A 110,547-nucleotide genomic window follows, 5' to 3' on the forward strand; every position below is an offset into this window, starting at 1 on the left:
TAGAGTTAGCTATCTAATTAAGTAAGACCTGCAGGAAGGTAGCTAACGCTGACTTCTGTAAGCACCTTGAATGTAGGATATAGAGATTTTAGAAACTTTTCTTACTGGCTTTTGGCCTTAGCAGAAATTCAACGAAAAAAAGAAAAATCACGCTTGACATCCTGTTATAAGAGTTTATCTTGTGACAAACATCTCTCCATCTTATTATATTCCATTCTTTGTCAATGAATGGGACTCCAGAATTTTATGGTAATAAAGTAAACTTTATACACTGATATTTAAATTCCCATTTTTATTTTCCCTTTATTTCCTAAGTATCAACCCGTCTATGACAATAGACATGTGCTATCGGAGAAAGGTCCTACCAAATCTGTTATTTCTAGCAGAGAGCTCCAATTCAAAGCTGTTTCATGAGTTTAAGTAACAGGCCATTTCATTTATTATCTTAACTCGCATTGAGCATCAGCGGTAAAAAAAATAAATAAATAAATAAAATAAAATAAAAAAGTTCTAATGAAATCAAATCAAAATAAATAAGAACGAAGCCGCTGGGCATGTGGCCTGAAAACAGCCCTCTTTGGGTGGCATGCCTCGGCTTAAGAAAATTGTCTCCCCCCAGGTTAGTTCTCCTTCCAAGGTCAGTCCACATCCAGTGATTAATCTATATGGGGTATAAAGTCCAGATTCCTTGCCCCAACTCAGGATAATCTGAATGACCACCACAGATCTGGAACTCCCCAAGTGTTGGCTGAGGACGTCACTGGGACCACATCGTAGCTCCACTTCTTTCTCTGCCCAGTCCTGCTTCCATCACCTCCCTTCTTCAGTGTTGATCCCAAGAGTGCTCCCTAATAAATATCCCACATATTAGTCTCTTTTGTGTTCCAGAGGAACCTACCTGAGATGTAGGCAGAGGTCAGAGTAATAAAATTCCACAGGCTTCATAGTTCTTTTGTTTAAATTCCTGAGAAAGTATAACTTAAAGAAATGTTTTAGAATATAAGTTAAGATGACAATTTTAGAAGTTCGTGTTAGGGTCTGAAGAATATTTGATGTAGATTTAAACTATCCCAAAAGGAATTATGGGAAATGGAACTATTAGATTATTTTAAATGATAGCATGCTGTATAATTTCTATAATCTGTTGTTTTTTTGTTTGTTTTTTCGGCTAAAAAGAGGGTTTATTTGGGAAAAGGAAAAAGCAAAATTGTAGCAGTGTGAGAACACCTACATCTGGCTGGCCACCCACGTGCAGCGCTCTGCTCTCCTGTTTTTTTGTTTTTTTGCTTTTTTTAATTAAAGCTTATTGGGGTGACAATTGTTAGTAAAGTTACACAGATTTCAGGTGTACAATTCTGTAACATATTATCTATATCTCACATTGTGTGTTCATCGCGCAGAGTCAGTTCTCTTTCTATCACCATATACCCCTCTGCTAGAGTCCCCCCTTACCCTCTGGTAACCCCTAAGCTATTGTCTATGTCTATGAGTTTTTGTTTCTTCATTTGTTTGTCTTGTTCTTTTGTTGTTTTCAGTTTTATATACCACATATCAGTGAAATCATATGGTTCCCTACTTTCTCTGTCTGCCTTATTTCGCTTAGAATAATCTGTTGTTTTTATAATATTATTTGTGTGGTTCTTATGAGGAAGATAGTATATGGATGTATTCTATCAAATAAATTACAGGATTATTTATTGATGGAAAAACCAGAAGAACATTTATGAGAGAAAAACCAGAAGAACATCTAACGCTGGCTCAGAGGAGAGCAGACTTGAAGCCAAGATCCGTAACACAAAACCACTGGAATACCACTATCTGTCTCTCTAATTTGATCAAACACACGATTAGGAAACCATGCAAATATATTGGAATGACTTCTTTTTCTAGCAACATTTTTCAGGAGATAGCTAGGAAGTAAGACATATTGTATTAACACTTTTCTATTTATCCATCAGAAGCTTTTGTTAACTCTGACCAAGTATGAGGTTGGTGCAAAAATAATTGCGGTTTAAAAGGTTGAAAATAATTGCAAAAACCGTAATTACTTTTGCACCAACTTAATAGATCTAACAAAGTTATTTCAATGGCACAATGAAAACAAATATTTCTAAGTAAAGCCACTGGTATAACAGTACATAGGTTGAATTTTTAAAGGATATATTACAAATTTGGCATTAATTCATGCAGCAATAATGCCCCGTAATTCAAAAAAGGCCTAGCTTATATGTTCATTTCTAGTCATTTGTAATTCTACAAATAGACATAAGTGTATAAACTTATAACTGTACATACTGCTTGGATTTATGTTTACTTGGAGTTATAAGAAAAACTGATAATTAAGCAACTTTAATATAATTTCCTGAAATAATTTAGGCTTGTTGTTTCATCCTAGAAGTTTGAACGGCCCTTAGTCAGATGCTATTTTCCTTAGGCACTTCATAGAGATACTTTCCTTGATAGAAATTGAATCTATTTACTAACTGTGTCATTTAAATTTATTTCTTGAGTTTTAGAAAGAGTTATCCAAATTTTCTTAAATGATGGTCACCTTCATAACTGCTAGAAATACATAAATAAATTTTCAGAAAATGTGAAATTCTGGCTGCAATACACATTTAAAAATGAAAAAAAAATTTACACATAAAATTATGACTGCATTATCAATTCAATGTTAATGTTAATTGCTAAATTTGCCTTCATTCTTCTAATTAAAATAATTTGATTGAAATGTCATGAAAAATATAATCTTATACTTTGGTTTAGAGCAGTTAAGCCATGGCTTTATTAAAATATGGTGAGCAGATTGAACTCTAGTTGTACTATTTACATATTTGTAATATTTGTGAATGACTAATTTCAAGTGAGATTGAAAGATTAGTTATTTAACTTAAAATATGAAAAAATACCAAAATGATAACAAAATGGCATCCACAATGGAGTTAAGTTTACCAAGTACTTTTAATTTTATTATAACCTCTAATATAACATCCCTTAAAAAAGAAGAGAGCTTGTGTGTCATGGAGAAAACAGTTCACTACCTAATAGCTCCCCAAATATGAGCAATTTACCTAAATTCTAAACTTCAGCTTCTTAAAATAGAGATAATAGCTGACAATGTGATGGTGAGATTAATCGAGGTGATCTAAGTAAAGCACTTAGCACATATAAAACCCCTGGCACACAGTTAAGATTGAGAAAATTGTAACTATCATTAATATTTGCAGTCAAAACACTTGGCTTCCTGTTTTTTTCATTGTTTACATTGTTTTTATTCATCTTTTCATTGATTCCTGAGCAAGTCATCTGACAATATAGTAAACAATATAATAAATGGATTAAATTCTCCAAACAAAAGACATAGGGTAGCTGAATGGATGAGAGAACAAGACCCTTACATATGCTGTCTACAAGAGACTCTCTTGAACTTTAAAGACATTCAAACGGAAAGTAAAACGATGGAAAAAGATATTTCATGAAAATAGAAACAAAAGAAAAAGCTAGGGTAACAATACTCTAGACAAATATACTTGAAAACAAATATAACAATAGACAAAGAAGGACCAGTAATCCCACTTTGGGTGTTTATTGTTAATTCTTTATAGCCCAAATCAAATTTCACATCCTCCCTGAGGCTTCCCATCATTCTAAAACCTTTTGTAGGCTATATCACATATTCCTTAAAAACAATGTCAATTTTTTTTTTTAATTTATATTCCCCCAAATCAGGTAATTTGCAGTAGAACTTAAGAAGGTCATCTAGCTTCGGAGTTTCCAAAAATTTTCCATGGCCGGTATTATTGATCTGGTACACAATGTCCTTCCCATAAATTCTGAACTGCTCCTTTTGAAACAGTAGGTCCCATTCCCCTCAAAGCCCACAGTCCTCAGTGTGAGGAGAACCCTTGAGCCCACTTCCTGACGCTCTCCCTGACCAGTCACCCCAACTGTAGCCAAAGGCATGGGGCAGTCATTGCTAGAATTTCTCAGATTTCTGAGAATATTTCAAATAAAATACAATTGATTTTTTTTCTAGTTTTACTTAACATTCCCAGGTAAAATAGAAATTTCTACTTTTAACTGTGAAAACAACATAGTATAGGAAAACACTGGATGAATAAACTCTACATAATAAAAATACAGATTCCCAAAGTGACAACTATTCAATAAAATAATTACATATAGAAATGCCATAAAATAAGCTTTTTATTGCAGATTTATGCATTTTAATAATATTTTACTGTGTGCGAGTATATGAATTTTTTTTTATATTCTTCTTATTGTGCAGTTGAGCCCTTCCTCCTTTCTTGCTGATTAAAATGACATTTGTTTTATTCAGTGATGGTGATAGTTGAATATAGTTGTTAATTTAATAGCTTTACTTACAAAATTAAAAAGTGTATAATTCAATAATTTTCCCCCTATACCCACCCTCACCAAAATCTTAAATGTAGACATATATTTACATATGCACATGTGTATATGTAGGCACAGTAAAGGGTTAACTCAGGCCTGGTTTGTTCAAACCCCACACATTCCAAAGGTCCTTAGGACTGGCCCTTAACTCCCCAGGGAGATAACCTCTAGGCCCTGGGAATAGCCTACTTAATCAAAGTGGCTCTGTATACCTGGGCCATGCCAGATATTTTCTGGTAGCAGTGTGATTTATGGTGAATGCTTATTTTTATTTGTCTGGGACCCTCTGTGATGCTGTATCAGTTTGACCTCTGGGAGAGACTGAAGACTGAGTAGCTAAGGTCAGTCACAGTAGCACTCTGTGACAATATGACTGACCCCCATACTAGGGCTAGACACCAAAGACCCAGTGTGCTACCTGGTTGTCACACATGTTGTCATTGCTGGGAGCGCCAAGCACTGCCTGCTGTCTGTGTGGCTCCAGCGGGAGTGGACAACTGAAAGCTTAAGTCTTGTCTTTCCCAGTCTCCACCCTATGCACCTTTTTCCACTGCTGATTTTAATCTGCCTCCTTTTATGTAATAAACCCTAACCATGGGGATAACAGCTTTTGTGAGTTCTATGAGTATGGGCCTTTTTAGTGACCCACCAAGTCACAGGGTCATCTTCGGGATTCCAATACAACAAACATGTGTATGTGTGTAGGTATATCTACGCATTCCACTGGTTGTGAAATCCAAAAGCTTCATGACCCAGGGGTCTCAGCTCCTCCCCTTCATCCCCACGTCCGCATCCCTGGAAACTAGTCTACCTCACCCACCTCATCTCTGCTTCCTTGTCTCCACTGATAAATGAGGAACTATGGGCCCAAGGAGATTAAGTAATCATTAATATACTATATTAAACATTATAATATTAAATATAATGTAATATAATTATTGTATATCATTATTTAAAATATAGTTAACATTTATTGTATCCATAGGAAGAGCTAGGCACTACTCTAAACACTTTTCTTAATATAACTCATTTATTCTTCACAAAAATCCTAAGAGATAGTAACTAAAATTCTCATTTATGGGTGAGCACTCCCTGAAGCGTTGAATAACAGACTTGCCAGAGGTCACCAGCTAGTAAAGGGAAGAGTGAGGATTTGAGTTCAGGTATTCTGACTCTAGACCCCAGTTCCTAACCATCACGTTACAGTATCTCAGTGAATGACTGAATTCCCTATTTCAATTTACCCTATCACACCTTTTGTTCACTTCTTTGGGATTACCAGTATACATTGTCTACATCAAGGCAAGCATGTATAATCAATGGCTTAGACCAAAGAATGTTGGCTTACACAGCAGGGCCAACGCACTTGACCATACAGGCTGTGCCATTTGTTGTGTGTGCTATGTGAGTGTCAACTCCTGGAGATGTTCAATTCACTGACTCTAATTGCTGGGCCGGTAGGCGATCTGACAAGTTCAATGCCTAATGCAGGGCAATACAAGGCTTATAACAAGGATCTAGTCATCTCTCTGCAAAAAAAGATTCCGTTCAGAGTGTAAACGGTTAAATGCTTATGGTGTGGTTTGCTAAGAAACGCAGTATACAAAAGTAGATCAGATAATGTTTCTGCCCTCACGTGTCTTACTATAATATCTAATGAGGGAGACAGACCCATGCTGCTGCACAAAAATCATAAAGCAAAGAACTCACTTTAAATACAGAATCACGCGGCCATCGTGTTTTTCTTACAATGATACAATAAACTCATCATCATTTGCTGAGATGCACACAACTAGGCTGTTAAGAACACAGCTTGGAGAGTTGGAATCCCAGCTCCATTGTTAGAGGTTTTGTGACGTTGGCCATGTTTCTCAACCTCTCAATGCCTACATTTTCTCATGTGTAAAATGTGGGTAATAATATTATCTACCTCCTAGGGGTGTTAGGAAATCCAAAATTAATTAACACTTAGAAATGTTTAGCACAGGGTCTGGCACGTGGGGAGTGCTAGGTAATTGTCTATTAAGTAAGTATCGTGATGCTTAGAGATATCTTTTTTTTTTTTTGTCGTTTTTTAATCCTGACTGGTTTATTGTTCTTAATATAGCTCGTATATTTAGAAGACTTTAGTCAGTTTATGTTGTTTGTATTCATTTGGGGATAGGATGAAAGGATAATAGAGGAGGGGAAATAATCTATATTTGTATCATTGCTTTTCCTCACCATCAATAGAATGAAAATTTCCTCAGGATGCAGTTTCTGGTTCCAGGGAAACTGTAAAGCACACTAGAGGGACTTCACTTCACAGAAACAGCCACATGCAAACAGGTTATGAACTCTTAACCAACAGCTGAGGAAATTAAAGCCAAATTTAAAGTCTAGGTGGGAAAAGGCTTGTATTACAATCCAAATTCAATTTGCTTCAACTGATTTAGATGACTTAAGACAAGCACTGGAAATTTCAGGCACTCACAAACAACATAAATTCAAGGTTTCAGTTTACCTCATAATTATCTTCTACAGTATAATAAACACATTGACAGAATGAATCAAAATTCTAACTTGCAGTGACATTTAGTTACTCTACTTCAATAGGTACAAATATTTTTATAAATTTGCCTAGAGTCTAATGGGGAAAAGCACTGGAACAGCAACAACAAAAAAGACTTATTTATTTGTTGCATTGTCCTTATACTGATTATTTAATAGAGAAAATAAGCACCAAGATATACAATAATTATGTGTTCACCTCTGAAGTATTTAAAGGAGCAATTGACCTTCACAGATTTCACTGGAAGGCACTAGAAAATGCTGTGATAAACAGTCCAAAATAGCTTCTCAGAAACTCTGAGCAAAATAGACAGCTTTATTTTTACATTGTCTACTTAAAAATCTAAGGACAAGTAAAAAGAGTTTCATGAAAATACACAAAGTACACAGAGAGTACAATTTCTCATTCTTTTGCTTCTTACACACTAAGATTCTAAAAAATGATAAAAATTACCTGAACAACCCTAAAGAAAGAAGGAAAGGAGAGAAAAATAAAAAGGAACTGCAAGAAAATAAATAAAAAATAGATTTAAGTTAAATATACCAATAATTATCGTAATGTAAACGAACTAAATACACCATAATTACAACTCAGAAATTATTAGAATGAATTAAATAATAATAATATACTTATAAGAGACAGATAAAAATACAAAGGTCCAAAAAAGTTTTGTTAAGTAGATAAAGATATGCTATGCAAATAATAACTATAAGAAAACAATATAGTTACAAAGCTACACTTATGCAGCTATATCAGACAGAATAAACTTTGAGGCAGACGCATTACTAGAAATAGAGAAATTTTATTATGGTAGAAATGTTAATCCACCAGAAAGATGTAAAATTCAAATTTGTATGCAGATAGTAATACTTGTATCGCTTCAAAGCATATAAAGCAAAATTTGATAAAAACTAAAAGGAGAAACAGACAAATTTGTAATCATAATGGAATATTTGAACACACTTCTCTCGGCAATTGATAGAACATAGACACACTCATACACAATGAGAGTATAGACAATTAAAATAACACAATTAACAAAATTGACCTAATTGATATACATAAAGCACCGCACCCCAAACTTCAGAATATATATTATTTTAAGTGCACATAAAACATTTACCAGAATTGACAATGTGCTAAGTAATAAAGCAAATCTCAACAAATTTAAAATGAATGGAGAGAAGTTCTATTACTATAGCAAGATTAAGCTAGAAATCAATGCTGAAAATTTCATTTTAAAAAGCTTAAATATTCTGAAAAATTAAGAATACACTTCTAAATAACTCAAGGGATAAATAATAAATATATAAATTTTAAAAAATCCTGAGCTGAATCATAATGAACATATGCTATCTCAAAACCTATGATGTGCAAGTAGAGCTGTGCTTAAGAGAAAATGTATGTCTTTAAATGCTTATATTAGAAAGAAATAATGGCTGAAAATAGATTATCTAAGTACCCATTTTATTAAGTTCAAAAAAGAATAACAAATTAAATCCAAAGGAAGCAGAAGACAGGAAAGAATAAAGATAAGGGAAGAAATCAATGAAATATAAAACAAACCTATAATAGAAAAAGATCAACTAAACCAATAGTATTCTTTGAAAAGACTAATAAAATTTATAAATCTGAAAATGTTGACAAAGAAAAAAGATAAAAAAAATACAAATTACCAATATCAGAAATGATTTATAATCCCTGCCAATATTTCAATACAGTAAAAAAAGACTGAAAATTTTATGCAAATTAATTCAAAATTTTAAATGAAATACATTTCTAGAAAAACACAACTTATCAACACTGACAGAAAAGAAATAGAAACTTTGAATAGTCCTATGTCTATAAACATATATTTCTATATTAAATAAATTGAATAATTTAAAAAAATCCCCCCACAAAGGAAAAAATCTAGTTACAGGTAGCTATTGGTTGATTTTACTAAACATTTAAGAAATAATATTAATCTTACTGAAATTCTTCCCCAAAATAGGAAATAGAAAACACTTCCCAACTGGATGAAATTTGATAAGGAAAAAGAATGATGCAAGTAGATTTTAAAAATCTACTTTTGCAGGGGAGTAAGCATCATCAATAAAGCAAGCATCACAAATGTAATTTTGTAACTTTAAGAAATTCTTTTTTACCTCCTCCTGATTTTGAACTTGAAATGGAATTCAAAGAATGGGCTTCTTGGTATAACTCCACTTGTACTAATAGGATAAAGGCATTCGTGTATTCAATAAATATTTATTGATCACCTCTGTTTTCCCTTGTTTTTTACCTTCTCTCCTGACCCAGGGCTTTCCCCTCCTATGTACACAAACTTGATTGCCTTTCTTTCTCAAAACTCCCCTAACTTAGCCCTATAATTTCCTCTGCCACCCTACTGCCTTCCTTAACCACTCACACTTGAAAAATTAACCTGATCTCTGTCTCTAATTTTTCTCGTCCCATTTTGTCTTTTAGCCTCAGCAATCTGATTTTCAACTGTACCATTCCATTTAAACTGCTTTCAGAAAGGTCACCACCGAAGTCCAAATTGCCAATTGCAACGTAATCTTTTCAGTCTGTTTCACTGGACATTTCTGCTGCATTAAAACTATTCACATGCACTGCTTCCCGAAACTTTGCTCTCTTGACAGCCTTGATAATAATCTCTTCTGACTTTCTTATCATGTTTTGGCCTTTTTGGAGCCTTCCTCCTCTAATTAATTCATATCTTTCCTTCATGACACCAGAAGTGTCCTAACTGTATAGAAGTAAAGTTTCAAAGCAGCTTTTCAGACTAATTTAAAGGAATGCAAACGTACTGTTTATGTGTATGAGGTGGAACTGCTTTAATATATTTCTAAATAGATGTTCAACTTTTAAACACACGCATTATTTTTATTTAGAAAAATAATTTGCATATCCATTATGGCTGTGCTAAAGATTTAAAGAAAAATTTTTTGAGCTGGTTGAATATCACCTATTTGACTGCAAATTGCCTTATAGCTAAAAATTTAAATAATCTAAAAAGTTAATATATACTAGCATATCAGAAATCCTAATTTAACGAATTTACCAGATAATGGATTTAGTATTGTTTCCAACTCCACTCTCCATCGAATTGAAATATTTTAAATGATTTTAAATGCATCGTGATGAGTTGTATTACTGTTCCTAAAATAAATGACAATAATCAAAAGAGGAAATATGTACAAGTTTAACCTTTATCTTTCTGTCTTGCTCATCTTTTGAAAATTTAGGATCATCCTTTTTGCTTGCAAGATAAATCAGAATGAAAATAAGTGACAAGACTAATAAGATATATATAACACTCTCTCAAACCCTTCAAGGCAAACCAGCTAATCACGAGGGCTTCAACCTCATACACAACGCAGAGACTGTGATAGATTCTTCCTAGAAGTACTTCACAATTGGTCCTTTCCACTCCTGAGTAAGAACGCAATTGTAATCTCCATCTAATATCCTAAAGCCTTTCCCTGGTAGTCACTTTGGCCCAAATTAAACTACACATAAACATACAAGTCAATAATTAAAGTGAGAAGACAGACTATGCAGCACTAGAGTGCTCACTGAGATGCTAGAAAATGACTTTTCTAAGTACCAGAAAAGTATTCCAATTAACTTGTCCTTTGGAGAAAAAAAAAGTTAGGAGCAGTTTTTGCATTTGCCAAACACCAGACTTGGATCAGAAGAGTAAGTGCTATCCAGCTCACAGTAAACTGCAAATACATTTAAGGTCCAAATGTGTCCTCAGATGAAGAAGCAAATGTTATATGCAAATCACCATCTGCAAACTTAATACACAAGTTTCTGATATATTCCCTGAAACCAGTATTTACAATCAAGCTGTGGAAATTCTCAAAATACTAAAATATATGCTGAATTCACCCAAACAAATAATTTCAGTTATTTGTCTACAGATTACAATTTCACATGGGTGGGCAGTCATTGACTCATCTCAATATTTATAGTCTACTAATGAATGATGTAGTCCACCACAAATTCAGAGACTACCAAACACCTCAATTTAGAATATTTATTTTAAATTTCCAAATCTTTCTATTAATAAAAACGTTTTGAATATATTATCTAACAAAAATTATATTTTTTATTTTTTAGCTTGACCTTATCTCTAGTTCTTATATAATCCACTTATCAAGTGACTATAAATCATTAAGGAAAGTAAATTTTCTAAGTAGGAAAGAACTCAATGAACAGGAAGAACTTGTGTGGGAAGGTATAGCTAAGGCTTTTAAATAAAGGTTCATGTTTTAAAGGACATTTAGTGATTAAATTGAAACAGAATCTGGAACTCCATTGTATTTCAGTTCAGGTAAAATTTCTTCACCAAACATGAGCCATTCTTATAAAGAAATCTCTCTTGCTATATAAGACGCCTCGCTTCCCTTTGAGTCACTATAAAGAATGGGCCTGTGAAAGGTAAATATATGCATTGGCAGGTAACCTGATCCTAAGAAGGAGCTCACTAATTTCAGTTCATATACGTCTTCCTGGAATGAAGCACGTTGTAAAACAGCGGATGCCTTCTTTGAAAGAGTCTGCATACTCATAGCATAAAGATAGAATAAAGGATATCATAATAGTGTCCCCAGTGCTTGATTCAGGTAGATTTGAGCATTTACAAGAGGTGTTTGGATTGTCTGTTTCCCATTAATGACAGAACAAAGCACAAGAGGCACTATTGCCTCTGCCTCCCTACCAACCTCCGTTCACCCCTGTCAATCTTAACTGCGACAGATTATTCTCTCAACTGATGAACAGAAATATTCCACCATGAAACCCTATCTTTCGACATCTTTCTGAAAATCTAGCGGAACCAGGATAAGATAAACGAGGCAAGAAAGAAAACTGAATCCGAGCATCATTTTGCTAACCCTTGTCTTTCCTTACTTCCATCCCACGTTTCTTGTCTGGCCCCTAGCATAGAAGAGAAGGGGCTAAATTTTCTAGGGTTCTTTTTCATACCCTTTCAACTCCCACACTCCTCTCTGCCCCCATCTTCCCAGTCACAGCACCACAACCCCCTTCAAAGCAAATTTCTGTTTCCTATTAAAATTGACTTTCTCAGTTTTCAACCGCCAAAAAACTCCAGTGCTTCCAAAATGGCTAAACTGAAGTAACAACAGTAATAAATTAATCCATTCTTACGGAGATGGGTAGAAAAGCCTGAAACTACCCTTCATTCCCCACCCTGAAATAAATACATTTTAGCAATAATTTGGAATAGTAAAAGTTATTTTTCTGGCAAAATTTAAGAGGTATAAATTGGGAGGATTATGTGAAACCTGAATATCTTTTCCTCCCTTTCCCTCCTTTTATAACAACTTATATGTTCTCTGTTAGCTCCTAAGGTGGGCATGCTGTCATAGAAAAAGTCAAGTACCAAAGTTTGAGGTCCTCTCTGGATCTCACTCGATGTATTTCTTAGGGTAAGTCATTAATTTTGTTAAGCCTTAGGCTCATCAATTGTAAACAGAGTTTATAAAAATATCTAACTCATAGAGTTGTTGTGTGGATCAGATTGGCTTTTATATAAACTTGAAAAGCATTATAAAAATAAAAATGTTTCTTTTGTTATTTAATAGCCTTGTCACAAACCCCAACAATTCCATTATCTGACTCTAATTTACCCTCAGGATAATATTTTTGTACTTTTACTCAGTAAGCAATCAGATTCTATGCTGTCAAAATATATTACAGTCTTAGCTCTTTACAACTGATAACACTTTCCTAATAAACTACATGTGATACATTCTTTATAATAACCAGGCAACAATAAGTAAAAGCAACACCTTGGCATGTGGCCAAGCTGTCATCATGGAAGCTGAGTTTTCAGGCTTGTGTGAAGAGAAGATGGTTGAATTTTTCAGACCGTCCAAGAGCAGAAATAAATTACCCATATGCCAGGCAGGCAACAAAGAAATGAAAGCTTAGTGACATAAATGCAACCTTTGGCATAGCTGTAGGAAACAAGAAAGAAGTGAAACGGATCCACAAATTTCCAGGCAAGCTATTACAAAAGAGGAGGTTAACATTAAAGAAAGGGTTGGAAAGTTATGAAGTGGAAAGGTAAAATCACAAATAGTGACCAAATGCCTAAGTATCCATTATAGTCACCCATAGTTAATCTTGACATGTAGCTGTTAAGACAGATGGTCACAGGTTGATTTACAGTAAGCAACACTTACTGCCGAAGTATAATTACACATTTTATTTTAAATCTTCCAAGAATCTTTTCCTGACTGATTATTAATCTGAATAATTTCTTTGGCAACAAGAAAGTACAATGGCTGGCTAGCTCAAGGTCACGCAGTCCTAGGAAAACCTAAAACACAGGTTTCTTACAACCACTTTTGATGTTGCTAAAAGAGAAAGATAACTTTATCTCTTTCAAACTTCTCTCTTCTTTGGAGCACATTCTTTACATTAATTTTAACATCTGTAATCATGCTACATTTAAGATGGTTGGGTTCTGTCTTAAATAAAATCTTTCATCAGAAAAATGTTATTCTATTCAAATGTCAAAACAGATGAAAATTTATTTTTGAAATAGGATCTCCTTCACTATTCCTTATTTTCATAATAAAATCACTTATCTTGAAGGGTCATGAACTCTTTTTATGAGACAATAGTACATGAGGATTCATGTCATCATCTGTGACCCATTATCTGTCCAAAAACATATTGTACATGAAATAATACACTGACAGCATTGCTTTAACTATGGAGCACCATTTCAACTGTTTTAAAAGGATATAAAGTATAGGGTTGGACTGATGGAAAATGTGTGTGTGTGTGAGTTTCTTATAGCCTTCTTACAAAAATGAGCTCATTGGTTAAATAACATAAATTTCATCTTTATGATATCTTTTATCAAATAACATCAATGCTACAAGTTATTAGTTTGATTTTCTTTCTATTTCACACTTCAGGTGGAACTTTCTTTCACCTGAAGCCCAAGGATCTCTTCTTGGGCTTTTATTTCTGATCTTTGAGCTATGAATATGATCTTACTTATGGAAAATGGTCAAGTGCTTTAACCACAGAATTTTAGATTAATGGTTCATGGTTCCATTAACAAACTAATGATTTACCAAAAATAGTGATTTTTCTCCCAATAAGTAAGAAATACCTCTCTTCAGATCTTGAAAATATATAATGAATTTGCAGATGTTCCAGGGAGAGAATAGAGCTGACTCGCAGGATGAAAAAAATAGATCATCTGTGAGATTTTGGATATGATGAGAGCATTTAAAAAAAAAAAAACAGGATTAAGGACAAAGAAAATCAATAATGATACCAAGTAGAGTGAATATGTATTATTCAAGAATTCCCAGGATATTAGGACAATGCAAATGTGGCCAGATAAAGTCTGTTAGGAGCCAGTAAGCCTTATGTCCTCTTAAGTACAAAATAAAAACATATCTAAGGCCAAAAAAAGAAAAGAAAAATCACAAATTAAAGTTACACTGTATGTTGTTAAAGAAAATCTAGCGTATTTGAGGTATGTTCTTACCTTTGCATATGATACTAAAAACTATCAAGAAAATGTGGCAGAGTGGATCATAGGCAGAAATTTCTAAAGAAATTTTAATAGTAGTTATGTCCCAATGATGATATTATAGGTAACTTGTTTCTCTGTTTACTTTTCCATGTTTTCTTTAAAGTGTCTATATGATTTTTCGTAACACATATACTTTTTAAGTATAAGAGTATAGATAGTCTGGAGCAAAATGTTGATAGAGTGCAATTTATTTTTTACAAGTCAGTTCCCTCTCTAAACTTGTTCTGCAATCGAAATGTGAGGGCTAACACAGCATTTTTCTGCAGCCATTCATTATACTAGTTTTAAATCTTGAAAATAAAAGTCTTGTAGATATATGGTCCAGAGCTGTGACATGTCAGAGATTTTATCCTGCTTAGTCTGTCACAGTTATAAATTAGTCTGTCACAGTTTCCTGGATGCTTGTAGAAGACACGAGTCTCCAGAGTCAGAGACAAAGGATTGTTTATTAGTCACAGCAACAGGAGCAGCCTGAGTGTCAGCTTTTGTGCTGTTTCCTTGAGTCCCAATTCCTATAATAGGGTGATGCACAGAGCCAGTGATATCTGCACACGTAGTAGGTTGCATTACAGGAGTAGAATTCTGAGCTTAGGGAACCTGAATCTTTTATAACGAGCCGTAAACCTGCCTAGCCTTGTACCAAAAATGACATATTTATTATACTGGGCACTAAACCTGCCTTTGCTCTGGAGGGAGATACCATTTCTTTCTTCTAAGAATATTTGCTATACCAGGGATCAGCAAATATTTTTGTAAAGAGAGAGACAGTAAATATGTGAGGCTTTGTGGCCCATATGATCTCTGCTGCAATTACCATGCATTGCTATTGTGTGAAAGCAGAAACAGGTAATATATAAATGAATGGATGTGGCAAGTTCCAATAAAGGTTTATTTACAACAACAGATGGCAAGCTGAATGACTAATGGGCCACCTGGGGCACTAAAACGTCCTCAAAAATATGATATGAAACAAAGGCGCTCAGTGTCTCTGCTCACAAGATATGTAGAAATATGAGAGACCCATAAGGAACTGTCTCCCAACATTATGCACAGTTTTCAGCTCTAATTAAAGGCTAGCTCTTTTAATGAAATTATGCATCTAGTGATACACACACACACACACACACACACACACAATAATATATCAGAGAAAGTATCACTTAAAATGATTGCATAAGCTGGCCAATTAAAAAAGTTAATTTAATAAATGTTTATTGAGCATCTACTATGTGCCAGATATTGTTCCATGTCCTGAGGATATAAAAGTGGACAAATAAGTAAAATTTATATTATAGTGGTAGGAAAGAGATCATGAACAAAGGAGCAACTTAAGTGTAGAAAAGTGCTAGGGAGAAAGGTAAATAGAATGACAACATAAAAAGTATTTTACAGTACAGAATAAAGTCACAATAATAAACAACCTTATGCATATAAACTAACTTGCTACATGACAAATAAGGCACATGGAGAAAGTAAGGAAAATTCAATAAATAACATTTAAAAATTGGTTACCAAAATGGAAAAAAATAAAATTATAACCTCACATAATACAACCAAAGTCCAGAGGAATTAATAATCTGAACAAAAACATAAACATCTGAGAACATAAAGTATAGGTCAGGTTGTGGGAAAGCTCTTTCATGCACTCTTTCAATAGCACATATCTGTAAAGAAGGATGCCTATACCAGCATATTGTTTATTACACCAAAAAATTAGAAATTCCTTAAACATCCATAAATAGGAGAATAGATCAAAAGTGGTAGATATTTAAGATGAAATGCTGTAATTTTTTAAAAAATAAAGTATATTTAAGCGAATCAATGCAACTTTATCCCAAAAACATTTTGAGTAAAAAGAAGCCAAGTTGCAAAACTACCAGTACAGCTTGTAAACATTTGTAGGCGGGGGGCTTACACACACACACACACACACACACACACACACACAACACACACACAAACTGTATTTTACATGGATATATACATAGAAAGAGGGAAAAGTTTCTTAAAAGTACTAGAAGGATAACAAAACAAACATGGAGGTGACATCTAAGGAATGTAGAGTGGGTCAGAATTTGGAGCAAGGGTCAAGTCTGTAACATTTTAAATTTGAAATTAAATAGACGATATATTTATATGTGTGGTAGGCTAAAAATACCCAAATACCCCCCCAAAAAAAAGATATCAGACTCTGATCCCAGAACCTATAAATGTTAGCTTATAAGAAAGACTATGCACCTGTGATTAAATTAAGGATTTTTCGATGAGGTTATCTTGGATTATCCAAATGCAATTACATGTATGCTTGTAACAGAGAGGTAGAGGGAGATTTGACAAACACAGAAGAGAAGGCAATGTGAAGATAAAACAGAGAGATTTGAAGATGCTGACCTTGAAGATCGGAGTGATGCAGTCGTAAACCAAGAAATGGCAGAAGCCAGCAGAAGCTGGCAAAGAGGCAAGGAACGGATTCTCCCCAAGAGCTCCTGAAGGGAGCACAGCCCTGCCGATACTTTCTAGTTCAGCCCAGTGAAATTGATTTCAGACTCAGGGACTCCAGAAGTATGAGAGAATAAATTTCTGTTGTTTAAAGTCACCCAGTTTGTAGTAATTTGTTATAGCAGCCTCAGGAAACAAAGACTGTGTGTTAACATATGTAATATTTTAAAAGAATACACATAGGGAAAAGATAAAACGACAAAGACAAAATGTTAACAGCTATAAGTTCTGGGCCATGGGATGTGGGTAATTATTAATTTCTTCCTTTTCTGAATTTTTCAAATAAAAAAAAATTGGAAAAGGTCAATGATAAATATCAGGACAAGGAGAATGCAAAGGAAAGTTACTCAGAGAATTAGAGCATCTAGACAGTTTTACTTTGGAAATAAATCTCTCAATTAGGGTATTAACTATAGAAAATTCGGTTAAAGGTTATATACTTCTCTAAAAAGTATTAATGTCATTAAAGCAAATGGCCAGTCTTTAAATTAATTTGGTTTACACACAATTCCAAGGCCTCTGCTGTACCATGAAGAAAATCTATATTCTATGGAATACTCTTGGTCTCTTGGTTATTTCTAGACACCTTGGAATGAACATTCCATAATGACCTTAGTTTGGCCTAGTGGGTTCTGTATTAAAGAAAGTCCGGAGCCTGTAATAGAGAACCTGAGGCTTGGACTAGGCTAATAGCCACAATGGAGTGACCTGTGACTTTATGCTTATTCCCAGATATAAACCATCTATTCTGATGACTGCTGCCATTCCTTGGCTTGTGGCTACCTCACTCCAATCTTCATAGATATTCTTAATCCAGCTAAAGTGTCCCAAGACTCTGACTGAGAAAGTCCCTTTGATAAAGAGGCAAGTTTTCCTTCACATCCCTTCACATCCCAAGTTCTCACATCCCTTTCATGATTTCCATTTTCCTTACAAGGAAGGACCTAATTCTCTTGTATCCTGAATCTTACTATGGTATATTGCCTCAGGAAATATTCCAGCATAAATAAACCTCCATGGATACACAAACTAATTAGAGGAAATAGCGCAATTTCCATCTCATTAAGAGCTGTATTACCAATAAAAGTTTATTTTTATATTTACCACTCATTTATCAAAATGCATAATATTCTTTTTTATCATTTTTATATTCATAGTATGTAATCATAATTATAACTTAATTCAGAAACTTTTTTACTTAAAGCCTTATAGTCACAGGAAATAAAAAATGAAATCCCAATTTATGTATATTTTTTCATGGCAAATGAATATGAGAGGGTGCTTATCTTAGTTTGGATCTGCAAACAAAAAACCTGAGGTAAAAGCTATGACTTTAATGAGGACGGCCAAGCCAAGTAATTAGGAGTAAGGGAAAAGTAAAGAGGGGCAGAGAAGGAGGGTGACAAATATACAGGAAGGCCAGTTTTCTTGTACCCAACACAAAGAAGACACAAGATGGGAAAGGAGAGTTATTTAGTCCAACCATCTTGATTACATCAAAGCAAAATCTGTGTAGTGGCAAGGGGGTGAGTCTTCCCAATGTCAAGGGGCTTTAGACTGGAGACTTTTTAGCCATTCACTTCAACTTTGTATTACTTAAAGATACAAATCTCTGTTTTGCCTTTTTTATTTAAAACATTTGCTATTCTAAAAAAAAATCTAGGAAAGGAAATGTAGATCTAATTTAAGTCTTACTCGTGCAAAACAATTCATTCTCCCACCTTTACATTTTGATACGACCAAACTTCTCTGTCTTTAAAAGAACAAACAAACCAAATTTATAGCCTTACAATTGTTTCATTTAAGGATTGTGGAATACCAGCTATTTCACTAATCATAAATTCTGCATTCAAGTATCCAAACCTCTTGAATTATGAAGGGCATTGTCAACAGGAAGACAAATAATTACATTACTTTTAGTCTGGGCATCTGATCAAGGAGTTTCCTGTCACCTTTGAGCAGGAATTTCTATTTAGATTACCAGTCAGATAGACGCCCTATCATCTTTTTAATCAAGCTAGCAACTCTTCAATCAAGTTTACAATGAAATCAAAATAAATACAGGAACATGCATTTTGTAGACAGGAAAGATGCAGGTCATGACGCAGTACAATTAACCGTTTGCTCATAATAAAAAGGCTCCCATTGTTGCTATACCAAAATAAAAAAAAAAAGTAAATTAAAAAACCACACTGAAATTCATTTCAGGTATGTCTTTCAGGCTACATGGTGCCAGTCTATAACTTAATTCACAACCTATATTAGAGTATAAAGCTCCTTAAATAGTTTTGCATGTTTATTACATGATATCCCCTACCCTTCTTTTGCTGCACCTAGGAAATGTGATGTTCTTTTTTACTGAAGTGCTACATTTAGGAAATTTTATGTTCAAAGTCAAATTACACGGCTCACGTCTCTCCAGCAGTTCCTAGTTAAAATGCAATTACTCTTTTAGCTCTTGCACTGCTAGACCAAGTCAATCACTGCAGGAAAGGGTCTTCCCCTCTTGAAGACCGTCCCTAGTGCCACAAAAGCTGACTAGGAATTTGAAACAGGAGTGGCATGCAGGTAGATGGGGGTTGGGGATGAGGCAAGTTTTCGTGTTTCTCTGAATGTTTCAACACTCTACTGTCAGGAGATAAGCCAAGAGTCTTTGTTTCCTTACCTCTTAACCCTTACCTAATTCTTCATGCCAAGGATCCTGTGGCCTGGTTTTTATTGAAAGGTTATTTAAAAATCCAGAGATGACATATTTTCTTTTCTAGATGAAATGCTTTAAATTGTTACTTAAACAAATATTGTTATTGTCCAAGTAAAATAAGCATTCAGGTAATTCTTAGCTTTGAAAAGAAATGTAATTATCAAAGACAAAACCTGCCTCTTTTTGTGGAAAAGCTGAACAATTTTCTACTGTGTTTCCTTTTAAGTGGAGGCCTCAGTAATGTTCAAGCCTCAGTAAGAAAACTGGGGTGGACCCATCAGCTCTGGGTACATCATTATTTTTCAGGATGATTGGTGATTAACAAATGCATTATATCATCAGCTTGCGTTTAGTCAGTGCCAAAATGAACATAATGCTATGCTGCATGCTGTATGAGGCAAGTTAAATAGACACAGTCTCTACCCTCAAGGAAGAAATTATTCATATTTATCAGATAGCAGCATGATGTAATCCATGCAGCACTGAATGAGAGCAGGTTTTATTCATGAGAGTATCATTAACTGACACAAATCCTTGAGAAATTCCCAAGAAAAGCAAAATCAAGAACTGGAGGAATTACTCTTTTCTTTTGCCTAGGTATTCTGATAAGAACCAAATCTCTGCTTCATGTCAGTCACTAAGGGATAACCCAACTACCAAAAAATAAATTTTAGGGAAATTTCTATTTCATCAGCAAATTATGCTGATTATATCAGAGAATCCCCAAGAGTAGTTAACTTATGATTACCTAAAAATTTTACGTGGTACATAAAAGAACATTTTATTAATAATATATTTAGAGTAATGCATATTAGAAGTAATTTATGCATTTGCTCCCTAAGTCTTTGACATAAAATTTCCTTTTAGAGAAATTTATTTAAATTTAAAAAGTGATTATATTTTTTAAAAACATATTAAATAGCATGCAGGTATGGCAAGAGTCATGAAGACAGAAAGAAAGATAATGAAATTTGGGAAACGTTGGGTTAGAGTATGAGTTTAACATGCAAGTAGCAAGAGAGTAATGCCAAAATAGTCTAGTTGGCTTTTCACATAAAATTGCCTTGTTTGAAGTTGTAATGTCATTTTTGTAATTATAACAGTTAAATGTAAGAGACAATGAGTACATCAACAATATCACCAAATAACTCAAAACTTACTAAGAAAACAAAAACCATTCCAGTTACAATAATATAAAAACTAATAAAGTACTTAGAAATAAATTTAACAAAGGAAGTATACGACTTGTGTATTTAAACACTATAAAAATAAAATATCATTGAGAAAAATCAAAGACATAAAAAAATAGAAATATATTCTTTGTTCATGGATTAGAAGACATACTTTTCTTAAGGTGCAGTACTCCCTCAATTAATCTACAGATTTAATGTGATTCTTAGGAAAATCCCATCTGGTTTTATTGCATAAGTGGACAAGCTGATTCTAACAGTCATATGAAAATTATTACTTTATAACTAAACTGTGTATATCAATAACCTATAAGTGTAAAGTACCAAGAAATTCTGTTTTTTAAGTAAAAGTACTTGCTTGCTAAACTGACAAAATTATTATGTAAATTCACACGCATAAACACACCCAACTTTGTATTTCCTAATCCAGTTTATGAGGAGCTCACAAAGTTATATGTGTGTTATAGTCATTAGATTTTATGGCATTTGGATTTCTATTTGAAGCATTTTATTTACACTGGATAATCAATATGTATAGGATGAATGGAAATAATTTAACAGGATTCTTTAAAATAAAAAAGTTCTTCATTAATCATTCCCTTTCCAGAAGATCTTATGATCCCTTGTCAGAGAGAAAACAAACAGGCAGTTTCTAGTTTCCAGCACATGGACTGAAACAGGCTCTGCAGGAATAGTCTGAAACCTGGGCCACACTTCCCAACTTTGGTTCTGTGATATGACAAATCCAGTGGTTAGCCCAAGAAAGTCCATCAAGTCAAAATGGGGGACCAGTTGAAGTGTAGCACAAATCAGTGGCAAAAACCCCACAAAGTACATCTGAAACAATACTGTGGAAGGACCAGAGGCAAAACAACCTTGAAGCTAAAGACACCTCAGGGCCTCACGCTTCCACAGGCTACCTCCAAGATTCCCGGCAGGACCCTATCAATGCGGCCACATGATCATTTGTTTTAAGTTTGCAAAGATATTCTGTATTCCGAATCTTAAAGAACACCCTCCCTCTGACATCAAATAAAACTCAGACCCCACATAACCTAAATCCACCCCCGGTCTTCACTCTTCTAATTACCCTTTTTATTTATATATTTCTTGGAAACTTTTCTCCGCTAAATGTAAAGGGAATGCATTCTCCTGGCTTTGCCAGCACCTCATCACTCTTGGATATCTGCATCCTGTCACCCTAGTAAGCCAAAGGAAAGAAGAAGAGAAGGATAAATAACTTTCAACTCATTTAAACTTCTAATTGAAAAGAAAAAAGAATAACTTGGGGAGAAGCTTAATTTATTGCACAAAATGTTGATGGCCAACAGATAACATTTTTATACTACAAAACACGTTATCGACAGCATAAATTCCTGGCTATAGCAGAGGAAAAGACCAAGAAAGCCCTCTTTGTATTATCATCCCCTCTTGTTCTAAACCACAGCTGCTTCCAGAGGCAAAGGAAAGGAGTGGGCAGTAGATACCTCAATCTCTTCCCAAAGTTTTATTTCGGTTACATTTTCATAGCAGGACCAATGAGAAAAATGCTAAGATTAATGAAGAAACATAACTATTTAATAAATGACATCTGTTTGAAAGTAACCTTAGAGAATTCAATCTTTTCAAGTGTAACAGCACACACACACACACACACACACACACACACACACAACCAAAAAACAAAAACCTGTAAGCTTCCCTTAACAAAGTAAAGTAGTATAAATTGAGCAGAGCTCTTCCAGGGATTGGGGGTTAGAGGGAGCCCAGAATATTTTTCATACCTTGCAAACGTAGATGCAAAAGAAAGAAAATTGTACAAAACAAGTGATATACACAATGAAGTAACAGATCACCAAAGTTGAAACATTCTTGAATTAATATTCACTTTAAACTTACATAGGACATAAGTTGCTGGCCATTTCCTCCTTCTTTTAAAATTTATTCATTCACAACATGCAAATATCACAGAAATGTAAAAATCGAATATTGTTACATTCAGTATTTATTTCAAAGATTTGTTCTGCAATGGTTATGTCTTCCGAATTCTCTTTGATGCTAGCCCAACTAGCCCCAACCTTCTGTTAAATGATGCTCATCAAGCTTTTTAGTTCATTTGATTTGGTTTGATCAAGTGCCCTAGTCTCCTTTTGTTTTGTGTTTTGCTTTTTTGCTCTCAAAACAATGACTTTGGAAACATAAAATTACTGAAATGCTACTTTCCTAAGGAGCTTTATTTTAATTCCAGATAATTGTGAGCAAGTCACATTCTTTATACTTGACCTGGTTTGATAACTAGAAAATTAAAAGTTATGACTAATGTTTTACTTTTATTATTTACTTATTTTTTCTATGCCTTATTCCAAGTATATTCTAATTAGGAAGTTGACAAGATACGTATAGTAGGATATGATAGGTAAATATATTGTGATTTTTATATTAAAAATATATAATGACTATCTTATAACATTCTCCAAAGACTCATCAAAATAATTAAATATTTCAATCTTTGTTTTCAGAGCATCATTAACCTAAAGTAGCTCACATATGGTGGCAAATGATCCTTATTGCCTCTCAAGACTCCTTCTGCTTTTCTTCCATAATTAAAGAACATCTGACAGTTTCTTTGGACACATAGATGCCCAGAATATGAACTGCATTTCCTGGTCTCTCTGGTAGCTCAATATGGCATATGATTGAATTCTAGCTAGTAACATGTAAGCAAACCTTTCTTTAAAAATAGATGGCCCACACCTTTTGCTTCTTTCTTAGCTGTTTCCTTCCTGTCTTTTAGAATGTGGGTGGAGCTGCCAATATGAACCATAGTAGATGTTGGGAATAGAAATCTATGAATTGCAGAGCAAGACGGGAGGAATCTGGTTCCCGAGTACTTTGTGGAACAGATCTCCCTACAGCTTTTCAGTGCCCGATTTGGAATTTTACTTCAGAGTAAATAAATGGCTTTCTTATTTAAACCATTGTCATTTTCTGATACTGGCAACTGAACATTACCATATCCAATATATGACATTGCACCAGCTAATTTCCTTGAACACCAGTGCCAAATACTAAGCCTTGTCAAACATGCATGTCCTATTAAAACTCTCAGTATAGATAAATATTTTTTGTATACGATTTACAAGGTTTATAATGGCAACACATTGATATTTATACCTGATAGTAAATAATGCATACCTGAATTTACTACGACTAGATACAGAAAGAAAAACAACAAACATATTCAATGGGAAAACTTCCTAGGACCTGTTCTGGGAAGTTAAACTCTGCACATGAATTCCAACCAAGTATGAGTTTTTAAAATCATATTGTTATCAATTGGCCAATACTTCAGCTCCGTCATAACTTTTGAGAGAAAAAGAACAAATATCTATAAAGAAATAAAATAATCAGATCCCAAAACTTGTGATGAAAAATAAATAGTATAGTTAGTTAAATCATTTATTCAATGAACATTTATTAACTTTCTCTGTGTCATTTCCTATGCTGATTTATTCACATATATATAAATAAGATAAGTCTCTGCCAGGGAATTGCATTTTTATATTTAAAGAGAAACAATTGCTTCATTTTTGTACTGGAAATTATTATCACTTACCCTTTTTAACTTAGAACTAAAAATAAATCAGCTTTAGCAAGATCTGCTTAAAGTGTGAGTTAATAGTATAGTGAGGGTATTTAAACCATTCTGATTCATTTATTGAATTAAATAATTGTGTTACAATTTCATAATTGTAGATAATTTAATGTATTAATTCATTTAATAAGTGTGTTGACATGTGAGCATTCATCATTCTTTGGATTTACAAAGTTATATTGTAAATCCAATATACAATATACAATATTGGATTTACAAATATAACACTGGGTGTTATATTTGATTAAATTACAAAGGCTGTGCATTGAAAAAGACAATATTCTTTTCCTTACACACAATGTGCAAGTTGTAGAATGACTAACCAGGGTATTTAACCAGAGCTTAGTTTGAAACAAAAAACAGATGGAGGCTACAGGGACAGAACTAGAATGTGGTTACACCGTGTTTCCCCAAAAATAAGATCTAGCCAGACCATCAGGTCTAATGCATCTTTTGGAGCAAAAATTCATGTAAGACCTGGTCTTATTTTAATATAATATAAAATCAGGTCTTTATCATACAATATAATATAATACCGGGTCTTATATGAATTTTTGCTACAAAAGACGCATTAGAGCTGATGGTCCAGCTAGGTCTTATTTTCGGGGAAACACGGTAAAAGAGTAAATGTTAAGGCTGTGACTAAAAAAGATTCAGCCAGGCAAAGATCCAAGTCAAGAAAATTAACAAAGGCAGACTAGAGTTGGCAAGTACCTTGGACTTTGATTACAAATCAGGTAGATCTGGCATTTAGGACGATTTCAAGCCATACTAGAAGACTGAGACCAAAGGTCAGAGATACTGGGCAATACAAGATCAGAAACTCAAGCAAATGAGCTTAGCAGCAAGGGCTTAGGCTCCCATTAAAAAGCTTTGAGCAACAGGCATGGGTAATCAACGGTAAAAATGGGGGTTCTTATTGAGCTGAGGAGTCTGTGATCCTTGGGTTTCCTATATGTTTAGCCCAGGGCTGAAATTTGTCTCATAAAAGGGACTGGCCTTAAATTTCAGATACCCTTGAATGCAAAGAAAAAGTGAGAGAATGAAGAGTTAAGCAATTCTTCATATAGGGAGTCAAATTCCAGATATGTTAGACTTTCTTGAGCTCATTTATGAGCATGACAAAGTTTTATCAAATACAAGACCACAACAATTGTCAAATTAGGATCCCTTAAAATAAGGGGTAGACCAATTTAGTGGAGGCTCTGGTACGACATTTTTACTTTGCTAGAATTAAGTACTGCAGACTAGTCTTGTATCTTCCTAAAGATAATGCATAATCTATGTTATTATTGGAAATCTGAAAGAAGGCATTTGGTTTCAAATGTGAGGCTATGGAGTTTTGCCCTTTAGGCTTTAGACCTGATAGCCAAACATTGAGAGGGAAAATCCTTCAACCCAAGAGGTTGAGTCACCTTAGAGCATAACAGCCATGTGACTGCTGCTATGAGAAAAAAGCAATTAGGATACAGAGATGGGCAGTATCATGAGTTCCCTACATCAACAGAGAGAGAGAGAGAGAGAGAGAGAGAGAGAGAGAGAGAGAGAGAGAGAGAGAGAGAGGTACTCAGGTCTTTTACAGACACTGAGACACACAATTATACTAAAATTTGCTTATTTACCTTGATGTAGGATTTTAGTCTACCTGAGTTTTCATAGAGATTTTTATCTTACCTAAATTTTACCTACTCCTGAAGTTCCATCATTTTTAAAACAAAATGAAATCCTAGTTTTTTAATTCAGACTTATAAAAAGAGGCAGACGTAAGTTCTTTTCTTTTTTCAACCCATGTAGTATAGTTAAATTATAGAGTGAATTCTAATGATAGAGATGTGCTTATTAACACATAAATTTCAACTCATTCTGCTCTAGTCAGCATAGAAAAATAGTAGTCTGAACAAGCAATAGATAAAGATATTGTACTATAAGAAGATCAACAGAACAAGATTCCTGAAAGGAAAAAAGAAAGAGAAGAAGAAATCTCAAGTAAAGGGATAAAATTACAAATGGGCTTTTGGGCAAGCCGTAAGTACTCCAGGCAATGAAGGATGATTGAAGACTTGAATTAAAAACAGATTCAACCAACAAGAAACATATTTTGTAAGAAAGGACAGATGTAATGGCTTGAGGGGAAGAAAGGAAGTGAGTGATGGAGGAGTGAACATGAAAGAGTGATTCAACCATGCAGTCACAGAAAGGTGATCAAGAGAAGATGAGGTCGGAAAGTACAAAATAGAGACTGACTTTGCAAGTCAAGCAGGAAATTTCAAATTAATTTCAGAATTTTATTAGACGTACGTAGTGAAATAGTAGCTGATACATAATTAACCCTCTCTTGTTCTTAAAATTCTTGAGGTGGGCAGGGGAAAAATTTGCAATGAAATGAACAGGGAGAAACTCAAGAAATTAACAGTTGTCTTCAAGGAAAAGCCCAAGTAGGAAAATACTTCAAGAGAGAGACAACTCATCAGTCACCTATTTTGGCACTGCCTGTATGCAAAGTACTGTGGGATATGGGTGAATGGCCTTAGATTCCAGCCTTCGCTTCACCTCTTACAAGATCATTTCATGCAAACTCTTGGCTTCTTTGAGCAAAAGGGTCTTCATCTACAAAGTGAGGATAATAACACATTTAATAAAATATTATCAGGACTAAATCCAATAAATGGTGCTACTGTGCTATGTAAATGGTACCATTATTTTAGAAATAATGATACCATTATTTTAGAAATAGGAGCAGACTTTTATTTTAGAGTATTTTTAAGGGAAAGAAGAAACTACTTAGAGAAGTTGAGTCATATGCCCACAGGGACATAGTGACAGAGCAAGAATTCACCCAAGGCAATCCAGCTGAAAAGTCTGATTCTAAAAATACTTGGCTCACTGCCTCAGTCCCTGATTCCAGGGAATATACAATCTAGTTGAGGGGAAAATAGTGGAATGCTGAATGATAACACAACAACAACAACAACAGTATCCCAAAGGAACCCCTGATCCTGCGTTCAATGAGTTTTACAGACAGGAAGGTTTAAGCTGGATGTTCTTAGAAGACCTACTGGATGAGAAGACTTAAGTTATGCTTATAAGGATAATTGGAACTGGCTAATCAAAATGAGGAATAGAAATATTTTAGAAAACAGCAAACTAATGAGGCTGAAAACATAAAACATAAATATTCAGGTTACTTAGTCCATTTACGTTAGCGAAAACTCAAATGTATAATAGAAATTTAAAATGCTGCTTACATTTCATTGACATCGAGGAAAATAGCTGCAAATAATGATTCAATTCCTACATATAGACTGTAACTCTTAAACCAATTTATTATTTACTATTTGAGGGAAGGTTTAAAATACATGACTACAGGATACACTAACCAGAGACCAAAAATCAACTAAAAAAAAAAAGTAAGCTAAAATAAACACAACATCAATCTTTTCGAAGAAAAGTATTGTTTCTTTAGACAAAGTAATACTACTAGGATATAACCTTATTTTTAAATATCACTTCCTGATTTTAATGCTTATTTCAGATTTAAAATTTTTTTTAATTATATTGTTTCAAAAATGCTTATTTGCATTGGCCTTGAAAGAAATTAGGAAAAGAAATATTTAATCTTAAGACTTTTTTTATATTACTTTAAAAACTGTTAAAACGTACCACAACATAATAGTCTTACAAAGTATAAAAACTATATTGTATAATCTACTTATTTGGGGAATTTTAAAAACACTAAGTTAAAACTCAAAGTGAAAACACAAATATAGAATAAAATATGTAAGAGAAGAGGAAGCTGTGCTGAAGTTAAAATTAAGTTTACAAAAGCTTCAAGGTGCTTTTAGGGAGCATAGATCTAGAACAAATTCCTGCTCTCTTCATCTCTTTTCATCCCTCTTCTTTGACCTTTTGGCTCCTGCCAAAGTGTCAACTGTGAACACTACCTCTGTTGTGCTAGAATTCTAAGAAATATTGTTCAGGATGGTCCCTAGGCAACTTTTGAGTAAGACCCTACCATATTATTACCAAAACATTTCTTCCATCAAAGCATTTCTTATGAAAATGCAAACTGTATCTGGAAGAAATAATACATTTTACTATTAAAACCATGATTAATATTCATGATCAGTTTAGCTATCTATTTTCATAGTAGGGCTTATTTCCCTAGAGGATTTATTTGTGGAAAAGGAAAGTTAGGGAGACCCTCTTATGACTTATATATTATTTCAGATTCTTTAGTAACAAAAGCCGGGCTAACTTAAGTCAAAAGAAAACATAATGATATGAGCAGCTCATAGACCCTAAGGGAGAGTATTGGAAAAAGAGAAAAAGACAATCTCAGAGGTCTTCCCAATCCTACCTGGCCATAACTGCTGAGATATGAACAGCCGTTTCTTCTAGCTTTGCTTTACTTCACTCAAGAGTCAGTATCCCAGGAGAGCAATTGAGTAGCCATATTTAAATCTCTTCCCTTATTCTTGACTATACTGGGGAAAGTCAGAGGAAGTGTATAGCAGGAAGAGCCAAATAACTTCTTTGGTTTCTTTTGTAGGAGCAAACCAAGCACTTGGGTTTCCATAATGTCAATGCTACATGCCACAAAAGAGAGTTAATTTGAAAAGAGCAAATAAGAGTGCCATTAGGAAAGAGGAATAGAGTTTGGGAAGCCAAAAAAAAAAAAAGAAACAATCAAATATGGCTACAACAGAAAGTCTTTATGGAAGGTTCTCAACTGAAGCAGCCCTGGACACCCAAAGGCAGTGGCCCAGAAAGAAATAACAATTGCAAATGCATTTTCATTCAACACACAGAAGAACACAAGCTGCTAAAACAAATCAGTTACAGCAATGGTGAAAATGACTGAATATAGAATATATTCCAAACCAAAAACCAAAAGCTAATAAGAATGGTATACCAAACAACAGTAACAGCATTAAAAAGAAATACCATGGAAAAACCAAGAAGTACTACTGGAAAAAGCACATACTCGGGAGTCAGTCTTGTGTTATGACCCTGAATGAGCTACTGAATTTCAAATAATTTATGTAACTTTGTATTCCACAAATATTGTCTTCGTCCCACAGAAAAGCCAAAATATTTGAGACATTCACAAGTTGCTGCATAAACTTGGGGTACAAATGAGGTCACTTCTTTTTTATTTTTCCCATTAATTGCTTAAGCCCAAATCTGCCTTTTTCAGTAGGAAGTTCCGAATCTTCCTTAGGGCTCCTCCTTTCCCCTGAACTCTCCAAAATCCCTGGCTTTACCCATTAGAAAAGTGGTCCATCCTGTCTTCTGCATTGAAGCAGAGAGCGAGCTAGTCCTGCCATTGCTGCTTTCTGCTACATGGTATTTCTGTTGAAAGCTAGTAGGACTGGCAGACAGTGCATGTTATTAGAGATACACACCCCTCCCTGTTCAGGCAGCCTTGGGTCCTAAAGGGAGGACGAGCTCGTCATCCAGGGATAAACCCCACACTTGGTTTCCAAGGTCACATATGGCCATTTCCATTCTTTAACACATTAAAGATTAAAGACCCAGAATCACTGTCCTTTTTCTTTCCCTAAAGATCTGGGAGTGTTTTGTTTTTAAATCCTGCTAACTCAAAAGCTCTGATTATATCCTTTACCCAGTGACAAGGAGCCTTCTCAAAAATTGGCCTTAGGAATGATACCCTCAGGGTCTCCTAGGCATTACCACCCATCCCACCACACACACTCTGAAGGAGACCACCTGTAGTGTTTCCAAAGTGATCCAATGGCCAAAGGGAAACTCCCCAGCTGATTGTAAGATAATCACTTTCAATTTCTCTATCGAGTCCATGTTTTCTTTGAAATCCAATTTAAGGGCTTTATATTTAATGCGAAGGAATTCTCATCTGTGAGTATCCCTGCTAAGTAAGTTGTATAAATTCTCCATTAGCTTCCCAATGCATGAAGAATAGAATCCCTGACCTCGAAGGCCCTACACGATTTGGCTCATACCACCGTTCTGAATCTTCTCTCGTACCGTGTAACTCACTGCCCCAGTAACACCGGCCTTCTTTTGTTCCCTTGACTATGCCAACCTTGTGTCCTACTCATTGGCTTGCACTTGGCACTCCCTTTAACGGCTTTCCCATGACTCTTCAAATGGCTGATCCAACTCTTCATTTCTCAGTTTCAGTGTTACCTCTTCAAAGAGTCCTTCCCCAAATTCCCTCTCTATAGTCACTCTCTATTGCATCACTCAATTTATTTCTTCTGTAATATTGCTATTAAAATGTGTCTTTTTTACCTGTTTACTGTTTGCCACCTCCGACTAGAAGGGTCCTTTTCTGTCTTATTCATTGCTGTTTCTGGCTCCTAGAAAAGTTCCTGAAACATAGTAGGCACTCAATAAATATTTCTTAAATGAAATGAACTCATCTTATACAAAGCAGAGCTTTTTTATATCTGTTTCTTTATCTGTAAAATGGAGATGACATCTGTGCTATGGGGATCAAATAAGAAAAGAGCTTATAAGAGCTCTCTGATACCATATTACTATAAATTCAGAATTATAGTTGTACATTAACTATATAAATAGAACTGATAAATTCCTAAGCAGTTACCTGCCAGGCTGTGAGCTCCTCAAGAATAGGGACTATAGCTATTCCTGTTATCACCTGTTTGTTGTTCCATGCTTAGTTACCATAGTGTCTGCCATGTCCATATTTGTTGAACACATGGATGAATCGATGAATGAGCAAAGCATCTCTCTGCCTCTTGAAAGACTTCCACCTAGAAGGAATAAAAGTAGCTGTAGTCCTTCATGAGGACTACATCAATATTATTGTGTTCTATTCATTTATAAGAATTCTTGAGTACCTGCTATGGCCAAATACTGTTTAAGATGTCAACCTGTTTAAGATGTCAATACTGTTTAAGAGGGTACAATGATAAAAAACAAGTAAGCCAACCAGTCAACCAACCAACAATGTTCCTGCTCTCACGTATCCCATTGTATGGTGAGAGACATTATGACATAATCACATAAATAAATTTATCAAGTTTCAACAGAGATAAATGCTAGGGAATGGGATTGAATTAGTTTGCAAATTATTATGTGTAACTATTTAAACCAGATGTTATAAAGTTTCTAAGACAGAACATATATTTTGGTTACTAAAGAATATAACTTTTTGAAGAGAGCTGGATACAGGGCTATACTAAATAAATTAGTATTTTTTGGCTAATCTACATAATTTACTAAATTAAATTAACCACAGAACGATTCGCATATTCAAGAATTTGTTTTCAGGAAAACTTTCCTCTCTCTTCATCCTTCAGTCTGTCAGCTGCCTTTAAAAGTCACCTATATTTGAAATGCCTCTTTGTGCTGTCAAAATGAATATTTCCTCTCTTAATGTGTTTTGGCGTGAATTCCTCCTGATCTGATATTAAGATCATAACTATTTTAGATGAGCCTGTTGCATACAGTGTAAAGATGTAAAGTTTGATTTCTTTCTGGAAAAAAATAAAACTTTTCTGGAATTAAGCCAATATAAATGTATTGATATGACATATATTTGGTCTCATTTTTATCACAGATTCTTTTAAATTGACAGTCTGTGTCAAAAGCCAAAATGGGGGTAGATACACAAGAGATGAGTAAGGGTCCTGCCTGTGAAAGACAAGGTGAGAAGGAGCAGAAGTGGGCTGGAGAAGCCGTCAGACCATGGCACTGGTGTGAAACTTGAGAAAAGAGAGGGAAAGCAAGGACAGTACAGTAGGAAGAGCCTCGGGCTAGTGTAGCTCTGAAAACCATGGTGGCCAGTCCTGAAGGGGAGTTCTGGAACAAAGATTGCCGTTGGGGAGTCTCGGTGGGCAGGAATGGCCAGACTCCATTACCCTTGTCCTGCTAAGTCACAGGGTGGTGTTGCGGGAGATTGTGAGCTCCAATGCTGTGCCACTGCACGTTTCATGGCAGGCTCACTCTTGAAGAAATATCTGAGTGAACGCTCCATGGCTGCCACAAACATTTTCTATTTTATTCAAGTATAATCTACACACAGTAAATGTACAGATCTTAAGTGTACACAATCTAACAAGTTTTGACAAACTTATAAATCCATTTACTCCATCCCAAACAAGATAGAGAATATTTCCTTCACATAAAAAAAATTCCCGTGGGCCCTGGGATTCAACCCCCCTTCCTACTGCCCCTCGTCACCCCTACCCCCCAACACACACACACTGAGGCAACCTCTGCTCTGATTTTTATTACCATAGTTTACTTTGTCTGCTTTGAATTTCATATAAATGGAATCACAGCACATGTTCTTTTGTTTCTGGCTTCTCTCATGCAATACGATGCTTTTTATATTCATACATGTTGTTACATGTATCTTAAAGTTTTTATTCCATTGTATGAATATCACCATTTCTTATCCATTTTCCTTTCATAGGCATTGGGTTGTTTCCAGTTTTTGGCTGTTACATATAAAGTTGCTGTGAACATTTTTGTACAATGTTTGTACATTTTTTATAGCCTTATGTTTTCATCAATCTTTCATAAATACTTAGGACTGCTGTCAGTCATACAGTAAGGTATGTTTAAATTTATGAGAAACTGCCACAGTTTTCCAAATCATTTGTGCCATTTTTCATAAACATTTCATTGTTTTGATGGTATTTAATTGAATTTATTGAATTTACATATATGCATTTGGGGTGAACTGACAACATATTGTCTTCCAAAGATCATCATATCGCTCTCCATTTTCTTAGGGTTTTTTGTTTTGTTGTTAATGATGCAGAGGACATGTAAGCCTTTGTCAAAAATATTTCTAAATATTTTATGTTCTTATGCTATTGTAAATAGTGTTTAAATTTTGATTGTTCGATTATTCATTGATCTTATATAAAGTTGACTTTTGCATATTGACCTCATAGTCTGTGAACTGGCTGAAATCATTTATTAGTTTAGATGTTCCTCTCTTTGAAGATTCCTTTGTGGGTTTTGTTTGTTTGTTGTTTGTTTGTTATTTGTTTGTATACCATCACATTGCCTTCCAAAGGTACAATTTTAATTTTTTCATTTCCAACTTTCTCTGTGCATTTAATTTCTTTTCCTCACTTTATTGCACTGGCTAGGGCCTCTAATATAATAGAAGTGGTGAGTGCAGACATTATTGCCTTTTTTTGATCTTAGGAGAAACTGTTCAATATTTCACCATTAAGTTTTCCCTTCACCCATGGTCAGATTTTCTTGCTTCATTGAATGTCTTACTTTTTAAAATTTCATTTCCAACATTAAGTATAAAGGACCAGTGTTGTTTTATTTCTCTATCAGTACAAGTTCCTTCCTTATTTGTTGGAAGGAAAGGCTGTTTATTCTAAGGGTTTGAGTCACACTTAGACCAGCCCACATCTTTAATCAGATTGAGGTCACCTACCCTCAGCTTATGGAAGTTAAATGACTCCCTGCTTAGCTATGAAGAATTCATTTCACTCTAGAACTCAGTTTAGCAAGCCTTCCTTGCATCCAAGACTCTTTTAGAATTCCATAGAAAACTATAACTTTTATTTTGTCCCAGATTTCTTGTTACCACAAACATGAAGGTCTGTTGTATCCTTTTACATCCTAACCATTAACATTTTAATATTTTCGTGTGTGCATGCGCGCCCGCATGCGTGTGCGTGTTCAAATTTTCACATATTTGGGTGAATTCAATTTTGTTCTTTTTTGTCCCTTATTGTATTTCTCTCATTGTCTATTGTTTTTCAGTGCTTGTTTCAATTTCATTTCTCTGATAGTTTTGCTTTTGTCTTCTGCATCTTCTTGAAATCTGTATCAGGTTTCATCTCCTCCTTTTGTCTGTCTTATGTTTCTTATTTTTTTTTCTTCCTTCTATTTTGCAGGCTGCCTTCATAGAAGTGATTGCTCTACCAAAAAAATAAAATAAAAGTGTGCATCATAATTTTTAACTTCTTTATTGCCACCTTTCTGTAGTCTATTAATAAATTTTGCTGGCCTCTTTCACATTTATCTTATAGTACGTTTGTGTTACTCATTGTTGTATGAGTTCGATTTTCCTGCACCAGCTACCACGTTTCCCCGAAAATAAGACCTAGCCGGACCATCAGCTCTAACGCATCTTTTGGAGCAAAAATTAATATAAGACCCTGTATTATATTATATCATATCATAATGGGTCTTATATTATAGTAAAATAAGACCGGGTCTTATATTAATTTTTGCTCCAAAGGACGCATTAGAGCTGATGATCGAGCTAGGTCTTATTTTTGGGGAAACACGGTATTTGTAGGAAGTTCTTGGTTAGGAGGAAAAGACCAGAATAATTTTCCATGATTTATAACTCAAAGATTCTCTCTTCTGCTTCCCACAAATACAATACATATTGTTTGCAATGCTTTGTCAAGCCCCAAACCAGGTTCAGCAGGTCTTTTGCCACCAATCTTGCTAGTAAATTTCTCAGACCATTCCAAACAAGAGATATAACGTTTTTTTATTTAAGGTAGGTCACTCATCTTCAGAAAAAGCTTTTTTTTGCTGCTTTTGAGATCTGCTGTTATTGAACTTGCTTTCCACCTTTTTATCCTCTTCCTACCATGCAACTCTTTTTAGGTCTCAGCTGCTCTTGGTAGCTCTTACATGTCATTTAAGTTTGCTTATTATATTGTTTGCAGATTGTTTGGGTTTGTTTTAATGTTGTTTTCCTTATTCCTTTTGTATGACTTCCAGAAGGGGGAAAGTCCACTCATACAACCACGTAACTATCAGAAGTCACCTGAATATGTTTTGGCAGAGACCTAAGTTTTAACTCATGTCTTACAAGACTTACTGTTTAATTTACTCTTTTAGATTACACTAAACCCAATTATAAAAATAGTAACCAAGGACTTAAAATGTTAAGTACTCTAATCTGTCTTACTGAACACAGGTAGAGTATTTACCAATACCTCCTACCAGGAGAAATTCCATTCCACTGCAATTACTAGAGCAATTCAACTGGTTATCAAAATACTTGACTCGTCACCTAGAAAGTGACTTCATGATAAAATAAGCATCCTAACACTGCCGAAATAGGCAGAGAAAATTATAGGATATTCTGAGCTTTCCTTAGAACCTTAAGACATGAAGAATACCTAGTAGAATTAGATGAGCTAGGAGTGGATTATAAATACAGGGATATATTTCACTGTGAAATTAGAGTAGGCATTGAAGTTGAAGTTTGGCTCCCAGGGAGTTTTCTTTTGGGAACACTAAGTAACCATATGTACAAAGGTCACAGAAGTATCTTATGAAGCCAACCATTTATGATTTTTTGTGGCTATGGAACTGATCAAGCCAGTTGTCAAATACAGACTGAGAGCATGGGGGCATGAAACAAAAAAAAAAGGGAAAAGCAAAGAAGGAACACACAAGGAAATAAATATAGGTAGTCATCTTTATATACATACAATATTTTCTAATACTTTTTAAAAATATAGCCTTAAAATGCAGAATGATTAATGATAAAGAGGACTTTTTCCTTCATACTCTTCCCCTGCCTCTATCTGTGCTTCCCCACGTTTTTTCCTCACACGTAGAAAATGATATTTGTATTACACTAAAGTACATAGAGAGGATTTAGGGGGTATGACTTAGCGGGGGGAAAAATTATTGTCCTTATATAATTATGGTAAGAGAAATAAAACACAGGAACATATTAAATATTGAATTTATAAGAAGGTTCAAAATAAAGTAGTTTCAAATTTTTAATGAGAAATTTGAGCTTCTCTGACCCTATGTTTTAATGGATTTTGTGTGCATACACTTCCTGGTCAAAACTTATGATTAAAATAATAATAAGTAAAGTGTCTGTGTCAGTACATAGAAAATAGTAAATGCTATATAACAACATATAAAATTTTGTAGAAAATTTTTACATCATTTTTTTACAATTATTCAAAGTTTACAACACTTGAAATTATGTTTGAAGAAACTAACAACTCTTCCTATTCTTCTTGGAAAAAAAATCAACATGAAAACTTTTCATAATAATGGAAATGATTATTGTATTTACAAAATTTCTTTTGTTAAGTATATTAAACTAATTATGAAGCTCTAATTTATAGAACACAATTGTTAGCGAAATCATTCTAACCCAAGTTTGGATGTTTAACTGTTTTTATTCTTTAGTGATTATATAGATATTATACCACACAATTCTAACTTATCAAAGACTAAAAAATTAATCAATATATGTACCCATTTTATAGATAATACAACAGCCTTAGATCATTAATTCCTTTAGTTCCCTCCCAGCCTCTGTTATCCTTTTTTAACCCAGAAGATATTATAGATACTATCATTTTATAGAGTCAATGTTTGTTTATATTTAATCAGATACTTACCACTTTTCCTGTTCATCATTCATTCCTTCACCTTGGGCTTTTGATTTGGGATCCTTTACCTTAACCTGAAGCGTTTTGGTTTTTTTGTTTGTTTTAATTTCCTCTAGTGAGTCATTACTTAGTTGCAAACTTTCTCAGTTATTTTAATATATTCCCTCATTGCTCTGGAGAGTTATCCATCACTCTAGACATGCCTTGAAAATAATCTTTCTCTGGCTGCTTTTAAGATTTTTCTTTTTATAAAAATATAATTTACTAAGGTATGACTGGGGTATTCATTGAGCATTTTTAAGCCTATTTATTACATGTCAGGCACTGGATGGGTGCCTGAGGTATAAAGATGAATTCCCTTGAATAGTTAGCAGTAGACGAGCCAGATATTCAATCAAATAAGTATCATGTGATGTGAGCAATGCGATAGCAGAGATATATACAAAGTGTTATAAGAATACAGATTTCACAGACAAGACTTTCAACCTAAACAGAAAAGACGTTCTGTCAACGGGAACAGGAAGTTGAGGTGCACAACATGGAAAAACTTGCTGTATTTGGGAAACAGCAAATAGCTGAAACAAAGGTGTATTTTACGGAGAAAGTGGCAGATAACCCTTGAAGGATAATCTGAAGCCACACTGTGCAGGTCTACATGTGCAGTGTTTAAGGGATTGGGACTTTTTAATTCCAAAGATACTGGGAAGACACTGAAATGTTATATGGTCTAAACACAATGACAGGATCAGATTTCTACTTGCAGGAAGGTAACTGAGGTTAGTATACAAGAACTGGTTAGAGTGAAAGATGGAGGCAGCCAGTTAGAAATTATCACAATAATCAAAATGAGCGAGAATATGTACATAATATACAATCATCAAATGCTTCACCATGAAAGTAATATTTCTCTTTCAATGCCTTGGGAGAATGTTCTTTGAATTCACAATAACTGCTTCCCAGATTTTCTACTGGTTCTCAAATGTGAAAAGTGCATCTTTATTGTTTATATACCATAAACATTTATTAAATTTCCCTTAACATACTTCATGGGGAAATGCAACCTAAATTAGTTCCTTTTTAAAATCATATGCAGTACAGAATCCATTTTATTACAACCTAAAGAAATTATAAAGGTTATTTACAAAAAGAGTCTTCCTATTCCTTTTTTTAGAACACTAGTCCTTTATGGCCAGGGTGGGGGTAGAAACAATCATCAGCTAAGATTAAAAGCCTATTGTAGTGAAAAATTCAGAATCCTGATTTAAGCACTCTAAGAAAATGCCAGTAAGGCTTATCAGAAAAGGGTGACTTGAAATAAAAGCATAAAGAAATGAGTCCCTAACCTTACTCTCCACTCCCCGTCCCATCCTGCTGCTCAAACACCCTCAGTTCAGGAGTGACCAGCTCTTTGATCTCCTCCTTTTAAAAACAACCCAATAGCTCTTGTTTTGACTCCAATCCCTCCTTGTAACAGGGATTCTATTTCTATATTGGTAATTGATATGTACTAAGGAAACTGACAATGTTAAAGACAATTTAATAGATCTTATATTTTGTAATATTTTCCAATACATCTAAATTTAAACAATTTCATGGGTTTCCTGACTTCTTTCCATGAGTAAAATTTCTCTTCAATATGACAGGATCCATGTACACAAGCAGAGTAAATTAGCTCCTGCCTCACAGTTGCTAAGAAAATGAATTGCTTAAGAAGATTAGAGTCATTTTCTTTACTTAAAAGTATTCCTGACAACCCACACTGAAATTATACAAGATTAACTCCATTAACACCATTTCCCATTCTTTAAACTAGTAGCTTTCTAGAGAGCAGTATTTAGACTGAATAGTTCAAAGCATACTTTAAGAGGAGATTTCAAATGCTTAGAAATGCCAATAAATGCACAAATATCATTGAAGGATTCAGAATGGAGGTGCTGAGAGGTCAAGTAACATTACAGGTCATACAGTAAGCTTGTTTTCCTCTTTGCCATTTAGTCTACATATTCTTTTTGCAGATGGCCTTTCAAGTAAAATGATAGCTTGAAGGATACAGCACCATAATCCCACAAAGGCCGGGATGTTACCTGATTTATTTTTGTCTTTCGCCATAGCATCTTATAGACTGCCTTCAACTTAAGGGCACTCACATATTTGTTGATAATTATGTCATATATTTTACAGAAGGACTTAGAAAAAATAAACTAAAACAGTACCATAAGACATCAAGCTATCTCTAAGACAGAATCTTTCTGAATCTGAAAGCAACATCCAGAGCACAGGCACTAAACTGTAAACTATTTATATTAACTGCCATTAGTGCTATTAAAATGTGCAATGCCGCGATTTCTCTCTCTGGTAATATTTTGGTATGAGCTACCAGAACCATTCTGAAAAAAATGCATTCGTAATCCATCAAATGCCTTACCTTACCCTTTCTGAACCGGAAGTAGTCTTCAAAGTTTTTAATTGCAAAATTAATACACAAACATATTCTTGTTTTAAAATGCAAACATTTCAGAAGTAACTAGAGAAAAAAAATGAAAAGTCCTATTTTTCTTACTCCCTATACCATCCTCCAGCCTCTTTTACTAGTCTTACATTAATGCGAGACAACTCTGCATTGTTAGACAGAGCTTCATTTTCTTTTTGGTCTCTTAATGACAGTCTGTCCCAGATGGAAAATATTGAGGAACACTGACCTAGATAGTTCTTCAAGATTTTAATTTGAATGAACCGCTGAATTCCCAGATCTAGAAATAGTTATTTCCACTTACCAAAAATAAATAACTAAATAAATCTGAAAGTGTCCTGATTTGTAATTATTTTATGTTACAACACAGTGAGATCAGATCTCAAGGGAGAGTCATTAATTATTCAATTGTAAAACTTTTCATCAGACAGGATAGTAACATAATATCAACCGTACTAACACTAGCTGACATTTACTGAGAATGTACTAGGTGCTAGATGCCGTTCTTAGTGTTTCATAAGATTCTGTAAAATAAAGTCCCTATTGGTGAAATTTCAAGATATGCATGAAATCATCAGTACCTATGTTCATAATGTCTTGAATTTGTACATTTTTCATTATTCTGTTTGACGCAATACTGTCTTGGTCTGAAAAATGATTATGAACATTAGTTCAAACCTGAGCTCACCACAACAGAGAAATTCAGTGGGTTACTAAAACCACCTACGAACACAGTGGTATAGCTCCTGAGTTCAGGTACTCAAAGCTATGCCAGTATTTCCCAAACTCTAATCACTCTTGTACTGCTGCTGCTGTAGCTACACTAGTATTTCCTTAATGTCTGTAAGTTGATTCTAGCTTTTTAAAATTAAGTTTATTTTTTTAAAAAAATCACCTCAGTGGAAAACCAGGATTCTTTGCCATAAATGAAAAAAAAGGTAACTGGAAAAATAAACGTAAAATAACAAAGAAATTTTATTAAATTCTGATTAGATATTGTTGTATGCCTACTGGTATTCCTGAGCCTGAGACCTGCACTGTCTCTGTTAAAAAGGTAAATCAGCAAATGTGAGTGATATGTGTAAACTAGTATCAACCAGCTCTCTCCTTGTCTTAAAAAGAATGATTGATTAAAGGAATAAAGGAGAACTGAAAAGGAGTGACTCCCCATTGTACATTTCCAATGATATTTAATACTGTGCCAGGTACAATCTAATCACCTCCCGTTACCTATGATATCTTTGCCTGTGATTGTGGTACAGCACCCAAAGTGTTCTGGAAAATACCCCAAAATGATTTGGGGATTTCCTAAATGATCTCCTTTACTTTTATTTTGGTCTCAGAATCTCAAAAGGAATCTTGTTTCTCTCAAGACAAGCTCTAATAATATACCTATTAATCAATGGCAAGTAATAGCAAGTTGGTACATGGAAGTGATTAACCAAAAAACTTGTTTTCAGAAGGTAAATATTAGGTACTGATCTAGGAAGCATAATCAAGTGCAACCACATACTAGCTTGCTTGACCTTGAATAGGTCAGTAAACTATACAGTATTTTCTCATCTGCAAAAACAAGAAAAACACTACCTACCTGTCCACCTGTGGAGTGGGTACATGAATTAAAATGAGAGCAGTGGAGATGCCTGACACAACAGACACTCAATAAATGTTATTGGATCAAAAGTTATATATGACTTTCAGCTTACTGTAACTCACAAAAGCCCAAGTGTTTTTGTCCTAATAAAAAGACCTCCATTTGTTTTACCTTAGTAATCTGGAGGCACTATTCCTCAATTTCAAATGCAACCTTGAAAATTAAAACTCATCCAAAGAGTATCCTTTTGAAAGCCTAAAATGCCCCAGAAAAACAGGAAAAATCTAGGTGACTTGTCATCTTTGACATCCAAAGTATGTCAAAATCCTTAAACTGGGAGAAAAAAAAAAAAAAAAACGAACATGGGAAATTATATTAGTATACAAAATAATTCTCTACATGTACAGTATCTGAATACATTTTATAGTGGCTTGAAATAAGTGTACTGATCTATTCTTCACGGGTGACGAAAATAAATAAATAAATAAATAAATAAATAAATAAATAAATAAATAAATGAGATACCTAAAATTATAGTGCCATCTACAGGCAAAGAAAATATCAATGATAGCACATTTTAATGCTTTCACGTTTTCTAATTGCTACTCAATGTTTAAAAACCTAGGATTTAATAATTTACGTAATTCATTTTCTGATTACATTTACAGAATATAATTTATCACATAAAATGAAGTAAAACATTCTTTCTAAAAATTTTTTCCTACTTAATATAGCATCATTTCATTTTCAACAAACATTAAAACAATAAACGTAATTTGAAAAATCCATGGTATTGCAATCTCCACTTATTGTGTCCTAAATTTATTTATTATTAAAATATATAATGACAATAAAGGAACTTTCAAGTATTAAAAAACATCCAAGCACCCTATCATCTTAACACAATGGCATATTCGCTTTTTTGTTCCCTTCCAAACTTGCACTATGGACATTTATTTAACAACAACTAAGTGCCAGGCACTTTTCAACTAAGTGCCAGGTGCTTTACATATATTAACTCAGCAAATCATCACAATAATCTTAAGGAATATTAGCAGCCCCCTTTTATAGATGTTGAAGCACACAAACCTTAAATAAGTTGTCCAAGGCCACACTGCTGTAAGTTTCAGAGTCAAGGCTCAAAATGGGGGGGTTTGCCTCCAGTATCTGTGCTTTTAATCGCTGTGCTAAAGTGCCTGTCATTTGAAAAAGCTGCATTTAGTGTATACACTACAATTGTAATGTATACGTTCTGCTTACGAGGGGCAACATTTTCTCACATAGCTAAAACCGTATCATCATTTTAAACAATTAACATGTTTTCCCATCAAGTTGATAACATCCCATTTTACTTTCATTATCTAATGCTGGACTTTCAAACTATTTCTAATTTCTTTCATTATATATAAAAATGCTGCAATGAGCAAATTTTGCATTGCATATAGCTTCTTTTCCTTCTTTTGAATTTCATTTCTTATGCTAATACACCCAATAGTTTGACTGACTTAAAGTATATAGAAGTGCCACATTACTGAAATATGATGCTCTATACTGCTTTTAAAATGTCATCATTATATAATGCTAACAACAATGAAAGAATGCTCAGATCTTCCCAATCAGTATATCCCATTTCCTCCCAAATGTAACTAATATAAAGTGGTTAAGAATGATTTATGATGGGGAATAGTTAAATCAACAAATATTTACATTTTTAAATGGGCAAAATGTTTTCTTCCTCTAGCAACATAAAAGGTAGAGATAATCCTGTTATTTGATGCTTATGAGATTTGTGTAATAGTGATTCTTTAAGTGAGCCTCAAAAAAAATCAGTACCATACCCAAAGTCACTAGTAAAAGTATCAGAGGTAGAATCTGAGCCTAGATCTGTCTGACATTAAAAACTGTGTTTTAGGTAACAGAAAAAAAATAATAAAGTAACAAAAAATTAAGAAGGTCAATGTATGATGAGATAAATAAACTGTATAAAAATTTTTATCTCAATCTTCATTGAAGATTATTCATCTGACAAAGGGGTAAACTACCCTGGGTTACCTATCATAAATAGAGGGATCACATTTCCCTGATACATTGTTTTGATCAACAATTTCAAAACTAGGAAAGAATAACAATAATAATTAACAAAATGTTTCTTCTCTCTTTCTCTCCAACCATGCTTTCATTACAATCATGTTTCATCTGTATTCTAAGCAAGGAGAGAGAGGATATAAACATTACTCCAAAAATATTTTTTCTTAAATGTTACGTGTAGTATATGCGTATGCTCCTAATAGTCCAGAAAGACTATAACTTTTATAGCACAGAATAAAGGTCACTGAATCATTAGATAACAGAAGAAACACAGGCTTTGGAGTCTTAAATTGAAACCCTGCCACTTACTAGCTATATGTCCTTTGCAATGTTAGTATCAAATTCCTACTTCATCGGGCTGTTGCGTAATTAAGGGAGATAACAATTATAAAGCTCTTAGCACGTGGCAGATGCCCAAGAAATGTTAGCTCCCTTTCCTTTAAAAACATATACGATTATATCAAGGGTACTGGTTTTAAAAGTCATGCTTCATTATTTCCCTCAGACAAACTGTAGCATAACACGAGGCGTCAAGATCAAAAGAGATCAAAAGAGATAAAATTGCTTCATCGATGTGGGAACCTTCTGCTTTGACATCAGTATCATGTTCTTCTATTAGTTGGTACGAGACATTATGGGGTTGTTTCAAAATCTTCCTATAGCATCCTGGAACGTTCAGTTTCAGAGCAGGTACTTTAAACCTGCATGTCTGTAGTCCATCTCTGCTAAGTATTTCCTGGTACCACTGCCCTACTTTGTTCTTCGGGTACTGAATATTGTATCCTAGCACTGGAAGAACCACCTGTGGAAGGGGGAAAAAAGATACATGAAACAGTGTTCCGAAAAATGTATGATCATATTTTACATTTACTTTTATGACTGGGACCTGGATCTGTAAAAACTCATAGAAGAGTTAACTAAAAAGAGTGAATTTCATTGTGTGTGTGTGTGTGTGTACACACACACATCTATATATACCGTGTTTCCCCAAAAATAACACTGGGTCTTATATTAATTTTTGCTCCAAAAGATGCATTAGGGCTTATGTTCAGGGGATGTCATCCTGAAAAATCATGCTAGGGCTTATTTCCCAGTTAGGTCTTATTTTCGGGGAAACATGGTATGTATGTATGTATATGTATATATACATAAACAGAGGATGCCAAAAAAATGTAGACACATTTTAAGCAAGGAAAAAATTGTACTAAAATTGTAATGCAATGAATGACGCTATCATTCACTTGAATAACGCCATCTTTTGAGCGAACGTCGCACTACACGTTGCTACGGTAATTCAATTCAACTTCGAAAAGTAATACATAGACAACATCTCTTAAAATGTGTACTTTTTTTTTGTGGCACCCCTGGTATATATAATACCTAAATTTAAAAATGGTGAAAAATGGTGAATACCTAAATTTAAAAATGGGGGAAGGAGGGGGAACTGGTCACATTTTGCCTTTTGTGGACAATGTCTATACTTACATCTAAAAGATACTAATTTTTAAGCAAATTTACCTGATGTATTGCATATATATTAGCCGATTCCTCTTCTTCAGTTACTAGATGAACCTATTTTTAAAAAACATGATAAAAATATAGATGATTCCCAAATGTTCCAAATTCTCTCAATTTTCCCTAATTCACATATGCATAATTTGAATCCTATGGTGAATATAAAATAAAATCTTTTCACAATTTATTTCTGGAAGAGTAGACTGCATACAAATTAGAATGATTCTTCCTGCTGTAACCACTGACAACTGAAGTTGGAACACACAGATTATGGGGGGCAGCTTAACATTCTAAGGTGACTCTTTTCCCCTCAGTCAGCAACAATGTTTTTCTAAATTAAATGTTGTTCCTTATTACACTGAATCAAAACTCTGTTTCTGTGAAACCACCCCAATAAATATCATGCTCTATGAGAAGTGCTGTTTCTCAAAATGTGTTTCATAAAATAGCTATAGGTATCACATGAAGGAGGGAAAAAGAGGTGTGTATGAAATTAGGTTTGAGAAATGTTACTGTAGGACATCAGAGAATTCTGATTTCTCTTGCACAGGAAAGCTCCAGTGTAAAGGCAGCTGCACTCATTCCACAAGCACTGACAGCACTCCCATCTTCTTGAAGCATTCATCATGTAATGGTGTCTAGATCTCCTCTAAATCTGCTTGCTTTCCCCTCGATTCTCCCTATTCCTATCAGTAAATTCCCTCATTTTTTTTTTTGTTTTGTTTTTCATTTGACTTTGGTTTTTCATTAAATAACTGGTTTTAATTGCTGCACTCAGAAATGGACATAGAACTCCAGGTGTGATCTAACCAGACTACCTGGGACTATGATTCCTCTTGCACAATCACTTCCAGCTTTTTGACTTTCACAAACTCATAAACATACCTATTATACTGTAATTTAGGTAATTTATGAAAATACTGAACAAACACTGTCAAGTACAGAAGACCGCTTTGTCTTTACAGAACTCCTTCCAGGTTAACACAGATCTATTAATCAATAAACATGCTTTTGCTGTATGGCTGCTCCCCAAATATGAATTCGCCTTAGTATTTTAATTGTCAACTCACATTTCTCAATCTTGCTCATAAAAAAAAAAATTATGAGCGAATCTTCCAGGTGACTTGAAATAAAGAGACACCTGTTAGCCTAATAATCTCATCGGAAAAGGAAATCAGATTAGTTTCCTATAGTTACATGTCCTATATACCTTTTATTAGAAATCTTATTCTGCCTTTTTCCTTTCGTATTTAAGTTTAAGCCTCTAAATCTTGACTTTTCTTTTCTCAATGTAACTGATAAAATATAAATGAGTTGTCTTAAAAATCTCCCAATAAATTAAAAAAAATCTATACAGACATTTTTTTGCTGATAATAAAAGGAAACTGCAAGAACTGAAGGAGAAAATGTTCTTTTCTTCTACAGCACCAGAAACTAAAGCAGATACTCATACGATTCCGATCACAAACCTGACTTTGCAAATGTTACTTTGAACAAAGAAGGTTTATAAGACACATGTATTTCAGAGATTATTGCTGTATGTTGTCAAAGTAACCTTTAACTCCTTAAAATCTGAATTAGAAATGGCTGGTTTACTAAATAATGTTTTGCCCAGGTAACATTTAAATGAACATGTTTTCTGGAAGGTGTTAAAAAAACTTATGATTTTTCATTATTTATTCAAAGGGGACTACTGACGTACATATTCTTCTACTCATATGAGGTAAAATAAAACCTAAGATGCGGCTAGATTTCTTTTTACAGGTTCAGAGTCTGACCTCAGTTAAATGACCATTCTTAGTGATTTATGCTTCCAGTAATTACTTTCTCATCTAAATATTTATAGGCCATCCATTTAATGAATTAGTAAAGCTGACATCTGTTGTTCTGGCTCACTCAGCCAGCCCTTACTCCCTCTTTTCCAGTAGCGGTATTTTTCAGGGAGCTCCCCTCCCAGTTCTCAAATGTGGTTTGGGTGGGATGGTTCCAGGAAGGAGCCCTTGAAACATGGGCTTAACCGATCACATACTCCAGTCCACAATGATTAGTTTGAGGACATGCGACCCAAGCCAGCCCATTCCTGGTCACTGAGATTCAATTCCATGGCTTTTGTTGAAACTGTTGGGAAAGGAAAACCCTCTTTTCTGGAGAAGTTGTGAGAAATGAGCCTAGTATTGCTAATAACTATCCTGCCACCAAAGGAATACGCCAGACTGAGAATGGATCTAACAGAGGAAAATAGAGCTGAAAAATGGAGATAAGATGGATGACTTAGGATGCTGCTTAAGCACCTGGGTACAGCTGCGCCTGACTTAATCGTGGACTTTCAGTTATGAGGGCCAGTAAGTTAGTTTGAGGTGCTTTCCATTATTTGAAATGAATATAAATGTCTTTAAACTATTTTTAAGAGGAAAAAAGCAAGTTGTGAAATCACATTTATATAAAAGAAACACACACATTACATAACCCATATACCATTATAAAAATCTTTTTTTTATATATTTTAAGCTTTGAGCCTCTAAGTCCTGTCTTTTCTCCTCTCAGTGTTAATTAATAGACTAAAAATCCACTTTTCTTTGCAAATTTATATGAAAGCATAGAAAAAGATCTAGAAGAAAACATTCCAAAAAAAAGAGGCAGGGGAGGGAATCACAACAGAGCCGTGGCAGTGATGACAGCTTCATCTGGTATGTTTTGATTTTGATTTTTAAAGAGACTGTTTTGTGCATTATTTGTGTAATTTTTTAAATCTTTAAAGGAAGCTTTACTATCTTTGTACCTTTCATTTCATATCATTGACTATTATATTTTTCCATTTATTGACATGTATTAAGCCTCAGCTGACAGCAGAGTAGAAGCAGGAGATGAGCAAATGTAAGTTAAAAAATAAATCTGTACAATGCATGTTTAGTTGCAAATTGTTTCTAAAACAAAGGCTTCTGAGAATTAGTGTTCGTGCTGTGGTAACTACTGTTGGAAAGCTGTGACGAAATGATACTCACTTTACTACTTGGGAAATGCTCATCATCACCACCTTCATCCAAACAGACTAAATCACCCTCCACCACTCTTGGTCCATAGGTTGTGAGTCTATAAGATACTGCCTCATTCCAAATTTTGCTGCTATACGCATGAATGTAGAAAATGCGCATAGAATGGGGAAATGAGAACCACGCCTGGACACACCCCTCCTCTGTCATGCCAAAGCGATGCAGTGACTCCAACAGTGCTCTCTCTCGAACTTTGAATTCAGGCATCAGTGAAAGTGTGCCTTTAGCATCCTCTGGAATAAAGGGAAAAATCACTTAGCCAACCACTTTTATTTAAAGGCCAGTTATAAAGACCTTTAGTATGCTCTCTAAATGAAAGGCAATGAAATGTGCTGTTTCACACCCAAATATGAGCATGATGCTGTCAGCACCAATTATAAACCTAGCTCCTCTTGAAGAGTTTGTTTCTAATAAAGATTGTTAATTATGTGGTCCATTCACTTCCCTGCGTTAAAAAATAATGGTAAAAAAGCACATAAGTAATTCCTACTTCAGAATGGAGATGAAATAATTTGCAGTTATTCAGAGGATTTACAATCCCCTGAGCCTAGAGATTTTTCAGGAGCTATTACGGACATTTACACAGAATTTTTTGAATAAGAAAGGGTTGATCTCTGGATCCTTCAAGTCTACTATTAGGTCTTGCTAGTGGGATGTTTTTGTAAAATTAGATTACTGCATTCTACTGTAAAGATGTTGATTCATATAGGGCCTTGGATTTTTAATAACTGTACCAGGCTTCTTATGCACACTAAAGTTTAAGAATCATTGCCGTAAGAAAATTATCTTCTCAGGACTCTACAATAGGTACAAAAAAATAAGTCACTTTGAATTTTCTTTAGTATTACTTACATGACATTTTGAAATGCCACACTATTTACAGATTGCTGTATAGCATAAAAATAGTTCTTCTATAAATAATCACATATATATAATATGTACAAAATTAAACACAATGAATGAAGAGTTTTGAAAACTGACGTCCTTTATTTCAACGTAAGTGAAATTCAGTACGCACATGTATGTAGATCACATATTTGAATAAATCTGAAATGGTATGGTTGCTGTTACTGGTATTTAAATACAAATAATACTTATTCAGTGTTCAGTATGTACCAGGCACTATTTTAAGAGCATCACATCTATTATCTTATTTAAATCTCGTAACAGTCTTTTAGGTACCATTATTAGCTTCAATTTACAAATGAAGAGACTAAAACAATGAGGCGAAATCACTTGCACAGAACCATACAGTTGGAAAGTACTAAAGCTGAGAGTTACATCCATGTAGACTGACTCCAGAACCCACACTCATAACCACTTTTCTTTAGTGCTTCCCATTAAGCATTCTGCGTATACATCATTATATTGAGCTAAAGTTTTCAAAATCAGCAGTCAGGGCTGCATGGCAACTAGACCAAAAACAATGCAAGAAGTATCAGATATAATAAATGTACTTTAATTTAGTTTATTTTTCAGTCTCCTCTAGTTCTAGTGAATTATACTTCCATCAATACCAGTTTAGAATTGGGAACTCCCATCTCTTCAGAGGATTTAGGTCAAGAAAAGGTACTATCTCCCCTCCTACCCCTACCCCTACCCCTGAGCAAGAGTAAGGACAAAGGTCCTTAAGATCTGGCCAAAAATGGAGTACCTAGGGAATGTAATAAAATGATCAAATATACAACATATTACAATCCATTTCTTATCACTTTTATGTTGCAACGAATGCTCTCCTGCTGACAGAACATTTATATTACGGATCTCCATGGCTATGTATGGGGTAAAGAAACTTTTTAAATACCAGTTTGAAGAAAATATTTCTTTGCTCTATTTACAGGATCATCCAAATCTTCTGGTGTAAGAAATAATTTTACAGCTTTCACCTTTAAAAATCAAGAAAGCAAACATGTTAAATGAAAATGACAAATCACTTTTAAAAACAACATGCATCTTAAAAGAACAGGCATTTAACAAATGATAATTGATGCTGCAATTTTATCTTTAAGCTTTCAAAAATTAAACAATCAATGTTAAATTTAGAAATAAACTTCTGTACAAAGCAAGCTTATACACAGGTTTAAGATATTATGGACAGGAAAAAGGGCTCCCCCATCACTTCCACAGTTCTTCTGTCATTCTTTATTTCTAGTATCAAAGTATAAACACAGGTGTGAAATGATGACATAAAACTCAGACTTGACCAACATTCATAATAATAAAAGTAGGGGAGGAAACCGGCAGAAGGGAATGGCAAGCCATTAATTTCATTCATGCTCTCAGGTCTCAGAATTCTTTAAGCGTAAAAGTAATTGCCAAAATCTCTTTTAAAAATTGCCAACTGTAATATTATCTTTTAAAACCTACATAGATGACAAGATGTTCCTTTAAAAAAATGATGTCTACTAGTTCCTGTGTTTTAATCACCGTCTCCAGCATTGTGATTTACGTATTTCTAAGGATGTGTTTTGCAGTAGGAGCACTAACTACACATTTGTAGATGTGGTCTACATGCTCAGCTCTCGGCCTTATTCCAACGTGCAAGAACTGTTCACGTGCATAATACTTTCCACAAGTGCTTTTACTCTTCCTTTCTCTTCTACTCAAGAAAACATCCTATAACCCAAATGAGTGAGTACAACACTATCATATGAATAATCGTGCATTTGCTCAAGTATATAATTGTACAGTTTTGTAGTTATTCGCTATTATGTACTTTATCCAGTGCGCAAATACATCTGTATGTATATAATATGTAATTATATATATAAAATATACATTTAAAAATATATAATTTTAATAATTGGGCAAATGTGGCTTCTTATTAGTGACATTCATTCATAGTTTCATTTGAAACTACTCAGATATATTTTTCAAATCTGCTGTTCCCATTAGTCTCTGGTTTTGGGTGAATTCCTATCTGTTGTATAATCTGATACCAGATTTCTGGAATTGTAGGTAAAAGTTTCCTCTAAATCCTCTGTTCAGTTCACTAAGAATTTGGTAAGTATTGGTCAATTCTCTGTTAAGTCTCAAAGGAGAATTAAACACAGGGACATTGCATACAGTTTGCTTTCTTATAATGAGATACTAAGAATATAGTAGCTGCTCATATGTTCAGTGGTGCAGTACATGGTATATGTGTGTATGCATACATGTGTTTATATGCTGGGTTAAGAAAGCAAGGAGCTGACTTATGTAATAAGCACAACTGAGAAAACAGATGAGATCATAGTTTTAAAAAATACATACCGTTTCACTCTTCAGCAAAGCCAATCCAATTTGGTCTGTGTGAACTTTCCTTCCCATCCCAAATCTCTGTGGTCCATAGTAATTCACAAAACCTTTATTCTATGAATAGGAAAAAAAATCAATTAATTAAAAGTGTATTGTTATGGACTACATGCCTGTGTCCCTCCAAAATTCACGTGTTGAAATCCTACCCTCCAGTGGAATAGTGCGTGGAGGTGGGATCTGGGAAGGTACTTAGGTTATGACGGCAGAGCTCTTATGAACAGGATTCATGCCCTCGTAAGAGAAAGCCTTGGAGCTAGCTAGCTCACTCTCTTTCTACCATGAGAATACAATAAGAAAACCCTGCTGGCACCCTGATCTCAGGCTTCCAGCCTCCAGAACTATAAGAAATAATTTTCTGTTGTTTAAAAATCACCCACTCTGTGGTTCTGTGTTACAGCACTGAACAGACAAATAAATACAATGATTCTGTCAGAATATGTAATCAAGTCTTTCTCGTCATATTTATTTTAATAAAAAGAGTCCTGTAATTTGTCATATACATATGGGGACCAAATGGTCTGAGAAATGCTATACAGTTAGAGTAGAAAGGAGGAAAAGAACAAGTGCTTAAAAGTTAGAAAATAAGATAAGTAAAAAAGCTTTAAAAATATGTCAGCTCTTCATTCACATTACAGAGGGGTTTTCTGGCATGAGGGACTTTGGATGCTAAAACCGGGAAAGTTGTGGGAAAACTGGGATGAATTGGTTACCTAGTATTGGATCTGATCTTTGCCCCGAAGCTTTTTCTGATTCTGCTGAATGGAGAGACTTGGAATAAGAAACAGATTTATTTTGAAACCCAGCAAGTTTTGGCTCTTTGTATGTAACAGTTCATTTTTCAGTTATGTCAGTTTCTGAAATCCTGGGGCAAGACAATGGCATAGTGTCCCTTTAGCAGCACGAGAAAACTGTAATTTACTACTGCAACCATTAAAGACATTGGTCAGTAGTTAAACGTGCTATCTCAAAGAACACGCCAGGCCCAGATGGTTTCTTAAAAGTGAAAGAGTCTTCCACACTCACTTTATGAGGCGGGTCCATTATAATTCATTAAATAATTTTTGAGGACCAACTCTAAGATTGTTCAATAAAAGATGCTAAAACAATTTGTTACAGGCACGGAACAAAAGCCACCCTTACCTCGTGCCAGTCACAGAAATCAACTGCTGATAGAGTAAGTACTCCCTGTATTAAATCTCATAGTTAATATTTTAAGTATTTAAAATTTGAAAAAAAAATAATATCCTAGAATAGCCAGAAGAGTTTTAACTACCCCTTCTAATTACACAGGGTTGGAAATAACAAGGTTTATAGCAATCAGAACCATAAACTTCTAAAACAAAACTTCAAAGACTTTTTATTTTCAGGGCTTCTCAACTCCCTTCCCTTTTCATGAGAACGCAAGGAAAGTGGGCTAACACTAAGATTATTATTAATGGGGACTTTATAATGGGCAGTAGTATATCCATAGATACCAAATGAAAGACAGGCAATAAATGCTCTCAGAGTTCAGAGAAACCCCCTCTTTTGGTGTTCTGAGCACCCAATTTCAATGTAGAAAGGGGGTCCCCCACATTCACAAAAAATTCTCTGGCATCAGCTGGGTAGCCCACCGTTCAACTCAATTCTGACACTATCGACTCAGAGACAGCACTAGATTCTACAGGTGAAGGCTTCAGTCCTACAGACTGCCTCCCCACCAGCACCGTTAGATGCCAGGCCAGTCACAAACCCAGGCTGTCACGGGTGCTTCTGATGGACCTGCTGCAGAGTGGAGGTTACAACAACCACCTCCTTGGACTTCAGACACCAGCTGCAAATCCAGGTTGTTACCTGTACTTCTCAGCAACTTGCTTTCAATTAAGAGGTTCCCAAGACCTCTACACCTCAGGTTCGACTAATTTGCTAGAGGGTCTTACAGAACTCAGAGGAACATTTTACTTACCAGATCACCAGTTTATTATAAACTCAGATTTATATAACTCAGAAACAGTCAGATGGGAGAGATGCATAGAGCAAAATATGTGGAAGCTTCTGTCTTTTCCAGGTGTGCCACTGTCCGTGCATCTCCGTGTGTTGATCGACCCGGAGGCTCTCTGAACCCCATCCTTTTGGGTTTTTGTGGAGGCTTCATTACATGGCCATGATTGGTTAAATCCTAGGCCATTGGCAATTGATTCAATCTCCAGTCCCTCTCCCAACTCCCCCAGTGGTCAGGGGTGGTACTGTAAGTTACAACTCTAATCACTGGCAACCAGCCCCCGCCATCTTTCAGTGCTTTCCAAAAGTCACCTCATTACTATAACAAGAGACAGCTCTATCACTCTTAACACTTGGGAAATTACAGAAGTTTTGGGAGCTGTGAGCTAGGAACTGTGAATAAAAACCAAATATATATGAGAAATATGTATTTGGTCATATTTCTTATAAATCACAATATTGCTCTTCCACGCTTTTGTAAGGGGTATCATTTTAATAACAGTTTTTCAGGGTAAAAGAAAGAATTTTAGGTAGGTCTAGAAAAAAGAAAAAAGCAACTATATGAAGACTACACGATCAGAGAACTCCTAAACATAGGTGACTATGCTGAATTAATAAACTTTAATTGGAAGACACTTTCTAGATTAAAAGACATAACATTGATTAAAAACCAGTTTTTGTTGGTTTTCCTGGTAGAGAGGAATACAATTGTGTGAAAAGGTCTTTGTGGTCAGAAACTTAGGTCAGTGTTTCTCAATGTTGGCTACAGAGTAGAATCACTTAGGGAGTTTTAAAAAATATTAATGCCTAAACTACATCCCCAAATGTTCTTACTTAATTGGTTTGGAAGTAGAGATTAACTGCTGAGAATTTTTAAAGCTCCCCCCAACGTTGAGAATGACTGGTCTAAATCAGAGGTTGGCAAATTACTAACTGCCAACAAGTCAAATCTGGCTCAACACCTATTTTTGTAAATAAAGTTTTGTGGGATCATGGCCATGCTCATTCATTTATGTAACGTGTATGGCTGCTTCCACACAATGGCAATAGAGTTGTTGCAACAGAGATCCTTTTCCTACGAAGCCAAAAAATTGTATTATCTGGCCCTTTATAGAAAAAAAAAAGTTGCTGATACATAGTGTAGACGATCAGACTGAAGGCAATGGTTGTATATGCATATTTAGATGCCTGGCAAATGTCATTTAAATATATACATTAAGTTTTGTTTTTTCGTTTTGTTGTTGTTTTTTACTAAGACATAATAAAATGTATACAATTTCTCCTTTATATACATTGAAACAAAATTCAAAATTAGATTGAAAAGAAAAAAACCGTGTATAATTCTAAAAGGTAATTTGCCAAATTACCAAAGATTTCTGAAAAAAATTACTGAACAAAGTTTCCAAAGAAATTATTTCCTTTCTCTAAAACACTACTCTCTATGGCAGGTGCTAAAAAACATTCTTCTTATACAGACAGTTTTTTTCACCCCATCTCTAGGGAATACATTTTATTTCTTTTAATTATATTAAAGTTGTGGGGTTTTTTCCCAATGTAAAAATGTATTAAGAAGAAAATAAAAATAAGCCAAGAGGCCCGAGTTATTATTTTAAAAATTAATTATACATGCAAATAAAAACAAAAGGTGCTAAAGAAAAAATTTCCTTTCTTGCCTCAATGTAATGAGAGGGACTATATTTTCCTGTAATAGTCTATTTTAAAACTGAGTATTCTTACCTTAACATTTTCTATCGCCTCCAAAATTCTCTCTCTCAGGTTTGCAGAATCATGGACTTGGTTTTTTAAGTTTCTGATGACAATATCAAAGTGATTTCCTTTGAGCTGACCGAGTCTAAGGGAATCATCTACAGACCGAATATTAAACACGTTCATTCTTTTCTTTGCAATTTCTTTTTCAATATTTTTCAACCTATAAATGATAAATCATATAGACTCAGTTAAATCTTACATTTCATTTCAAAAATTATTAAGTTTTAAATGACAGTTGCCAGGTAACCACTTGTATCAGAATACTAAAACAAAAATTGGGGGGAATATTCCAAAGTTAATGCTTTTTCAACAAATATGCACTAAAAACCCATTATTATAGGATTATGTTAACTAGTTATTTTAAGGGGAGTATGTGTTCTTAATGCTGTCACCTTTCACCTCCAAGTGATAGAACTTCTCAACTGTTCTCCCATTCTTCCTCTTCTTAGACTCTGCTCCTTTCCTCCTTAGTCTCTCTACCACCACCATTACCAAGAAAAAACACTAGTACCAGAGGATTTTCCTAAAATTATGCTCTGAACAATTCCTTACTCAAACTTTCGATTCTTCTCCAACACTTAAAGAATAGATTCCAATTATCTTAGCATAAATTTAAAGACCTTGTATAAACTGATGTAAATTTTTCTTTACATTCATATTTCCTGTAGTCTTTATAGTAACTATCTGTTTTCCTAGGCAAACTGTTTAGCTTACTGCCTCTCCAAACATATCTTCAGATTCTCTGCATCTGCTAAAATCTTACTATAACTTGAAGGGTAATTAACACCGCATCCCTATATGCTAAATCAAAGTACTCTTTTCTCCTAGGAACTAATAATATTTCTTGCCTTTGGTAGCTAAAAACTAGCTTTTAACATCTAAAGTCCTTTTCTCTTACCTAAACTATACTTCTGGACCACATAGACAGAATCATGTACATGTTTTGTCCGTCATAGAAGAGCTTAGAAGCATCTATCTACAAATAGTGGATATTTAAACATTTTATGACTAGGATTAATATACCAATATTACATCAAATTAGGATGAATTTTGGCCCAATGATTCAACTTTCTGAAAAGTATCTACGAGGCGCAGATTTAAGTACAGTAATATTAATCACAGTATTATTTACAGTGAAATACTGGAAAGAATTTCTATATCCAAAACTAGAGGAATTTTCAACAAATTAGCCTACATAATGACATAATTTTGAAATATTTCATGACATACATTTTAATAAAACAGTGTTAATTATTTTATTTTTATAAGTAAAATGTAAGTGGCATATACGATATGATTTCCCATATATAAAAAATGTCTCTGTAAAATGTACGTATGTAGTATAGTCTGAAAAAAGTCTGGGAGGAAATAGATCAAAATGTTATCATGGTTCTTTCTGAGTAATGGAATTATTAGTGACTTTTAATTTATTTTTTTATATAGCACTTTTTTCTATTTTCTAAATCTACAATGAAGATGTATTTATTTTACCATTACAAAAAATATTTTAAATATTTGATTAAGCTGAAGGGAGGCTAAATTTGAGTGTTTTACATTCTATTTAACAAAGATTTTATTTTTTAATTAATTTTTATTAAATTTATTAGGGTGACACTGGCTAGTAAAATTATATAGGTTTCAACTGTACCTTTCTGTAATGCATCATCGATATATTGCATTGTATGTTCACCACCCAGAGTCAGTTCTCCTTCCATCACCATATATTTGACTTCCTTTTCCCTTTTCTAGCACCCCCGACAAAGATTTACTTTAAATATAAGAAAGCACAACAAGTATACAAGTATTACAGTAATTAGAAAAAAATTTGCAAGACCTTTCCTGAATATGAGTTCATATTTGAATATAAAACAGGATGTTCAAAAACAATTTAGATCATTTAAAATCAGCCAGCGCTCAAAGTTCCTATCGTAAAACTACTTATATTTTCAATATAAATTTCAGACATAACTAATTAGAAGATAATTATGCTATTAACGCAGAATGTGCTGCTTGGTAAGCCTGTAATTAATGAATGTTGACAGTGAGGTTAATATGCTCCCAGTATTATTCTGAATTTTTAATCTTACATTTGTTTTATTCGATGCAATAAGAAAGAAAAGTTCTCTCTTATAAAGTAATGTCATTACCTCTCTGGAGTCACTTTTCTGACAACCATTGCTTGATAGGTGATGGCTTTCTTGTCTTTAAGGCCTGCATAACTAAAATCTGAAGGAATCACACCAAGTTTGATAGCTAAAAAACCAACTGCTTCAAACATTTCCAGATTTTCTTTTCGTAGGGTAAAGGCTGAAACAAAAATAATCTTAGGTTACAAAAAAATCAGCTACCATACATCAATTATAATATTAGCGGGCTAATAGATTAATATAGTGAATCAAATCATTAACTTAAATTTAAATCAAAATACAAAATCAGTGTCATGGATTTCAGTGGTTATTTTTAAAATGCTAATTGGCTCATTAAAACCTTACGGAAAAAAATCCAAATCCCTGAATTTGGCGTTTCTCCTTTTTCAGTCTCCACATATGCCATTTCCAGTCATATATTCTATAATTTTGACAGAGCATTTCTCATAATCCTTGGACGGAGTAGAACCTTCCATAGCTTTGCACTCCCTCTGTCAAAAAATATGTGTTCTTCCCATTTTACTTACCAGCCATATTTCTCTATTCAATCTTCACGATCCAACAGCAGCAGCAAGTCTCCCTCAAATTCTTTCCAGGTTCCCAAACCTGAATGCTCCCAAAGCAGGGTTCATGTTTGTTTTACTGACTATTATATCCTCAGCCTAACACATAGTATGTATTCAAATATTTGTTGAATCAGCAAGAGTAAATAAATGAACTCCACAAGTAATTGATTATTTAATCTTGCATTCTTGCATGTCTCCACAAGTTGTTATTATCTGCATCACTTCACTTAACATCATGTATTATAATTTATCTCTTTATGTTTGTCCACCCCCATAGGCTGGGAGTTCCAGGCCAGCAAGCCAGTAAATAAAATAGTGCTTGCTTCATGGTAGATGTTTAAAATGTCTATTAGATGAGAGGGTGGGAGTGAGAGATTGTGGAGGTGGGGAAGAGGAACAAGCCCAAGAACAACTACCACCGATCTTATTAATAATTTAAACATCATGTGCCATTTGGACAGGCTGGGAAGTTTTTTGTTGTTGTTGTTGTTTTAATTATTTTTGAACCCATAACTTCTGGCTCCTTCATATCTAACAGTTATTCCTTAAAATTTTACTATAAGCAGGAAAAAGCCAGGTGGCACCTTTCACACTTTGCCTGTAAAGCTCTTTTAGTCAGAGCACCCCTTCTTTAGATACATTTTCTACTTTCCACTTCAATACAGGCAACAGTGTTGCTAAACTTTCTACCACTACATAGCAAGGATCCCTTTCTTCCAGGATCTAATAACATTTTCGTTACTTTCCTTTAAACTCTCATTGACAGCTTCCCTTAGGTACCTTCAAACTTCTGCCTGCCAACAGGTCCCAAAGGCATTGCTATCATAGATTTTAGGCTTTTATTACAGCAGCAATTTATTTCTATCTCTATTAATTACCTAATGCTACACAAGAAATCACTTCAAATCCTAATGATACAAAACAACAATACTCATTTACTATCTGAATAATATTCTGCCTTAAAAAGAAAGACAATTCTAACATATGTACAACATGGATGAACCTTGAAGACCTTAAGATAAGTGAAATAAACCAATCACAAAAGGACAAATATTGTGTGATTCCACTCATTCGAGATACCTAGAGTAGTCAAATTCATAGAGACAGAAAGCAGAATGGTGGTTGCCAGTGGCTGGGGAGAGAGGACAATGGTGAATTATTATTTAATGGGAACAGAGTTTTAGTTGGGGAAAATGAAAAAGCTCTGAAGATGGACGGTGGTGATGGTTGTACAACAATGTGAATGCACTTAATATCACTGAATTGTACACTTAAAAGTGGTTAAAATGGCAAATTTTATATTATATTTTGTAACAATTAAAAATAAAAATACGTTTTTTTAAAGTATTCTTCTTTTAGATAGCTCTCTCTTAACTAAGGAGATTTTTCTTTTTTAAGATGAGCTATTTGTGTTGTTATAAAAGGCTGGCCTAAGCAAAATTTGGGATAGGCAAAGTTTACCTGTGTCTTTTTCTTTGTTTTTGGACTTGTAGGTATACCAGTACCTGCATACTATCCTCTGATGAGCCATCAATTCCTCCCTTTGGCACATCCCTCCAATTGTTTATAGTTTTTCTAACTAATGTAAATTAATATGTAAAAAGTTTCGTCAATTTGTTTTTGTTCATTAACTCAAATTAATAGTGTTAGAATTTTAAGTAATATAAAATTTATAGATGTTTAAATCACTTATTAGTAATTCTTCCCCATACATGTAAAGCTAGTTTTTTTTCCCCTTCCAAATAGATTTATCTGCGAACATTAACTACATGCCTCACATATCAACTCCTATACTAGCAGCTATTTCATAAAAAAAGCAAGTCACACCACCAGACAGAGATTTCCAGGAGAGAAGACGCCAATATTTGAATAACTATTATGTAGTAAACGTTTTCCTTACTTATTTAATTCGAACAATATCATTGTGAATCATGCGTCACTACTACCCCATTTTTAAAGTACAACCAAGTTATGAATTGCTAAGTAACTTGCCTGAGGTATTCTTTCCATTTTTACATTTGTAGAAATTATGTCTTAAAGATACTAAAAAGCTCATAAATCTTTTTATGAACTAAAGTCATAATATAAAATAAAACCGACACAGCTCCAAAGTCTAAACGCCTCTCATTTACACAAGGAGTTCCTACATAGTACAATCCTGTTTCTGTGCCACACACATCTATGCAAATTTGGATTACTGCTTTTATCTTAAATGCCTTGCTGTACACATTTATAAAATGTGACCATTTTCCATCCCTCACTTAGGATACAAGCCAATTAAACCTGGTCAGTCAGACTTGTAGAGTGAGCTTTCATCAGTTCCATACCATCCTAGGAACTGAATATATCCCCTAAAACAGTGATTCTCAAAATGCAGTCTCCAGACCAGCAGAAAAACCATCTCCTGGGAATTGGTGAAAACCCTGCCCCAAAGCTTCTAAATCAGAACCTCTGAGAATAGGGCTCAGAGTGTTTTAACAAGCCCTTTTGGTGATTCTAATGCACGTTAACATTTGAAGACCTCTTCTCTAAAATACTGACAGAGCCAAAGGATGAAGCTCCCCGTGTTTTCAGGTTCCCTACCCTGGGTAGTGAGGTTCAATTGTTTTAGATTAAAAGTATTCACTTTCTCAAGTATAGCAAACATATTCGACTTAACTCCAAATGCTTAATTTTAATTAAGATAATTTTCAAACTATGATACGAAGATTTACTGCCAATAAAACTTATTAAACACAAAATAACTGCTTCAATTATATATTTGTGATTATGTTAAGTATAAATGTGTGTGTTAACCACATTTTCATTAATAAGCTTAATTTTTACAATTATTGTAATTTGAAAGACTTTATTTTCCATCAAAAAACAGATCCATGTATTTTTTCCAATATCCCTCTGGACAAATCCATTCAATTCACTTGAATTATTCACCTTTCACTGATTTTTCACTGATTCACAATTTTAACTACTTTTATCAAAGAAAACGGTAATGATTTATTAAATTACCTGTGTATATAACTTTTCTTTCCTGGCATTCAAGAAGAGACCTTTTCCTGTGCTTGTGTGCTTTTTCTCGAAATCTTACTGTTATCACTATATTTGGATTACCAGCATTGCAATTAGGTTCAGGAAAAGATTTGGTTTCCACAAGATTTCCAAACTTTTTGTTAACAAAATGGTGAACAGCTTTTCTGTGGTCTTTGTCTGTATCAGGTTTAAAGGTAAATTTGGAATTTTCTTTCTTTGCATCCAAATATTTGAAAAAGTCAAGTGCTTCTTCTTCGGATACCAAGTGAAGGAGTTCTTTATATTCAAGATTTGGTTTTACAACAATTTCACTGTTTTTTCCTACAGTTATTAAAAAGGGAAACTTCTGCCTAATAGCACTATGCAAAATAGCCCTCTGGTTTTTGTCAAGGATTGTGCCCAGTAAGAATTCAGGAGATGGTCCAATTAGCTCAGTTTTAGAATCCCACTTCTCTTTTATAGCACAAGCAAACTGATTCAGTAATTCACTAGTTTTTTTATCTAACAAAGAGCCTAATACATCAACTTTTTCTTCTTCACATTTGGAAGTTCCATCATTGATTATATCTTCCTTTTCTGAACCAGTCTGATGATTTTGGTCATCATTGGAAAACCCAGCCAAAGTATTGACTTCTTGGTCGCTTCCCTCTTCCAAGGACACATTTTGAAGATCTAGTTTTGTTTTCTTTGCAAAATTATTTGGCTTGGGTAGTGCTTTACTAATCTTGTCAATAGGTTCATCAGTGGCCTTATTAACTAACTGTCCCTGTTCATCTATTTCAATAACAACAAAGTCACTTGGTGAGCTTTTTATAGTGCCATGAAATCCAACATGATCAGTAATGAAACACAAAGAACTAAATCTGATTCTAAAATCTGTATCCTCTTCCATTCTTAAATAGCAATGCCTACAAAAGAAACAGAGAGGCAGTCAGTTACTAGAAAGAAAACTTGTGGGTCACAAAAAGAAATAGGTTTGCAGGATTTATTTAATTCTCTTTCTCCCTTTCAATCCTGAGACTCCTTTAATAGACACTAATAATCTACTTCTATATATCCTGTGTATTTTGACCCTCCTATACCAAAATGAATTAACATACAAACTTTTTCTGGTATAACTGGTGAGTTGCAACTTGACTCTTCATCCACTCCAGGATTCCATCTATTGTTCAGGATTAAAATGAGTCAGTTTCAACTTCACTTTAAAAATATAATTTGTTGGCCAGCCCAGTGGCTCAGGCGATTAGAGCTCTGTGCTCCTAACTCCGAAGGCTGCCGGTTCGATTCCCACATGGGCCAGTGGGCTCTCACCCACAAGGTTGCCAGTTCAACTCCTCGAGTCCCGCAAGGGATGGTGGGCAGAGCCCCTGCAACTAAGATTGAACATGGCACCTTAAGCTGAGTTGCCTCCCGGATGGCTCAGTTGGTTGGAGCGTGTCCTCTCAACCACAAGGTTACCGGTTCAACTCCCACAAGGGATGGTGGGCTGTGCCCCCGGCGACCAGCAACGGCAACTGGACCTGGAGCTGAGCTGCGCCCTCCACAGCTAAGACTGAAAGGACAACAACTTGAAGCTGAACGGCACCCTCCACAACTAAGATTGAAAGGACAACAACTTGACTTGGAAAAAAGGCCTGGAAGTACACACTGTTCCCCAATAAAGTCCTGTTCCCTTCCCCAATAAAATCTTTAAAAAATATATGTCACTTGTAGGCCCACAAAGAACAAAGAACTGTGTACAATGTGTGCAGTGATTTTCTAAACCCTACCTCTGAAATTTCCAGCTAAATCCAGAGAACTTGTGGCTAGATTTTTATATATTAGCTGTTAGGGATGGGAGAAGGATGAGAAGACAGGAAGAAAAAGGCCAAATTGACAAATGAAGCTCTAAATACCAACTTGCCATGTGATTACTTGAACCATAAGCCTTCTTGAAAGCCCATATAAAAACTTTTACAGATACAAACTTCTGAGGTTGACTCAGAGGGAAATTCCAACCTTGTCACGGTCATCAGAGAGAAGAAACCCTTACAGATTTTCTTGAAGCAGCAGACCAGAGAATAGTTCTGTAAGGAGGCCTTCACTCACTCTTCACACAACCTATGGCTACCACACCAGATGGAGCTACAGGAAAGCTAAAATGCCCAGGGCCCCGTAATATTCCTTTGTGTCAGCCACACTCTCCAGGTAATTTAATCATCATCTGGACCTTCATTCCATGTTGACAATGTATTATACTAATCTGAAACAATTTAGCAAACTCCCCTCCTCCATCCTATTATGCCATGTAGAAATCAGAGCAAATTCTCTACATCCTTATTTCTTAGGAAATATAGAGGGATATATTTATTTTCCTTCATTCCTTAATTTCCTGTACAGTCTCCTCAGTTTCTAGCCTTCACTGAAACCTGGCTATTTCCCCCAGGCTGCTTCCTCTGTAGTCCTCTCAAGTGAAAGCCATTTTTCCTTTCACACCCACCTAACTTAGGACCTGGAAATTGTAAATATTTTGTTTGCCACTACTCCTTCCAAACCATTTCTTCCTCCTCTACCTCCCCAAACCCCAGTTCCTTTGAAGTTCATGCCATCAGACTCTGCCATCTGCTGTCATCCTCTCTCTGGTCCTGGGATGACTCTTCCTTCTTCACTGAAGACTTTATTGTTCCCTGTCTTCTTAACCATCATGACTTGCAGGACCATCCATATGGATCATCCATTTAACATCACAGTGTCTCAGTTCCTCAATCTGAATCTCAACCCACTTCCACTTCATCTTGGTCATAGCCTTGACTTTCTGATCACCAAAAATTGCATCAACTTTAAGCATCTGGCTCTCTGATTACTCCTGCTGTCCTTTCATCACCTCCACTTTGTACTTCATTCCATAAATTCTTATACATTGTAAAGGCCTCTAATCTCTGCTTCTACTACTGGTCCACGTAACACCCAGAATGATTTAAAAGGTAAATTAATCCATATCACAACCTGATTTAAAACCCTCAAACCACATTTATAATGAAATTCAAATTTCCCTGACTTCCAAAGATTTCTAAGATTCTGGACTTTGTCTAGTCTACAAATTTATTTTGTAACCTTTCCCCATTTCCAACTATACTCCAGATACACTGGACTTCATTTCCTTTGTACCAACTGTTGCTGCTGATGAAATTGGTCCTTCCCAAATCACATCCTACGAGGTCTTCCCTGACCAATGTCTAAAGGAACCGGCAAGTCACTCTCTTTCACAAAACTTTAGCTTTTTGCATAGTATTTCTATCTAATAATTTTCATTATTTATTGTATATCTCCCTCAACTAGATTGTTAGCTCCATCCAAGCAAGAACTTGTCTGCCTTATTCACTGATTATCTCACATTTAGAACACTGTCACGCACATAGTAGGCATGCAATCATTACTGATAGTTGAATAAATTAAATTATAAAATAAGAGGGTAAGAGTGAAAAGGAAGAAAGGTCGCTTTTGCCTATGATAATTGGTAAAGTCATAATGCAAGACGTGGCCATCTAAGTCCTCAAAACTGTCTAAGCAATAGAAATGAGGCAGAGGCATATCATAAGTAATGTAAAAACAAAATATGCAATGTGGTAGAGAAAACTGAACAGTCCAGATACAGAGCTGTAGGAGAAAAAGTTTTCTGGACAGTTCTGGAAAATACAGTTGGATCAGTGCCAAACTATCTAAGACACTGAATGCCCTGTCAAGGGCTTAGAATCCAGAGCGGTCAATGGATGGCCGCCGGAGGTGTTTGGGTAGGAAAACTACACAATCTAAAATGATGTTTTGGTAAGACGCCTGATGGAACCGTACAGGATGAATCAGAAGCAGTGTTAGGGAAGCAATGTAATCAAGACTATTGTTGTAGGATCGGCCTTGGGAATAATAATAACAAATTCTTACCCCAGTAAAAGGAAGATATGAAGACATTCTAAGCTAATACAATGGGTAGAACAAGTAACTCGGGGAGAATGTGTAACAACGAGGGAATTACAACCAAGCATCTTAGGAAAAGAGCGGAACCCAGCGGGAGGGAGCCCAGGAGCCCACGTGGAGTTCAGCATAACTGTGCGGTGTTCCTCCGCAACCGATTGGTCGATGAGGGTGCCAGGTGGAGAGGGGTAAGGTAGTCTGACCCAAGGTTAGTGAATTCCCGGTTGAGGACAGACAGATACAAGGAAGATATTAGAAATGGAGAAGACAGCGCCTTTTCCCTTACGCTCTTACTTCACTAATCGCCGAAGCTCCGCCGAACTCACTCCTACGTACTTCCCGCTCCGTCCCCCACCCGCAGAATTTAAATCTCCGGCGTGGTGGCCTTTGGCGCGTCCACAAGTACCCTCAGACACCGCCACCAGCTCCCCGTGCTTCTCCTCCCTCCCCCACACCCGCCAGTCCCAAGGCGCAATCCTCGTCCACCTCACCCTCCGCTCGGGGGCAAAGGCTTGGGGTCCCAACGCCAATCATGTCATCGCCCCATACAGAAGCCCACATGACGCTAGATGCTCCACCGGGTCTACCTCACCTCCAGGTGAAGGCATGCCCCTGCACAACCTTGTGCGCATGCCCGGAAGACAATATATTTCGCCTCCGACGGAGGCGTTTTTAAAGGGACAGGCTCCTACTTACAGAAGCGACTAGGACTTTCCCACTTGGTGACGCCGCCCGCAGGGGCCAAGAGGCAGGGAAGGGCGGGGCCTGGCGTGTGGAGCCCTTCCCGTCACGCCCCGCCCCGCCCCACCGCGCCCCGCCCCGCGCCCCGCCCCGCGCCCCGATTCCTCACCGGCGGGCACTACCGGGCGGGGTGCAGTCCGCCTCCTGTGCCCCGCGTCTGGGCAGGTAAGGATTTCCGACTGTGCGCGCATCCTTCACCGCAGGTGGTCCGAAGTCCGCGCCCCGGCCTCAGTCTCCCTGCCCCAGGGTTGTTCAGGGACCGTTTCGGAAGGAAGTTAGCCTCTTATCTTCCAAATGAGAAAAGTTCGGGAGGAACTAGGTGGCGTGGACCGAGCTTGATCCAGGGTAAAGACTTGGTTGGGTCCCTGGGGATCAAAAAGTTACTCGGACCTGAAGAGGAATCTGGGGCGTGGAGAAGCGTCACCCAGACATTCTGTGGCTCAGTCGTTCCTCTCTCCGAGTCTCAACTCCTATGAGTTGTGTTCCGTCTGAGTGCGGGTTTACAAAATGAAATCTTTTTTTCCTGAGAACCAGGAAGTAAGTCCAGCACCCAGCAGAGATGCTTGTTGCTTGGAAGGCATGCTGAGCCTGCACAAGATTCTAAGATTCTAATTAGTTTGTTTCTCTGGCTTCCAAGCTTCCAGGAAATTAGAAAGTGGAGAGGAGTTGTAAGGTTCAGATAAGTGCATTATCAGATAGGAAAAGTGTACTTGACAGCCTAGAAGCAAGAGAGAAAACAGAAATAAAAAGCAGACCTTGAGAAATTGAGGAAGCGTTGTGGCCATTTAGAATGGGAACAAATGGCTCTTATTAGTGCCTCAAAAACGCATCTGCCCCCAAGGAACCCTAAGAACAGAGAACATTTAACTCTGCCTTGCCCTTTCTTTCTGGAGTAAGCCTTGAAGGATCTGTCAGAAAGTTCAGAGTTGTTTTATTCTCCTGTTTGCAAGCTAAACATTCCTTTGAAGTGTACTTTCTAACCTGTCCAAACTGAGCTCATGATCTTCCAGTCCAAACGTGTGCCTTCCACAGTCTATTCTATCTCAGTAAATGTCAGGAAACTTGTTTAGGCCAAAAACCTTGATGCTATCTTCTCACCTTTCATATCAGCAAATAGGATTCTCATTGCTGTACCTCAGAAAATATTGAGCATCCTAGGTCTTCCTACCTTCTCTGCTACCTCTGTGGTCCAAGCTGCCAGTACCTCCCACCTGGACTACTGGATTACTCTACTAAACTGGTTTCTTCCTTCTTCTCTGCCCTTATTCCAGGAGCCTTTATTCTCAGCAGCAGCCCCAGTGTCCTTTTAAGAACCAGTTTAGAGCCTGTCTCTCCTTTTCTTAAAGCCTCCACTGTCTTCTCATCTTGCTCAAGGATCAACAAAGTCAATACAAAGTATACGGCTCTAAGAGACCTAGCTCTGTTACCTCTCTCATCTAATCTGCTACTTTCCTACTCCCTCTCCAGTCTCACTATCTCCTGGCTTTTTCTCAATGACCCATTTCAGGCCCTTGGAATGTTTTCCTACAGATACCCAGTGGCTGACTTCCTCATTGATTCAGACCTTTAATCACCTTCTTTGTTTCCCTCACTCTTCTTTCTCTGTAGTATCTGATCTTTCATGAAGTTAAGATCAGATGCAGTCTCCTAAATGTTTGACTGTTTTCTTCTGCATTCCCTGACCATATACTTTTTTCAGGTTTACATTTCTGCTAGATTATTGCAAAGTTTTCAAACTGGTCTCCCTGCGTAAATATACATCCCTTCAATTTTTTATCCAGAGGAATCCACTTAGCCAAATAACACCTTTCCTTAAAGTCCTGTAACTTTTAGTATAAAGTTTAAACTCCTTGTCATAGCATATGCGGTACATGATGATTTGGCCCTGTCTACTTCTCGAGCGTCACCTCTTATTACTTAATGACATGCATCCTGTGGTCCAGCCATAGCAAACCCTTTGCCTGAGCCTAACCTATGCTCCCCTGTGCTGTTCCTGCTGCCTGGAGTTTCCTTGAGTTTATCCTCATTCCTTTTCATTCATCTTTCCAACCTCCCAACCCACCCAAATCTGTCTTAATATACTTCCTTCGGACGGGCTTGGCTTGATGTCCCTTCTCTGGGCCCCAAAACATACCTCTTGCAACATTTATAACTCACTGTAATTGTTTTATCCCCTGCTAGACTGAACAGCTTGAAAACAAAAGATTTTCTCTTCTCTGTAGCTCCTGTTACTTATTGCAAAGCCTGACATGTATGTTTTTTTGAATGTAGGGATGTATATTTACGCAGGAAGACCAATTTGAAAACTTTGCAATAATCTAGCAGAAATGTAAACCTGAAAAAAGTATATGGTCAGGGAATGCAGAAGAAAACATTCAAACATTTAGGAGACTGCATCTGATCTTAAATTCATGAAAGATCAGATACTACAGAGAAAGAAGAGTGAGGGAAACAAAGAAGGTGATTAAAGGTCTGAATCAATGAGAAAGTCAGCCACTGGGATATCTGTAGGAAAATGTTCCAAGGGCCTGAAATGGGTCATTGAGAAAAAGCCAGAAAGGAAATGACTGGTCTTTCTAGAAAAGAGAGTGAAATGAACAACGCATTGAGTTATAGAAGCAGGGACATAAGGCATGAATTTTGAAGTCAGATATGGGTTCAAGTCCTAGCTCTTTTACTTACTACCTTTGTGAAATAGAGATGATAAAACTGCATTAGTCACCTTGAGGATTAAGTGAAGTGTATAAATCACCTTGCATGGTACTGGGCAGGAACATGTAACAACACCATTATCTACAATGTGCTAGTTACTAGTTATATATTAGTAAATAAAATGATCATAGTCCCTGAACTCGTGGAACTCTTAGTCTGATGGGGGTGACAGTAAACAACTGGACAAATAAATTTATGGTTACAAATAAATTGTGCAGTAATGAAAGATATTTAGGTTGAGGGCAGATAGACCTACGTAGATGTAATGGTCAAAGAAGGTCAAAGAGAAGAAAATGCTAATACAGAGGTCCAGGATACAGAGAGACTTTTTGCTTCTTACTCTTTTATAACTTCTGGATTTTGTACCACATGAATATATTCTCTACTCCAAAAATTAGTTATATTGCATCTTAAAAAGAAAAATATATAGGGGAACAGGAGAATAATTGGCAGGAGAATATCTGAATCTATTTGTCTTGATTAATTAGAAGGAAAGGTGACTGCCTGCTGAGAACGAGGGCCATGGAGATCAAATAAAACCACATGGAGAGAGGTAAAGGTGTGACATAGTCGCTAAGGACAATGGGTAAAGACAAGGATTCACAGCAGTGTTGAAGGCCCGGTGGAAAGGGGGTTCCCATAAATTTGTATTCACCCCATTCTACTCAGTTACCTAGTTCTCTACAGCTGTATTAAGCAGTGCTGGTGGACAAGTAAAATTGTGAGATTGTCCCCAGGTGCATCTCTCCAGGGTGGAGTATCAGAAGAAAAAGGGGAATAAAGTTCTGTCTAGAGAGTAAGTAGTTAAAGTGGTAAACCTCAGGGTTTGGCTTAGTAGGAACTGAATTGTGATCAGACAGGTGATAGACTCAAAAAATATGAAGGAGTCAAGGAAGAACATGTTATGTGAAAAGTTGGTAGATGTCTTTTCATGCTACACCAATTATTTCAGGATATATATTTTTTCACTTCCACCAAAAAGTGTTGCATAAATGTTTAATAGTAAATAACTACTGATTAAGAAAAATGTTTTAAATTGAAAAATAAATCTTTTTCATTAATGGATTTGATTCTTGAATACGTTCACAGGAATTTTTCTGAAAAAGTAAGCTTTTTGCTCCTTTGGTAAATTTCACTCAGAAAATGTCAGTGTCAGAAAAAAAAAATCCTTTAATTTTTTTATTGATGTTATAGGTGATGAAAGAAAGGAAGCCCAGAGGATAGACAAATAAACCACAATTGTAATTTCTTCTTGTGATATCAACTACAGCTGATCCTTGAAAAGCGCAGGGGTTATGGGCCCCCAACCCCTACACAGTCGAAAATCCAAGTATAATTTTTGATTCCCCCAAAACTTAACTACTAACCTATTGTTGACCAGAAGCTTTACCAATAACATAAACAGTCGATTAACACATATTTTGTATTATATGTATTATATACTTTACTCATACAATAAAGTAAGCTAGAGAAAAGAAAACATTATTAAGAAAATCATAAGGAAGAGAAAATGCATTTCTAGTATTTATTGAAAAAATATCTGCATATAAGTGGACCGGTGCAGTTCAAACCCATGTTGTTAAGGTCAACAGTAGTTGACTTTGGAATATTCCTTAATTATGGTGTAATCAGTTGCCAACATTTCATATGTTATAACAAAGAGTGATACATAAGCTTACAAATGTCATTGCTAAAACTACTGTAAAATTTTAATGAGAACTTTTCATATTATAGGAATAGAAGATGAACAAACCCATAACACCATCAACATATGTTCGCTGCCTCAATGTTGGACTAATTAGGAAGCTGTCAGATTTTATTGACCCTCAAGAAGGATGGAAGAAGTTAGCAGTAGCTATTAAAAAACCATCTGGTGATGATAGATACAATCAGTTTCACATAAGGTAACATAAAATTCTTTTTCTTTTTAAATTCTTACATACAATCTAGAATGATTAGTACGTATAAATACTGTCTAGTATTGCTGTTCAGAAAATAAACCTCTCTCTATGGGAGATAATGGTAATAAATAACAGCCCCACCCTGCCTTTTTTTGTTTTAATTGCAATTTCTGCTTTATGCAACTAGGCTAATATTGTGAACTTGCAAATAAGTTTTTGGGTTAGAATCAAGATTCCCACTTTTACTCTAGTTCTCTGTTTGGCAAGCCAAGTACAGTTCACTCTGCCCCACACTTCTCGATTCCAGACGGAAGTAACATAAGAATATCATGGGAATCGCTAGTAAAATTTTGAAGCCTAAACTTCTAAGTGTGTGAATCTCTAATTCACTTTAACAGGGTATATTGGGAATTCAAATCGACATTTTATAGTTGCTTGTAAATGTACACATCTATGACAGAATTCTTAGTTCTTCGCCAGAACTTTTCAACACTTACTTCAGATAGTTTCTATTTTTTCTCTCTATTCATCTCTGCTTGATTTAGTGTAAAATATAAGTACAGATTTTATTTTTGTCAGTTATTTCAGCTCAAACTTATGTCAATATCTACCTTTAGAATCAAGAGGAAAAAATTTATTTGTGATTGTCAGTGTTAACCTAATAAAGAACCTAAAATTGTAGCTTCCTTCCAAGAAATATTTCCTCATATGAAGGATGAACATCTTAGGTCACTGAGAAGAAGCTTAAGTTTAAAGTTTGAAAGCCTATATTTAACGATAGTTTATTGATATTACTATTATAAACTTTTAGAGGCTAATTGAGGCAGTGGTGGTGGGGAGGAAAAGCTCTTTTTTGCAAAATAATGGCAGCAAATAGTTATTGAAAGAATGATAAAATTAGAAAGTTACCAATTTACAACCACCGATGAGTAATTGATTCACGCAAGGCTTATCATTAAGTGCTAAAACTGCAAAGTGAAAGATTATTGATGAACAAGATAGGCACAAGATTTGAAAGTACTATCCAAAGGTTACTTATGAATTATGAAGGGGAAATAGAAACGTTTCTCTATAAAAAGAGAGAAAAAATCTGAAGTACACCTTCTTTACCAAGTAATCAAACTTCGCGTCACCAATTGCCATTATGTGCCTCTAGATATGATACAATGGGAAGGACACATTGTCACCTCTGTGGTGTTCTTACAAAAATTTTTTAACCAGAATTTAATCATGAGAAAGTAGAGAAGTCTAGACTGTGAGACATTCTATAAGGCATCCGGTCTGCACTCTAAAGCACAGAACACAAGAGATAGAGAAGGAGAGGGCGCGAGCACAAACATGGCAAAATGTTAGCAATTGGTCAATTGGTAAATCTACGTGAAGAGTAAATGGTTGTTCATAGTATTATTTGTTCAGCTTTTCTGTAGGTTTGAAAGTTTTCAAAATAAAATTTGGAGGAAAAACAGAAAAAAAACTGTATTGCTTAAGTTTTTTAAATGTTATTTTTCAAAACTCATTTTTAAAGAAATAGGAATAAAAACTGATCTGCGGTTTTCTTTTAATTTAATTAAAATATAGTTAAGATCAAAGGAATACTTCTCCAAGTTTATGTATATTCTATTTCTTTAAGCAGGTTGGTTTGTCAAAAATAATATGGCTAACGGAGTTAATGCATCATCAGGTGGGGAAGTAATTCAGCTTACTAGGTTGAGAGAGCACACTCTTATGTCAAGTGAAATCTGAATTTGTATCTCAGTTTCGATACAGTTTATTGGCTGTATCTGTGGGCTGGCTACTTTACCTGTCCACGCCCGACTTTCTCATTAGTAAATTAGCATGATACTCACAGTATCGTTGAGAAGTCAGTGGTTCATGTATATGCATCCTGTGGCCCACTGAGCAAATACTAAGTAAGTATTCAGTGCGTGTTAACTACTGTTATCATTACCTTCAGCATCTTTTTTCCTTCTGCCTATCTTTCCTGTTCTCTGTAATTCTCGGGGCTTTCTTTCTGGCCTTTTCCTTTACTATTACAGGAGGTGCTGTGGGTAAGATAGGGGCAGGGGATATGATTTCCTATTTTCATGTTAACTCGATTTACATACTAATTTTGTTTCTCTGTTACTTGCTTTTAAGGAGATTTGAAGCATTACTTCAAACTGGAAAAAGTCCCACTTGTGAGTTACTGTTTGACTGGGGTACCACAAATTGCACAGTTGGTGATCTCGTGGATATTTTGGTCCAAAATGAGTTTTTTGCCCCTGCGAGTCTTTTGCTACCAGGTAAACTGAGTGTGACTAGGGCATCAACAATTAGGTGGAAAGACAAGTGGCAGAAATAGAAACATTTCTTCTTACTCTTCCTTTTGTCTCATAGTAGATGCACCTGACATTTGAGACTACTTTTCATTCTTTCAACTTTGTCCCCAAGGCTTTAACAAGCACCCAGGACATAGGGCACTGCATGCAGACTTGCTGCTAAGGACATAGAGGTTTTGTGATTGAGTCTGACCCTACGTTAAAGTAAGGTAGTTTTGTGTCAGTAGGAAGTTTAAAAGAATGGAAATTAGTTTTGGGTTTTAGTTTTGGTTTTTGATTTTGGTGTTTTTTATGAACTCTTGTCATGTTTTCACCCTCAATTTCTACCCCAATGGGACTCTGTGATCATGGTTTCCTCATGCTGTATTCTGGTGGGTTAGTGTCTAGTTGCCTTCCCCATAACCTTACTTTTTCCCTTTGGTGCCATATACACCAGTGGTTCTTGCCCTTCAGTGTGCATAAGAATCACCTTGGGTTCTTGTTAAACAGGTAGTTTCCTGGTCTCTATTACAGATATCATTATCAGAATTCTGGAATTGGATTCAAGGTCTATGTTTTAAACAAGTACTTCAGGGCTTCTGACACAGGTGGCTCGTGGACCACTTTTTGAAAATACTTCTTTACCCCCTCTACCCATCTTTTATCAAAACAACATTCTTACTAGGTAGCTTCTTGGGTGTGCTGTGAGGATATGGAGACTGGAATGATGTTACATTTTTCACAAACACTTGTTTTCTTATGGAAGGGCAACATGTATCTTACTTCATTTGGCAGATGCTGTCCCGAAAACTGTTAATACACTGCCTTCTAAAGAAGCTGTAACAATTCAACAAAAAGAAATGCCTCTCTGTGGCAAAGACAGGACATCTGTGATACCTGTACGGAGTCCTGAACAAAACTACATGCCACCGGACTCCTCAACTCCAGAAAGTTTAGAAGTTAATGACACACGTAAGTCACATTTGCGATGCATTCCACTACTGGTTTGCCATTAAGACTATCACTGCTTTAAACAAGTTTCTCCTTTTGTTTGTGTGTACTGGCAAATAGTTCTGTTGTGGATTTTTTTTCCTCCTGATTTACTAAAGCACCATTTTCATTGTATAAGTCAGTGTGTTCTCAGGGAATGGAGGCAATAAATAAATATTTATCTAACGTGAAAGGATTATTTTATAAGGAAAATAAAGTGACTAAAGTTTTGGGTGGAGGATCACCAAACAGAATTCTCAAGATAAAAATAAAATTTTTATTTAAAAAAACTTATTTTGCTCTCTCCCATCGTGCCTAATCCAAGTAGTAAATATTTAAAGAGAGAAAATAGTAACATTATTAAAATCAATTTCTTTTTTATTGAAGCACTTTTTTCCTTACTTTATTGACATTATAGGTTTCCACAGTTTTTCATTTTATGAATTGAAGAGTGTCACAAATAACTTTGATGAACGACCCATTTCTGTCGGTGGTAACAAAATGGGAGAGGGCGGATTTGGAGTTGTATATAAAGGCTGTGTGAACAACAGAACTGTGGCAGTGAAGAAGCTTGCAGCAGTAAGTTATAGTTTCAGGAATAGAAAGATTTAAAGGAAGAGTTGCTGTATAATAAGGTTTAAATTAATCTTTAGGAACTATGTTATTTCAGTGCACATTTTCTTTAAATAACCATCATTCTCAGCTGGTAGTGTTAACATTTAAAAATCTATAGAAAGCTGTGGGTCCAACCCCTACAACAATGTAGTTCTGCACACATACATACAATTACACATATAATTGTGGGAGATGCACAAAATAAAGTTGAGAAGCCCTGCTTTACACAGTGCTTCATGAATAATCAAGATTAAAATGGTAAGATACTAAGAAAATTTTGTAAAAATAACTTTCTTATATTACTTTTCTCATTTAAAAATAAAGCTTATTGAATGTCAACTGTAACTGAAGAAAAATGAAAAATAATCTAAAAAAATAAAAAGGGATAGCAGACCACCAGATGGTACCACATCCTGCTTAATAAAATAAATAAAGCTTATAAAATATACATTAAGTAAAAAATATTGAAAATTTTCTTGTCTATGTCCTTTGTTCCCATTTCTATTAAGGGGGGTTCACCTATTACGCATTGATTTGTTACATTCTAAATCTGTTATATTTTACAAATATGAACATAATACATATTTATAAGATAAAGATAGTGACATTTTGTTATACATGCTGAACATACTTTTACAGGGTTTTGTTTTTTCTTTTTGCCTGCAAATTAGCTTATGTTTTCCGCGACACATAATTTTTTTTTTTCCAAAATGTTTTTTTCAGTGAAGTCTCAGTATTTCTTTTTGTTCCCACAATAACTCAGTGAGGTTTGTATGGCTACATGGTTTATAAGGGTTTTTCTTTCTACAAACCAGCCATGGAACCTTGAGCAAATCACTAATGTTTCTAGTTTTCAGTTCTATAAAATGGGGAGAATAATGCCATACTGTTTTAAGGAAAGCAGGTTTAGCCTGCTGATTTCTGAGACCTCTTCCAGCTGTCAGAGCTTTGGGACTATTGTATTGTGTTATACTGCATATCATTTTATTTTTTTTAGATGGTTGACATTAGTACTGAAGAACTGAAACAACAGTTTGATCAAGAAATAAAAGTAATGGCAAAGTAAGTTAATTTGACGTTGGGGTATGATGGAAAAGCATGAAACATGGAGTAGGGGACCTGGTTTCTTCCCCAGAGTGTGCCATGAGCTAGGGATATTTTCACGTATATAAAATTAAAATAAAGGGTTTAGATTAGAGGAATTGAAAGAACTTTGATTCTACAATTCAATGACTACATATTCCTTCCCTGATTAAATTATTTTAAATCATAGCAAAGTTACATGGAATTTCAACTGTCTTCCATTGTTAAATTTTCTGCTCCCGGAATTCATTAGAGATAAATTATAGAGATACAACAGGAAGGCAGCTATTCTCACCATTATACCACCATGCACACTGACAGGAAAAAAAATGTATAGAATAATAGGCCCTTGGATATGTTAACACCCGTAAACCAGGGAAGTGTCATATTCAAGAATGCTTAAAAGGCATTGACCCAGTATGCTTGAAAATTGTTGGGCATCATCAAGAAGAGTAGGAGAAACAAATTAGAAAATTTATTCTAATATTATAGTGACTGATACCTAAGTGTATACATACAATATGCCAGACCCTGTGCAATGTACTTTAGGTGCATTGTTTCATTTACTCCTCACATCTGTTGTATCCTCCCCACACTTTTTTTTTCCCCCACTGATGTTTAGAAATATTAAATAACTTTCTCAAGGCCATATAGCCAATAAATATTAGAGGCAGATTTCAAATCCAGATCTGTCTGATTCTACAGTTTGAGCTTTTTATCTGAATACTAATGGGATTTACCAACTTACACTTATTAGACCCACTGCTATAAATCACCAATTCTACTTGCTTAACCTCAAGAAATAAATGATAGACTGGAATTAATTAATTCACAGTAAAAATAGTGCTTGCTGATAAAAAAATCAAAACTCTTTCACTATTTGTTCTCCCTGCCCCTCTCCCCATTCTCCAATCCTAAAAGTAATTTGTTCAAAGGAGATAATCTGGGAAATAGAGGAAAATATTTTTAAAATAATAAAAATAATCTCTTAAATATATCACTCAGAGATAACCATTGCTAATATTTGATGTACTTACTTCATGATGTATGTGTAGCATTTTCCCCATGTCACTGAAAATAATTTTGAAACATTTGTACTCTGTAAAATATTTTTGAGGATAGTCTGATTTCAAATGAAAATCCAATTTGAATAATGAAATGCCAGAAATATAGATCATTTTGAATGAAGAAAATAAGCACTTGGGTGCAATATTTATGCTCAGTATATTTCTGGGCTCTCATATATATTTACTCACTTAATTGTGACAGCATCCATGTTACATAATAGGTATTACTGTCTCCACTTAGCAGGTAAAGTTGCTGAGGCTCAGTGAGTTAATTTGCTATAGGTCACATATCCAGGAGGTGGCAGAGCTGGACTTTAAACTTGGTACTTTGAACTGAGCCCACTTTTTTTTCTACTGTATCACAGCTGCCTGCAGTTTTGCTATATTTCAGCTTTCTTTTATTACTCTCAAGTACATAAAAAAAGCTCATAAATAATCAGATATAGTTAAAGATCAGAGATGAGTCAATTAGATGTGATTAAAGATCAGATGTATGTAAATCAGTGCTTTGGGTGTGTTAGAGAAGTTTTGAAAGGATTGTCTTGTTTGTGCTGTCATTGAAAATTATGCTAAACAATAGTAAACATTAGCCTAGTCCTTAAACAAACGATCACAAGTTCCAATAGTCTGAATTATTGAGCTTTTACTTTGAAATAGAAAGAGGTTTTGCTTCTGATATTGATCAGTATTGACTAAAAGGGGAACTCTCCGCAGAAAATTACAGTTATAACGAACATATGTAAGCATATATCACATTATAATGATATATAGCATATTATTATTCTCTTGCTTCTTTTTTCTCTTAAAGTGCTAAACTGAATGACTTCCAACCTATAGCCGAATATATGTATGTATCATAATAATTTTGAGTGGAAAATTATCTGTCACAGGTGCCAACATGAAAACTTAGTAGAACTCCTTGGTTTCTCAAGTGATGGAGATGACCTCTGCTTAGTGTATGTTTTCATGCCTAATGGTTCATTGCTAGACAGACTGTCTTGCTTGGTAAGATGTTTGTTCTTCAGATTTTTGGCTTTCTGTTTCTGTGTTGGATACTAATACTCACTTTGTGACAGGATCATTTAAACTGCATTAATCTTAATATTTTACCTGCTCTATGAGAAATACACAGTTCATGTATAAAAAAACTGGGATTGCCATCATATTAGGTGATGATCTAAAATGTAAAATTATCTGTCAAGGCTAGACTTTGAAGATGCTCTTAAATATTATTATTGTCAAATGAGAAATGCTAACCCCATTTGATCTTAGTTAGAGATTACTTTTTAACAACTTTAAAACAAATTAGAGTCCTAAATTCTTAGTGGTATAATATTTTCAGTAATTGCTTAGAAAATTTTTCTGTTATACATTTCTATAGTCATTTTTATCTTCCTATTTTTTTTAATTGGTTTGTTTCTTACTTCATAAGGATGATACCCCACCACTTACTTGGCACACGAGATGCAGGATTGCTCAGGGTGCAGCTAATGGCATCAGTTTTTTACATGAAAACCATCAAATTCATAGAGATATTAAAAGGTAAATGCTACTGTTAAAAAGCTTTTGGAAAACCATCTTTAAAGAATAATTTACTGTTCACTAGTCACTATTCACTATTCACATGCATGTCTTAACCTAGAGCACTCCAGGATTATAAATGTCCCTTTTCTCCCCAGTGCTCTGCCTTTATTTACATCCTCACTATCTCTCATGTACTTTAATTCAAACCAGTCTGTACCAGTTCTCATCTATTCACTACTACATTGCCAGGTTATGGTCCCAAAAATCAAGCCTGATAACCTGAGATCTCTACTATGAACACTTCAGCTGGTATCCTGTTGTTCACAAGATACAGTTCAGTTTTTTTGCATTGTTCCATTGATACCAGTTTCTTGAAATTGGTCATGTGTTTTTATGTTTTCATCACTATCTACACGTTGCTCCATTTGCCTGAAATGCCCTTCTTTCTCTCATTTAACCATCAACTTCTAATAATCCTTCAAGACTCAGCACGCTTTTGCTTGGAATTTTCTCCTATTCTTCCCGTCATGTGGTTGTTCTCTGCATTTGGTACCTAATATCACCATTATGGAGGACTTAACTGGATTTTTAAAAATTATTTCTGTACCTTTGTCACAGACAAGATTGGAAGAGTCCCCCCCATGCCCAGCACTGAGCTTAAATACTATGAAACATAGGGCGTCCTCACTAAGTTTTGTGGAATGAAAGTATGAGTATATGAGTGAATGCATAAAATGAATGAATGAAGATCTTTTAGGTATATTCTTTTTTCTTTGAAAGATTTCAGATAGTACAAAAATAAAAGAATAAAGAACTGTATAACTGAGATATTTGGGTTGGAAATCTGTTTTTAAATGAATTTAGAAGTGCTAGGAAAGGAATTAAGAATGGTGATTTAGGAGACTAAGGGAAATTACCCTGTAATAACTTATTTGTGAAATAATGAAAATATCTCTCACTAATGTAAACAGTACTATTTGATTTTTATTCTAAAATTTTTCCTCAAGAACAGACAGGAAAAGAAGACAGTCATTTCTCTTGAGCTTTAATCTGAAATCTAGATTTATTTACACAGATTTTATGTGTGTAGGCTTTTATGGCTTTTATGGCTTTTTTAGGCTTTTATGATGTATAATATAAAATGGTATACTCTGTAAATATATTTGTGCATAGATTCATACACGTAAGGATGTATGACTTGCCTAAAAAGAAAACCATTATATTCTCCAAACTTTACATTTTTTTCAGTGCCAATATCTTACTAGATGAAGACTTTACAGCCAAAATATCTGACTTTGGGCTTGCACGGGCTTCTGAGAAGTTTGCCCAGACGGTTATGACTAGCAGAATTGTGGGAACAACAGCTTACATGGCACCTGAAGCTTTGCGAGGAGAAATAACACCCAAATCTGACATCTACAGCTTTGGTGTGGTAAGTTTCAATAATCACGCTGAAAATAGTGAGGAAATTCAAGTAGAACATTTTGAATACACCTGTCCTGCTTAACTCTCTTATGTAAAGATGTGAAGTATTCACTTAACCTCTAGTTAAATGAGAAGGTCATACAAATTTATCCAAATTCATAAAACTTTTAAAGTGATTGCTGAAATTAGTGCAAGAAATTATTTTTTTTGCCCCACTAGCCTGATGAGGTATAAGAAACTGCGTAACATAAACCATGTCACACACGATGCACTTTAGCGTCACATTTTAAAAATGAAATACTTTTAAAGGAAATAACACTTTGGCATTTTCTGATCTACCAGTCTGTTCCTGGTAACTTTCAAGATAGAATGAGGAGTGAGTGGGAGTGATTGGAGAAATTGGGTGCTTCTTCATCTTATTTTTTTCCTATGTTTTACATATGGAAAGTTAACATCTTAGCACTGTGAAGTTAATGCCCAGGGTTGTGGGATATGCCAAAGGTTTAGAAAATAATATTCTCCTAACAGCCAGAAAAAAATTATTCTTGTGAAGAAACGCCTGCAAGTACAGGAAAAGGTGCGTCCAGAACCCATGTTGAGTGGAGCTGATTGTTTAGTAAGTTGCCAATAGGAAAGCACTGCTTGTGGGACTGGGTGGGATCCAAGGTATCCATGAAGGAAGGATGGTGAGAAATGACAGCTCAGGTTCTTTCTGCTTTAATGCCTAAAAGACATAAGGCAGTGTGTGGAAATGATTAATCAGATTTCATAATCAGGATTCATATTTCTTGTGGTTTCGGTATGTTGCCTTAAGTGTTACATTAATGGATTTGTTTTTTGTTTTTATAGGTTTTACTAGAAGTAATAACTGGACTTCCAGCTGTGGACGAACACCGTGAACCTCAGTTATTGGTAAGTGAAAGATTTATTTTTTTCCAGTCCTTTTCTCTTTGCATTTATAATCTAAATTTATATGTATACATTTAGCCTCTAGCAATGTAATTTTCTATCGGCAATTACACAGTGGCGTACGGAAAGAGCATCAACTATTTCTAATCTCAACTCTGCCAGTGAAGCTTGGAAAAGTCATTTATATATTTTGTGTTCTAGTTTCTTTGGGGGTGAAATCAGCATAAAACTATATGATTTCTGAGGTCGTATCCAGTATTTTGTTGTTGTTGTTGCTTTACAGGTGGTTACTAACAGCCTTTTCAGCTAAAAGAGGGAAAACAACATGATTTCCATTTAAATTTATATCAGAATAGAATTGCCAGTAAAATTCTCTATCCACTTCTATTATGGAATATTTTATTTATAAAGTTATCATAGAAAACATCACCTACTGTGTTTCCCCGAAAATAAGACCTAGCCGGACCATCAGCTCTAATGCATCTTTTGGAGCAAAAATTAATACAAGACTCGGTCTTATTTTAATATAAGACCAGGACTTATCTAATATAATATAATATAATACCCGGTCTTATATTAATTTTTACTCCAAAAGACGTGTTAGAGCTGATGGTCTGGCTAGGTCTTATTTTCGGGGAAACACATGATATGTGTTATATCACGCATTCGTTGACCTTTACATAAATAAACTAACTGAATGCTAGCACTATAGGAAAATTATGCCATGCCCCTTTTTTTCCTATACAGTAAATTTTAAGAAGTTAGAGCGTCTTTTTATAAAATTAAAGATTTACAGAAATGCCTTCTATCATGTATAAGTTTTTCTTAAAATTAGTTAAATAACTACACTCACTTTATTCTAATTTGTGTTCTAATGGGACAAACCAGTGTGACAAATTCAGACAATATATGTACCTATATCAGATCATTTTCCTAGAATAAGGATTAGAAAGTCAAAAGGTATATTGCCCTTCCCTTTTTGAGAAAAATTCAGCCTCAACTCAGATCCCATGGTTACAGTATTGCCCAATCCCTAGAGGTCAACAAGATAACAACGTCCAAACTGAGATTTCCTAGGAACGGGTCTTCCTTGTGCTGTGAGACCACACTCTTTGACCAAAAGATTGGTTGTCAGTCCATCCTTTGGATTGATTTATGACAAAAAGGGAGAACTGTGGATAAAACAAGAGGCTCTATGGAAAGTAATCTCACAGGTGATCTGATCGTAAATTCCTCACTGGGCAGGTCATGGTCGGTCTTAACGCCCCAGGCATGTAACTTCATTAGCAAAAGGTTATCTCTGCCTTAAGCTAGCCACATCTATGGTTTCTGTGCGTCTAGGTTGACACACCTTTGAAATAAACTATAACCACGCTCAACAGAGCATGTAATCTCTTTAACTAGACTGCAATCCAATCCCTGCCTTGTTTCCTCCCACCTCCATGTAATCTTCCTTACAGTAATTTCAAATGCATGAAAGAAGATGCAAACCTGTTATTCTCTGGAGCATTTGAGATCTCGCTCCTTGGTATTTGTTGTCAGTTTGGCTCAAATAAACTCGTATAAAAATTTAAAAAAAGAAGAAAATCTAAATGTATACTATATTTGCTCAAGGGCTTGATACCATACTCTTAAGAAAAGCCATGAGTACAATATCTATATATTATAACGTGGCTACAGATGTCCCTTATAAAACTGTACATTATAAAACTTCCTACGGTTCCCTGGGTATGTAAGTACTGCAGTAGTACATGCTAGATAATATTTCCCATAAAAGTATATTTATAGAACATAGTATTGTGAAAATTTATTTTTATAACTGAATTTTTATAATTGAATTTCTTACAGTGGCACACCGTGAAATTTTGTTTTCAGCAAAAAAGTGAAATTCTCAGTCTCAGTGGTAGTTGGAGGTCAGGAAAGAAGCCTGTGCTGGAGATACAGTTTTTGAGCCATTAGTGCACAGGCATAGATAACGCTTTGGGTGTAGATTGAATTATACAGAGAAAGTGTGTAGATTGATTTAAAATACTGGAGGACAGTAGAGGGGAGGGGGCGGGAGGGGAGGGGAAGGTAGGGAAGGGGAGGGCAGGAACCCAGTATTTTACTACTTTGCAACTTGTACCTTTTAAGCAAGGCCAACCTTTCTAAAGGCCTAAATTTTCCATCCTTTTACCTGAGACTTTTTTCTCCTTCAGAATATTATAAAAGTCTCAAAACTTTGGTTTGAATAAGGATGAAATACAGAAAAACTTAGAATCCATTTTAGTCACAAATTTTGTGCGTCATCATATAATAATGAAAATCAAAACTTCAGGGAAGATTATATTCTTTCACTTATTTTTAAGGTTTGAATGCAGTATGATATAAAGTAATAAGATTATAATACAAGTATAACTAAAAGACAGTGAGTGATCCTTTAAAGAACCTTTATATCACCAGATTCTGCCATCACCCAAATACTTTCAAAATTCATCTGTTGGAAGAGTCTCTGGAGAATTTTAATTGACCTCACATAAATAGTCTTTTCCATCTGTATTAGTTCCCTGGGACTGCCATAAACAAACTCACCACAAACTGAGACTTAAAATGACAGAAATTTATTCTCTCATAGTTCTGGAAGCCAGCTGTCTGAAATCAACATTTTGTCAGGGCCACACTCCCTCTGGAGGCTCTAGGGGAGAATCTCTCCTTGCTTCCTCCATCATCGGGTAGCTGTTGACTTGTTGCCATATCACTCCATTTTCATCCTCTGTGGTTATATTGTCTTTTCTTCTGTGTCTGTTTTGTTCTCTTATACAGACCGTTGTCATTGAGTTTAGGGCCCACCTGGGTAATCCAGGATGATCTCATCTCAAAATGCTTAATTTAATTACATCTGCAAAGACCTTTTTCTCCAAATAAAGCCACATTCACAGGTTCTGGGAATTAGAACTTGGACATATCTTTTGGGGGCCGTTATTCAACCCACTATACCATCCTAGCCCTATACCTCTCCTTATTCATTTCTTTTTTTATCATGGCCCTGCCCCCTTTTCCTTCTTTCCCTTTTCTCTTTGATTCAACAATTTGAGTACCCATAGAGAAGTTTGCCTGTAAAGGGAGAGGAAGTCTGGGTTCAGAAGTTGGAATCATGTTATCAGGAGCACATCAAGAAGCAGACTGCTTTATGCTGGCAGCCTAGTAAAGGCTGCGCATAGGGAATACAAGAGCAATTAGCTGAGTAACATAAATACAAAAATTAGAAGGTAAATGTCGGAAAGTATCTAGACGGTATGGATGCATGGATGTATGGATGGATGGATGGATGGATGGATGGATGGATAGACAGACAGACAGAGAGACAGGGAGTTTCTCCTGTATATCTTCAATTCTTAATAAGTTTATAAAGGTAGACAATACAATAAGAGTGCATGTTATTATAAAGTAGATTAAATAATTAAAATTTGTTCTGATTTCTTGAAGTTTTAACATTTATTTCAAAGCTAGATATTAAAGAAGAAATTGAAGATGAAGAAAAGACAATTGAAGATTACATTGATAAAAAGATGAATGACACTGATTTCGCTTCCATTGAAACTATGTACTTTGTTGCCAGTCAATGCCTGCATGAAAAGAAAAATAAGAGACCAGACATTAAGAAGGTATTAATTTTTTACGCTTATTTAAAAAGTGAAGGAGGTGAGGTTTGTCATTATTTTCCTAAGTGTACATTTCAAACGAACTATTTAATATGGTTTTGTTTTTTTTCTGTCTTTTTTAATGAAAGGTCCAACAGATGCTGCAAGAAATGACAGCTTCATGAAACTATAGTAGAAAGGACTCTTGGCTTTTTATATACAGCTATCTAAACCATTTTTCAAACTCTTTTTTTTTTTGTAAACATTCTTTTTTATCTTTAACAAGGCGGCACCGTGCAATGCATTGGTTATTGAAGCTTGTGTAGAACCCAATGTATGGAACAAACAACAGTAGAGCCGCCATGTTGAAGCTTAGCCCTACCTTCTTAGTGTAGGAATCCCTCAGTTCTTGCAGGAATCCCTGAGACAGTTTGAAAATGACAGGATTAGCAAAAAAGGACTAGACTATAGGAAGAAAAGACCCTGGCCTGAAGCCAACTCTATTACTAATTTGCTGTAAAGCTTTGGGCAATCTCTTACCATGTTGAGCCTTGGTTTTTTTCCACCTGTAACATGGATAGTCATGAAAATCAAATGATACAGAATGTTTACAAGTACTTTGTAACTTATAAAGTGATATAAAATTTAAAGTTTGTATAGATTATTATAAAATCCTGTTACAGTCAGTTGCTTATAGGGTCATGTTCACCATATGGTATTTTAAGCAATTACTCACTACAAACCAAACCCAGATGATACTCTCATGATGACATGGCCATTCTTAGATTATGTTACATAGCAAAGTTGAAGGAATTTTGTAGATGCAGTCAAAGTCCCTAATCAGCTGACCTTGAGTACGAACAGGGAGACTGTGCTGGGTGGGCTTGACTTAATAAGGTGGGCTCTTACAAGAAGTCTGAGAGATTCTCCTGTGGGGCTTAAAGAAGTAAGCTACCATGTTGTAAGAAGGCCACATTGGCTAAGACCTAAGGGTGGCCTCGAAGAGATGAGAGCTACCTTCCAGCTGTGGGACCTCGGATGTATAACCACAAGAAACTGAATTCTTCCAACAACCTGGATTAGCTTAGAAGAGTACTCCAAACTTCAAATACTACCACAGCCCCAGCTGACACCTAAATTTCGGCCTTGTGAGACCCTCAGTCGCAAGCCTAGCTGAGCTATGCCTGGACTTCTGACATACAGAACTGTGAGATAATAAATGAGTTGCTATAAGCCTCTAAGTTTGTGGTAAATTATTACGCAGCAATAACCAATGAATACAGACATTCCTGTGATGGTTTACCTGTGTGGTATCCCATAATGTTCACACCTTCTGCTCACACTCAAGGGGCTGATGGGAATTATACAGTGTGTACACCAAGAAGTTGTAGTGATTTTCACTGGATTTCTCAATTTTCCTCAGTCCCTACTCTTTTGTTGTTTGTTTGTTTGTGTGTTTGTTTGTTTGTTTTACTAGAGAGAATAAGAGACCTCTGGATAGTAGTGGTGGATTGATTTTTTTTTAAAATCATTTTTAACTCTTTCTTCTAAGTTTAAATTTTCTCGATTGGTTTATACTATTCGAAAATTCATTTTACAGCTTTGGATGAGCAGAAGGAAATAATTTACTTCAGCATGAAAACTGGTTGAGAGAAAAACTAATGTGTATAGAAGGAATCCTGAGGGTCTGCATTGATTCATTCATTCAGTAATCTTTATGCCTTTAGTTCTTTCATTAACACACTCAGAAGAAAAGTATGTACAGTGAGCTACAGTAGAAGATGATCATTCTCTGTTTTGTATTGTTTAGACCTTCCAAATGCTTTCCTGGGAAACAAAGATAGTACATCTTTCTAATCAACTTTATAAACAAAATAAGCAAAAAGAAACATTTGCTAGTTGAAAAGAAAAAAGGGAAAATAAATAAAATGATTTAGTCAAATTTCAACAAGAACGCACCTAATTTGAGGCACAGTATGGTTTATAACACTGAAAATAATTATTTGAAAATATAATGAACTATTTCTTTTTTCTTCTTTAAAGATTTTATTGGGGAAGGGTAACAGGATTTTATTGGGGAACAGTGTGTACTTCCAGGACTTTTTCCAAGTCAAGTTGTCCTTTCAATCTTAGTCGTGGAGGGCGCAGCTCAGCTCCAGGTCCAGTTGCCGTTGTTAGTTGCAAGGGGCGCAGCCCACCATCCCTTGTGGGAGTCAAACTGGCAACCCTCTGGTTGAGAGCCCGTGCTTCAACCAACTGAGCCATCCGGGAGCTCAGCTGCAGCTCAGCTCAAGGAGCTGTGTTCAATCTTAGTTGTAGGGGGTGGAGCCCACCATCCCTTGTAGGAGTCAAGGAATCGAACTGGCAACCTTGTGGTTGAGAGCCCACTGGCCCATGTGGGAATCGAACTGGCAGCCTTTGGTGTTAGGAGCACGGAGCTCCAACCTCCTGAGCCACCAGGCCGGCCCCTAATGAACTATTTCTTGAAATAAAAACATACATATAGGGCCGGCCCGGTGGCTTAGGTGGTTAGAGCTCCATGCTCCTAACTCCGAAGGCTGCCGGTTCGATTCCCACATGGGCCAGTGGGCTCTCAGCCACAAGGTTGCCAGTACAATTCGAGTCCCGCAAGGGACAGTGGGCTCCGCCCCCTGCAACTAAGATTGAACACGGCACCTTGAGCTGAGCTGCCTCCCGGATGGCTCAGTTGGTTGGAGGCACGTCTTCTCAACCACAAGGTTGCCGGTTTCGACTCCCACAAGGGATGGTGGGCTGCGCCCCCTGCAACTAGCAACGGCAACTGGACCTGGAGCTGAACTGCGCCCTCCACAACTAAGACTGAAAGGACAACAACTTGACTTGGAAAAAAGTCCTGGAAGTACACACTGTTCCCCAATAAAGTTCAGTTCCCCTTCCCCAATAAAATCTTAAAAACAAACAAAAAAAATACATATAAAATGGCATATATGTAGCTCTGATTATGAACTGTGACCAAACTAATTAAAAATTTAAAAATGAGTAAACCATTTAATTGATTTTGAAAATTTCACAGTATTCTTGATAGATGTTTTAATTCCATCAAATGGAATTGATATCAGATTTACTAGAATTAGGCATAGCTTCCCTCTCAGGATAAGACTGTACCTTAACTCTCTTGAAGGCAATAATAATACAGTAAGTAAATCCAAGATTCCAAAGCAAATGTTAGCCACACTATTTCATCTCTTAGGTTGATAGTATCTGATGCATCATGGATCCCTGACCCTGTGTTCTCAAGGCAGAAATTAAAAGTGCGTGATTACATCTAGTTGAAGCATTTTCTTCACTTGGAATATGCTTCCCCCTAATTTTTTATAGAAACAGAAAAAATTAAACAGATTTTTGAAAAAACTTTTGACAGAGGTTTTGCAAGCTTTGATGTACACTTTTAATGGTGCCACCAACAGCTGTTGTTCAAACCACTGAGTAACAACACAGTGGAGCTACCTGCCTCCCCTACTTCCAAAAAGAACAACTGTTTTTATTCCCGTATTTCTGACCCATTGGTTTGCTAGCTAGCCAATGAATTTTTTTTTTTTTTAAATTCCTCTCAACTTAATATGTTCAATAATGAACATACAGGTAACAGGAAAAATTAGTCAATGCTTTGCTTTATTTCTCTAACATACAGTTAAGAAAAATTTAAGACATTCTAAAGCTTTTATTGCTCTGTTCACTTTTTTGGTTCTGTAGCCATATAAAATGGCGATATAAAATCAGCCATTCATAAAAATCTCCTCTTACTCACTTTCAAAATAAGCATATGTTTTATTTCTTCCAGGTTTACTGTGGTATACTTGACAAATAAAAATTGTGTATACTTAAGGCGTTCAACATGATGGCTTAATATACGTATGTATATGTTATGAAATGATTACCATAATCAAGCTAATTAACAACTCCATCAGCTCACACACTTACCTTAATTATTATTTTTTTTTTTGGTGTGGTGAGAACACTTAAGATCTACTCTCAAGTATTCAATATAGTGTTATTAATTATGGTCACCATGCTATATCTACACTAGATCCCCAGGACTTACTCATCTGATGACTGAAAGTTTATACCCTTTGACCAAACTCTTTCCATACTCCTTCGAAGTCTGTACTATTCCACTGCAGGAATGGACACAGATAGGAATGTCTTCTTAATCATTCAAATTCTGGTCTCAAAAATCAACACGGAGGCAACAGCCTCCATGTTAATCTCCAAAATTAATGCTAATATTTCTTTCCTCTGATGAAATTAGAAAAAAAAATCATAAAATACTCTTACCTAAAACAATAATCAATAAATTAATTCAACAAATATTGTTTTCTATGGTTCAGGCAGTTATAAAAGCAATGGATATATCCAAAGTCCTTGTTCTCAAGGAGATTGTTCTCAGGGGGAAGTCTGTTCCGATGGAGCTGCAATAAGTAAGACAAGTGTTACGGAAACATGAAAACTATGTATTGTGATAGCTTCCCTTGACTGAGAAGCTTTAACAACACTCAAACTCAAAAAGAAAAAAAAAGGGCTACCAGTTTATAGTCTCAGGACTGACTAGAATGTCATTTATGATTTAAAAAAGAAACAACCTAAACTAAATCAAGTTTTCTGTTTGTTTCTACGGTTTATTTTTATGTGTTCTTCATTTTGTTAATTATTTTTTTTTCAATTACAATTGACAATACTATAGTTGTTTCAGGTGTACAGCATAGTGGTTAGACATTTATATAACTTCTGAAGTGACCCCCCCAATAAGTCTAGTACCCACCATATAGTAATTTCAATATTATTGACTATATTCCCTATGTTGTACTTTATATCCCTTTGACTATTTTGTAACTGCCAATGTGTACTTTTTAATCCCTTTACCTTTCTCACCCAGCCTCCCAACTCCCCTACCATCTAGTAACCATCAGTTCTCTGTATCTATGAGTTTGTTTCTGTTTTATTTGTTCGTTTGTTTTTTTTAGATTCCACATATTAAGCAAAATCATATGTTATTTGTCTTTCTTTGACTAGGATGGCTATAACAATAAACAAATAAATGGAAAATAACAGGTGTTGGTGAGGATATGGAGAAATTGGAACCCTTATACATTGCTCATGGGAATGGAAGTAGTGCAGCGACTATGGCAAAGTTTGGTAGTTCCCCAAAAAGTTAAACATAGAATTAAAATACTACACAGCAATTCTACCCCTGGGTGAATACCCAAAAGAATTGAAAACAGGTACTCAAACTCATGTACGTGTCTGTTCATAGCTTCTTCCAAAACTGGCAAATAGCCCCAGGAAAATAGAAGCCACCAGACGTTGGGTTTCTCTCTGAATTTCTGTCTTCTCCAGATCTTGGTCCGATAGGTCTTGACTGCTTTATTATAGCACTCTGACGCCTTCGAGCAGCGTTTCCCCCCTAGTTTTCCTCACAAGTTTGATCTGAATTATTTGATCTGATCTTAATGAATGTATTAAGTCACTTGATTTCATTTTCAAGTTGTATAGAATTCAATCCCCTTTCTTGGAAGTTTTTTCTTGGCTTCCTAGTTTTTGTCCTGCCTATTCCTCAGTATGAGTGCTTTTCTGCCCCCTCCTACCCTATTGATGATTCCATCCTAGATATGCTTCTTTCTAGACATAGCTGTCTTGTCTAATTATGGAGTTTCATGTATCATTCATATGCAGATTCGCTAGATTTTTCTAGTTTCATCTTTAGCCACTCTGAAATATGCTTTTCTCCCAAACTGCACTTGGAATTGGTTGAAAAGGACATCTGTGTATTTGCATGCTGTCCATCCTATTCCGCTTGGAATGCTCTTACCTGCCTTGTCCACCTGGCAAACTCATATCAAGTCTTTTAACATTCAGTGCAAGTGTCCACTCCACAAAGTCCTTTCTGATTCCCCAGGTAGAAATAGGTGCCTCGTCTGTGTTCCTATAGTATCCCAACAATTAGTAGTATTACGTATGTTAATTTATAAACTAGTAATTTTTTCAGTTATGTTGCACTATTTTTATTTAATTATGAGTACTGTTCAAAATGCTTCCCCTATATTATTTAATCCTCTTAAAAATCCTATGAATTTAGTAATATTATTATCCCCATTTTCAGATTAGGAAATTGAAGTAACTTCCCAAGATTGTGCCGCTAATTGCAGAGCTGGGATTTTAACTCTGGCATCTGACATCGGTCTGTAACCTTTTTTTTTTTCAATTTTTATTAATTGGGATGACATTGGTTAGTAAAATTATGTAGGTTTCAAGTGTACATTTCTATAATACATCATCTATATATTGCATTGTGTTCACCTCCCAGCCAGTTCTCCTTCCATCACCATATATTTGACCCCCTTTTCCCTCTTCTACCACCCTCTCCGCCTTTACCCTCTGGTAACCACTAAACTGTTTTTGTCTTGTTCATTTGTTGCTTTTAGTTTTATATCCCACATATGAATGAAATCATGGTTCTCAACTTTTTGTCTGATTTATTTCGCTTGGCATGATAATCTCAAGATGCTGCAGCAGTAGGAAAGTTCTAATCTAAATTATGCACTCTATTGATGCTTGCTTAGGTGTCAAGCTATTTAAAGTGCTTTTTGGTTTAGATAGGTTAATTAACAAATGAATAGATTAACCGGATTTCTAACCTACTACCAGGTAGGGCATTATGCAGAATTATCCAAACATTAAAAAAAAGATATACTAGAAAACCAACTTAGCACACAATTTAAAGAGAAAAAAATTTTATTGCAATATAAAATGCACTTATAAAATGTCCACAGAAGGCATGTAATTCTTCACTGCTATATAAATTTATTGGGAATACTTTATTCACCTTCTATTGTTACGATGATACCACCTAAAATATACTGTAAACGATGAGTTATACTCTATAACAAATGCATCACTGATTTTCAACAATCATTGGTTTAATAATAATTAGTTTAAGACTATATAATCACATCTATATTCTGGAATGTCCATTTACTTTCTTGTAGTGTAGTGGAATTTAGAGTATAATTAATTGCACATGGATGGTACAGAAAAACATTCACTACTAAATTATTTTATACCTTCATGAGTTTTACGTTCTTCCTGACTAAAAGTAACAGCTTCAGCTATGGTCTGCACCACAGCTCCAGGATTCTTAATGCACTAATTTGTGTATGTGTGTCTACGTGTGCACCCACGAACAACTTAAAGTATTATCTTTAGTAAACAAGTGCAACATCACTGTTGATTATTTTGTATGTTTAAATATTATAGTCTGATTATTTGTAAACAAACAAAACCCCACACAAATACTCTTAATTCTAGAAAAAAAAAATCTGTCAACCCATAATTATTCTAATATGCTTTACTTGAACACATTGAATTTCTGAAAGGTGCATATATTACCTTAGATAATAAGGTGTAAAATGAGTTTTCATATTTTATATTATGAAATGTGCATTTCTGATACTTGTTTTATGCAGCATAAAGTTTAGATCAAAAAATTCTAAATCCTGGATCCCCACAGTTCATTTAGAAAACACCTCCAAGTTATGGCTCTCGCAGCAGGTTTAACAGATCAAACATGAAGTGTTCTAGCTCCCTCTATTTCAAGTATCAAAGAAAAATGAGGCTCAAAAATCTCTGTAGATTGTAGCTGAAAATGCAAAGCTTTAGAAAACAGTTAAATATATTTTGAAATAAGATTCTTAAGTGTTTATCTGTGTTAGGTTGATAAGTACTAGGACTTTAAAACAATTTTATTAAATCTGAATATTTGCTCAAAAGTCATAAAGAAAACAATTTGCTATAAATGTATGGTTTTTGTAGAGAAATCAGTCTTGATGTTTAAAATGTTTTCGACATTGTTGACTTTAGTTTTATTTGCTTTTGAATATTAATTTAATATTCAACTGAACATAAATATTTGGCCTCACTACTAATAATGAAGTATTATTACTTTTGAAATAGAAATTTTTTAAAGCACTAGAAAGAGAATTTACTAAAGCCGTTTAAATGTGTCTTTCAATGTCATCAGAAATCCTGCAGTACAGAAAATATCTTGTACCCTTCAGGTTTCAGAGTGAGCTGATCTGAAATTTTAATGCTATTTAAAAAAACAAGTCAAATAGAAGACTGCTGCAATAAAGCACTGTTTCTCAAAGTTGTAGACATGATCCCACAGTCTGACGTTAGCAGTGCTCCTCAGAGTAAGCACCTTTCCACCTCTTCTTAGGCACACTAAATTTTCCCCTTAGAAAATAATTTAACCTGGTCCTTAACATATTCATTAAGTAGTATGAATATGTTAAAGTCTTTCTCTCATCCTTAAAGGAAAAAAAAAAAATTGGTGTCTCACTAAAGAGTAATAAGGAGTGTATCTTACTTTTAGATATTAGACTTTCTGGAATTGGCCCAACTTATAAAACTTTAAGAATTATATGAAAGTGTAGAATCATCACTCTATGAAAACAGTGTGACAAAATTAAACATCACTATGTTGAACCCTTTTCTAGCTTTAACTCAAAAATAGAAATCATGAGACTTCTATAACATTAATTTTAAAAACACACAGAAGTGAAAAGTGCTATTTTTCAAAAAGTACATTTTCCCCCCTACTATATATCAACATGGAATGATTTCAGTTCTCCTGTACTAAAAGCTGAACTTTTAAAAAACTAGTATTGTAATACTTAATATAATGATATTAATCAGTAGTGGCTTCAGTTTCAGCTGGACCCCTAATTAGTCTTCGAATTCCTCTCTTTCCTGCAGGACCTTTTGGTTTTGCAAAACTTTGCTTATGTGCATGCTGCTTGGGGTGTACTTCTTCATAAAGGAAGTCTGCTGTCAACTCATCCCCATTGTCTATCTCAATCTGTAAGAGACGAAATTAGTAAAGTGTAATGCAATATAAAAAAGTACAACATTCAAAAAAAGTACAACATTCAAGACAAACAGTGAGCCAATTTTCAAGTATGAATGCTCACAAATAAATACATAATATCCATTCCAGCAAGAGAGAATCAAAGGCCATATGTAAATAGTTTCACTTTCATCTGTTTGGGAGGAGGAAAGGGGAAGTTAAATTGCTTGAATATACAATCAGCTGTAATAATTTCTTTTTCGTTTCCCTCTTTCTTTTCCAATTTAATGTTTAAAAGTAGATGCCACCACTATAACCGCTGTATTCTCAAGTTGTTCTGCTTTGATATACTGTATTCAAGAAACATTACTAATGGCCCCTTCATCACTTAAAATCATTCTAGAACAGGGTTGGCACACTTTGTTCCACAGGCCAAATCTAGCCCAAATTAAAAGAGTGTGATTTACATTTGTAAAGGGTTGTAAAAACAAGACAAAATAATAAAACAAAGAAGAATAAGTGACAAAGATCTTATGTGGCGTGGCAAAACCTAAAATATTCACAATCTGGTTCTCTTGTAGAAAAAAGTCAGCCAGCCAGCCCCTGCTATAAAAGATGAATCTTAAGAACTTAAAAAGTGTGAGGGGTTCAGTAGCTAAAATACTGGTAGTTTGTAAGGACCTGTGTTTTAGGAGTTGAAGGGCACAGGAATAAACCAAACCCACATGCATTTAAGAAACTAAATTTAACAAAATTGGTAGCTTAGCTCTCAAAATGCAAATGTCCATACCCATTTCCTCCTTTCCCAAAAGATTCTCAACCATCACATGATTCAGTTACAAATGACGACTGTAGTTCCTTATTAATAACAAGTCTTGAAAATCACAAATGTGTAGCTCTAGTAGCACTGTCCAACAGGACTTTCTACAACATGGAAATGTTCTCTAAATTCTGCACTGTCAAATATAGTAGCCACTAGCCACATGTGGCTAAATGAGTGCTTAAAATGTGGCCAGTGTGACTGAGGAACTGAACTTTACATTTTATTTAATTTTAATTTATACCTAAATTTAAATAGCTACAAGTAGCTTGTGGCTACATATTAGAGAGTACAGATCTATAGGGAGACTGAGGTCAACAGAGGTCATGCCCAGGCACTTAGAGTGGAGGAGATCCTAAGGGTTTATGATAACAAGAAAAAAAATACTTTCATTTATAAATCACAATATATCATCATCTACATGGAAAAGACAATAAAAATCTAGCAAAACTGAAAAATTTTAAATAGGTAGGTATTAAATACATTAATAAATTAGATAAATCGGTAGGTAATTACCTTTCTAATGACATCCATTTGTAGCTGTCTTTCTACAATATCTAGCAGAGGGCTCTTGCAGCTAGAATACAGCATCCGTTCTCTTATACTGCATGTGTATCCCGGCATTGAATAAATAAAAACTGTTAAGTAAAAAAAAAAAAAATAATACAATTAGCAGCATATCAATTACAGCAAATACTAAACCTCGTAAAACTACATCTAAGCCTTCCGGGTGAGAAATAAGAATACAGTGCTAAAATATCAATAAGCAAACTGAAAGTAACATGTTAAAAACAAATGTATCATATACCTATGGACTCCAGATAGTCTCCTTCATGGGAATGTTTATACAGAAAGAAATGGTAACGTGCTGAATCCTTAGGAATCCTCTTTGGCAAATCTTTTAGTTCTGTATTTGCTGTGTTGGCCAGAATTATAATTTCATTTTTTATATCTATTTCCTGTCAATAAGAAACAAAATGCTCTCATTAAAACAGATACAAAAAAATTTTAAATAATTAAACTACTAAGAAACAAGGAGGAGGTACAGGTTTGACTTTTTCACAACGAACATATACCGCATTTGTAATTAAAAAAATATGACTAAAAAATAACCCAGAAGCATATAAAAAAGTTTAAAGTCTATTAAAAAAAAAATCTCTGTAAGCCATAAACTACCAAAAAAGAGCAGCCATTTTCATAATAATCATGTCTCTTACCAATTGCACATAGTTGAGCTGTCTGTTACTCAATTTTTCCAAAGCCTGAAAAGCTTCTCGAGAAATAGGAAATGCTACTCCTTGCAGTGTTTGATGCTTAGTGTCCACACCCACGTCAGTTTGTACCTAAGTATGACAGATTTAATGTACTGATGAGGTTTTAGCATTAGCAGTGTCATGGCAAAGACAGCAACCCAACCTCTACAAAGTGCCATTCCACCCTTACCCATTTTAGTGTAATTAAAATTAACACTTGAAACACTACGAACTTAAAAAGCAAATAATTTTTCCCATTTGTTAATGTTCTGGTAGCACTTTGTCAACATGCAGACTACTTGACACATCTTTACAAACATGTTGGCAGTGAATGTTTGAGTGTTAGTGGAACTTCAGGGGTTTTTGTTTATGTTGGGCACTATTGCAGTGAGCCATATGAGCTCACTGAAGTGTCTTCAGATTACACCTTTATAAAATTTTACTTGGTAAAATTTATAAACAGTGTGATATATATACAATATGTATAGAACTTTGTTCTGTTAGACATAAAATATAACACAAACACCATGCACTGAACTGAAAGGAATACAAACACTATACAAAGACACAACACAGTTCAACAAATTATACTACTGCAGAAGTTCCAGACTTAAGAGTTTTCGTTACTAAGAACATGGGTGTACATGTACTGGAAGAAGAGATTACTTCAAGAGAGCTTCCAATGCATATGTTTAAGACTTTTATACTCAATAAATGATAGCTAGTACAGGGTCTCATTTGCAGTGTTGCAACAGAAACTCCAAAAGAAATTTTACTTTAAAAAAAAGGAATGGAGATTCTACAGCATAAATGATATTGGATAATGAAAACATCATAGAACATATGCAAATGCATACCCCAATACGATCCTCTGGGTTCTGATTGCAAGGGATAAAACAAACTATCAAACTTATAAAAAAAAAAATCACATAAAAATCCCTATTCACATAATTTGAGTTAAAATAATATATAGATTCTTGCTATCATGTTAATCTTAAATAATATTCAATCACTTTCCAGACTGATTCCTATTAGTCTGTTACTCAGACTAGTGAATAGTGGTTTCTGCTACTTGTTCTTTTCTATAAATCCCAGTAGAAATGCAGTAGCTTTTCTAACTTAGAAGGGCTGCAGTAAACACAATCAAAAAATGACAAACTCTAATATGGGTGAAATTTGACTCTAATATGCTAAACAAGTACCCAAACAACCATTTCCCATAAATATATGTGCACATCCAAGTAATGTTCATAGAAGATAATTTACAGAACTTCTAAAAATCCTAAACATCCTACAGCATTTATATTTTATTCTCTTTAGTCATCACTATTCTCTGAAGTAACATAACAAAACAAACCTACCTCAGGCAACCTCATTAGATATAATATTGTTTTCAATAAATGGGTAAGACTTTTTCCATTTATTTGGTATCAAAGTATTAAGTTAAAAACAGTTGTACCTCCAACAGGAAGAGTTACTGTGTGTCACACACGATAAAGACATAAGCAAGCTCTTTATGAAACTGACATGAAATTTAATGTTCACTTTTAACTTTTTTTCCTGAAAACACATTGAACACATAGTCTTATCTCTAAACTAAACAGAATAAATGTAAGCTACCTACCTAACCTATAGATTCTCTAATTATCTCCATATCTATGAATTAAAAATATGGTATTTTCAAATACTTAAAATCTTGCAATAGTTTCAAAATGGTAATTCACCTCATTAATTTTAATCTGTCGTAATTCTTCCTCAGCTGCAGTCAATGGGGCAGGAGAAGATTGTGACAGCAAATATTTTTTATATCCATGTAATGATACATCTTCCTGTAAGCAGAGAAATGTACTGTTACTAGTTATTCTCTAGAAGTCTAACCTCAGGTTACTTAGGAAAAACAAAATTATTAATTTAACAGAAAAGAAACTAATTTAATTGAAAATAAGTAGTGTCAAGAATTTTATTATATCTTATTTTTTTAACCCTTTATTCTACATGTTTCAAAAAATTTTAAGTAGAGTATCTACTCTTCATTTCCTGAAGTTTTATAATTACTAAGTCTTTTGTATGAGTGTGGTGGTGGCCATGCCAGCCACCTGGTGAACTTGGTCATGCTTCAAAGTCTAATGGACAATTATAATTAACCTTCTGGGGAAGCCTGCCCTATAATGATTTTAAAATCAGTATATTCAGATTCTGAATTATTACTATGATTTATATAATTTCTCTATAATTATTCATAGAAAATGATCATTCTTATTTAAAAGAAAAAATATTCCTAAGAGGTCTACTTTTCATCAAAATTTTGTGGTTTGGAAGACTGAGGATAGAATTGAGAAAGTAGGCCACCTCACAATTAATGGTGAACAAAGTATATTCCCTCTAATATTGTGCTCTACCTACCAGATTATATTACTTTCTGAATCACAATCAAACCCTCTTCACAAAATGTATTTCAATTTTCTTAGTTTGTGTGTATATGTATAAATACATGTATTTACATACTAATTTTGTAACAGTAAGTTCTCTGTCATAAAATTTGACTAGTTAAATATATTAATTAATCAACTAGCTATCACAATTATCAAATCAATTTACCTGTCTCAGTGTTCTGGTTTAAATAACATCGTTACTACTTCTACAATGTGGGTATATATGCCCAAAATATCTAAAAATCACTTTCTCTTTCAAGTAGTCTCATATTTCTGAGCCTATTTCCCCATCATTATAATGAAAAGGCTGAACTAAACTAAGGGTTGAACTAGATCATCTCTAAGCTATATTCTAGTTTTGAAGTCTAACAAAGGAGATTCCAACATATTTTAAAAGGATAAGTACAATATTTCAGTTAACCGGCATATATGAAATATAACAATATTTTCTCTCTTATTCTTACAGAATCATCAATATGAATTCTTATCAATTACTCATTACCTAGTTCTTCAACCATGTATAATTATAAAAGCATAAATTCTGTACCTTTACTGTTCCAAATACTTCATCTTTAATGTGGCCACCTCCAAACTCCTTTTTCAGGGTTGCTCTTGTCGCTGCATACAACATTTTTTGACGAACCTAGTAATTAGTGAAAGTTTCCTTAAAAGTTTATAGATAAAAACTACCATTACAAAAGAAAGCACTTTCTGAATTTATTAAAATCTTCAAGCACGTTAAAAATAAACTGTGATAAAACTGAAATCCATTTACTGTAATATGCTAAAGTATGTGTCTACAAATAACTGTCATAACTATCAATGCCTATTAAGGTAGATTTCAATTTATAAGTCATATTTTTCAAAAAGCAGAAAAATTTAAAATTTTTAAAAATTACTAATTTTTCAAAATATAATGAGTTCAAGAATAAACTACTTAAAACATGAAGAAGAAAACATTGGAATGAAGCACCCTTGGTACTAACATTTTACTAAAAACAAATCCAGATTAGCTATTACTAATTAAGTTGTTTAAGAATCAAATACGTATGGCATACCTATGAGGGACTTTGAAAAGAACAACAATATATACTATTATTAAAGGCTCTAATACCATTTAGGGAAAACTAAAGAAAATTGCCAATCAACAGAAATCATTTCATAATCTTACATGGTCAAATCCAGTATTTCTTTCAGATAGGACATATGGAATTATAGAGAAGGGGATGACTTTTGAGATTGCTATCTAGATACCTTTAAAAATTATTATTTTTCTACAAGAAACAAGAGAATTACACTTTAAAATACTGGGCAGTATCCATATATTAATTTTGTCTTTTGTTCTATTTTGTCAATCTATTAACTAACTTTACTAAAAAAGTTTGTGTGTATCACTTGAATGGCAGCTATGAAGAATATTTAATATAATGTTCAATTAGTTCTCAGAATTATTACAATTTATTACTCAGACCAAAGTAATTAGCTTTATTCTTTAGAGGTCTATAGTCATTTATAATTGTCACAGATTTTAAAATTTAAAATCAATAATAATTCTACTCATTTCAAGGGCAAGATTTCTGAATCTAAGCACATGACTCCTACTTCCACGTTCTCAATCCAAGGATTTTTCTCCACGATCATTCCCTTCTATGGGAAATGACTGTTGCTTCATAACTTTCTCTTAGCCTAGGAACACGTCAGAATAAAATTTTCTAGCATTTAATGTTAAACTTAAGTGACAAAAAAATTACTTACATGAGAATGATCTGGTGACCATGCAATGAATATCCATTCATATCCCTGGGCATTCTGAGAATCTAACCTGAATAATATATAGCATGGTTGTTTGTCCTCCAACAGGGGTAAAACAAAGGAATCATAATCCTTATCCCAGGAATCTGAAGGCTGACTACATGATCCAATCACAAGTTTCTCTATGAAGAACAATTTTTAAAAGATACATGAATGGTATGAAATACCAAATGGTAGAATAATGAAGAATAAATTAATATATAATTATTTCCTAATTACTATTATTCACATCAAAAAGAAAAAGGTTGCAACACAAAATATTATGATATAAAGTAGTATTAAAAACAGATGAAAAATATGTGACTTGCACGGTTAAAATATGTTATATATTAAAAAAACCACAAAAAAGGAACAGATAAAAATGATCATAAACAGTTGAGTTGGATGGTTGAAACATGGGTGATTATATTCTATTTTCTAAAATGCTTATGCTACAAGTTATCAACAAAATATATTTAAATAAGTGTACTACCACTCAAAGGATCAGTTCTGAAAGTAACACTAAGTTGTACAGTAAGAAGTATTAAACAAAACCAGGTTTAGCTCCTATTTGGCCATAATGCTACAAATTAAAAATTTGTCCAGAAGCATAAATTGGTATAGCCACTTTGAGGCACTATTTGGCAGAATCAAGTAAAACTGTGAATGTACTCTGCATAGAGAATCTCTTACAAATATATACAAAGGTGTTCACTGAAGCACTACACACCTGAAACTGAAATAGCCTAAATGTTATCAATAAGAGAATGAACATACAGTATGTAACATAGCCAGATGATAAAATTCTATTTAAATTTAATGGTAGTTATTAAGAGGAAATGGAAGTATTTGTTATATTATTTATACTTTGTAATTTATTTAAAATTTTTTCTCAAACAAAAATAAAATCAGAAAATAATCATTTAGAAAATAGTGTCATTTTCCTTCTGTAGAGATGCTAAACTTTTCCATTTTAGTTACTTAACTAGTCAGTTAGGAAGTGACGGCATTTAAAATTTTAGCTCAGTATTTCTAAAATATGCTGCTTTAGTTACATTTATTCCTGTTGAGTATAGTAACGTATGTAGAACAACTGTGTATTTTTCAAACTATTCTGGTATTTTTAATATATAAGTAGAAAGTGGAAAGCAAATTGTATTTACTTCCAGTTTATGAAAGAACAAGTTATTTTTCAAATGCAAAATATTTCAAGGTATTTAAGAAATTAGGCCAATGGAATATTTTAACATATTCGTTTGTGATTAAGTAGCTATATTAATTGTTCAAATTCAAAGCTAGTGTAATTAAATGATTCTCCCACTCAACCAATTTTAGTCTGCTAACAGAATTATTTTGAAAGGATCAATTTATACTTTGTTACATTCTTAGAACTTTTTCCCAAAAGAAGGAGAATCAGTTCTGCAGCATATAGATTGCAATCAAATGGAGAAAATGTGAGTTTTAAATTCTTTGTTTCTACCTCAAAACTAACTTTACTGAATAACAATTCACAAATAACTATTTTATAATCACCTGTTTACTGATTCCAATTCCAGAGATGGAAGCACTGACATTAGAAATAGATTGTGGTGCAGAAACTGGGACAAAAAGTAAGAGGAAGACGACACACCAAAACCCAACATCTTTTTCTTTCCCTGATAGTCAACTTTCAGAATTCAGAAGGTAAGCAAGTGTCCACGGGACAAACCCAAAACGTACAGGATCCAAATTACCTAAAGGCAAGCTTTGAACTTGCTTCACATTAAAAGTTCAAACCACTGACAACTTAGAAGTTTAAAAATATAACATCCAATAATCAAGGACAAGCAATATTTTAAAATGTTCAACTAACCATTTTCAATAGATATTTTCAAAAGTCTGTATTTTCCATTTCTTGCTCTGGCAAAGACATCTTTAACATCTTCACTTGCTGTGGAAAAAGATAAACATAAACCTATTTTTTAGTACTTATTTAAGAATACTTTCTAATGCTACTTAAGTGAGGAAAAATGAATAATACAAAGAAAAATATCTTGAGTATGTAACATCCTCTTATCAGTAATTTAAATTACAAAACTTAAGGCAAAACATAGTGGACACTACAGATAAGAAATATAAATATATTTAAAAAGTAAGTTAATATTAGTTCTAATATGTTTTAGCTAATTCCACAGCAGAAATAACACCGAGAGTGAATATATTAAATTTAATCAAACCCAATAATGAACAAATTACAACTCTGAAAAACACCTTTATTGCTTGTTTGAAAAATTCTGAAAGCCTGGACTAGAAGAGAATGCACTTTCATTCTCTTCTAGTCCAATTTCAAGCTTATGATAAACAAAAACAACAATTCATTTCCTACATTTTCACATTAAAAACAACAGTGGATATCAAATGTCCTATCCTGATTAAAGAAAGTTAATAAAATGCATTCAAGCTTATACTTCTGCTTACATTTTTCTAACTTGTATGTCTCAAAGGCTGGAGTAAGCTCAATGAGCAAATGTATATTTAATAACCTAATCCTTGTGTTCCTATTAAAGCTTCAATTTCGTGCTTGGGTTGCATACTGACAGCAAGAACCACTATTTAAGTAGTGCTTGCGATAAAGTGCAGGCATGAAAGTCAATAATTACACATTTAAATGTCAAAATTAACGTGGACAAATAAAACACTTTTAGGTTTGAGACTTTGCTTGTGTTTGTGTGTGCAGGGGCAATGTGGAGTAGTGTCAAAGACTGTTAAGAGCAAAACACAACGAAGTGTTCAACTAGGGAAAAGATTGGTTGTCTATTAACAGGAAGCGCTTGGGTTTATATTAGAACTCATTAAGTGATCGCGAGTAACCCCGGGACATATTATTTGCTTGTGATGAGGCTTCCAGGCTGCCTATTTTCAAACAAGGAAATAATGGAGGTGAGATATAATTGCACATTCAACTGCCTGCATGGGATGATTAAACGCAGCTACACCGATCAGACTTTTCAGTTCCCTAGAGTTCCTAAGAAAAAGAGCAAAACACTCCACACTCAGGATTTCGCAGAACACAGTTCATGTTCCCATTTTGGAAGAAAATACAGAAGAGTTTGGGAAGCACCCTTACTGGAAATGAAAATTTTCCAGCATCTTTCTTTTTATAATCAAAACCCCGTTAACAATCTCCTTTGGTCCGTTAAAAGGAAAATTCTCCCGTCTCTCGACAGCAAAAGAAGCCCCAGTCGCCTCCACCTTTCCAGGTCTTTCCTACCTGATAAAAAGGGGGAAAGTTGGGCTAATGTAGGGGCCGTTGGAAGGCACGCCCCCTTCACCCAGGCCGCCTCGGAAACCAATTTCCTTCGCTCCTGCGAATTTCAGGTCCGTCTGCAACGTGGCGGCGGCCGGGAGAGACGCAGGCCGGGAGAGCCCGGGATACTGGAGCGCGGAAGCGCTGAGGCCCGGCTCGCCCTGCGGGACCGAGTCCCCGCGCTCCCAGCCCGACTCTGGCCCTGCCAGGCCCGCAGCCCGCCCGGCTCTCCCGGGATCTCCCGGGAGTCCCTTCCCCGCGGGCCGCGCCGGGCGCCGTTACCTTGGATGCCGGTCTGGTGGGACATGGCGGCGGCCGCGGGCTCCCGGCTCCGGCGCTGAGTGCAGCGAGCGGCCCCGGCCGGCGACTCCAGGAAGTGGCCGCTCCTCCGCCAGCCCCGGCGCGTCATCAGCCTGCGACCCGGGACCGCCCCGCCCCGCGCAGTCGACAGCGTCTTCGCGCGCCCGGCGGCCTGTGCAGTGTTCGCGAGGCGGGGCTGCGGTCCGCGGCCGCCGGCTCTCTCCGCCCTCCGGCTCTCTCCGCCCTCCAGCTCTCCGCCCGCAGTCCCTGGCCGCCGCACTTGCCGCCGCTTCTCCCGCTCCTCCTTGGTGAAACCCCACTGAGCCAACACGATGGCTTTGCTTCCGGCCACTCTGCCGACACCGCCATTCTCTGGTTCAGCAAAAGGATGCTCAGAAACGGAAATGACCATTTTACTGAACGTACACTTTCAGCTTTAAAAGGATGTGCACGATATCCTTCTTGGTTCACTCTTCCTGTAATCTATACAATTTAACGCAAAAGGTCACTTCCGCCCCATTTTTTAAAATGAGAATTAGTATACTATAGGCGGCTTCCCATCAAATTTCCCCACGTTTTTAATTAGTCTTAGACTGTCAAGTTCTCTTTTTTCAGTTTAGAGACCAAGTTTTTCTTTCTTTTCATTCGAAAAAGAGAAAGCCACTGCGAGTGAGAAGATTATTTGACTTGAGTATTTCTCTGTGGTCGATTCTGCCATAGCAAAGTATAATACTGCTCTGCTTTAGATTAGCCCGTAATTGTTTAATCAAGCAATTATTCATGATTTACTTGATTAATTTGCAAGGTAACAGCAGAGATTATTTAAAATTCTTTTCGGTTTTTTCCTTATCTGGACGTGTGTTTCCCCTTTTAAGGGTAATTTTAGTAATTTTTTGTACTACTTTTCTACTACTAGGTTACAGTTTCCTGGGTAGAATGCTGGGACTTTTGTTTCTAAAGCCTTGAACTGACAAGTATACAAAATTACAATCTGCTTATCAGCAAATATTAGCAGGCAGGCAGTTGTTTTTCTTTACAAGGATCACAACGAATATGGTTGCTATGTTCTGTTCCTTGTTATCGAAGCCCTATTTCTCAAACAGATCCTCATGTTCCAGAATAAGTAACATTTAATGTGAGTTTTATGACTTGTTTGGACTTAAGAAACATAGGGAGGAGTTGCAGTCTGACCAAATTCTTCCTGACACAACAGTTCACCCTGATTTACTAGTTTTGACAGCATTGTTGAACAGAGAAAATCGTCGAGTTCATCTGCAATTTTTTGACTGATTCGTGTCCTAGTGACTAGGGAAAATTGCTTAAGGAAATTGGCACTGTCAAAAGTACTGGTGAGAAAAAGCATAACTCTCGCATATTCATGCCTAGAAAGGACCACTGTGTGCTCAGCCCTGACAAAGGGGAAAGTTCACCCTGGCATTCTCCGGAAAGTGCTTATTTTCTTCCAGTACAGTAGTTTGACTTTAAAAAGCTGCATGGACCTTGGGTGCATTATTTTTGAAATGGCAGAAGTTTCTCTGAGCAAAAGAGGGAATCTGAGAAGGTGAAAATATTTGCTAAGCTATGAAGAGCATAGCCAAAATGATTTTTTTTTACTGTCCATCAACATTTCTACATATAGTTAAATGATTTCCTCTATTTTACTATATTCTATGTACAAATAAAAATGGATTCTTGATGTTTCCATAGGATGTTGTTTTATGAAAATGTTTATGGTTAATATTAATACACTAAAATCTCACTAACTTACTATGTATGTTTATTTCAGATTGGTTAAAGTTTGACATTGTACTAATGTGGGAGAAATGTTTCATTAAGTACATAGAGTTCTAGCGATATTTTATTGAGTATATAGAGTGTTTTATTGAGTATATAGTGTGCTAGCATATATTTCACCTACTTAAGAGAACAGATTATAGTAGAAATCTTGCTCCTTTAATCGCTCTTTCTTACATCTTAAATTTGATACCAATCATATAACTTCTCCCCTTCACTTTTAAAAAAATTGTGACAAAATACATGTAACAAAGAATTCACCTTGTTGTGCAACTAATCTCCAGGACTCTTTTCATCTTGCAAAACTGAAACTCTATATCCAATAAACAATTCCCCATTTACACCCAACCACCAGCCCCTGGCAAACAACATTCTGCTTTCTGGCTCTATGGACTTGACTACTCTTGATACCTCATATAAGTGGAATCATACAGTATTTGTCTTTTTGTAACTAGTTTATTTCACCTCTCATAATGTCCTCAAGGTTCATCTGTGTTATAGCAGGTGTCAGAATTTCATTCCTTTTTAAGGCTCAATAATATTTCATTGTATGTATAGGTACCACATTCTGTTTATCTATTCACCTGTTGTTGGGCACTTGGATGACTTTCACCTTCTGGCTATTGTGAATAATACTGCTATGCACATGGGTGTACAAACAATCTGTTTGCATCCCTGCTTTCAATTCTTTTGGGCATATACCCAGAAGTAGAATTGCTAGGCGGTATGGTAATTCTATTTTTAATATTTTTGAGGAATCACCGTACTCTTTTCCATAGTGGCCACACCATTTTACATTACTACCAATAGTGTACAAGGGTTCTGGTTTCTCCACATCCTTGACAACACTTGTTATTCTCTGGTTTGTTTTTTGGTCAGTGTCTATGGTAGCTATCTTAATGGGTGTGAGGTGGTATCTCATTGTGGTTCTGATTTACATTTCCCTAATGATTAGTGATGTTAAGCATCTTTTCATATATTGTGGTCATTTGTATATCTTCTTTGGAGAAATATCTGTTCAAGTCTTTTGCCTATTTTTAAATTGGGTTGTTTGTTTTGTTGATGTTGAGTAGTAGGAATTCTTTATATATCCTGAATATTGATCCCTTAACAGATATATGATTTGCAAATATTTTCTCCCATTCTATAGGTTTCTTTTTTCATTCTATTGATGGTGTCCTTTGATGCACAGAAATTTTAAATTTTGATGTAGTCCAGTATATCGTTTTTATTTTTTGTTGCTTTTCACCTTATCTTTAGACAGCCTTTGCTAATCTTCTGCATATCTTCTAACTTTCCTTCCCTAAGTTTCTACTATTTTATAAATGTAATCTACACTTTCTATATCTATATATACTTTCTCACTTCTCCTTAAATCCATGGTTCTCAAACTGTATGCTGAGGTGCCCAGCAACAATGAACTCATGGGACTGCCTGGGGGATATTGCAACATTTTTTAGGGAAAACATCGTGATACTTGATGTCTTTCTGACACCACACAAAATATTAGCTTGAGATAGTTTACTGTTTCAGCATTAGATGGCTCTACATTCCTTTCCATAATGTCATATCTTTCCATGATGTCATATCTTTTCAGTGGTTGCTGTGACAAAAGCAACTATGGGGTGAAAATCAATGTGGAACAGGAAATGATGGTGGCTGGGGTCAGTCTAATTCCAAAATTCCAAAGTGTAAGATGTTATGTAGTGTGTAACCATTGCATGCATCCCACTAGTACATAATTGTGATTATTTTAAAATAAAGTCAACTATTATTTTTCCATATGTATATATGTTACTTTTTCAAACAGTTACTAAGTTGCTAGTACATAAATACTGATTAAGTTGTTTGGAACTGACTACTTAATAAACTGAACTGTTAAGTATTTCTTTTGACCTCGGAGCACTATGAAAAACTTACTGAGATATAAAAAGGCCCATAAACTGAGAAAGTTTGGGAACCTCTCCATACAACATTTTCATATGGTTTTCTCCATACCACACTATTAAAACTTTTTTCTTGAGTGTGACTAATATCTTCCTTCTTAATATCAAAACCAATTATATTTATTCTCAGATGTTTTATCAGTTTCCTGTGGCTGCTGTAACAAATTAGCACACACTGAGTGGCTTAAAACAACAGAAATTTATTCTCTCACAGTTTCAGAGGCCCAAAATCCAAAATCACAGTGTCAGTAGAGCTGCCATACCTCTGGAGGCCCTAGGGAAGAATCTTTCCTTGCCCCTTCCACATACTTGTGGCTGTTGTCATCCTTTGACTTGTGGCCACATCACTCCCTATGGCCACATTGCCTCCTCCTCTTCTGTCTGCTTAAATCTCCCTCTGTCTTTCCTCTTAAGGACACTTGTCTTTGGATTTAGGACCCACCCAGATAACCCAGGATGATGTCTTCATTTCAATATCCTTAAATTAATTACATCTGCAAAGACCTTTTTTCCAAATAAGGTAACTTTTACAGGTTCCAGGGATTAAGATGTTGACATATCTTTTGGGGGGTGAGCATTCAACCCACTACATATGCATGAGCTTTTGATATTTTTTATCATTGCTTCTTCTTTACATTCTCCTTTTTTCTTTCTCTAACACTGCTCTGAACAGATCTTCTGCTTAGTTTAGCTGGGCCCAGAGAATTATTGTCCAACATTATCCTGGCTGCTACTGTGAGGGTGTTTTTGCATGAGATTAACATTTAAATTGGTGGACTGAATAAAGCAGATTGTCTGTCCTCTACAATGTGGATGGGCCTCATCAAATTATTGGAAAGCCTTATTAAAACAACAACTGACTTCCCCAAAACAAGAAGGAACTCTGCCAGCAGATTGCCTTTGAACTGCAACTTTTCCACGAATGCCCCCTCCAAAAGATAGGTCTACATCCTAATCCCTGGAATCTGTAAATGTTACGTTTTTGAAAAAAGGATTTCCCCCTTCAGATTTTGGACTCACCAAGTCTCACAATTGCATGATCCAGTTCCTTAAACTAAATTTCTCCTTCAATGTATGTACACATCCTGTTGATTCTGTTCCTCTGGAGAACCTTGAATAATACCCTTTAACTCCTTCTCTGTCTTCTTTACCTCACCTTAAGAAATGAATTCATTATGTCTTTTAGCAAATTACCCCCTACTTTAGATTTCAGTTTTCTTTATATGATACCTTCACTTAAAAGCAGGCCCTTCTAATCTGCAACCTAGCTGCTTCCAGACCTGGGAAGACTTGCTTGTATATACTAACCACATCGCTGGTATCCAGTATAAAAATGACACAGATCATAATTAAAATTCTCAGTTTTGAAACTGTGAGACAGAACTCTTCCATATTCAATCTATATTCAGTAAATCACTCTTGCCAATTACTTAGCAAAGCTCAATGAAGCATTGGACAGAGTAGGCAATTACTTTTAAAACAAATTATTCCATCTACCCAGTCCCTCATTTGTGCCCCTTTCAAATCCTCACATCCAGTTATTTTCTAAATCTTAAAGATTTAACTGGTTTTGCCTCTAAAAGCAAAACCTTCCTTTGGCTTCCCTTCTTTGTGTCTCATTGCCCTACTCTTCTTACCTTATATTATTTTCTATTTTAGCCCCACATGAACAAATCCACATTCAGTGGTCAAGTTCATTTACTGAAATGCTCTTCTGACTGGTCTGCTCAATCTCTTGCACACTGACCTGAGCGGGGGCACGCCCAGCCCTCTGGAATGTCTTTCCTAATTGTGCCCTGTGCGTCAGTCCCACTGACACAGGCATCACTAAAACCACACTGCATTGTTGGTATCATGCTGTTTTCCTGATCTGGAAGAAAACTCCTCATACCTCTCCCTGTATATCCCACCTCTTTTTCTGCTGTCTCTGCCTTTCAGTGTTTAACCCATCCTTTGGAGCCATTTCAACCTGCATGTAACCTTTCCTCAGTCTCAATATATATGAAGTCTTGTTTCCTCAAAAGCCTTTGGCATTTTATGTGTCTATTGTAGCACCTCTCTTCCTCTTCCCTGTAGTCACAAATGTGTGTGAACTTATCCCCGCTTTCCTAGTAGACTTTGTAGTCCTTGATATCAGAGACTTTATCTTGTTCCTTGTTGCATCTCACAGGTATTTAGGGCTCATTCATTTTTCTTTTCCATTTAATGCATTAAGTGTTCTTAAGTTGGGGGTATAATCCTGATCACCGTGCTCTGTAAACATTTCTAAAATGTAAAGGCTTGATAATTTTTGTTTCGCGTATAGAAATGGCTGTTACTAAGTCACTTATCCTCAGTGGAACTAGGAAATAAGGGTGCTGAACAGTTTTCCAAAACTGCTTTTTTAAGTTATGAAATTGTATGGTTTTTTTTTTTGGTAATTAACATGGCAATATATTCACTCAGTACAACTATTTAGAAACGTCCAATTAGTTTATACATTTAAACTGAATTTCTTTTGAAAAATCTGTATTGTAAGATTTTTCCTTTAAAAACAAAATATTTTTATGGTAATTATGTTTTGAGCAGAGACTGCTCAGACAGTTATAAAAATTGCATCGTTTAAACTCTTGCTTTAAAAATTAACTGATTTAACAGTGGCACCTTATTGTTGGCCCCATCAATGATATATCTTTTTTTCTGTTACTTACATATGTGAATCCTCTGCTCTAGCCACAAATATTTTCCCACTTTCCCACATCTATTAAGTCAGAACTGTCATAGTAATAGTACTTTAGATTTGTATCATGTCTTTCAGTTTTCAAAGAATATGTATAATAGATTTATAATCCCATCTGAAAGGTTGAACAATATATGATCAGGGCTTGTTTTTTAACTTTCAGAGATTTGGAAATTGAGGCATGGAGAGGGAAAGTCAGTAAATTTCAAGGATAAAACAGCATTTGTAAAAGACAGATAACATTTTAAGACAATATATGCAAATAGCAGGATTTATCATAAAGATACAGGAGAATGTCAGCGATCCAAGGGCCTGGCTTCATCTCTGCTTCTCTCGTTATTTCTCTCTCTCCAAGTGGGATCTCTCTACTCGTTCAGTCAAAATGGTAGAATATGGCCACCCTACACTTCCCAAAATAACAGTCACAGTTCTAGCCACATGGAGAGATTAAATAATTGTTTCTAAGTCCAAGTTCCAAATTCCTAGGAGAGCATGTGACTAGCCCTGCTTGTCTCAGGGGTCAAATCACCCTTGGCCAAGCTCGCTGGTTTACCCAATACACATTAGTCTATGAATGAAAAGCAATTACCATCGGAGGGGAGATGGATCTTGGGTTTGAAAAACAGGCTCAGAACTCCTACTTTTTACAATATGGTGGCACTGGTGCTTAGAACCTAAGTTAGAAGTCACAGATGCAAATGTATACAGAGGGGAATTTGGAACTTGGATTTAGAAACAATTATTTAATCTCTCCTTGTGGCTTGAACTGTGACTGTCATTTTGGGAAGTGTAGGGTGGCCATATTCTACCATTTTGACTGAAGGGGGTCAAATGGAGAGAGAAATAAATGGATGAAGCTGGCAGACATAGACTGCAGCACCCAGATGGAGCTCCATCTAAAGGGAGCTGCTACTACTCAGCTCCAACTGACTGATGCTCCATGGGATTTCAGGCCCAGGGGAAACACTATTCTGATTTTCAGATGAACTCAGAAATTGGGATTTCATGTAAAAATCTTCTTTTGCATGTATTTTATCAAACCAATGAGAAAACAAAACAAACAACAACAATAAAAAGAACTATGACTGCAGGTTACATTTGACCTATGAACTGGTAATTTGTGACTTCTGACGTAGGTCTTCTGTCTGATAAATTGTGAAATAATGGCATTTAAAAACTCCCATCCTCCATAAAGTTTTTAGGCAGTGGAAGAGACTATAATGCGTACAACAATGATGTGAGTAGTACACATGCTTGTGTACAATGCATGTACACATAAAACTATAAACAGCCATTCGTCCATTTTGTCTCTGAATTAGAAACTTCTGATGGAAGAGAATCATCTCATTACTTTCTAAGATAATTACTATAAAGAGCTGTACTATTTGTTTTAGGCTTTTCTACAGAGGAAACCCTGTTATGGGAGAAAAAGTCATGTACAAGCTGTATGACGTGAACAGTTTTTTTTAAAAAGATGTTTACTCAAAATATAACTAACATACAATATTATATTAGTTTCAGGGGTACACCATAGTTATTCAGCATTTATATACATAAACAAGTGATCACCGTAAGTCCAGCACCCATCTGACACCACGCTACTCTGTCACAATATTATTGACTATATTCCCCTTCTGTACATTACATACATTCCCATGACTTATTTGTTTTATACCTAAAAATTTGGACCTCTTATCCCTTTTTCACTTCCCCCCCTTTTAAATTTATCAATTACAGTTTACATTCAATATTATTTTATATTAATTTCAGGTGTACAGCATAGTGGTTAGACATTTTTATAATTTTAGAAGTGATCTCCCTGACTAGTACCCACCTGGCACTACACATAGTTATTACCATGTCATTTACTATATTCCCTATGTTTTTTCTTTACATTTTCATGACTATTTTGTAACTACCAATTGGTATTTTTTGATCCCTTCACCTTCTTCACCTTGCCCCGAACCCTCTCCCATCTATCACCCCAACAAATCTAGTACCCATCTGAC

At 35.2% G+C, this 110,547-nt stretch overlaps 3 protein-coding genes across 10 annotated transcripts; 1 reads left to right on the forward strand and 2 right to left on the reverse strand.

Moving 5' to 3' along the window:
• Positions 1–41,850: 41,850 nt before the first annotated feature.
• Positions 41,851–65,409, reverse strand: PUS7L (pseudouridine synthase 7 like). Of its 4 annotated transcripts, none has more exons than XM_033117939.1 (9): positions 65,283–65,409; positions 60,464–61,392; positions 56,892–57,051; positions 54,712–54,904; positions 50,950–51,048; positions 49,502–49,583; positions 47,650–47,930; positions 44,651–44,704; positions 43,012–43,934 (listed from the first exon to the last, which is right to left on the reverse strand). In XM_033117939.1, the coding sequence occupies exons 2-9, from the start codon at positions 61,374–61,376 to the stop codon at positions 43,608–43,610; spliced, it is 2,109 nt and encodes a 702-aa protein (XP_032973830.1). In that variant the 5' UTR covers positions 61,377–61,392; positions 65,283–65,409; the 3' UTR covers positions 43,012–43,607. The 4 variants fall into 4 exon arrangements, with proteins under 4 accessions (XP_032973831.1, XP_032973830.1, XP_032973829.1 ...); XM_033117938.1 differs by lacking the exon at positions 65,283–65,409 and adding an exon at positions 65,025–65,088; XM_033117937.1 differs by lacking the exon at positions 65,283–65,409 and adding an exon at positions 64,924–65,063.
• On the forward strand, positions 65,252–83,645 carry IRAK4 (interleukin 1 receptor associated kinase 4). Of its 4 annotated transcripts, XM_033117942.1 has the most exons (14): positions 65,285–65,338; positions 68,374–68,438; positions 69,080–69,215; positions 69,620–69,789; positions 71,923–72,068; positions 72,879–73,055; positions 73,492–73,652; positions 74,686–74,750; positions 76,729–76,843; positions 77,271–77,380; positions 78,611–78,794; positions 79,637–79,699; positions 83,182–83,340; positions 83,466–83,645. In XM_033117942.1, the coding sequence occupies exons 4-14, from the start codon at positions 69,629–69,631 to the stop codon at positions 83,499–83,501; spliced, it is 1,377 nt and encodes a 458-aa protein (XP_032973833.1). In that variant the 5' UTR covers positions 65,285–65,338; positions 68,374–68,438; positions 69,080–69,215; positions 69,620–69,628; the 3' UTR covers positions 83,502–83,645. The 4 variants fall into 4 exon arrangements, with proteins under 4 accessions (XP_032973832.1, XP_032973833.1, XP_032973834.1 ...); XM_033117943.1 differs by lacking the exon at positions 69,080–69,215 and having other exon boundaries at positions 65,288–65,338; XM_033117941.1 differs by lacking the exons at positions 68,374–68,438; positions 69,080–69,215 and having other exon boundaries at positions 65,252–65,338.
• A 6,433-nt stretch (positions 83,646–90,078) lies between these two features.
• On the reverse strand, positions 90,079–102,212 carry TWF1 (twinfilin actin binding protein 1). Of its 2 annotated transcripts, XM_033118291.1 has the most exons (10): positions 102,062–102,212; positions 100,346–100,423; positions 98,458–98,636; positions 97,250–97,345; positions 95,995–96,099; positions 95,128–95,148; positions 94,235–94,360; positions 93,826–93,976; positions 93,534–93,655; positions 90,079–92,209 (listed from the first exon to the last, which is right to left on the reverse strand). In XM_033118291.1, the coding sequence occupies exons 1-10, from the start codon at positions 102,186–102,188 to the stop codon at positions 92,039–92,041; spliced, it is 1,176 nt and encodes a 391-aa protein (XP_032974182.1). In that variant the 5' UTR covers positions 102,189–102,212; the 3' UTR covers positions 90,079–92,038. The 2 variants fall into 2 exon arrangements, with proteins under 2 accessions (XP_032974182.1, XP_032974183.1); XM_033118292.1 differs by lacking the exon at positions 95,128–95,148 and having other exon boundaries at positions 90,080–92,209.
• Positions 102,213–110,547: the final 8,335 nt, after the last annotated feature.

This window comes from Rhinolophus ferrumequinum, chromosome 10 (assembly GCF_004115265.2).
Source record: "Rhinolophus ferrumequinum isolate MPI-CBG mRhiFer1 chromosome 10, mRhiFer1_v1.p, whole genome shotgun sequence".
NCBI lineage: Eukaryota > Metazoa > Chordata > Mammalia > Chiroptera > Rhinolophidae > Rhinolophus > Rhinolophus ferrumequinum.

Coding starts and splice junctions, on each gene's coding strand:
- IRAK4 (XM_033117941.1), top strand. CDS start 69,629: ATGAACAAACCCATAACACCATCAACATATGTTCGCTGCCTCAATGTT. Junction 69,790..71,922: donor TACAATCAGTTTCACATAAG/GTAACATAAAAT, acceptor CTTGCTTTTAAG/GAGATTTGAAGCATTACTTC. Junction 74,751..76,728: donor GAAATAAAAGTAATGGCAAA/GTAAGTTAATTT, acceptor TATCTGTCACAG/GTGCCAACATGAAAACTTAG.
- PUS7L (XM_033117939.1), bottom strand. CDS start 61,376: ATGGAAGAGGATACAGATTTTAGAATCAGATTTAGTTCTTTGTGTTTC. Junction 51,049..54,711: donor AGGCGATAGAAAATGTTAAG/GTAAGAATACTC, acceptor TCCTATTCATAG/AATAAAGGTTTTGTGAATTA. Junction 43,935..44,650: donor ATATATATGCAATACATCAG/GTAAATTTGCTT, acceptor CCCCTTCCACAG/GTGGTTCTTCCAGTGCTAGG.
- TWF1 (XM_033118291.1), bottom strand. CDS start 102,188: ATGACGCGCCGGGGCTGGCGGAGGAGCGGCCACTTCCTGGAGTCGCCG. Junction 97,346..98,457: donor GGTCACCAGATCATTCTCAT/GTAAGTAATTTT, acceptor ACTAATTACTAG/GTTCGTCAAAAAATGTTGTA. Junction 92,210..93,533: donor AAATGGATGTCATTAGAAAG/GTAATTACCTAC, acceptor CGTCTCTTACAG/ATTGAGATAGACAATGGGGA.